Genomic DNA, 144,179 nt, shown 5'->3' with positions numbered 1-144,179 from the left:
TAATATGATCGAATTCTTCATTAAGATGGAGAATGAAGTAATTGACTCAGAGACTAGGGTCCTCAATTTAAATAAAAGAAACTACGATGGTCTGAGGAGCGAGTTGGGTAGGATTAATTGGGGAATGGCACTCAAATGGTTGACGGTGGATAGGCAATGGCAAACCTTTAAAGACCGAATGGATGAGCTACAGAATTTGCTCATCCCAGTTTGGCATAAAAATAAAACAAAAAAGGTGACTCAACCGTGGCTAACAAGGGACATTAGGGATAGCATAAGATCCAAGGAGACGACATATAAATTGGCTAGAAAAAGCAGTAATCCTGAGGATTGGGAGAAGTTTAGGATTCAACAAAGGAGGACAAAGGGATTAATTAAGAAAGGGAAAATAGAATATGAGAGTAAGCTATCAGGGAACATAAAAACTGACTGTAAAAGCTTTTATAGATATGTGAAGAGAAAAAGATTGGTGAAGTCAAGCGTAGGTCCCTAACAGTCAGAATCATGGGAATGTATAATGGGAAACAAAGAAATGGCAGACCAACTAAATTCATACTTTGGTTCTGTCTTCACAAAGGAGGACACAAATAACCTCCCAGAGGTGCCAGGGAACATAGGGCCTGATGAAAGGGTGGAGCTGAAAGAAATCAGTATTTGTAGGGAAATGGTGTTAGGAAAATTAATGGGACTGAAGGCCGATAAATCCCCAGGGCCTGATAATCTACATCCCAGGGTACTTAAGGAAGTGGCCCTAGAAATTGTAGATGCATTGCTGATCATCTTCCAGAAATCGATAGACACTGGAACAGTACCGATGGATTGGAGGGTAGCTAATTTTACCCCGCTATTCAAAAAAGGTGGTAGAGAAAAAGCGGGGAATTATAGACCGGTAAGCCTGACATCGGTAGTGGGGAAAATGCTGGAATCTATTATAAAAGATGTAATAGCAGAGCACTTGGAAAGCAGTGACAGGATCGGACAAAGTCAACATGGATTTCCAAAAGGTAAATCATGCTTGACTAATCTACTGGAAATTTTTGAGGATGTAACTGTTAAAATAGATAAGGGAGAACCAGTGGATGTGGTGTATTTGGACTTTCAGAAGGCTTTCGATAAGGTCCCACATAAGAGATTAGCGTACAAAATTAAGGCACATCGGATTGGGGTCAAGGTATTGACTTGGATAGAGAACTGGTTGGCGGACAGAAAGCAAAGAGTTGGAATAAATGGGTCGTTTTCCGAGTGGCAGGCAGTGACTAGTGGGGTACCGCAAGGATCGGTCCGAGGACCCCAGCTGTTCACAATATATATTAATGATATGGACGAGGGAATTGGATGTAATATCTCCAAATTTGCAGATGACACAAAGCTGGGTGGGAGGGTAAGCTGTGAGGAGGATGTCGTGAAACTCCAGTACGATTTGGGCAGATTGGGTGATTGGGCAGAAACATGGCAAATGCACTATAATGTGGATAAATGTGAGGTTATCCACTTTGGAGGCAAAAACAGGAAGGCAGATTATTATTTGAATGGCAATAGATTGGGAGAAGGGGAAGTGCACAGAGACCTGGGTGTTCTTGTGCACCAGTCGCTGAAGGTAAGCATGCAGGTGCAGCAGGCGGTTAAGAAGGCAAATGGTAGGTTGGCCTTTGTAGCAAGAGGGTTCGAGTACAGGAACAAGCATGTCTTGCTGCAGTTGTACAGGGCCTTGGTGAGACGACACCTTGAGTATTGTGTGCAGTTTTGGTCGCCTTACCTGAGGAAGGACATTCTTGCCATGGGAGGAGTGCAGCGAAGATTCACCAGACTGATACATGGGATGGCAGGAATGACGTATGAGGAGAGATGGTGTCGATTGGGATTATACTCACTGCAGTTTAGAAGATTGAGAGGGGATCTCATCGAAACCTATAAAATTCTTTCAGGCCTGGACAGACTAGATGCAGGAAGGATATTTATGATGGCCGGGGAGTCCAGAACCAGGGGTCATAGTCTAAGCATAAGGGGTAAGCCATTTAGGACTGAAATGAGGAGGAATTTCTTCACCCAGAGAGTGGTGAATCTGTGGAATTCTCTGCCACAGAGGGCGGTGGAGGCCAGTTCATTAAATATATTCAAAAAATAGTTGGATATATCTCTTAAGGCTAAAGGGATCAAGGGATATGGGGAGAAGGCAGGGACAGGGTACTGAATTTGAATGATCAGCCATGATCTCATTGAATGGCGGAGCAGGCTCGAAGGGCCGAATGGCCTACTCCTGCTCCTATCTTATATGTTTCTATGTTTCTATGGATGGGCCTAGGACACTGCCCTGAGGAACTCCTGCAGTGATATCATGTGATTGAGATGAATGACCTCCAACAACCACGGCCAACTTCCTTTGTGCTAGGTATGATTCCAACCAATGGAGAGTTTTCCCCTTGATTCCCATTGACTTCAATTTCGCTAGGGCTCCTTGATGCCACACTCGATCAAATGCTGCCTTGATGTCAAGGGCAGTCACTCTCACCTCACCACTTGAGTTCAGCTCTTTTGTCCATGTTTGGACCAAGGCTGTAATGAGGTCAGGAGCTGAGTGGCCCTGGTGGAACCCAAACTGGGCATCGGTTAGTAGGATATTGCTGAGTAAGTGCTGCTTGATAGCACTGTCGACGGCACCTTCCATCACTTTGCTGACGATTGAGATTAGACTGATGGGACGGTAATAGGCCGGGTCGGATTTGTCCTGCTTTTTGTAGACAGGACATACTTGGGTTGTGAAGGGAGAGGCGGGCCGAAGTCCCACTGAGCCGCACTGACCCCGAGCCAAGGTGAAATTAAAGTCAGTTCAATCTTTAGCAGCGGGCGGCTGGAGAGAGAGAAGATTCCGGAATCAAGGAGAGATTTTCTTATTTTGTTGCATCGCATTTATATGAAACACTCATTGACCGAGCTGGGAATCGCCTTTAAAATCAGCCCAAAAATTTAAAACGCAAACTCCCCACCATCGGGATGAAGTATCCTAAACTGCACCGACTGGGCTAGCCGGACTGGTCTGTCGCAAGGACCCTGCCTGTGCTCCAGTTTCCTCTCAATTACCCGGTTTATCAGTAAATCCACCAGCAAATGCCCGAGGGAACCTTATTACTGATTCATTGTCCAATTACTTGAATAGAAAGCGAGCGGATGAGAAGGATTGAGAGCTTTTCGTGTGGATCAGAAGTGATGTTGTTTGACGGAGAAGCGACACAATCTCAATCAGTGCAGAGAGGTGAGTCAGCGGGTCACCTTCTCCCTTAACACATCCTTCTGACTTGCGGCTGACAAACTGAGCAGAGGTTTTGGGACTGCAGCAATTATCACGCTCGCCTTACGCCCGAAATGCCCCCGTTTCCGCTCCAGGACGGGATGAATGATATTGGATCTTGCTCCAGGTGAACCCCCAGGGATGAGTTTCTTTCCCTGTGTGGAAAATTGCCCAAGTATGTCCTGTCTACAAAAAGCAGGACAATTTATATCTGAAGGAATGAGATTCCACACTTATAAAAGTTAATTTTCAGTGCTAGGGAGGTTGCTTGGTGGAAATTAAGACGACTTCGACTGAAATGGGCGGGGTTGATGCGGTGTGTGAAATATGGTGACGATCTATGGTTATTATGGTTATTATCCGAGGCGACGCTGCAGGATCCTTTAAAGATCTCCCGCGGATCCACTGAAACTAGTCGAACGTGCAGCTTTGAGAGGGGCTTTCTGCACCATCAGGGCAGGAAACGGGAGTGAGGGAGGAACACTGTCAGTATCTGTGCTGTGGTTGAGTCTGTGAAGAATGGTCCGGGATCAGATAATGTACAGCCTCTATGAAATATTTTATTTTATTCATATTTAATTACAATATGTTTTCTTTCATTGTTCATATTTATTAAATTGCAATAGGAAAGGTTTATTTTCAGTTTGAACCGGGCACCATTTCTAGAACATAATGTTTCCCCCCAGGATCGAGCCGGAGACTTTTCGCCTGTGAGGTGAACATGATAAACCGCTACACTACGGAAACCTCTGCTTAGCTAAACATCCAGAAAGAACTGTTCAGCGAGAAGGTGAAATGCTGAATTCCAGATTCTGGATTTATTTCCTTTCACTGCCATTTCTCTGACCGAAACTGCACAAGTCAAAAATGTTCCTTTCAAAGTCATTAAACTGTCGAATTTCCAGGTCGCCCCCGAATCTTCTGAATCAGATGCCTCCAGTTTTCCCACTCAATCAATGTCCCTTTGCAATTTTCTGCTCCTATCCTCACTAATTACTGTGCCACTGTCAGACTTGGTTTACAGCTATCGATCGTAGGATCCGGAATGCACTGCCTGAAAGGGTGCTGGAGGCAGATTCAATCGTGGTTTTCAAAAGGGAGTTGCATAAGTAGCTGTATGATTGTCTGATTCACTGAGATCACCTCTCGTTCTTCTAAACTCCGGAGAGTATAGGCCCAATCTACTCAATCGCTCCTCATGGGACAGCCCTCTCATTGCAGGAATCAGTCTAGTGAACCTTCTCACACCCCATCTAAGGCAAGTATATCCTTCAACAGGTAAGGTGACCAAAACTAAAATACGGTTTTGATCTGCTGGTAGTAAGCGAGCAAGGATCTGCGAGATATTGCAGTTTGTACAAGTGTTCCCTGGTGGTCTAGTGATTAGGATTCGACGCTCTCATCGCCGCGACCCATTGGTTCTTACAAAACTGTTTAATAAAATAACCCAACTCTGTTAGACACTTAATAATTCTCTTAATCGACCCACTGCTTGTTGTTGCACACTGAAGGGAATGCTAACATGTTTTCCAGGTGAGAGTCAAACTTTAGTAACATTTTTGTAGAATCAGACAGCACAGAAGGAACCCATTAAGCCCCATCGTGCCTGTGCCGGCTCTTTGAAAGAACTATTCAATGAGTCCCACTGCCCTGCTCTTTCCCCATAGCCCTGCAAGTGTTTCTTTTTCAACTACATTTCCCTTTTGAAAGTTAATGTTGAATCTATGATTCTATGACACTGTTTTTATTTTTACACGGCCTGGTTCACAGTTCTGAATATTGTCCATACGCAGCAAGTTGAATTGTTGTTCAGAAGCTGCTCGACCTGTTGTGTATTTTGAGCAGTTTCCCAGTTTATTTCCCTGTGATGTGATGATTGTGGGGTCTCGGTGTGTGTAATTGGATTTGCTGCAGTCCGCCGGCAGCAGGTGGTGAAAGCGGGCCAGAGACAGTGACTGACAGGTGAGCTAGATTTCCTTACACACCTTGGAATTCAGGAGAACCTGGTTCTTGGTTTGCAGAGCAAACTGCTAAAATAAAGTGTGTAAAATGAGAAGGGAAAAAGTTCATGACATGCAAAGCAAGGAAATTACTGTGTGAAATGGGCCTCGGATAATGTTAATGTCAATATGTTTCTGCCTGACATGGTGGTGGAAGCAGATTCAATATTAACTTTCAAAGGGGAAGGAAATTGAAAAAGAAACGCTTGCAGGGCTTTGGGAAAAGAGTAGGCAGTGGGAATAATTGGATCGCTCTTTCAAAGAGGCACAGCCACTATGGGCCGAATGGCCTCCTTCTGTGCTGTCTGATTCTATGATTCTATAATAATTATCGCAGTTTGTCTGTCACCCAGTAAACTTGTTATTAATTCCTGCAGTGAGCAACACAATGTTGTGGGTTGATTAATGATGATTGAATCAATTATGAAGGTTCTCACTGACTTGAATTATCCCTAAATACCTTCGGTTAACAAAATTCTCTCAATCGCAGATTAAAATGAACAAATGATGTTGTACCTTTGAAAGAGCTATCCAAATAGTCCCACTCCGCTGCTCTTCCCCCATAGCCCTGCTGACACTCCTGCCAGTGGAAACTGTTTCCCCCATAATTTTGAACAACTCTCTTAAATCTCCCCTGAAATGGGATTAATGGAGGTGAATGTGGGCAAATGTCAAGTCATCCACTAAGAAAGATTGGTCAGTCTATAATCTGAAAACATTGGCAGAGAATATTTTTTTTCTGTGAAATAGCCGGTCCTGTTTAATTTAACAGAAGTTGCCCCAGATCCCTGCTCTCACAAGCAATGAACATTTGAAAGCATTCTCCTAAAATACGATGTGTAAAATGAGATATGGGTTAAAAGTTCAGCACATGCAAGAGCAAAATAATCCGCTGTATTTCGACTATCCCTCAGTAACCACATTTTAATGTATTTCATTCTGCAAAAGAAAGTTATTGGCTCAAGATCAGTGAGTCAAAACAGGACAGAAGGGGGCCATTCGGACCATTGAGTCCGTGCCGGCTCTCTGTCGAGCAACCCAGCCAGTCTCATTTCCTGCTCTCTCCCCGTAGCCCTGCAAGTTTATTTCCTTCGAGTGCCTATCCAGTCTTCCCTTGAAAACATTGAGTGTCTCCGGTTCCACCACTTTGTGTCGGAAACATTTTGTAAAATATTCCCCATTAAAAATGAATTAACATGAATAAGTTAATTAAGTTTGTGGTTAACGATGAATAAAATAAAATCTCTTAAAGCACGTATAGTTTCTCTGTGCAATTCTGGGCCATCAGCAGCAGCAGAATTGTATTCAACCACAATCTGGTCGGGCAGATCCATCACTCTACCATTACCTTCAAGCCAAGGGTCCAAACCTGGTTCAGTGAGATGTGTAGAAGAGCAGGACAGGAGCGGCACCAGGTGCACCGAAAAATGAGACCATTCCAAACTGGTGAAACTGGATATGGAACCAAGGCGGGCCAATGCAGCTGAGATACAGATTATCCAGGATCTAATTGAATGAAGTGTGATGAAATATGCCATTCATCAGGCACTCTGTATTCTCTGTGTTTGATTGAGCCTGTGACTGTGACAAGCAGGGGAGTTTAGTTTCAGTTTCATTTCCTTACCTGTATTGTATTGTGTGTAGGGCTCCGCCCATTCCTGGCCCCTACTTAAGCAGGCCCCAGCGTGTCTCACAGGCAGTACAGCAGAACTCTGGATGAGAGACACTTCTCCACTGTGTATTACTTTCTGAGTTAATAAAAGCCTTGCTTTGCTCCGTTAACGTTGAGTCTCGGATTCATTGAGGCACATCAATTTTATTAACTCAATTTTCAACGCAATGGATCAACTCTTGAAACCCGAACGTTTGGATTTGGACCCGCATGCTTCGGACGCATCGGCACGATTCGGACACTGGTTTAAGTGTATGGAATTTTTCCTGGACAATTCCGCAGCCATCACAGACGCTACGGATGCTGAAAGTATGAAACTCAGAATCCTGCGGAATTGGGTAAGCCACCGGGTTTACCCCCTCATCCAAGACGCCGACACGTACCCGGCCGCATGCGACATCCTAAAGGTGCATTACCAGCAGCCTATGAACGAGGTGTACGCTAGGCATCTGCTCGCTACTCGCACACAGCGACCTGGGGAATCGCTGGATGAGTTCCTAGTCACCCTGAAAACGCTTGGCAAAGACTGCAAGTGCCAAGATGTAAAAGCCACAGTGTACACTAACGAGCTTGTTCGTGATGCCTTTATCACAGGCCTCAGCTCCACTTACATCCGGCAGAGACTACTGGAAAAAACGGGATTGGACCTGAAACAGGCTGTGGCCCAGAGAAACTTGGGCGCCTACTCTTCAGCCCGCGCCGCCCACGCCACCACGTGTGCACCAAGGGCGCCGCCATCTTGGAAGGCATCTTCCCCGCCCGGCAGCCCGACACCGTCGGGGCCCCGCTCTCCCCCCAGAAGCCCTACGACAGCCTCGACGTGTCGGGGCACCAACTGCTACTTCTGCGGGCAGCCGAATCACACCAGAAACCTGTGCCCGGTGAAAGGCACCACCTGCTTTAAGTGCGGTAAGAAGGGGCACTTCAGGAAGGTGTGCAGAGGAAACCCCGCTGGAAAACCCGCCACCGCTGCGTGTGCGCCGTGGGAGCAGCCCGACCTCGTGGGGTCCGCCATCTTGTGAGCAGACAGCGTGGACGCCATCTTGTCTCGATCAGGGCCCTACAGTGGCATCGGTCAAAGAGGACCAGACCAGACCGCACCCGCTATCCAAATCAATGGTGGACATCGAGGTAAACGGGTGCGGGGTTAAATGTTTAATTGACAGTGGAAGCACGGAGAGTTTTATCCACCCTGAACTTGCACAACTCTCTCTAATGGTGGTCCCTGCTCGGGGCACCATCTCTATGGCTGATAAAACCCAGACATCGACCATTATGGGTTACTGCGCGGTACAATTGTCCGTTAACGGAACTGTATACGATAATTTTAAATTACTAATCATGAAGAGTCTATGTGCGAGCGTGATCTTGGGCCTGGATTTCCAGTGCCACCACCAAAGCATCACGCTCAATTACGGTGGGTCCCAGCCGCCCCTCACAGTGTGCGGTATGGCTACCCTGAAGGTAAAGCCGCTTTCGCTATTCGCGAACCTTACTCCCAACTGCCGGCCAATAGCGACCAAAAGCAGAAGGTACAGCTGGGGGGACAGGCAGTTCATCGTGACGGAGTTCGACAGGCTGCTGAGGGAGCGCGTTATTGAACATAGCAACAGCCCGTGGCGTGCCCAAGTGGTGGTGGTGAGGGGTAGCGGGAAGAAACGGATGGTGATCGACTATAGCCAAACGATCAACATATACACCCAACTAGACACCTACCCGCTACCCCGCATATCAGAAATGGTGAACCAAATTGCCCAATACCGGGTGTTCTCCACCATCGACCTCAAGTCAGCGTACCACCAGCTCCCTATCAGACCAGAGGACCGCCCGTACACCGCCTTCAAGGCGAACGGACGCCTCTACCAATTCCTCAGAGTCCCCTTTGGGGTGACGAATGGGGTCTCGGTCTTCCAGAGGGAGATGGACCGCATGGTCGATGACCACCACTTGCAGGCAACCTTCCCCTACCTCGACAACGTCACCATCTGTGGTCACAACCAGCAGGATCACGACTCGAACCTCGAGAGGTTCCTGAAAACTGCACAAAAACGCAACCTCACTTACAGCGAGGACAAGTGCATTTTCAACACCACGCGCCTCTGCATACTAGGCAGCGTGGTGGAGAATGGGGAAATCGGACCGGACCCCGACCGACTGCGCCCCCTACGGGAGCTGCCCCTGCCCAACACTCCCAAAGCCCTGAAAAGGTGCCTGGGGTTATTTTCTTATTATGCCCAATGGGTCCCCAACTACTCCAACAAAGCCCGCCCCCTCTTGAAAGCATCCTCTTTTCCGCTCTCTGCTGAGGCCCATGCCACCTTCAAAAGCATTAAGCGGGATATTGAGTGGGCCACGCTGCAGGCAGTGGACGAGAACACTCCCTTTCAAGTGGAAAGTGATGCGTCTGACTTTGCCTTGGCGGCCACCCTCAACCAGGTGGGGCGGCCCATAGCTTTCTTCTCGAGGACCCTCCAAGGGCCCGAGATCAGACACTCCTCCGTGGAAAAGGAGGCCCAAGCCATCGTGGAGGCAGTGCACCACTGGCGCCACTACCTAGCCGGCAAACGCTTCACCCTACTTACCGACCAGCGGTCGGTAGCATTTATGTTTAATAATAAACAGAAGGGGAAGATTAAAAATGATAAGATTCTCAGGTGGCGGATCAAGCTCTCCACCTTCGAGTATGACATCATTTACCGGCCAGGGGCCCTTAACGAATCCCCCGACGCCCTCTCACGAGGGATGTGTACCAGCGCCACCGGGGATCGGCTACAGACCATCCACAACGACCTCTGCCACCCAGGGGTCACACGGCTGTTCCACTTCATAAAGTCCCGCAACTTACCCTACTCGATTGAGGAAGTTCGGTCTCTGACCAGGAACTGTCGCACTTGCGCTGAATGCAAGCCTCGGTTCTAACACCCAGACAGAGCCCACTTAATCAAAGCTGCACGGCCCTTTGAGCAGCTCAGCTTAGATTTCAAGGGCCCCCTCCCGTCAGTCGACTGCAGTGTTTACTTCCTGAACATTGTGGACGAATACTCCCGTTTCCCATTCGCCTTCCCCTGCCCAGACATGACCAGCGCCACGGTCATTAAGTGCCTCAACAGCCTGTTCTGCCTGTTCGGTATGCCGAGCTACATCCATACGGATAGGGGGGCGTCCTTCATGAGTGAAGAGCTACGCCAGTACATGCTGTCCAGGGGGATCGCCACGAGCCGTACCACCAGCTACAACCCCCAGGGTAACGGCCAGGAGGAGCGAGAGAACGGGACAGTATAGAAAGCAGTCACTCTAGCTCTAAGGACCAAGGGCCTCCCTATCTCCCGCTGGCAGGAAGTCCTCCCAGATGTGCTCCATTCGATACAGTCGCTATTGTGTACTGCCACTAATGCCACGCCTCATGAACGAATGTTTGTCTTTCCACGGAAATCCACCTCAGGCGTATCCATGCCGTCATGGCTCTCCACCCCAGGTCTGGTGTTTGTACGAAGGCATGTGAGGGGCCACAAGATGGACCCTCTCGTGGAGTCAGTGTACCTACTCCACGCCAACCCCCAATACGCGTATGTCCGGCACGCCGATGGAAGGGAGGTCACCGTGTCCATAAAAGACGTCGCCCCAGCCGGTAATGACAACAACCACGACAACAACAGCAACAACGATCACAGCAACTCTTACCCACCCACTATCGTTTCATCACCCCCGGAAGAACATCGACCAACGGTGCCCCCACCAACTACCCCTTCAACAACCCTGGCGGCGCCACCGGCAGAGACCCAGGAGGCCACCGATGACACCCAGCCGACACCCGCGGCACCACAACAGCAATGTCGGTCACAGAGGACTATCAAACCCCCGAACAGACTAAATCTGTAGAAGGGGTGAATGTGATGAAACATAGAAACATAGAAACATAGAGATAGGAACAGGAGTAGGCCATTCGGCCCTTCGAGCCTGCTCCGCCATTCAATGAGATCATGGCTGATCTTCGTCTGAGATCTTAGCTGATCTTACCAGTTCAGTACCCCGTCCCCGCCTTTTCTCCGTAACCCTTAATCCCCTTAGCCTTCAGAAATATATCCAATTCACTCTTGAAAATATTTATTGAATTAGCCTTCACAGCCCTCTGTGGCAGGGAATTCCACAGGCTCACCACTCTTTGAGTGAAGAAATTCTTCCTCATCTCTGTTTTAAATGATTTGCCCGCTATTTTTAGACTGTGGCCCCTGGTTCTGTGCTCCCCTGCCATTGGAAACATTCTCTCTGAATTCAGCCTGTCCAGGCCTGCCATAATTTTATATGTTTCGATGAGATCCCCTCTCAATCTTCTAAACTCCAGTGAGTACAAGCCCAAACTATTCAATCTCTCCTCGTAGGTCATTCCCGCCATTCCAGGTATCAGCCTGGTGAATCGCCGCTGCACTCTTTCCATGGCAAGAACATCCTTCCGCAGATGGGGCGACCAAAACTGTACACAATACTCCAGATGCGGTCTCACCAGCACCTTGTACAGCTGTAGTAAGGTATCCCTATTCCTATACTCGAACCCCCTTGATATGAAGGCCAACATACCATTTGCCTTCTTAATCGCCTGTTGCACCTGCATGCTCTCCTTCAGTGACTGGTGCACAAGAACACCCAGGTCCCTCTGCACTTCCCCATCTCCCAATCTATTGCCATTTAGATAATAATCTACCCTCCTGTTTTTACCCCCAAAGTGGATAACCTCGCATTTATCCACATTATAGTGCATCTGCCACGTATCCGCCCATTCCCCCAACCTGTCCAAATCGCACTGTAGCCTCCTGACATCCTCATCAGAGCCCACCCCTCCTCCTAGTTTAGTGTCGTCAGCGAATTTGGAAATATTGCATCCAATTCCCTGATCCAGATCATTTATATATATTGTGAACAGCTGGGGTCCCAGGACAGATCCTTGCGGCACCCCGCTGGTCACTGCCTGCCACTCCGAAAACGAGCCGTTTATTCCAACTCTCTGTTTTCTATCCGCCAGCCAGTTCTCTATCCACGTTAATACTTTGCCCCCAATCCCATGAGCCTTAATTTTGCATGATAATCTTTTGTGTGGAACCTTATCGAAGGCTTTCTGGAAGTCAAGGTACACCACATCCACTGGCTCTCCCCCATCTATTTTACCAGTTACTTCCTCAAAAAATTCCAGCAGATTAGTCAAACACGATTTACCCTTTGTAAATCCATGTTGACTCTGTCCGATCCTTTCCCCATTTGTCAAGTGCTCCGCTATTTTATCCTTAATAATGGACTCTAGCATTTTGCCCACAACCGATGTAAGGCTTACTGGTCTATAATTCCCTGCTTTCTCTCTACCCCCCTTTTTAAATATTGGGGTAACATTAGCTACCCTCCAATCCACGGGTACTGTTCCCGAGTCAATGGAGTTCCGGAAGATGATCCTTAGAGCATCTGCTATCACCAGGGCCACCTCCTTAAGTACCCTAGGATGTAGTTTATCAGGCCCCGGGGATTTGTCGGCCTTCAGTCCCCTCAACTAACCCAACACCATATCCCTAGAGATACTAATTTCTGTCAGCTCCTCCCTCTCATTAGTCCCTATGTTTGCCGATATTCCTGGGAGGTTATTTGTGTCCTCCTTTGTGAATACAGAACCAAAGTATGAGTTTAATTGGTCAGCCATTTCCTTATTCTCCATTATATATTCTCCCGAATCGGACTGCAAGGGACCGACTTGGGATTTTACCAGTCTTTTCCTCCTGATATACCGATAAAAGCTTTTGCAGTCTGTCTTTATGTTTGCTGCAAGTTTCCTTTCGTATTCTATTTTCCCCTTCCTGATTAATCCCTTTGTCCTCTTTTGCTGTATCCTGTACTGCCCCCAATCTTCCGGTCTGGTGCTTTTTTTTGCCAGTTGATATGCCCTTTTTTTTGATTTTATGCTGTCCCTAATTTCCCTCGTTATCCACGGTTGAGCCACCTTTTTAGGTTTATTTTTATGCCAAACCGGTATAAACATGTTCTGGAATTCTTCCATTCTATCTTTGAATGCTTGCCATTGTCTATCCACTGTCAATCCCCCCAGAAACACCACCCAATCAATCTTACCCAATTCCCGTCTCATACCCTCGTAATTCCCTTTATTTAAGTTCTGGACCTTAGTCTCTGATTCAATTTCCTCACTCTCCATCTCGACTGAGAGCTCGATCATATTATGATCGCTCTGACCCAAGGGGCCTCGTACAAGAAGATTGTTGATAAGTCCCTTCTCATTGCACAATACCCAGTCTAAAATGGCCTGATCTCGAGTCGGCTCCTCGACATATTGGTCCAGATAACCGTCCCGAAAACATTCCAGGAATTCCTCCTCCTCAGAATTTTTACTAATTTGGGTAGTCCAATCAATATGTAAATTAAAGTCACCCATGATGACAGCTGTGCTCTTATCGCACGCTTCTCTAATTTCCCTTTTTATGCCTTCCCTCACCTCCATATTACTATTTGGAGGCCTATATATCACACCCACTAACGTTTTCCTCCCCTTGCTATTTCTCATTTCAACCCATACAGATTCCGTTTCATCCGAGTTAATATCCTTCCTTTCCATTGCATTAATCCCCTCGTTTACCAGCAATGCTACCCCACCTCCCCTACCTTTTTGCCGATCCTTCCTAAATATTGTATATCCCTGGATGTTAAGTTCCCAGCCTTGCCCACCCTGCAGCCACGTTTCTGTAATCCCAATCAAATCATACTTGTTTACCTCTATTTCCACAACTAATTCATCCACCTTGTTCCTAATGCTTCTAGCATTAAGATACAAAGCCTTCAGGCTTGCTTTTTTCACACTCTCATTATGAATTAGTTTGGCCCTTTGTGTTTCTCTCCTTTGCTTATTGCTTCTCACCTTTCTACCATCTATTTCTGACTTCATATGACTTCCCTCTTTTCCACTATCTAGGTTCCCATCCCCCTGCCAAATTAGTTTAAATCCTCCCGAACCGCCCTAGAAAATATTACCCCGAGGACATCGGCTCCCTCACAGCTCAGGTGTAGACCGTCCCCTTGGTACAGGTCACTCCTCCCCAAGAACTGGTTCCAATGCCTCAAGAATTTAAATCCCTCTCCCTTGCACCACTGCTCAAGCCACGTATTTAGCTTATCTATCTTACTCTCTCTAAACTTATTAGCTCGTGGCACTGGTAGCAATCCAGAGATTACTACCTTTGAGGTCCTACTTTTCAATTTAGCTCCTAACTCCCTAAATTCAGCTTGTAGGACCTCCTCCCTCTTTTTACCTACATCGTTGGTACCTACATGTACCACGACAACTGGCTGATGCCCCTCCCCCTTCAGAATGCTCTGCACCCGCTCCGAGACATCCTTGACCCTTGCACCAGGGAGGCAACATACCATCTTGGAGTCTCGGTCTCGGCCACAGAAACTCCTATCTATCCCCCTTACAATTGAATCCCCTATCACTATAGCCCTATCCCTCTTTTTCCCACCCTTCTGTGCAGCAGAGCCAGTCATGGTGCCCTGAACCTGGCTGCTGGTGCCTTCCCCTGATAAGTCATCTCCCCCAACAGTACCCAAAACGGTAAACCTGTTTTGGAGGGAGATGACCGCAGGTGACTCCTGCACTACCTTCCTGCCTTTACCCTGCCTTTTGGTCACCCATTTACTGTCTGAGCTAGCCTTTACCTGCGGTGTGACCAACTCACTGAATGTGCTATCCACAACATCCTCAGCATCGCGTATGCTCCAGAGTGAGTCCATTCGCAGCTCCAGCGCCGCCATGCGGTCTGCTAGGAGCTGCAGCTGGACACACTTCCTGCACACATAGTTGTCAGGGACAGTGTCCCTGATTTCCCACATGGCACAGGAGAAGCATGACACGGGTCCGAGCTGCCCTTCCATGACTTAACCCTTACAATACCCTTTTATTTACTACGATTTAGCTTAACTATTGAATTCTACTTAGAATGAAGTATGCCATTCATCAGGCACTCTCTATTCTCTGTGTTTGAGTGTGCCTGTGACTGTGACAAGCAGGGGAGTTTAGTTTCAGTTTCATTTCCTTACCTGTATTGTATTGTGTGTAGGGCTCCGCCCATACCTGGCCCCTACTTAAGCAGGCCCCAGTGTGTCTTACAGGCAGTACAGCAGATCTCTGGATGAGAGACACTTCTCCACTGTGTATTACATTCTGAGTTAATAAAAGCCTTGCTTTGCTCCGTTAACGTTGAGTCTCGGATTCATTGAGGCACATCATGAAGGAACAAGGCTGAGGGGCTGAATGGCCCCCTCATGTTCCTATTAGTCAGTCACCATTAATAAAATGTTACGGAATGGCTTTCTCGGATCCCAATGGATGATCTCATACTCACCGACATTGTACCCAGTGCTGCAGTATAGCCCATGATCTTGCAGCCAAAATACACATTTTGAAAACCTGGAAAAGGTTAACGCACCTTCACTGGGTGGGTGCGAACCATCAACTTTTTTGCTAATAACAGAACATGCTAATCGATTGCGCCACAGAGACTGGCGGAAAAATCGATTACAACATATACTAAAGCCGGAGTTTACGAGATAAAACCTCAGGTCACAGAGAGCAAGATAGCAACTGTCCAGACTCTGTTTACTTGTGCAAATTAAAGAAATGTAACCTTCATTGTTGGAGGGACAGAGGTTGTTATTTCAATGTTTTCAGCTGATTTCACAGGCGATCCCCAGCTCTGAATCCCCCAGCAGAGAATTCAAGGAGAGTTTGATATAAATGAGATTCAACATTAGTATCCGAACATTACTCCTTGATTCAGGACTCTGATCTCACTCCAGCATGTCGCTGCTGAAGATTGAATTTGACATAATTTCACCTTGTCTCGTGATCAGTGCGGCTCAGTGAGACTTCGGCCGTCTCTCCCTTCACAACCCATCAGTGTGGAGAAAAGAACAGGGAATTTTACACATGTGTTGTGTTCTGTAACTTTATTTGAACATTTTCAGTGCATTTCACGCTGTGTACAACACGGTGAGGTCCCCCCTGGTGTGTCAGCTTTGTATTTTTATCAACACCCCAGCTTTACATTAACACAACCTGAGCTCCTAGATCTGGTCGGGTCACATTGGCCGAAGTGAGGAATGAGTGAGAGGGGCAATTCCTCCCGGGGTTAGAAAATCCTCCGAAAGAATGACAGAATATTTAATTTGCAGTGAAGCCGAAATAGCTCAGTTGGGAAAGCGTTTTAAAGGTCCCTGTTTCAATCCCGGGTTTCGGCAGGTTTTAATTATATTTTCCTCCTTCACTTTAAGAGGAGCGAATCAGAGCAAGTTTTCCACTCCTGAACAGGCGTCTTCCAAAGGAATGGGAGTAAAACCGTATCGGACCCGCTAGATCCCGCTCCAACCGATTGCTGCCGGTTCGAATCCAGCCAGGGTCCCCCCAACTGTTTTTATACCGGGACTGAGGGAGGAACTGTTCAGCGATGGTACGATAATAATTTTTAGAATGAGGTTTGTTAGATTAAAGAGCTCTTTTACTGTTACTTTCGATTTAAACTCTGCCCAGTTGTATATAGGAACAATGTCTATGCGATGTGGTCTGTTCAATGTTTGTGCAGTAACTCGGTCACCCAGTGTGAGCCTGAAAGACAATCTCCCAGCCTGGGGTCGGGCCTGCCCAACGGGTAAATTGTGACCGGTTGGCTCAGTTGGTGAGAAAGTGTGCTAATAACGCCAAGGTCGTGGGCTCGATCCCCATACGGGACATGGGAATATTTTCATAATTTTACGCATTTCCCGCACATTTCAAATACAAACTTTATAAGGAAGCCGATGCACACAGAATCTCACGGGGGATTTATTTGGATTAACATTCATTGCACCTTTGCCACCGGGGCTGAGAGACACATCTTTCTGTTTATTTGTCTTTCTGGGTTTTCTGATGAACGTTGAACAGGCGGCCTGTTCCCGGTAAAGGTCACAAGCAGGTACGAGACAGACAGAGCGGCTCTGACCCCGCGAGATGGGCAAAAGGCTTCAGTTCAGGACAAATGCATCAATGAATTGTTCGCCCGGCACCGAGAGAGACAACATCCAGAGAAAAACACAGGAGGAAATCGATTTCAAGTGGATGCCTACCCGCTCTTGGTGTCGTGCTTTCGCGAGCACGTCTTTTGTGTTCTCATCTAAAAAGTGTCATTTTGTACAAACAGTTTGCCTGGCGCGAAAGAGTTAAAAAGGGGACTCATACTGAAATGGACGTGGTTGCTGCGGTGGGTGAAATATGGTGACGATCTATCGTTATTATCCGAGGCGACGCTGCAGGATCCTTTCAAGGTTTCCCGCGGATCCACTGAAACCAGTTGAATGTGCAGCTTTGAGAGGGGCTTTCTGCGCCTTCAGGGCAGGAAACGGGAGTGAGGCAGGGACACTGTCGGTATCTGTGCTGAGTGTCAGTCTGTGCAGAATTGTGCAGAGAAAATATACGGGTTCGTTGAGATTTTTAACTTTATTGAAATGTCAGCACATAATTTCTTCCATTTTCTTATATTAATTCAATTTTAATGGGGAAGATTTTCAAAACGTGATAACCACTACACTACGGGAATCTCTGCCGTAATTAGTTGCAGCAAGAACATCACAGAAGAGAACTGCGATCTGCAAATGCAGGTCCGGGATTAACTTTTGTATTAATACACGTTATTATTTGATTTTCACAAAATTCATTAAACTGTGTAAAAAGATGGACAATTGTTCTAATTGAAGAATCAACTTTCTGTTTCAGACTGAAGGAAATCCAAACATGGTCACCGAGTGACAGGCAAAACTTTCATAAGTGTTTTGTCTTTTGCTTGTGAAGAATTTTCAACAGCAGTTGGTTAAAAATGTTCAGTGTTTGTCACACCGGGAATCTGCTGCAGCCGTTGTTCAGTTTAAGAGGAACCGACAATTGTCGCCGCTTTTACACAGGGGAAGAAACTCGCCCCTGGAGGTTCAACTGGAGCAAGTTCCAAAATCATTCATCCCGCCCTGGAGCAGAACCGAGGGCATTTCGTGTGTAAGGCGAGCGGGATAATTGCTGCAGTCCCGAAACCTCTGCTCTTTTTGTCAGCCACAAGACAGAAGGATGTGTTCAGGGAGAAGGTGACCCGCTGACTCACCTCTCTCTGCACTGATTGAGATTGTGTCGCTTCTCCGTCAAACAACATCACTTCTGTCCCACACTAAAAACTCTCAATCCTTCTCCTCCGCTCGCTTTCTATTCAAGTAATTGGACAATGAATCAGTAATAAGGTTCCCTCGGGCTTTTGCTGGTGGATTTGCAGATAAACCGGGGAATTGTAAGGAAACTGGAGCACAGGCAGGGTCCTTGCGACAGACCAGACCGGCTAGCCCAGTTGGTGGAGTGTCGGATACTTCATCCCCACCTTGGGGAGTTTGCGTTTTAAATTTTTGGGCTCATTTTAAAGGCGATTCCGAGCTCCGGAATCTTCTCTCTCTCCAGCCGCCCACTGCTAAAGATTGAACTGATTTTAATTTCACCTTGGCTCTGGGTCAGTGCGGCTCAGTGGGACTTCGGCCCGTCTCTCCCTTCACAAGCCATCAGGGCCGAGAAAACAACGGGGAATTTTACACACGTGTTGTGTTCTGTAACTTTTTATAAACACTTCAGTGTATTTCACTCTGTGTCCAAGACTGTGAGGTCTTCCCTGGTGTGTCAGCTTCCGGTGTTTATAAACACTTCAGATTTCCTGATAATGTTGTTGAATCGCATTTTTTGAAAGAGTCATTGACCGAGAGGTGCCGGGGGATTTAGAGCTGGGGATCGCCTGTGAAACCAGCCCAATAATTTGAAACACAAACCACCCCTGAGATTAAGAGTCTCAGGCTCTACCGACTGAGCTAGCCGGGCCGGTCTGACCCCGCGCACTGCTTGGGTGACAAACCATGAACCAGTTTCCCCTCAATTCCCAGGTTTACCAGTAAATCGGCCAACAAAAGCCCGAGAGAACCTTATTACTGATACTTTATCCAATCACTTTAATATGTGTTTTCTGGTTAGCAACACTTCTGCCGCCGGAAAATGTTCTCCTTGTTTACTTTATTAAAACTCTTCATGATGTTGAACACGTCGAGAAAATCTGCCCTTATCTTCTCTGCTCTGAAGAGAACAGCCTCATCTTCTCCACTACTCCACGGAACTGAAGTCCCGCATCCATCCTAAAGCGCGGTGCCCGAATTACACACAATACTCCAAAGGTTTGGTATAACTTCCTTCCTTTTGCCCTCTATGCCTCTGTCTGTAAAGCCCAGGATTCCGTTTTCTTTTCTAACACAAGACAAAATGCTGCGGATGCTGGAATTTTGAAATAAAAACAGAATTTGCTGAAAATACTCAGCAGCTGTGAATGGCAGGTGAGTTGGAAAAAAGCGAATTAGGCTCGGAGTAGTGTGTAAGGGTTCCATTGTGTAATGGTGAGCACTCTGGACTTTGAATCCAGCAATCCGAGTTCAAATCTCGGTGGAACCTGGTTCCCTCTTGTCCCAGCTTTTGTAAAAGTAATTTTGATAGCAGCTGTGTGATTGGCTGCTCAGCAGCGGGAAAATGTCGAAGCTGAAGGTTTGGATGAGAAATGGCCGGGCCAAAATGGAATGGTGGAGGTAAAATTTGTCCAGTTCTTCCAATATTGCTGCTTGGCCCGGTTTACAAGTAGCCTTGAGAGGGCAGTGATGTATCGCCATTGCAGTGCTGGTCCCCGACACAAACTCCGTTCCCGAGCCTCCGACTTCATCCCAATCCCTGGCCACTGAGACTGAACGAGGCAGCTTGCAACCTTGGTGCCGCATTTGACACTGAAATGAGCTTCCGCCCAAGATGGTCTACTTCCACCTCTGTAACGTCGCCCGACTCCGCCGCTGATCTGCTGCTGAAACCCTCATCCTTGCCTTTGTCACCTCTAGACTTGACGATTCTAATGTACTCCTGGAAGGCCTCCCATCACCCTCCCTCCATAAACTTCATCTCATCCAATCCTCTGCTGCCCGTATCCTAAATCGCACCATGTCCCGTTCACCCATCACCCCGGCTCTCACTCACCTACATTGGCTCCCAGCCAGGCGACAACTCAATTTTCAAATTCTCTTCCTTGTTTTGAAATCCCTCCATGGACTCGCCCCTCTCTATCTCTGTAACCTTCTCCAGCCCTACACCCTTTGTGATCTCTGCACTCCTCCAATTCTGGGCTCTTACACATCCCCGATTTTAATCCTTCCACGATCTGACGTGGTGGGATTGTGAGCTCAGGTCTCCAGATCATCATGAAGTCTGCGGCTGAGGAACAGTTTGTGGCGGGACCAGCACTGCAATGGCGATTCATCGCTGCCCCCTCAAGGCAAACCTCTCCACCAGCAAGCACTGGACAATTTTTTCCCCACCATTCCACTTTTCCTCTGGATTACAGGTCGAGTAACATAATCACGATGCCGCCATACCCCATAATTAATTGATTGAAGAATCGTTAATGAGCAGCGCAGAATCTAAACCAGGAAGAGTCAATTAGAATAGGGAATTCAATGTCCAATCAGGCACAGAAAGAGAAATAAAGAGAGGAAAATAAATGTTGGATTAAGAGGGAGAAAAGAAAGAGACAAAAGTAAAAACATTTTTATAATATCAAAAATCTTCAACAACAATTTATATCTGAAGGAATGAGATTCCACACTTATAAAAGTTAATTTTCAGTGCTAGGGAGGTTACTTGGTGGAAATTAAGACGACTTCGACTGAAATGGACGGGGTTGATGCGGTGTGTGAAATATGGTGACGATCTATGGTTATTAGCTGAGGCGACGCTGCAGGATCCTTTAAAGTTGTCCCGCGGATCCTCTGAAACCGGTCGATTGTGCAGCTTTGAGAGGGGCTTTCTGCACCATCAGGGCAGGAAACGGGAGTGAGGGAGGGACACTGTCGGTATCTGTGCTGAGTTTGAGTCTGTGAAGAATGGTCCAGGATCAGATAATGTACAGCCTCTATGAAATATTTTATTTTATTCCTTTATAATTACAATATGATTTCTTCCATTGTTCATTTTTATTGAATTGAAATAGGAAAGGTTTATTTTCAGTTTGAACCACGCACCAATTCTAGAACATAATGTTTCCCCCCAGGATCGAGCCGGAGACTTTTCGCCTGTGAGGTGAACATGATAAACCGCTACACTACGGAAACCTCTGCTTAGCTAAACATCCAGAAAGAACTGTTCAGCGAGAAGGTGAAATGCTGAATTCCAGATTCTGGAATAATTTCCTTTCACTAACATTTCTCTAACCGAAACTGCACAAGTCAAAAATGTTCCTTTCAAAATCATTAAACTCTCGAATTTCCAGGTCGCCCCCGAATCTTCTGAATCAGATGCCTCCAGTTTTCCCACTCAATCAATGTCCCTTTGCAATTTTCTGCTCCTATCCTCACTAATTACTGTGCCACTGTCAGACTTGGTTTACAGTTATCGATCGTAGGATCCGGAATGCACTGCCTGAAAGGGTGCTGGAGGCAGATTCAATCGTGGTTTTCAAAAGGCAGTTGCATAAGTAGCTGTATGATTGTATGATTCACTGAGATCACCTCTCGTTCTTCTCAACTCGAGAGAGTATAGGCCCAATCTACTCAATCGCTCCTCATAGGACAGCCCTCTCATTGCAGGAATCAGTCTGCTGAACCTTCTCACACCCCATCTAAGGCAAGTATATCCTTCAACAGGTAAGGTGACCAAAACTAAAATACGGTTTTGATCTGCTGGTAGTAAGCGAGCAAGGATCTGCGAGATATTGCAGTTTGTACAAGTGTTCCCTGGTGGTCTAGTGGTTAGGATTCGGCGCTCTCATCGCCGCGACCCATTGGTTCTTACAAAACTGTTTAATAAAATAATTCAAGTCTGTTAGACACTTAATAATTCTCTTAATCGACCCACTGCTTTTTGTTGCACACTGAAGGGAATGCTAACATGTTTTCCAGGTGAGAGTCAAACTTTAGTAACATTTTTGTAGAATCAGACAGCACAGAAGGAACCCATTAAGCCCCATCGTGCCTGTGCCGGCTCTTTGAAAGAACTATTCAATTAGTCCCACTGCCCTGCTCTTTCCCCATAGCCCTGCAAGTGTTTCTTTTTCAACTACATTTCCCATTTGAAAGTTAATGTTGAATCTATGATTCTATGACACTGTTTTTATTTTTACACGGCCTGGTTCACAGTTCTGAATATTGTCCATACGCCGCCAGTTTAATTGTTGTTCAGAAGCTGCTCGACCAGTTGTGTATTTTGAGCAGTTTCCCAGTTTATTTCCCTCTGATGTGATGATTGTGGGGGCTTGGTGTGTGTAACTGGATTTGCTGCAGTCCGCCGGCAGCAGGTGGTGAAAGCGGGCCAGAGACAGTGACTGACAGGTGAGCTAGATTTCCTTACACACCTTGGAATTCAGGAGAATCTGGTTAATGGTTTGCAGAGCAAACTGCTAAAATAAAGTGTGTAAAATGAGAAGAGAACAAATTCATGACATGCAAAGCATGGAAATTACTGTGTGAAATGGGCCTCGGATAATATTAACGTCAATATTTTTCTGCCTGACATGGTGGTGGAAGCAGATTCAATATTAACTTTCAAAGGGGAAGGAAATTGAAAAAGAAACACTTGCAGGGCTTTGGGAAAAGAGCAGGGCAGTGGGAATAATTGGATCGCTCTTTCAAAGAGGCACAGGCACTATGGGCCGAATGGCCTCCTTCTGTGCTGTCTGATTCTATGATTCTATAATAAGTTATCGCAGTTTGTCTGTCACCCAGTAAACTTGTTATTAATTCCTGCAGTGAGCAACACAATGTTGTGGGTTGATTAATGATGATTGAAACAATTATGAAGGGTCTCACTGACTTGAATTATCCCTAAATACCTTTGGTTAACAAAAATCTCTCAGTCGCAGATTTAAATCAACAATTGATGTTGTACCTTTGAAAGAGCTATCCAAATAGTCCCACTCCGCTGCTCTTCCCCCATAGCCCTGCTGACACTCATGCCAGTGGAAGCTGTTTCCCCCATAATTTTGAACAACTCTCTTAAATCTCCCCTGAAATGTGATGAATGGAGGTCAATGTGGGCAAATGTCAAGTCATCCACTAAGAAAGATCGGTCAGTCTATGATCTGAAAACATTGGCAGAGAATTTTTTTTTCTGTGAAATAGCCGGTCCTGTTTAATTTAACAGAAGTTGCCCCAGATCCCTGCTCTCACAAGCAATGAACATTTGAAAGCATTCTCCTAAAATACGATGTGTAAAATGAGATATGGGTTAAAAGTTCAGCACATGCAAGAGCAAAATAATTCACTGTATTTCGACTGTCCCTCAGTAAGCATATTTTAATGTATTTCATTCTGCAAAAGGAAGTTATTGGTTCAATAATGGTTATTAAATCAATTCTTATTTTATCACATTAGATGCATGTTATTAATTTAATAAAATTACTTCGCATTAATTAATTAAAAACGGTGATATCAAAATTAATTCCCTAACCGGGAATCGAACCCGGGTCAAAGTGTTGAAAGGAATCGGTTATGAATCGCTTAAAGTTGTCCTAGAAAAATTTCACACTGCTAAATTAAAATCACGGTTACACTGTGTTTCGATGTAAAAGAGGATTGAAACTGACAATACAAACGCGAGGCAGCGCCCGCGATAAGACAGTGCTTAAATTTAAACAGGTAGTAGCGAAGTAACCGCTGAGCTAAAGCTGACACCAATAAAAAAAGTAGGAAACAACTCAATATAAAGGATGAGCTCACATATATCAGGGCCCGTGCAGTCTGGTCAACGTCAAGCCCCTCCTTTCTTAGTCAGAGACGTGAAAGGGAGTCAAACGCCACAAACTTGAATTAAAGGCACAAATACGAGTAACACTTACTTCCAAATCTTTTCACTGTAAATTAATTTCACTTTATTTCTCAGCTGATTGCGTTGAATCTGAAATTCAGCACAATGGGATTTTATGTTCACTACTGATTCTATTTTCTGTGCACGGTAGAAATAACCGGTCCTGTTAAATTTGACCAAAGCTCCCCAGATTCCTGGTGTCATCAGCAGTGACCATTTTTAAACCAGACTCCTAAAGTTCTGTGTGTATAATGAGATATGGGCAACGGTACAAATTATTGAACTATCGTCTCTACCACTGTTAGCATTTCTTTCATTGTGCAAAAGAAGATTATTGGTTAATTAATGATGCTTTCCCGTGAAAGCAACATAAAGTTTATCAAAATGCTTTCGCCCAATGTGGGGTTCGAACTAACGAACATTGAAATTAAGAGTCTCACACTCTGGCAACTGAGCTCGCCGGGTCTGATCACTTTGAACGTCTTTGTCGCTGCTTGCAGCCAGGTGCCTGGTGGCTCCGCTCCAGGGGTTTAACTTTTCCTGCAAACCATGAACCAGGTTCTCCTGAATTCCAAGGTGTGTAAGAAAATCAATCATCAAAAGCCCTTTCATTAACCACAGGGCTTCAGGCAATGTTCTGATCGCAAAGCGCTTTTAGACACAAAACTACGGCATCTTTCCAGCAATCTGAGAAGTAGAGTTCTCATCTTCAGTTTCTTCAGGTAATCCACTCCCCAGGTCATTACCTTCTTTATTCAGGGCTATGGGTAGAACCAAGTGCCAAGAGAGGACAGGTGGGCTGGCAATATCAGCAATCTTTATAAACCCAGTATATCCAGCTCTGTGCTGATAGTTTTTGGGACCGGATCCAGTTCTTCATCAATGATGACAGGTTCTGGTCTCGGAAACATCTGCTTGTCAATATCTCTTGCCGATTTCCCGGTGTTTCCCGATTCTGTCTGTCTCTCTGGCTCTGTTTATTCTATGTGTGGCCACCTGCAGGTTGACTTTGAACGAATAACTGTATTTGTGAATAGTAAAATTAAATACATGAGGGCATCAGGCGCTTCACTCCCTGACACTGGGGAAACAGTGAGACAGACTTTAGAGCAAGGGTCTGGTTATCGTGAAACAGCAAAGAAAATATTAATTACGGGATTATCCAAAAAAACGATGACCGCGACGTGATTTGAACACGCAGCCTTCTGATCTGGAGTCAGACACGGTAACGTTGCGCCACGAGCTCCACACTGCAACCAGCGATGTTTGTATATATACACGTTCATCAAACACTGTTTCATTTCTCCTGCCTTGGAGTAATGAACGGGCTTTATAATCCCCGCCCACTCGAGTCCCCCGGGTGTCAGACAGCATCAGAAGCAGCGCTCACCTGTCACTCACCGTCTCACGCCCGCTTTCACCACCTGCTGCCGGCTGACTGCAGCAAATCCAATTACACACACCGAGCCCCCACAATCATCACATCACAGGGAAATAAACTGGGAAACTGCTCCAAATACACAACTGGTCGAGCAGCTTCTGAAAAACAATTAAACTTGCGGCTGGAAGCAATATTCATAACTGCAAACAAGGCCGTGTAAAAATACAAACTGTGTGTGTGAGCCGAGGCCCTAAGCTCTGGAATTCCCTCCCTAAACATCTCCGCCTCTCTTTCCTCCTTTAAGACGCTCCTTAAAATCTACCACTTTGACCAAGCTTTTGGTCACCTGTGCTAATATCTCCTTATGTGGCTCGGTGTACAATTCTGTCTGATAATCGCTCCTGTGAAGCGCCTTTGGACGTTTTACTACTTTAAAGGTGCTACATAAATGCAAGTTGTTGTTGTTGTTATGTATATGTGTGTGGTGTTTATATATAAAATGGGTGTTTATAGAATGAGTACGATGCTGTGCACGTGTGTCAGTTGTAAATAGTGGTGAACGGTTATTTTTCAGACTGGAGGGAAATATACAGTGCTGTTCCCCAGGGGTCGGTATTAGGACCAATGCTCTTTCTCATATACATTAATTACCTGGACTTGGGTATACTGGGCAAAATATCAAAGTCTGCAGATGACAGGAAACTCAGAACTGTCGTAAATAATGAAATGGGCAGAGACATAGCAGATGTGTGAAGTGATCCATTTTGGTGGGATGATTGAACTGAGGCAATACAAACTAAATGATACAAGTTTAAATCGGGTGCAGGAACAGAGAGACCTGGGGGTGTAAATATCTATCTCTGAATGTGGCGGGACAAGTTAAGAAGGCTGTTAAAAAGCACACGGGATCCTTGGCTTTATTAATAGAGGCATAGAGTACAAAATCAAGGAAGTAATACTGAGCCTTTATATATCATTGGTTAGGCCTCAGCTGGAGGATTCTGGGCACAACATTTCAGGAAGAATGTGAAGGCAGAAAAGATTTACAAGCTTGTTTCAGGGGATGAGGGACTTCAGTTAGGTGTATAGATTGAGACGTTTTCGTTGTTCTCCTCAGAGTAGAGAAGATAGCGATGAGATTTGATAGATGTGTTCAAAATCAGGAGGGGTCTAGCATGGTCAAGGAAACCTCCAGCTGATTACCACATACTGCTCTCCCTCAGCTGATGAATCAGTACTCCTCCATGTTGAACATAGATACATAGAAGATAGGAGCAGGTGTAGGCCATTCGGCCTCTCGATCCTGCTCCGCCATTTAATGAGATCATGGCTGATCATTCAAATTCAGTAGCCTGTCCCTGCTTTATCCCCATATCACTTGATCCCTTTAGCCTGAAGAAATATATCCAACTCCTTCTTGAATATACTTAATGAATTGGCCTCAACTTCCCTGTGTGGCAGAGAATTCCACAGGTTCAACGTTCTCTGGGTGAAGAAATTCCTCCTCAGCTCAGTCCTAAATGGCTTAATCCTTATCCTTAGACTGTGACCCCTGGTTCTGGACTCCCCCGCCATCGGGAACATCCTACCTGCATCTAGTCTGTCTAGTCCTGTTAGAATTTTATAAGTTTCAATGAAATCCCCTCCCATTCTTCTAAACACCAGCAAATGTATGCCTAATCGATCCAATCTCTCCTCATACGTCATTCCTGCCATCCCAGGTATCAGTCTGGTGAATCTTCGCTGCATTCTCTACATGGCAAGAACATCCTTCCTCAGATAAGGCGACCAAAACGGCACAGAATACTCAAGGTGTGGTCTCACCAAGGCCCTGAACAACTACAGCAAGACATCCTTGCTCCTGTACTCAAATTCTCTCGCTATGAAGGCCAACATACCATTTGCCATCTTAACCACCTGCTGCACCTGCATGCTTACCTTCAGCGACTGGTGTACAAGGACACCCATGTCTCCTTGCACTTCCCCTTCTCCCAATCTATTGCCGGTCTGATAATAATCTGTCTTCCTGTTTTTGCCACCGAAGTGGACAACCCCGCATTTATCCACAATATACTGCAATTGTCATGCATCTGCACAATCACCTAACCTGTCTAAATCATACTGGAGTTTATCTGCATCCTCCACACAGCAGAGACACCCACCCAGCTTTGTGTCGTCTGCAAACCTGGAGATATTACATCTAGTTCCCTTGTCTAGATCATTTATATATATTGTGAATAGCTGGGGTCCTCGCACCGATCCCTGCGGTACCCCACTAGTCACTGCCTGCCACTCAGAAAAAGACCCGTTTATTCCAACTCTTTGCTTCCTGTCTGCCAACCAGTTATCTATCCAAGTCAGTACCTTACCCCCAATCCCAGGTGCTTTAAATTTACACGCCAATCTCTTATGTGGGACCTTATTAAAAGCCTTCTGAAAGTCCAAATACACAACATCCTCTGGTTCTCCCTTATCTATTCTACCAGTTACATCCTCAAAATATTCCACTGGATTAGTCAAGCATGATTTACCTTTGGTAAATCGATGTTGACTTTGTCACTGTTTTCCAAGTGCTCTGCTATTACATCTTTTATAATTGACTCTAGTACTTTCCCCACTACCAATGTCAGGCGTACCATTCTATAATTCCCTGTTTTCTCTCTACCACCCTTTATAAATAGTGGGGTTACATTAGCTATCCTCCAATCCATGGGAACTGTTCCAGAGTCCATAGAATTTTGGAAGATGACCAGCAATGCATCTACTATTTCTAGGGCCACTTCCTTAAGTATACTAGGATGTACATTATCAGGCCCTGGGGATTTATTGGCCTTCAATCCCATCAATTTTGCTAACACCATTTCCCTACAAATACTGATTTCAGTCAATTCCTCCCTCTCATTAGACCCTATGTTGCCCGACATCTCTGGGAGGGTAATTGTGTTCTCATTTGTGAAGCCAGAACAAAAGTATGTATTTAATTGGTCAGCCATTTCCTTGTTCCCCATTATACATTCCCCTGATTCTGACTGCAAGGGACCGATGCTTCACTTCACCAATCTTTTTCTCTGCACATATCTATAGAAGCTTTTACAGTCAGTTTTTATGTTCCCTGTAAGCTTACTCTCATAATCTTTATTCCCCTATTAATTAATCCATTTTCCCTCCTTTGCTGAATCCTAAACTGCTCCTAATCCTCAGGTTTGCTGCTTTTACTGGCCAAAATATATGAACACCACTTGGAAGAAGAACTGAGTGTATAAGGGCACAGATTGTACCCTGGGTGGAGGACTTCAATGTCCAACACCAGGAGTGGCTCAGCAGCACCACTACTGACCGAGCTGGCCGAGTCCTGAAGGACATAACTGCCAGTCTGGGACTGTGACAGATGGTGAGGGAAAAACCTCCTTGACCTCTTCCTCTCCAATCTACCTGTCGCAGATGCTTCTGACCATGACAGCATTGGCAGCAGTGACCACCGCAAAAACACTGTGGATACGAAGTCCCGTCTTCACTCTGAGAACACCCACCTTGGTGTTGTGTGGCACTACCACTGTGCTAAATGGTATAGGTTCAGAACAGACTAGCAGTTCAAAACTGAGCCTCCAGGAGTCGCTGTGGGCCATCAGAAGCAACAGAATTGTATTCCACCACAATCTGTAATCACATGACTAGGCATATCACTCACTCTACAATTACCACCAAGCCAGGGGACCAACCCTGATTCAACAACGAGTGTAGAAGAGCATGCCAGGAGCAGCACCAGGCGTACCTAAGAATGAAGTGCCAACCTGGGGAAGCTGCAAAACAGGACTTAATACCAGACGCAGCATGCAATAGACTGGGCTAAGCGATCCCACAATCAACAGATCAGATCAAAACTCTGCAGTCCTGCCACACCCAGTCGTGAATGTTGGTGGACCATTAAACAACTTACGGGAGGTGGAGGCTCCAAGAATATCCCCATCCTCAATGATGGTGAAGCCCAGCCCGTGAGTGCAAAAGACAAGGCTGAAGCGTTTGCAAACAACTTCAGCCAGAAGTGCCGAGTGGTTGATCCATATCGGCCTACTCCCGAGATCCGCACCATCAAAGAAACCAGTCTTCAGCCAATTCCATTCACGCCATGTGATATCAAGAAACGGCTGAGCGCACTGGATACAGCAAAGGATATGGGCCCGGACAACATCCCGGCAATAGTGCTGAAGACTTGTGCTCCAGAACTAGCCGCGCGTCTGGCCAAGCTGTTCCAGTACAGCTACAACACTGGCATCTATCCCACAATGTGGAAAACTGCCCACAAAATGTAGGGCAAATCCAACCCGGCACTTTACCGCCCCTTCAGTCTATTCTCAATCATCAAAACATGAAGGAAGGAGTCATCGACAGTGCTATCAAGCAGCACTTACTCACCAATAATATTCTTACTGATGCCCAGTTTGGGTTCCGCCAGGAACACTCGGGTCCAGATCTCATTACAGCCTGGGTCCAAACATGAACAAAAGAGCTGAATTCCAATTGTGAGGTGAGATTGACTGCCCTTGACATCAAGGCAGCATTTGACCGAGTCTGACATCAAGGAAGTGAATGGGAATCAGGGGGAAAACGCTCCACTGGCTGAAGTTATACCTAGCACAAAAGAAGATGGTTGTGGTGGTTGAAGGTCAATCATCACAGCCCCGGAACATTCCTGCAGGAGTTCCTCAGCGCCGTGTCCTAGGCCCAGCCATCTTCAGCTGCTTCATCAATGACCTTCTCTCCAACATAAGGTCGGATTTGTGGATGTTCCCTGATGACTGCACAGTGTTCAGCGCCATTCAGAACCCCTCAGATAATGAAGCCGTCCATGCCCGCATGCAACTCGACCTGGACGACGTTCAGGCTTGGGCTGATACGTGGCAGGTAACATACGCGCCACAGAAGTGCCAAGCAATGACTATCTCCAAGAAGCCAGAGTCTACCCTCCTCCCCTTGACATTTAATGGCATTACCATCGCCGAATCCTCCACTATCAACATCTTGGTGTCCCCATTAACCAGAAACTTAACTGGACCAGCCACATAAATACTGTGGCAACAAGAGCAGGTCAGAGGCTGGGTATTCTGTGGCGAGTTAATCACCTCCTGACTGCTCAAAGCCTTTCCACCATGTACAAGGCGCAAGTAGGGAATGTGATGGAATAATCTCCAATTGCTTGGATGAGTGCAGCTCCAACAGCACTCAAGATGCTCGACACCAGCCAGTACAAAGCAGCCCGCTTGATTGGCACCCCATCCACCACCTTAAACATTCACTCCCACCACCACTGGTGTACCGTGGCTGCAGTGTGTACCACCTAAAAGATATACTGCAGCAACTCGCAAATGCTTCTTCGGCAGCACCTCCCAAACCCACGATCTCTTCCACCTAGAATGACAAGGGCAGCAGGCACATGAGAACAGCACCACTTCTAAGTTCCCCTCCAAGTCACAAACCTTCCTAATGTAGAAGTATATCATCGATCTTTCATCGTCACTGGGTGAAAAACCTAGAACTCCCTACCGAACAGCAATGTGGGAGCACTATTACCATACGGACTGCAGCGGTTCAAGAATGCGGCTCACCACCACCTTCTCAAGGGCAACTAGGGATGGGCAATAAATGCTGGCCTTGCCAGCGACGACCAGATCCCATAAATGCTTAAAAAGAAAGAAATGCAGTGTGCTAGGCCCAACCACCTTCAACTGCTACATCAATGACCTTCCATCCAAAATAAGGACAGAAATGGGGATGTTCCCTGAAGACTGCACAGAAGGGAATGCAATGGATGTTGTCCACAGGGATTTTAGGAAGGTGTTTGACAAAGTACCACATAGAAGGCTGGTTAACAAAATTGATGCTCATGGAAGAGGTGGTCAGTGGCAGCTTGGATAAGGAACTGGCTTAAGGACAGAAAACAGCAAGTTGTGGTAAATAGCTGTTTTTTCACACTGGAGGAGGTTCCACAAGGGTCAGTGCTGGGGCCATTACTTTTGTGATATTTGTAAATGATCTGGATATTGGAATAAAGAGTAGAATTTCTAAATTTGCCGACGACACCAAACGTGGGTGTGTAGCAAACAGTGAGGATGATACCAATCGACTGCAGCAAGAAATAGAAAGCCTAGCAGAATGGGCAGACAAGTGGCAGATGGAATTTAATACAGAGAAGTGTGAGGTGATGTATTTTGGCAGAAGGAACAGTGAGAGGCAATATACACTTCATGGCACACTTTTAAGTGTGTGCAGGGACAGAGGAGCCTGGGAGTTAATGTGCATAGGTCCTTGAAGGTGGCAGGACATATGGAGAGAGTGGTTAAAAAAAACATATGGGATCTTGGGCTTCATAAATAAAGGTAATGAGTACAAAGGTAGCGAAGTTATGTGGAACCTTTATAAAGCACTGGTTAGGCTACAACTGGAGTACTGCATCCAGATCTGGTCACTGCACTTTAGGAAGGATGTGAAGGCCCTTGAGAGGGAGCAGAGGAGATTTACCAGAATGTTCACGGTGATGAGGGATCTTAGCTACAAGGACAGGTTGGAGAAGCTGCATTTGTTTTCATTATAACAACAAAAACGTGTATTTATATAACACCTTTCACGTAGTAAATCCTCCCAAGGCGCTGCACAGGAGTATTTAAAGACAAAGGCGGTTATGGGGTGATTTGATAGAGGTGTACAAGATTATGATGAGCTTGGATAGGTTAGATGGGGAAAGGCTGTTCCCACTAGTTCATGTTAATGGACTCGGGGACACAGATTTAAGGTATTGGGCAAGAGATACAGGGGGGACGTTAGGTAAACTTTTTTTATGCAGTGACTGGTTTGGACCTGGCATTCGCTGCCGACGGAACTGGTGGAAACAGAGACACTCAATGTTTTCAAGCGGAGACTGGATAGGCACTTGAGAGAAATAAACGTACCGGGGTACGGGGATAGAGTGGGGGAATGGGACTGAATGGATTGCTCCACTGAGAGCCAGGACAGAATTGATGGAACGAATGTCCTCCTTCTGTGCCGTTTTGACTCTATGACTATGAACTATAGAGTAGTGATAATGGGGGCTTCAACTACCCTAACATATCTGAGAATCAGTCTAAATATAGAAAGTTCAGAGGAGAAGTGAAAAGGAAAATAAGAGGGAAAAGACAGGGTATGAGAATAGATTGACAACGAACATAAAAGGTAATCCAAAAGTCTTCTATATGCATATATTACCAAGGTTAACGACACTAATATAGTGGCAGAGTAAGTAGTGCGGATGGGAGCAGGAAATTGCAAGTGGACATAGCTTGTGTGGGTAAAATCAGAGGCATCTGATTCAAAAGATTCGGGAGAAGGAATTTAGGGACTTTAATGAGTTTGAAAGGAACATTTTTGACTTGTGCAGTTTTGTTCAGAGAAATGTTAGTGATGGGAAATTAAACCAGAATCTGGGATTCAGCATTTCACCTTCTCGCTGAACAGATCTTTCTGGAGAAGTTGTGTATCAGTTGTTGTAGGTTAACGGTTATCACGTTCGCTTAACACGTGAAAGATCCCCGCTTCGAGCCCGAGCGGGCGCATTATGCTCGAGACTATTATTTATGTGAAATTAATTGATACACAGTGTGTAAAATCAGATAGGTGATAAAACTTCATCAATGAATAAAGTTTCTCAAATTATTGAAGATTCGACTGTCCCTCAGTGTGAGCATTTCTTTCATTCTGCAAAATCAACGCTATCAGTTAATAAATGGTGATTAAAGCAATTGAACCACTAAACTACCAGAAAACACTTTGAAGAGTTTATCACAATTGCTGACATTTCTTCTCTTTTTTCTTGTGTTTTTTCAGCTCTTGGTCCTTTTCAGCTCCTGACTGCGGATATTCCTCTGATTTAAAGTGAACAAAATACAATATCTCGCAGCCCCGGCCTCGGTTAACACCAACAGATCTAAGCCACATTTCAGACACGGAAACAAACCCATTAATTATTCGCTCTTCCCCAGCTCCAGAGCTCAGATTGTTATTGTCCACCCCAGTGACCCGGGCCAAACCTCCCCATACACCGAGCACAGGCTCAGGAAATCCCCAGGGGAGATGATAACACAGTCACTGAGCCTTCGAGAAACATTGAACAAGCACCAGGACTGAAACATTTTAAATGCAGAAGTGAGCAAGTGAGTTTTCTAGCATTGAGGAGCGGTCTAAGGCATCTGCGTTTAGGTCGCAGTCTCTTCTGGTAGGCGTGTGTGCAAATCCCACTTCTGACATTCTGCATATTTAATTACTAAGTGCAACTCATTTATTTTGACGCCACTGTGAAGCACTTTGGGACATCCCTCAAAAGTGGGATTCAGCGGTTCACCTGCTCGCTGAGCATTCCCATCTGACCTGGCACTGAAAGTGCAGACGTTTCCGCAGTGTGGGAGCTATCACATACGCGGAATCATTTTGATGGATCTTGCTCCTCATGCAGGTCCAGGGGCGGGTTTGCTCTCCTGTGAAAGGACATAAGAACATAAGAATGAAATAATTAGAAGCAGGAGTAGGCCCTATGGCTCCCGAGCCTGCTGCGCCATTCAATCAGATAATGGCTGATCATCGACCTTAACTCCACTTTCCTGCCTATCCCCATATCCCTTGATTCCACTACAGCCCAAAAATCTATCGATCTCTGCCTTGAATATACTCAATGAATGAGCATCCACAGCACTTTGGGGCAGAGATTTCCAAGGAAAGCGGCTGAAATCCATTTAAATCTAACAATGGCTGATGTCACAAGCACCGAACATTTTTAAGCAAACTTCTAAATTAGAGTGTGTAAAATCAGAAGTGATAAAAGTTCATGGCATGCAAAGCATGGAAAGTACTGTGTGAAATGGGACTTGGATAATATTAATGTCAATATTTTTCTGCCTGACATGGTGGTGGAAACAGATTCAATGTTAACTTTCAAAGGGGAAATAATTGAAAAAGGAACACTTGCAGGGCTTTGGGAAAAGAGCAGGGGAGTGGGAATAATTGGATCGCTCTTTCAAAGAGCCGGCACAGGCACTATGGGCCGAATGGCCTCCTTCTGTGCTGTCTGATTCTATGATTCTATATTAAGTTATTACAGTTTGTCTGTCACCCAGTAAACCTGTTAGCAATTCCTGTAGTGAGCAACACAATGTTGTGGGTTGATTAATGATGATTGAAACAATTATAAAGAGTCTCACTGACTTGAATCATCCCTTATTACCTTTGGTTAACAAAAATCTATCAATCGCAGATTAAAATGAACAATTGATGGAGCATTTTTGAAAGAGCTATCCAATTAGTCCCACTCCGCTGCTCTTCCCCCATAGCCCTGCTGAACCTCCTGCCAGTGGAAACTGTTTCCCCCATAATTTTGAACAACTCTATTAAATCTCCCCTGAACTGTGATTAATGCAGTTCAATGTGGGCACGTGTCAGATCATTCACTTTGGGTCTAAGGAAGATCGGTCAGTGTTTGGTCTGAAAAAACTATGTCAGAGAATATTTTTTCTGTGAAGAAAACGGTCCTGATTAATTTAACAAAAGTTTCCCCAGATCCCTGCTCTCACAAGCAATGAACATTTTAAACTATTCTCCTAAATTACAATGTGTAAAATGAGATATGGGTTAACAGTTCAGCACATGCAAAGAGCAAAATAAATGACTGAAGTTTCGACTGACACTCAGTCACCATATTATAATATTTTTCATTCTGCAAAAGAAGGCTGTCGGTTAATTAATGGCGATTAAAACATTTCTTATTTTTTCACATTAGTTGCATGTTATTTATTTACTCAAATTTCTTCGCTTTAATTAATTAAAACCAGTGATGTCAAAGTTACTTCCCTAACCGGGAATCGAACGCGGTCACACTTACGGATCAGAATAGCTTATTGAATCATATAAAGGTGCCCTCGAAAAATATCACTCTGCTAAATTAAAATCACGGCTGCAATTTGTTTCGGTGTAAAATAAGGAGATTGAAAATGACAAAAAAAACGCCAGGCAGCGCCCGCGGTGAAACAGGGCTCGAACTTAGAATTAAGTTAGTGCTGCGAAGTAACCGCTGAGCTAAAGCTGACGCCGATCAAAGAGTGAAAAACCGCTCAATATAAAGGATGAGCTCACAGATACCAGGCGCAGTGCAGTCAAATGTCAAATCCCTTGTTTTTTATTCAACAGAGGAAGAAGAGACATGAGCGGGAATCAGAAGCCACAAACTTTAATTAAAGGCACAAATACTTACTGACAAATCTTTTCACTGTAAAATTCTTTCACTTTATTTCAACGCTGACTGCGTTTAATCTGAATGTCAGCACCATGGGATTTTAAATTCAGAACTGCTTCTATTTTGTGCGCATGGTAGAAATAACTGGTCCTGTTCAATTTGACCAAAGTTCCCCAGATTCCTGGTGTCATCAGCAATGATCATTTTAAACCAGACTCCTAAAGTACAGTGTGTAAAATGAGATATAGGTAACAGTACAAATTATTGAACTGTTGACTCTCCCTCAGTTAGTATTTCTTTCATTGTGACAAAGAAAATTGTCGGTTAATTCATGAGGCTTTACCGTAAAAGCAACAAACAAAAAGTTTAACAAAAACCTTCAACCAACGTGGGCACGAACCCAGGAGCCTGCTACCGACTGAACAAGCATGGCCTGATCACTTTGACTATCAATTATCACTGATCGACAGTGGCACAATAATTAGTGTGGATGGGAACAGGGAATTGCAAAGGGACATTGATTGAGTGGAAAAACTGGAGGCATCTGATTCAGAGGATTCGGGGGCGACGCGGAAATTCGAGAGTTTAATGACTTTGAAAGGAACATTCTTGACTTGTGCAGTTTCGGCCAGAGAAATGTTACTGAAAGGTAATGAATCCAGAATCTGGGATCCAGCATTTCACCTTCTCGCTGAACAGTTCTTTCTGGATATTTAGCTAAACAGAGGTTTCCATATTGTAGTGGTTATTACGTTCACCTCACAAGTGCAAACTCCCCGATTCAATCCCTGGCGCAAGCATTATGTTCGATAAATGGTCCCCGGTTCAAAACTGGAAAGAAACCTTCCCCATTTCAATTGAATAAATATGAAATTGGAAAAATTCATATTGTAATTAAATATCAATAAAATAAAATATCTCATAGAGCCCGTATATTATCTGAGCCCACACCATTCTTCACAGTCTCAAATTTAGCACAGATACCGACAGTGTCCCTCCCTCACTCCCGTTTCCTGCCCTGATGGTGCAGAAAGCCCCTCTCAAAGCTGCACATTCGACTGGTTTCAGTGGATCCGCAGGAGATCTTAATATAATCCTGCAGAGTCGCCTCTGCTAATAATGATAGGTCATTACCATATTTCACACACCGCCGCAACTCCGACCAGTTCAGTCTAAGTCCCCTTTTTAACAGTCTTAATTACTGCCAAATAACCTCTCTGGCACTGAAAATATATTTTATAAGTGTGGAATCTCATTCCTTCAGATATAAATTGTTGTTGAATATTTTTTATATAATAAAAATGTTTTTACATTTTTCTATTTTTCTTCTCTCTCTCTAAATCCAACCTTTATTTCCCTCTCTTTATTTCGCTTTCTGTGCCTGATTTGACATTGAATTCACTGTTCTAACAGATCCTGGTTCAGACTGCGCTGCTCATTAACGAATCTTCAATCAATTATTTATGAGGTAGGGTGGCACAGTGAGTTTGTTAATCGACCAGTATTCCAGAGGAAAGGTGGAATGGTGGGGAGAAAATTGTCCAGTGCTTGCTGGTGGAGAGGTTTGCCTTGAGGGGGCAGCGATGAATCACCATTGCAGTGCTGGTCCCGCCACACACTGTTCCTCAGCCGCAGACTTCATGATGATCTGGAGACCTGAGCTCACAATCCCACCACGGCAGATGGTGGAAGGATTAAAATCGGGGATGTGCAAGAACCCAGAATTGGAGGAGTGCAGAGATCTCAGAGGGTGTAGGGCTGGAGAAGGTTACAGAGATAGGGGGAGGCGAGTCCATGGAGGGATTTGAAAACAAGGACAAGAATTTGAAAACTGAACTGTCGCCTGAAGGGAGCCAATGTAGGCGAGTGAGACCCGGGGTGATGGGTGAACGGGACATGGTGCGAGTTAGGATACGGGCAGCAGAGGATTGGATGAGCTGAAGTTTATGGAGGGAGGGTGATGGGAGGCCTTCCAGGAGTACATTAGAATCGTCAAGTCTGGAGGTGACAAAGGCAAGGATGAGGGTTTCAGCAGCAGATCAGCTGAGGCAGAGGCGGAGTCGGGCGATGATACGGAGGTGGAAGTAGACCGTCTTGCGCAGAAGCTCATCTCGGGGACAAATACCAAGGTTGCAAGCTGTCTGGTTCAGTCTCAGTGGCCAGGGATTGGGATGAAGTCGGTGGCTCGGGAACGGAGTATGTGTCGGGGACCAGCACTGCAATGGCGATACATCACTGCCCTCTCAAGGCTACTTGCAAACCCCGTCCAGCAGCAATATTGGAAGAACTGGACAATTTTAACTCCACCATTCCATTTTGGCCCGGCCTTTTCTCATCCACACCTTCAGCGTCTACACTTTGCCACTGCTGAGCAGCCAATCACACAGTTGCGATCAAAATTTGTTTTATTTGTCCCCAGCTGGGACAAGAAGAAACCTGGTTCCACCGAGACTCAGATCGCTGGATTCAAAGTCCAGAATGCTCCCCATTGCAGCATGAAACCCTTATACAGCATTTTTGAGGCGATATCGCTTTTTTCCAACTCGCCTACCATTCACAGCTGCTGAGTATTTCCAGCGAATTCTGTTTTTATTTCAAACTTCCAGCATCCGCAGCATTTTGTCTTGTGTTAGAAAAACAAACGGAACCCTGGGCTTTACAGACATAAGAACATAAGAACATAAGAAATAGGAGCAGGAGTAGGCCAATCGGCCCCTCGAGCCTGCTCCACCATTCAATAAGATCATGGCTGATCTGATCCTAACCTCAAATCTTCTATCACTCTGCATCCACCCGAACCCATGTGATCTCCCGGGAGAGGCGAAAAACCAGATAAAGACCCATGGCCAATTTGGGAGAAAAAAATCTGGGAAATTCCTCTCCGACCCATCTAGGCGATCGAAATTCTTCCAGGAGATCACTCTGTCCCTATATTTTCTACAGTACTTACCTTCTGTAAAGGCGATCTCCACCCCAGCCAGGAACAGGAATAAAACCATCTCCTGAAATCTAACAGAATTAGAACACAGTAGGAGCAGAACAAGGCTACACGGCCCCTGGGCCCGCTCCACTACCCACAGGGCCATGACCATTCCGAACCCAGACTCATGTCCAATTTCCTGCCCGCTCCCCGTAACCCTTTATTCCCTTTACTTCTAGGAAACTATCTATTTCTGTTTTAAATTTATTTAATGATGTAGCTTCCACAGCTTTCTGGGGCAGCAAATTCCACAAACCAACCACCCTCTGAGTGAAGAAGTTTCTCCTCATCTCAGTTTTGAATGAGCAGCCCCTTATTTTAAGATTATGCCCCCTAGTTCTAGTTTCACCCATCATTGGGAACATCCTCACCGCATCCACCCGATCAAGCCCCTTCACAATCTTATATGTTTCAATAAGATCGCCTCTCATTCTTCTGAACTCCAATGAGTAGAGTCCCAATCTACTCAACCTCTCCTCATATGACCACCCCCTCATCCCCGGGATTAACCGAGTGAACCTTCTTTGTACTGACTCGAGAGCAAGTATGTCTTTTCTTAAGTATGGACACCAAAACTGTATGCAGTATTCCAGGTGCGGCCTCACCAATACCTTGTACAACTGCAGCAATACCTCCCTGTTTTTATATTCCAACCCCCTAGCAATAAAAGCCAACATTCCATTGGCCTTCTTAATCACTTGCTGCACCTGCATACTAACTTTTTGAGTTTCGTGCACCAGGACCCCCAGATCCCTTTGTACTACAGTACTTTCCAGTTTCTTGCCATTAAGATAATAACTTGCTCTATGATTTTTCCTGCCAAAGTGCATAGCCTCACACTTTCCAGTATTGTATTCCATCTGCCAAATCTCTGCCCACTTACTTAGCCTGTCTATGTCCCTTTGCAGGTTTTTTATGTCCTCCTCACTCACTACTTTCCCTCCCATCTTTGTATCATCTGCAAACTTTGATATGTTACACTCGGTCCCCTCCTCCAAATCGTTAATATAGATTGTAAAGAGTTGGGGACCCAGCACTGACCCCTGCGGAACACCACTAGTTACTGGTTGCCAATCTGAGAACGAACCATTTATCCCAACTCTCTGCTTTCTGTTAGAGAGCCAATCCTCCACCCACGCCAGAATATTACCCCCAATCCCGTGATTTTTTATCTTGAGCAATAATCTTTTGTGTGGCACCTTGTCAAATGCCTTTTGGAAGTCTAAATACACTACGTCCACTGGTTCCCCTTTATCCACCCTGTATGTTACTTCCTCAAAAAACTCAAGCAAATTTGTTAAACATGACTTCCCCTTCATGAAACCATGCTGAGTTTGCCCTATTAAATTATGTTTATCCAAATGTCCCGTTACTGTCTCCTTAATAATGGACTCTAACATTTTACCAACCACAGATGTTAGGCTAACAGGTCTATAGTTTCCAGCCTTCTGCCTACTACCCTTTTTAAATAAGGGTGTTACATTAGCAGTTTTCCAATCTGCCGGGACCTTTGCTGAATCCAGTGAGTTTTGGAAAATTATTACCAATGCATCCACAATCCCTACCGCTACTTCCCTCAAGACCCTGGGATGCAAGCCATCAGGTCCAGGGGATTTATCCGCCTTGAGTCCCATTATTTTACCAAGTACCACTTCCTTAGTGATTTTAATCGAATTTAGTTCCTCCCCCCCTAGAGCCCCCTGTTTGTCCAGTGTTGGGATATTCTTAGTGTCCTCTACTGTAAAGACTGATACAAAATAATTGTTCAGTGTTTTTGCCATCTCCATGTTTCCCACCATTAATTTCCCGGTCTCATCCTCTAAGGGACCAACATTTACTTTAGCCACCCTTTTTCTTTTTATATAACTATAGAAACTTTTACTGTCTGTTTTTATATTTTTTGCTAATTTACTTTCATAATCTATCTTCCCTTTCTTAATCAATCTTTTTGTTATTTTTTGCTGTCTTTTAAAGACTTCCCAATCTTCCATCCTCCCACTAGATTTGGCTACCTTATATGCCCTTGTTTTTAGTCGGATACTATCCTTAATTACTTTACTTAGCCACGGATGGCTATCTTTTCTTTTACACCCTTTTTTCCTCAGTGGAATATATTTTTTTTGGAAGTTGTAAAATAACTCCTTAAATGTACACCACTGGTCATGTACCGTCTTACCCTTTAATCTATTTTCCCAGTCCACTCTAATTAATTCCGCTCTCATACCTTCATAGTCTCCTTTATTCAAGCTCAGCACGCTTGTTTGAGATCCAACCTTCTCACCCTCTAATTGAATATGGAACTCAACCATGTTATGGTCACTCATTCCAAGGGGATCCTTTACTAGGACATTTTTAATTAATCCTGTCTCATTACACAGGACCAAATCTAAGGTTGCTTGCCCCCTGGTCGGTTCAGTTACATACTGCTCAAGAAACCCATCCCTAATACACTCAATGAACTCTTCCTCAAGGCTGCTCTGCCCAATTTGATTTGTCCAGTTAATATGATAATTAAAATCCCCCATAATTATAGCTGTTCCCTTATTACAAGCCTCAACTATTTCCTGATTAATACTCCGTCCAACAGAGTTGCAACTGTTCGGAGGCCTATAGACTACACCCACTAGTGTTTTTTTCCCCTTATTATTCCTTACCTCCACCCAAACTGTTTCACTATCCTGCTCCTTTGACCCAATATCATTTCTCTGTATTATAGTGATTCCTTCCTTTATTAACATAGCCACCCCACCTCCTCTCCCTTCCTGCCTGTCCTTCCTGATTGTTAAATAACCTGGTATGTTTAATTCCCAGTCATGGTCACCCTGCAGCCATGTTTCTGTAATGGCCACAAGATCATACCCATATGTCATTATTTGTGCCGTTAACTCATTCATTTTGTTACGAATGCTACGTGCATTCAGATAAAGAACTTTCAAATATGTTTTGTAACACTTAGTTCCTGTTTTTTCCCTTTTTAGTACTTTACTTTTTACTCCATACCTTCTGTCCCTTCCTGACACATTCTGTTTTTTAATTCCCCCACTGCTACCTAAGTCTATGACCTTCTCTGTTGTCATTTCTATTATTTGCTCTCTAGAAACCTCCCCCCCACTAATTAGTTTAAAGCCCTTTCTACAGCCCTAGTTATATGATTCGCCAGGACTCTAGTCCCAGCACTGGCCAAGTGGAGTCCGTCCCAACAGAACAGCTCCCTCCTGTCCCAGTACTGGTGCCAGTGTCCCAAGAAGCAAAACCCATTTCTCCCACACCAGTCTTTGAGCCACGCATTTAACTCTTTAATTTTATTTATCCTAGCCAAATTCGCTCGTGGCTCAGGTAATAACCCAGAGATTATTACCCTTGAGGCTCTGTTTTTTAATTTGACCCCTAGCTGCTCATACTCCTTTAACAGAACCGTCTTCCTTGTCCTATCTACGTCGTTTGTACCAACATGGACCACGACAACTGGATCCTCCCCCTCCCACTGCAAGTTTCTTTCCAGCCCAGAAGAGATGTCCTTAACCCTGGCACCAGGCAGGCAACACAGCCTTCGGGACTCCCGCTCTTGACTGCAGAGAACCCTATCTATCCCCCTAATGATACTATCCCCTACCACTACAACATTTCTTTTTACTCCCTCCACTTGAATGGCCCCCTATACCACGGTGCTGTGGCCAGGTTGCTCATCCTCCCTGCAGTCCCCGCTCCCGCCCTCACAGGGAGTAAGAACCTCGATCCTGCTGGACAAGAACAAGGGCTGCATCTCCTTCAACACTACATCCTGGATCCCTGTACCTTCCTCACTCATAGTCACACCGTCCTGTCCCTGACCACGGACTACATCTGCAGTAATTAACTTCATAGGTGTGACCATCTCCTGAAACATAGAGTCCAGGAACTTCTCCCCCTCCCTGATGTGTCGCAGTGTCCGAAGCTCGGTCTCAAGCTCCATAACATGGAACTTGAGTTCCTCTAGCAGCAAACACTTGTCGCAGATGTAATCACCGTTAGCCTCAATGGGGTTCACCGGCTCCCACATCTCGCAACAGTAACACATCACCTGCTCCATTCTATATAATTAATTAAATTTCTTATTATTAGTTATGAAGACCCTGCCCGGATATATATGATAATATCACACCACTATTCAATAGGACTTACCAACTTAAAGGTATGAAAGAGAAGAGAAGGAAGAAAACCAACCAACCAGCTGATCACCAACCTCCTCCTTGAATACTGTCTGTGGAGCCTGTTTGGTTGACTCGTCTCGCTGCTCCGCCTCCGCAGTGCTGTCTAAGCCTGGGAGTGGGGAATAAAACAGAGCAAAAAACACACCCTCACCTCCCACTTATCCGAACTTTGTGCATTGAGTGCTGCTGGAGTTTTGCTAAGTGGGAGAAAAATCACAGACAGAGGCATAGAGGGCAAAAGGAAGGAAGATATACCAAACCTTTGGAATATTGTGTGTAATTCGGGCACTGCGCTTTAGGACGGATGCGAGATTCAGTTCCGTGGAGTAGTGGAGAAGAAGAGGTTGTTCTCCTCAGAGCAGAGAAGATAAGGGGAGATTTTGTCAACGTGTTCAATGTCATGAAGAGTTTTAATAAAGTAAATAAGGAGAACATTTTCCAGCGGCAGAAGTGTTGCTCACCAGAAAACACATATTAAAGTGATTGGATAAAGTATCAGTAATAAGGTTCTCTCGGGCTTTTGTTGGCCGATTTACTGGTAAAGCTGGGAATTGAGGGGAAACTGGTTCATGGTTTGTAACACAAGCAGTGCGCGGGGTCAGACCGGCCCGGCTAGCTCAGTCGGTAGAGCCTGAGACTCTTAATCTCAGGGGCGGTTTGTGTTTCAAATTATTGGTCTGGTTTCACAGGCGATCCCCAGCTCTAAATCCCCCGGCACCTCTCGGTCAATGACTCTTTCAAAAAATGCGATTCAACAACATTATCAGGAAATCTGAAGTGTTTATAAACACCGGAAGCTGACACACCAGGGAAGACCTCACAGTCTTGGACACAGAGTGAAATACACTGAAGTGTTTATAAAAAGTTACAGAACACAACACGTGTGTAAAATTCCCTGTTGTTTTCTCGGCCCTGATGGGTTGTGAAGGGAGAGACGGGCCGAAGTCCCACTGAGCCGCACTGACCCCGAGCCAAGGTGAAATTAAAGTCAGTTCAATCTTTAGCAGCGAGCGGCTGGAGAGAGACAAGATTCCGGAATCAAGGAGAGATTTTCTTACTTTGTTGAACCACATTTATATGAAACACTCATTGACCGAGCTGGGAATCGCCTTTAAAATCAGCCCAAAAATTTTAAGCGCAAACTCCCCGCCGTGGGGATGAAGTATCCGACACTCCACCGACTGGGCTAGCCGGACTGGTCTGTAGCAAGGACCCTGCCTGTGCTCCAGTTTCCTCTCAATTCCCCGGTTTATCAGTAAATCCACCAGCAAAAGCCCGAGGGAACCTTATTACTGATTCATTGTCCAATTACTTGAATAGAAAGCGAGCGGAGGAGAAGGATTGAGAGCCTTCAGTGTGGAACAGAAGTGATGTTGTTTGACGGAGAAGCGACACAATCTCAATCAGTGCAGAGAGAGGTGAGTCAGCGGGTCACCTTCTCCCTTAACACACCCTTCTGACTCGCGGCTGACAAACTGAGCAGAGGTTTCGGGACTGTAGCAATTATCCCGCTCGCCTTACACGCGAAATGCCCCCGGTTCCGCTCCAGGGCGGGATGAATGATTTTGGATCTTGCTCCAGTTGAACCTCCAGGGGCGAGTTTCTCCCCCTGTGTAAAAGCGGCGACAATTGTCGGTCCCTGTTAAACTGAACAACGGCTGCACCAGATTCCCGGTGTGATAAACACTGAACATTTTTAATCAACTCCTCAAATACCGTCTGTAAAATGAGAACTGATGAAAATTCATCACAAGCAAAAGACAAAACACTTAAAAAAGTTTTGCCTGTCACTCGGTGACCATGTTAGGATTTCCTTCAGTCTGAAACAGAAAGTCGATTCATCAATTCGAACAATTGTTCATCTTTTTACAGAGTTTAATGAGTTTTGTGAAATTCAGATAATAAAATGCATGAATTCAAAAGTTAATCCCGGACCTGCATTTGTAAACCACAGTTCTCTTCTGTGATGCTCTTGCTACAGTCAATCGGCGGTAGAGTTTCTGCAGTGTAGTGACTGTCACATTCCCCTCGCGCACGAAATAGTCCCCGGTTCGATACCAGGCGGAAACATTATGAAAATCTTCCCTATTAAAATTGAATTAATATAAAAAAATGGAAGAACTGATTTTGTGGTTAAATATCAATATCAGTAAAAATCTCAACGAACCCGTATATTTTCTCTGTACAATTCTGCACAGACTCACACTCAGCACAGATACCGACAGTGTCCCTCCCTCACTCCCGTTTCCTGCCCTGATGGTGCAGAAAGCCCCTCTCAAAGCTGCACATTCAACTAGTTTCAGTGGATCCGCGGGTGATCTTTAAATGATCCTGCAGCGTCGCCTCGGATAATAACCATCGATCGTCACCATATTTCACCCACCGCAACAACCCCGCCAATTTCAGTCTAAGTCCCCTTATTAACTCCTTTGCGCCAGGCAAACTGTTTGTACAAAATAACATTTCAGGTGAGATCACAAAAGACATGTTCGCGCAACCACAGCACCAAGTGCGGGTAGGCATCAACTTGAAATACACAGTGAGGTGAAATATTACCACAAGCTCCTGATGTACATGTTTCCATGTCTAAAATTCACGCACCGAACAATGCAGCTCCTGGGAAAACTACAAATCCAGGCAGGGCTGTGCTGCATCATTTGAAACAACAGTCAGACACAAGATTCTGCCAGTTTCCAATGTCTTCTCCTTCTGCTCCTATCACTTCTTTCCCTCCAGATTCCTCTGCTCCTCCAGCCTGCAGGTGAATTCGATGCTTGATGTAAACGCGGCGGGTTCAGGACACAGACCCTTCCCTTTCCCTCCGAGAGGATGACGCACTGTTGCTTGCTCCGTAACCGCAATAGCTCAGTTGGGAGGAGCGACTTGAAGATTTATAAAAGTACAAAAGCAAAATACTGCGGATGCTGGAAATTGGAAATAAAAACAGAAACTGCTGGAAATACTCAGCAGGTCAGGCAGCATCTGTAGAGAGAGAAACAGAGTTACCGTCAGACGAACAGTCATCGACCTGAAACGTTAACTCTGTTTTTCTCTCCACAGATTTAATAATGGTCGCGGATTCAATCCCGGGATTCGGCAGTTTTTAGTTCATTTGAGTTTCTTTCCGCTGCCATTCTCGAACTGAACGATTTAAACTGGAATTATTTCTCCGGCACTGAAAGTTTGGCGATTGAATAGAGAGACATCAAGCACGGGAAATATTTATAACGTTTTAGATTAATCGATTTCCTCCTGTGGTTTTCTCTGGATGTTGTCTCTCTCGGTGCCGGCGAACATTTCATTGATGCTTTTGTCCTGAACTGAAGCCTTTTGCCCATCTCGCGGGGTCAGAGCCGCTCTGTCTGTCTCTTACCTGCTTGTGACCATTATCGGGAACAGGCCGCCTGTTCAACGTTCATCAGCAAATCCAGAAACACAAATCAACAGAGAGATGTGTCTCTCAGCCCCGGTGGTAAAGGTGCAATGGATGTTAATCCAAATAAAGCCCCCGTGAGATTCTGTGTGGATTGGTTTACTTATAAAGTTTGTATTTTAAATATTTAGAAATAGCATAAAATAATGAAAACATCCTGATGGTTTATACGGGGATCGAACCCGCGAGCTTGGTGTTGTGAGCACGATGCTCTTGTCAACTGAGCTAACCGGCCACAAAGCGCCCATCGGCCAAGTTTGAACCCAGGCTGGGGAATTATCGTTCAGACTCACACTGGGTGACCGAGTTACTGCAGAAACATTGAACACACCACATCGCTTAAACATTGTTAACTGTTCGTATATACAACTGGGCAGGGTGTAAATCAAAAGTAACAGAAAAAGAGCTCTTTAGTTTAACAAACCTCATTCTAAAAATTATTGTCGCACCAATGCTGAACAGCCCCTCCCTCAGTCCCGGTATAAAAACAGCCGGCTAGACCCCAACTAGATTCGAACCCCCAGCCAGCGGCTGGAGCCGAATCCCCGGCTCAGATGCGGTTTCACGCTCATTCCTTTAGAAAACGCGGGTTCAGATCCGAATAATCTCTCCTGATTCGCTCCTCATAGTGAAGGAGACAAAAAGTAACTAAAACCTGCCGATTCCGGGATCGTCAATCTAACGCTCGCCCAACTAAGCTGTTTCGGCTTTGCGGGCTGTGGTAGGTTCTTTGTTCTCATTCAGTTTCTACTGACCTCCATATAGAGCAGACAGGGCAGAGTCCCATCATTGGCCTGTGCTCTGGTGTATCTGGTTCCCGGGGCACACAGTGAAGCGACCGCGTGTATATCTGATCTCCACATTGATGAACAAATACAACAGCAAAAGAACTCGTGGGAAGATTCCAACAGTTGTGAGAAACCCAGACACCATGTTAATATCTCACCGTCACCATTGGTAGATGAACCGATCTAATGGCTCAAAGCGGGTATTCACATCAGTTTGTTCAACGGATTTTCTTTCAGCGACTATTTCCATGTTCCGACAATAAATGTTACATTCTTTAATTTGGACAAGTAAACGGAGACTGGACAGTCGTTATCTTGCTCTCTGTGACCTGAGATGTTAACTCGGTAATCTCCGGCTTTAGTATATGTTGTAATTAATTCCCCAACAGGTCTCTGTGGCGCAATCGGTTAGCGCGTTCGGCTGTTAACCGAAAGGTTGGTGGTTCGAGCCCACCCAGAGACGGCGTTTTAACATTTCCAGGTTTTCCAAATGTGCATTTTGGCTGCAAGATCATGGGATAAACTGTTGCACTGGCTACAATGTCGGTGAGTATGAGATCATCCACTGGGACCCGAGAAAACCGTTTCGTAACATTCTCTTATTGGTGACAGACTAATAGGAACATGAGGAGGCCATTCAGCCCCTCAGCCCTGTTCCTTCATTCAATTAGATCCTGGATAATCTGTATCTCAGCTGCATTGGCCCGCCTTGGTTCCATATCCAGTTTCACCAGTTTGGAATGGTCTCATTTTTAGGTGCGCCTGGTGCCGCTCCTGGCCTGCTCTTCTACACATCTCACTGAACCAGGTTTGGTCCCCTGGTTTGACGGTAATGGTAGAGTGAGGGATCTGCCGGGCCAGGAGGCTACAGATTGTGGTTGAATAGAATTCTACTGCTGCTGATGGTCCAGAATTGTACAGAGAAAATACACGTGTTTTATGAGATATTTTATTGATATTTAATCACAAAATTATTTCAACTTTTTCATATTGATTTAATTTTAATGGGGAATATTTTACAAAATGTTTCCGCCCGGTTTCTAACGGGACCTTTCGTGTGTTAGGTGAATGTGAGAACCACTGCACTGCGGAAACTCTGTTCCATGAGCTGTCGTTAGAACATCACAGAAGAGAACCGCAGTCTACAAATGCAGGTAATAGAATCATAGAGTCACAGAGCCACACGGCACAGAAGGAAGGCATTCGGCCCATCGAGTCTGTGCTGGCTCTCTGTAGAGCAATCCAAGCAGCCCCATTCCCCCGTTCTATCACAGTATCCCTGCAAGTTTATTTCCCTCAAGTGCCTATCCAGCCTTCCCTTGAAAACTGAGTGTCTCCGCTTCCACTACTTCCGTCAGCAGTGAATTCCAGGTCCTCACCACTCGCTGCATAAAAAAGTTTCCCCTCAAATCCCCCCTATATCTCTTGCCCAAAATCTTAAATCTGTGTCCCCTATTCATTTTTTCTGTTAACTAGTCCAAGGAGCATCCCAAAGGTTTTAAATTGGGGATGTTAATAAGCATCCTTTCCATCGCGGAATATGAAGCCCGGTCTCTCTCGTGACAGGCAAAGATACTCAGAACTCTACTAAGGAGAACTAACAAATACAAAATCTGTCAGAGCAACAGTCGAGCTGTGAACAGAGTGGGAAGGACACAGAAGAGATGGACATAGAGAGAGACAAAGAGAGAGAGACGGACACGCAGAGCGAGATCCTCAGTTTGACGTCTAACAGAGTGGGCCCAGGGATGAGGGACTTCAGGTATATGGAGAGAATGGAGAAGCTGGGATTCTTTTCCTCAGAAGTTTAAGAGGAAATTTAATGGAGGTTTTCAAAATAAGGAGAATCCAGTGGCAGGAGGGACGGTAACCAGAGGACACTAATTGAAGATAACCGGCTATAAAACCAGAGGGGAGATGAGGAGAATTTGTTTACGCTGCGAGTTATTGTGATTGGGAATGTGCTGCCTGAAAGGTCAGTGGAAGCAGATTCAATAGTAACTTTCAAAAGAGAATTGGTTTACTATTGAAAAGGAGAAATTTCCAGGACTGTGGGGAAAGAGCAGGGGAGTGGGACTAATTGGAGAGCTCTTTCAATGTGCCAGCGCTGACTTGATTGGCCGAATGGCCTCCTTCTGTGCCGTATCTATCTATAATTCCATGGTCTATGAGTCTCTCCGCCCCGGTGTCGAAGGTGCAATGGATGTTCATCCAAATAATTCCCCATTGAGATTCGGTGTGGATTTGTTTCCTTATAACGTTTGTATTTTAAATTTCATGAAAAACCGTAAGTTGCTGAAAATATTCTGATGCCCCGGACGGGGATCGAACCCGTGACCTTGGCATTATTAGCACCACACTCTCAGCAATCGAGGTAACCGTCAACAAAGTTCCCCTTGGATAGGTTCGAGCCCAGGCTGGGTGATTGTATTTCAGGCTCACACTGGGTGACAGAGTTACTGCACAAACAATCAACACACCACATCGCTTAAACATTGTTAACTGTTCGTACATAAAGCTGGGCAGAGTGTAAATCGAAAGTAACAGAAAAAGAGCTCTTTAATCTATTAAACTTAATTCTGAAAGTTATTATCACACCACCGCTGAACAGTCCCTCCCTCAAACACTGTCCCGATATAAAACTAGCCAGCGTGACCCTGAGCCGCTGTCACCACAACCGGACTCGAACACGCAACCGGCGGCTGAAGCCGGATCCAAAGGGTCAGATGTGGTTTACATATAAGAACATAAGAAATAGGAGCAGGAGTAGTCCATTTGGCCCTTCAAACCTGTTCCGCCATTCAATAAGATCATGGCTGATCTTCTATCTCATCTCCACTTTCCTGCACTATCCCCATATCGTAAGAACATAATTGATTCCTTTAATATTCAAAAATCTATCGATCTCTGTCTTGAATATAGTCAACGACTGAGCTTCCACAGCCCCCTGAGGTAGAGAATTACAAAGATTCACCACCCTCTGAGTGAAGAAATGTCTCCTCATCTGAGTCCTATATGGCCAACCCCTTACTCTGAGACTGTTACCCCTGGTTCTCGACTCCCCCAGCCAGGGGAATCATCCTCACTGCATCCAACCAGTCAAGCCCTGTAAGAATTTTGTATGTTTCAATGAGATCATCTCTCATTCTTATAAATTCTAGAGGATATATGTTTATGCACTGTATGGATAGATCTGTATTTTTGTGTACAACCATGAATGTTTTTCGATGCTTTGGCAACATAAGATGTACCTTGTCATGCCAATAAAGTGATTCGAATTGAATTGAATTGAATTGAATATAGGCCTAGTCTACTCAATCTCTCCTCATAGGACAATACACCCAGCCCAGGAACCAGTCTGGTGAACCTTCGTTGCACTCCCTCTATGGCAAGTATATCCTTCTTGAGGTAAGGAGATCAAAACTGTGCACAAAACTTCAGGTATGGTCTCACCAGGGTCCTATATAATTGCAGTAAGAAGTCTTTACTCTTATACTCAAATCCTCTTGTAATAAAGGCCAACATACCATTTGGTTTCCTAATTGCTTGCTTAACTTTCCATGATTCGTTTACAAGGACACGCAGGTCCCTCTGAACAACAACATTTCCCAATCTCTCACCATTTCAAAAATACTCTGCTTTTCTGTTTTCCCTACCAAAGTGGATAACTTCACATTTCTCTAGATTATATTCATTTGCCATGTTCTTGCCCACTCACTTAGCCTGTTTATATCCCCCTGAAGCCTACTTGCATCCTCCTAACAACTTTGTATCATCAGCTTACATACAACTTACATTCCCATCCAGCTTTGTATACAACATTTGGTCCCCTCATCCTATTGGTCTGGGAGGCGCGAGTTCAAGATCGGAAAATCTCTCCTGATTCTCGCCCCTTACGGTGAAGGAGAAACAAATTAAACAAAATTGGCGAGACCCTGGATTGAACCAGGGACCTTTAGATCTTCATTCTAACGCTCTCGAATTGAATTGTAGCAGGGCAGCAATGGCGGAGAGCAACTCCCACAATGCCGAGCGACAGCGAAAGGGCCCTATCTCTGTGACACAGGCCGCACTGCACTCTGGGGGCTGAGCTCGCACATGCGCACCTGAGGCACCCATGTGCCGCCGCTTTCTCTCTGCGGCGCGGGACAAACTTTCAGTTGCTCCGTTAACAGTGAGCGGTGATTTTGCTGGAAATTGACGACACTTTCCCTTTTAATCGCGCGGTTATATGGCCGTAAACAGCGCGCATGCGCAGTGAGCTGGGTCACAGCAAGATGGCGACCGGGCGGCGAGTGACGCCACAATGCTGGCTGACGTCAGAAGGCCGCTGATTGGCGGTTCGCTCCGGGGCCGAGGGTCAGGGGTGAGGGGGCGGCTCCAGTCTCCGGTCAGAGAGCGGGCGGTCGCTGAGATTAGAGGGAGGGCGGGGATAGCGGGAGCCCGGGAAAACCTGCATTTCCCCATCGCCTTTCACAGCCTCAGCCCGGCCCAGAGCCTCACACACAATGGGGGGTTTGTGAAGGGAGCTCACTTCAGGAAATGCGGCAGGCATAGCAAGATCCTGGGCACAGCAATATCCCACACACAGCACTGTGGGCACAGCAAGACCCCACACACAGCACTGTGGGCACAGAAAGATCCCACAAACAGCACTGTGGCCAATGGCCAAATAATCCACTTTAGTGATGTTGATCAAGGGAGAAATATTGGCCCCGGACCCCGGGGAGAACTCGGCCACTCTTCTTAGAAATGGTGCCGGGGGATTTTTTACGCCCACCTGAGAGGCCAGACAGGGCCTCGGGTTAATGTCCCATCCAAAAGACGGCAGCTGCGACAGTGCGGCACTCCCTCAGCACCACACTGCAATGTCAGCCTGGATTTTGTGCTGAACTCTCTGGAGGGGGGCTTGAAGACACAACCTTTATGATTCTAGAAGCGAGAGAGTATTACCAATGAGCCAAGGCCGACACCGAGTACTTCAGAACGGTCCTTAATTGTTCCGTCCCCTAACCCAATGTCTCTTTTTTCCACAGGAGAAGTCGTGCTGGAACTTCCAGGAATTTTGAGAAGGGATTTTCACCGGTGTTGAAGAAATGTTCTGGAAAATACTTAATTCCGACTGGAAACCGCTTTGGATGATCACATGGCCAGGAGGCACCGAGACAATTTGATGAGACTGTGAAGGACGTAAAGTGAAATCAGGGACATGGCGAACAACAGTGTTCAGGTAATTGGGATCCCCGGGGTCATAGAGTCATAGAGTTTTTCAGCACAGAAAGAGGCCCTTCGGCCCATCCCTCCCTGCCCAGTCTAATCCCATTTTCCAGCATTTGGTCCATAGCCTTGTATGCAATGGCATTTCAAGTGCTCATCCAAATGCTTCTTGAATGTTGTGAGGGTTCCTGCCTCTACCACCCTTTCAGGCAGTGAGTTCCAGCTTCCAACCACCCTCTGGGTGAAAAAGTTCCTCCTCAAATCCCCCCTAAATCTCCTGCCCCTTACCCTGAATCTGTGCCCCCTTGTTATTGACCCCCCTACGAAGGGGAAAAGTTCCTCTTTATCTACCCTATCTATGCCCCTCATCATTTTGTACACCTCAATCAGGTCCCCCCTCAGCCTTCTTTGCTCCAAGGAAAACAACCCCAGCCTGTCCAGTCTCTCTTCATAGCTGAGGCGCTCCATCCCAGGTAACATCCTGGTGAATCTTCTCTGCACCCTCTCCAAAGCAATCACATCCTTCCTATAGTGAGGTGACCAGAACTGCACACAGTACTCCAGCTGTGGCCTCACCAGCGTTTTGTACAGCTCCATCATAACCTCCCTGCTCTTATATTCTATGCCTCTGCTAATGAAGGCAAGTATCCCATAAGCCTTTTTAACCACCTTATCTACCTGTTCCGCTGCCTTCAGGGAATTATGTACATGTACACCAAGGTCCCTCTGACCCTCTGTACTTCCTAGGGTCCTACCACTCATTGTGTATTCCCTTGCCTTATTTGTCCGTCCAAAATGCATCACCTCGCACTTTTCCGGGTTAAATTCCATTTGCCACTTTTCCGCCCATCTGACCAACCCATTAATATTGTCCTGCAGCCTGAGGCTTTCCTCCTCGCAATTTACCACCCCACCAATTTTCGTGTCATCCGCGAACTTACTGATCATACCCTTTACATTCTCATCCAAATCATTAATGTAGATCACAAACAGCAAGGGACCCAGCACCGATCCCTGGGCACAGGCTTCCAGTCACAAAAGCAACCTTCGACCATCACCCTCTGCCTCCTGCCACTCAGCCAGTTTAGGATCCAACGCGCCAAGGCCCCCTGGATCCCATGGGCTCTTACCTTCTTGACCAGTCTCCTATGCGGGACCTTGTCAAAAGCTTTACTGAAGTCCATGTAAACCACATCCACAGCATTTCCCTCATCCACACACCTAGTCACCCCCTCGAAAAATTCAATCAGATTGGTCAGACATGATTTACCCTTGACAAAGCCATGCTGACTATCCCCGATTAATCCTTGCCTCTCCAAGTGGAGACTAATTTTGTCCCTCAGAATTTTTTCCAATAATTTCCCTACCACAGATGTTAGGCTCACTGGCCTGTAATTCCCTGGTTTATCCCTGCTACCCTTCTTGAATAATGGTACTGCATTAGCTGTTCTCCAGTCCTCTGGTACATCCCCTGTGGCCAGAGAGGTTCTGAAAATTTGTGTCAGAGCCCCTGCAATCTCCTCCTTTGCCTCACACAACAGCCTGGGATACATCTCGTCCGGACCTGGGGATTTATCCACTTTTTGGCCTGCTAAAACCGCTAGTACCTCCTCCCTCTCGATGCTAATATGTTCAAGTATGTCACAGTCCCCTTGCCCGACTTCTATATCTACATCGTCTTTCTCCATAGTGAATACTGAGGCAAAAAATTCATTTAAAACCCCACCTACTTCATCTGGCTCTACACACAGCTTGCCACTTTGGTCCCTAATGGGCCCTACCCTTTCCCTGGTTATCCTCTTGCCCTTAATATACTTATAAAACATCTTAGGATTTTCCTTTATTTTGCTCGCCAGTGTTATTTCATTGCCCCTCCTCGCCCTCCTAATTTCCTTTTTAAGTATGCCCCTGCACCTCCTATACTCCTCTAGGGCTTCCACCGTCTTTTGTCTTTTGTAACTGCCAAAAGCCCCCCTTTTTTTCCTAATGCATTTTTGTATATCCTTTGTCATCCAAGGTTCCCTTTGCTTGTTGGTCCCACCCTTGACCTTTACAGGAACATGTTGGTGTTGTACTCTCTCTATTTCCCTTCTGAAAGCCTCCCACTGTTTTGATGTGGATTTTCCTATAAGTAGCTGCTCCCAGTCCACTTTTGCCAGATCCTGTCTTATCTTATTAAAATCGGCCTTCCCCCAATTTAGAACCCTGATTTCCGGGCCGTCTTTGTCTTTTTCCATGACCACCTTAAATCTCACCGAATTGTGGTCACTATCGCCAAAATGCTCTCCTACAGACACTTCCACCACCTGCCCGGCTACATTCCCTAGAATTAGGTCCAGTACCGCCCCCTCTCTTGTAGGACTTTCTACATGTTGGCTCAAAAAGCTTTCCTGGATGCACTTTAAGAATTCTGCTCCCTCCAAGCCTTTCACCCTCTGACTATCCCAATTTATATTGGGGAAGTTGAGTGGGTAATGGCCACTCTGTTCAGGTGGGCAGTTTAAAAGGAAGTGGAACAGTGCGGGGAGAAAGTTGGCTGAGGATCGGAAACAGAGGCTCAGTGTTAATGGGAGTTGCTCAGGTTGGTGAAGGGTTGGAAGTGGTTACCCCAGGGCTCAGTGCTGGGCCCACTTTTCTTCTCCCTATACAGAGACTGTTTGGATTTTCACAATCTGAATATTTGCTGATGGCACAAAAGTAGGAGGTTTGACAAACAGTAATGAGACTGTAAATGTGTTCAGGAAGACATTGTGTAGAAAAGGAAAAATCAACCTGGCACTTAATTATTTTGGTCTTAAATTGATATCCTCTGGTTACCGACTCACTAACCAGCGGTGATAACTTTTTATCAGTTACTTGATCAAAACACCCTTCAAAATTTTGAACCCCATTATCTGACCCCCTTTTCAACGTCTCTTCTCGTAAGAAAAGTTCTGTGAAGTCTCCCGTCCTTGGGATCATCTCAGTGAATCTCTTCTGCACCTCTCCATGGCCCCGACATTCCTACTAAAGTAATGCACCAAAAACTGGAGACAATATTCTGACTGTGGCCCAACCCATGATGTGTCCAGGTGTAGCATTAACTCTCCATTTATACTCTGTGCCCTTATTTATAAATCCTCAGATTCCATGTGGAATTATGTAAAATAGCTTTATCAACTTGCCTCCCACTTTTAAAGATTTGTGTATCTGAATCCCTGAATCTCTCTGCTCCTCCACTCCTTTTACAGTTTTACCGTATAGTGTCTATTTCCTCTCCTTATTCTGCTCACCTCACATCTCTGCATTAATTTCCATCTGACATCGACCTGTCCAATCTGCTCACCTGTCTCTCTCCTCCTGAAGTTGTCTACAGTCCTCTTCATGGTTACCTCACTCCTTTGTGGAAGCTGCAATGTTTGATATTGTGCTCCAAACACCCAAATTCAGGTGAATCATATCCAAATATATTGAGAAAAGCTATGGTGCCCACACTGACCCCTGGGGATCACTACTGTTTAAATCCTTCCAGTGCAAAAAACAGCTGTTAACCACAACTCAGTTTTTTGTTATTTCCCCATTCTGTTTCTCTCTCTCTCCCTCTCCCTCTCCCTCCTATCCAACCTCTCACGTTCTTTAGCACTTAGTTCTCGGACACAAACAGACACTTTTCCCCTTTTCTCTGTCCTTAATTAAAACTGTTTCTCCCCTTTGTCGCCCCTAGTCTCGCTCCTTCTCACTCTTGTATCCACACCATCTCTCGCACTCCCTCCCTTTCCGATCCTACCTCATTCAGATGCTTACTCTCACACACTGTCTCGCTCAGACTCTCTCACAAACTGTCTCTCTCAGACACTCACTCTCACACACTGTCTCTCTCAGACTCACTCTCTCACACACTGTCTCTCTCAGACTCTCTCTCTCACACACACTGTCCCTCAGACTCTCTCTCACACACTGTCTCTCTCAGACTCACTCTCTCACACACTGCCTCTCTCAGACTCACTCTCTCACACACTGTCTCTCTCAGACTCACTCTCACACACTGTCTCTCTCAGACTCACTCTCTCACACACTGTCTCTCTCAGACTCACTCTCTCACACACTGTCTCTCTCAGACTCACTCTCTCACACACTGTCTCTCTCAGACTCACTCTCTCACACTGTCTCTCTCAGACTCACTCTCTCACACACTGTCTCTCTCAGACTCACTCTCTCACACACTGTCTCTCTCAGACTCAGTCTCTCACACACTGTCTCTCTCACACATTGCCTCACTCAGACGCACTCTCACACACTGTCTCTCTCAGACTCACTCTCTTACACAATGTCTCTCTCAGACTCACTCTCTCACACACTGTCTCTCAGACTCATTCTCTCTCACACACTCTCTCAGACTCACTCTCAGACTCACTATCTCACGTACACTCTCTCTCAGACTGACTCTCACACACTACCTCTCAGACTCTCTCTCACACACTCTCTCTCAGACTCACTCTCTCACACTGTCTCTCAGACTCACTCTCTCACACACTGTCTCTCAGACTCACTCTCTCACACACTGTCTCTCTCAGACTCTCACACACTGTCTCTCTCAGACTCACTCTCACACACTGTCTCTCTCAGACTCACTCTCTCACACTGTCTCTCTTAGACTCACTCTCTCACACACTGTCTCTCTCAGACTCACTCTCACACTCTGTCTCTCGCAGACTCTCTCTCACACTGTCTCTCAGGTTCACTCTCTCACACACTCTCTCTCTCGGACTCTCTCTCTCTCTCTCTCTCTCTCGGACTCTCTCTCTCTCGGACTCTCTCTCGGTCTCTCTCTCGGACTCTCTCTCTCTCTCGGACTCTCTCTCGGACTCTCTCTCTCTCGGACTCTCTCTCTCGGACTCGGACTCTCTCTCTCGTCTCTCTCTCTCGGACTCTCTCTCTCGGACTCTCTCGGACTCTCTCTCTCTCGGACTCTCTCTCTCTCTCGGACTCTCTCTCTCGGACTCTCTCTCTTGGACTCTCTCTCTCTCTCTCTTGGACTCTCACTCTCTCTCGGACTCTCTCTCTCGGACTCTCTCTCTCTCTCTCTCGAACTCTCTCTCTCGGGCTCTCTCTCACACACTGTCTCTCTCAGACTCACTCTCTCTCACACTGTCTCTCTCAGACTCACTCTCTCACACACTGTCTCTCTCAGACTCACTCTCGCACACTGTCTCTCTCAGACTCACTCTCTCCCACACGGTCTCTCTCCGACTCACTCTCTCTCACACTGTCTCTCAGACTCACTCTCTCACACACTGTCTCTCTCAGACTCACTCTCGCACACTGTCTCTCTCAGACTCACTCTCTCACACACTGTCTCTCTCAGACTCACTCTCTCACACAATGTGTCTCTTAGACTCTCTCTCACACACTGTCTCTCTCCGACACTCACACTCACACATGGTCTCTCTCAGGTTCACTCTCTCACACACTGTCTCTCAGACTCTCTCTCGGACTCTCTCTCTCTCTCTCGGACTCTCTCTCTCTCTCTCGGACTCTCTCTCTCTCTCTCTCGGACTCTCTCTCTCTCGGACTCTCTCTCGGACTCTCACTCTCTCTCTCTCTCGGACTCTCTCTCTCGGAATCTCTCTCTCTCTCTCGGACTCTCTCGGACTCTCTCTCTCGGACTCTCTCTCGGACTCGGACTCTCTCTCGGACTCTCTCTCGGACTCGCCCTCTCTCTCTCGGACTCGCCCTCTCTCTCTCGGACTCGCCCTCTCTCTCTCGGACTCGCCCTCTCTCTCTCGGACTCGCCCTCGCTCTCTCGGACTCGCCCTCGCTCTCTCGGACTCGCCCTCTCCCTCTCTCGGACTCTCCCTCTCTCGGACTCGCCCTCTCCCTCTCTCGGACTCGCCCTCTCCCTCTCTCGGACTCGCCCTCTCCCTCTCTCGGAATCGCCCTCTCCCTCTCTCGGACTCGCCCTCTCCCTCTCTCGGACTCGCCCTCTCCCTCTCTCGGACTCGCCCTCGCCCTCTCTCGGACTCGCCCTCGCCCTCCCTCGGACTCGCCCTCGCCCTCTCTCGGACTCGCCCTCGCCCTCTCTCGGACTCGCCCTCGCCCTCTCTCGGACTCGCCCTCGCCCTCTCTCGGACTCGCCCTCGCCCTCTCTCGGACTCGCCCTCGCCCTCTCTCGGACTCGCCCTCGCCCTCTCTCGGACTCGCCCTCGCCCTCTCTCGGACTCGGACTCGCCCTCGGACTCGCCCTCGCCCTCTCTCGGACTCGCCCTCGCCCTCTCTCGGACTCGCCCTCGCCCTCTCTCGGACTCGCCGACTCACTCTCTCCCACACTGTCTCTCGGACTCTCTCTCTCACACACTGTCTATCTGAGACTCGCTCTCTCACACATTTTCTCTCTCATACTCTCTCTCACACACTGTCTCTCTCAGACTCGCTCTCTCTCGCACTGGCTCTCTCAGACTCGCTCTCTCGCACTGTCTCTCAGCCTCAATCTCTCTCACTATCTCACTCAGACTCACTCTCTCACACACATAGAAGATAGGAGCAGGAGTAGACCATTCGGCCCCTCGAGACTGCTCCACCATTCAATGAGATCATGGCTGATCATCCAAATTCAGTACCCTGTCCCTGCTTTCTCCCCATATCCCTTGATGCCTTTAGCCTTAAGAAATATATCCAACTCCTTCTTGAATATATTTAATGAATTGGCCTCCACTGCCTTCTGTGGTAGAGAATTCCACAGGTTCACCACTTTCTGGGTGAAGAAATTCCTCCTCATCTCAGTCCTAAATGGCTTACCCCTTATCCTTCGACTGTGACCCCTGGTTCTGGACTCCTTGGCCATCGGGAACATCTTCCTGCATCTAGTCTGTCCAGTCCTGTTAGAATTTTATATGTTTCAATGAGATACCCTCTCGTTCTTCTAAACTGCAGCGAGTATAAGCCCAATCGATCCAATCTCTCCTCATACGTCATTCCTGCCATCCCAGGTATCAGTCTGGTGAATCTTCACTGCGCTCCCTCCATGGCAAGAACATCCTTGCTCAGATAAGGCGACCAAAACTGCACACAATACTCAAGGTGTGGTTTCAACAAGGCCCGGTACAACTGCAGCAAGACATCCTTGTTCCTGTACTCGAATCCTCTCACTACGAAGGCCAACATACCATTTGCCTTCTTAACCGCATGCTGCACCTGCATGCTTACCTTCAGCGACGGGTGCACAAGGACACCCAGGTCTCCTTGCACTTCCCCTTCTCCCAATCTATTGCCATTCAGATAATAATCTGCCTTCCTGTTTTTGCCACCAAAGTGGATAACCTCGCTTTTATCCACGTTGTACTGCATCTGCCATGCTTCTGTCCAATCACCCAACCTGTCCAAATCATACTGGAGATTCTCGGCATCCTCCTCACAGCACACATGCCCACCCAGCTTTGTGTTAGCTGCAAACTTGGAGATAATACATCTAGTTCCCTCGTCTAGCTCATTTATATATATTGTGAATAGCTGGTCTCTCACGGTCTCTCTCAGACTCACTCTCACACAGTCTCTCTCAGACTCTCTCTCTCACACACTGTCTCTCTCAGACTCTCTCTCTCATGCACTGTCTCTGTCAGACTTACTCCCTCACACACAGCCTCTGGGTCTCTCTCTCACACACGGTCTCTGTCAGACTGTCCCTTCTTCTCAGGCAGTCCCTTGGAACAGAGGATGACTTGCTTCATTACTGATAATTAGTTCTCAAGTGACTGATGAGTCCAATGCAGGACCTACAGTCTCTGTCACAGGTGGGGCAGATAGTGCTTGAAGGGGTGGGTGGGTGTGGTGCCTGGGTTGACGTGCGCTCCTTCCACTGTTTGCGCTTTGTTTACCGCTTGCTCCCGTCGAAGAGACTCGAGGTGTTCGGCGCCTTCCCGGATGCTTCTCCTCCACTTTGCCTGGTTTTGGGCCAGGGATTCCCAGGTGTCGGTGGGGATGTTGCACTTTTTCAAGGAGGTTTTTAGGGTGCCCTTGAAGCGTTTCCTCTGCCCACCTGGGGCTCTCATGCCGTGTCAGAGCTCCGAGTAGAGCGCTTGTTTTGGGAGTCTCGTATCGAGCATGTGGACGATGTGGCCCATCCATCGGAGCTGATCGAGCGTGGTCAAAGCTTCAATACTGGGGATGTTGCCTGAGCGAGAGCACATACATTCATGCGCCTATCCTGCCAATGGATTTGCAGGATCTTGTGGAGGCAGCGTTGGAGGTGCCTCTCCAGGGCTTTGAGTTGCCTGTTGGACATGGTCCATATCTCTGAAGCATACAGGAGGGCGGGAATCACGACTGCTCTGTAGACCATGAGCTTGGTGCCGGGTTCGACGTCCTGGTCTTCAAACATGCTCTTCCTCAGGCGACCGAAAACTGCACCGGCAAACTGAAGGTGGAGTTGGACTTCATCATCTGCCTCTGAGTCTCACTCTCTCACACACCGTCTCTCTGAGACTCACTCTCTCACACACTGTCTCTCTCAGACTCACTCTCTCACACACTGTCTCTCTCAGACTCACTCTCTCACACACTGTCTCTCTCAGACTCACTCTCACACACTGTCTCTCTCAGACTCACTCTCTCACACACTGTCTCTCTCAGACTCTCTCTCTCACACACACTGTCCCTCAGACTCTCTCTCACACACTGTCTCTCTCAGACTCACTCTCTCACACACTGCCTCTCTCAGACTCACTCTCTCACACACTGTCTCTCTCAGACTCACTCTCACACACTGTCTCTCTCAGACTCACTCTCTCACACACTGTCTCTCTCAGACTCACTCTCTCACACACTGCCTCTCTCAGACTCACTCTCTCACACACTGTCTCTCTCAGACTCACTCTCACACACTGTCTCTCTCAGACTCACTCTCTCACACACTGTCTCTCTCAGACTCACTCTCTCACACACTGTCTCTCTCAGACTCACTCTCTCACACACTGTCTCTCTCAGACTCACTCTCTCACACACTGTCTCTCTCAGACTCACTCTCTCACACTGTCTCTCTCAGACTCACTCTCTCACACACTGTCTCTCTCAGACTCACTCTCTCACACACTGTCTCTCTCAGACTCAGTCTCTCACACACTGTCTCTCTCACACATTGCCTCACTCAGACTCTCTCTCATACACTGCCTCTCTCAGACTCACTCTCTTACACAATGTCTCTCTCAGACTCACTCTCTCACACACTGTCTCAGACTCATTCTCTCTCACACACTCTCTCAGACTCACTCTCAGACTCACTATCTCACGTACACTCTCTCTCAGACTGACTCTCACACACTACCTCTCAGACTCTCTCTCACACACTCTCTCTCAGACTCACTCTCAAACAATGTCTCTCTCAGACTCTCTCTCACACACGGTCTCTCTCCGACTCACACTCTCTCACACTGTCTCTCAGACTCACTCTCTCACACACTGTCTCTCAGACTCACTCTCTCACACACTGTCTCTCTCAGACTCTCACACACTGTCTCTCTCAGACTCACTCTCACACACTGTCTCTCTCAGACTCACTCTCTCACACTGTCTCTCTTAGACTCACTCTCTCACACACTGTCTCTCTCAGACTCACTCTCACACTGTCTCTCAGGTTCACTCTCTCACACACTCTCTCTCTCGGACTCTCTCTCTCTCGGACTCTCTCTCGGTCTCTCTCTCGGACTCTCTCTCTCGGACTCTCTCTCTCTCTCGGACTCTCTCTCTCTCGGACTCTCTCGGACTCTCTCTCGGACTCTCTCTCTCGGACTCTCTCTCTCTCGGACTCTCTCTCTCGGACTCGGACTCTCTCTCTCGTCTCTCTCGGACTCTCTCTCGGACTCTCTCTCTCTCTCGGACTCTCTCGGACTCTCTCTCTCTCTCTCGGACTCTCTCTCTCTCTCTCGGACTCTCTCTCTCGGACTCTCTCTCTCGGACTCTCTCTCTCTCTTGGACTCTCACTCTCTCTCGGACTCTCTCTCTCTCGGACTCTCTCTCTCTCTCGAACTCTCTCTCTCGGACTCTCTCTCACACACTGTCTCTCTCAGACTCACTCTCTCTCACACTGTCTCTCTCAGACTCACTCTCTCACACACTGTCTCTCTCAGACTCACTCTCGCACACTGTCTCTCTCAGACTCACTCTCTCCCACACGGTCTCTCTCCGACTCACTCTCTCACACACTGTCTCTCTCAGACTCACTCTCGCACACTGTCTCTCTCAGACTCACTCTCTCACACACTGTCTCTCTCAGACTCACTCTCACACTCTGTCTCTCGCAGACTCACTCTCTCTCACACTGTCTCTCAGATTCACTCTCTCACACACTCTCTCTCAGACTCTCTCTCACAGACTGTCTCTCTCAGACTCACTCTCGCACACTGTCTCTCTCAGACTCACTCTCACAAACTGTCTCTCTCCGACACTCACACTCACACATGGTCTCTCTCAGGTTCACTCTCTCACACACTGTCTCTCAGACTCTCTCTCGGACTCTCTCTCTCTCTCTCGGACTCTCTCTCTCTCTCGGACTCTCTCTCTCTCTCTCTCGGACTCTCTCTCTCTCGGACTCTCTCTCTCGGACTCTCTCTCTCTCTCTCTCTCTCGGACTCTCTCTCTCGGACTCTCTCTCTCGGACTCTCTCTCTCGGACTCTCTCTCGGACTCGGACTCTCTCTCGGACTCTCTCTCGGACTCGCCCTCTCTCTCTCGGACTCGCCCTCTCTCTCTCGGACTCGCCCTCTCTCTCTCGGACTCGCCCTCTCTCTCTCGGACTCGCCCTCTCTCTCTCGGACTCGCCCTCTCTCTCTCGGACTCGCCCTCGCTCTCTCGGACTCGCCCTCGCTCTCTCGGACTCGCCCTCTCCCTCTCTCGGACTCTCCCTCTCTCGGACTCGCCCTTTCCCTCTCTCGGACTCGCCCTCTCCCTCTCTCGGACTCGCCCTCTCCCTCTCTCGGAATCGCCCTCTCCCTCTCTCGGACTCGCCCTCTCCCTCTCGGACTCGCCCTCTCCCTCTCTCGGAATCGCCCTCTCCCTCTCTCGGACTCGCCCTCTCCCTCTCTCGGAATCGCCCTCTCCCTCTCTCGGACTCGCCCTCTCCCTCTCTCGGACTCGCCCTCGCCCTCTCTCGGACTCGCCCTCGGACTCGCCCTCGCCCTCTCTCGGACTCGCCCTCGCCCTCTCTCGGACTCGCCCTCTCTCGGACTCGCCCTCTCTCGGACTCGCCCTCTCTCGGACTCGCCCTCTCTCGGACTCGCCCTCTCTCGGACTCGCCCTCTCTCGGACTCGCCCTCTCTCGGACTCGCCCTCTCTCGGACTCGCCCTCTCTCGGACTCGCCCTCGCCCTCTCTCGGACTCGCCCTCGCCCTCTCTCGGACTCGCCCTCGCCCTCTCTCGGACTCGCCCTCGCCCTCTCTCGGACTCGCCCTCGCCCTCTCTCGGACTCGCCCTCGCCCTCGCCCTCTCTCGGACTCGCCCTCGTCCTCTCTCGGACTCGCCCTCGCCCTCTCTCGGACTCGCCCTCGCCCTCTCTCGGACTCGCCCTCGGACTCGCCCTCTCTCGGACTCGCCCTCGCCCTCTCTCGGACTCGCCCTCGCCCTCTCTCGGACTCGCCCTCGCCCTCTCTCGGACTCGCCCTCGCCCTCTCTCGGACTCGCCCTCGGACTCGCCCTCGCCCTCGGACTCGCCCTCGCCCTCGCTCTCGGACTCGCCCTCGCCCTCTCTCGGACTCGCCCTCGCCCTCTCTCGGACTCGCCCTCGCCCTCTCTCGGACTCGCCCTCGCCCTCTCTCGGACTCGCCCTCGGACTCGCCGACTCACTCTCTCCCACACTGTCTCTCAGACTCTCTCTCTCACACACTGTCTCTCTCAGACTCACTCTCTCACACTGTCTCTCTTAGACTCACTCTCTCACACACTGTCTCTCTCAGACTCACTCTCACACTCTGTCTCTCGCAGACTCTCTCTCACACTGTCTCTCAGGTTCACTCTCTCACACACTCTCTCTCTCGGACTCTCTCTCTCTCGGACTCTCTCTCTCTCGGACTCTCTCTCGGTCTCTCTCTCGGACTCTCTCTCTCTCTCGGACTCTCTCTCTCTCTCGGACTCTCTCTCTCTCTCGGACTCTCTCTCTCTCTCGGACTCTCTCTCTCTCTCGGACTCTCTCTCTCTCTCGGACTCTCTCTCTCTCTCGGACTCTCTCTCTCGGACTCTCTCTCTCGGACTCTCTCTCTCTCGGACTCTCTCTCTCGGAATCGGACTCTCTCTCTCGTCTCTCTCTCTCGGACTCTCTCTCTCGGACTCTCTCTCTCTCTCGGACTCTCTCGGACTCTCTCTCTCTCGGACTCTCTCTCTCTCTCTCGGACTCTCTCTCTCTCGGACTCTCTCTCTTGGACTCTCTCTCTCTCTCTCTTGGACTCTCACTCTCTCTCGGACTCTCTCTCTCTCGGACTCTCTCTCTCTCTCTCTCGAACTCTCTCTCTCGGACTCTCTCTCACACACTGTCTCTCTCAGACTCACTCTCTCTCACACTGTCTCTCTCAGACTCACTCTCTCACACACTGTCTCTCTCAGACTCACTCTCGCACACTGTCTCTCTCAGACTCACTCTCTCCCACACGGTCTCTCTCCGACTCACTCTCTCTCACACTGTCTCTCAGACTCACTCTCTCACACACTGTCTCTCTCAGACTCACTCTCGCACACTGTCTCTCTCAGACTCACTCTCACACACACTGTCTCTCTCAGACTCACTCTCACACTCTGTCTCTCGCAGACTCACTCTCTCTCACACTGTCTCTCAGATTCACTCTCTCACACACTCTCTCTCTCAGACTCTCTCTCACAGACTGTCTCTCTCAGACTCACTCTCTCACACAATGTGTCTCTTAGACTCTCTCTCACACACTGTCTCTCTTCGACACTCACACTCACACATGGTCTCTCTCAGGTTCACTCTCTCACACACTGTCTCTCAGACTCTCTCTCGGACTCTCTCTCTCTCTCTCGGACTCTCTCTCTCTCTCGGACTCTCTCTCTCTCTCTCTCGGACTCTCTCTCTCTCTCTCGGACTCTCTCTCTCTCTCTCTCTCTCGGACTCTCTCTCTCTCTCTCTCTCTCTCTCTCTCTCTCGGACTCTCTCTCTCGGACTCTCTCTCTCGGACTCTCTCTCGGACTCGGACTCTCTCTCGGACTCTCTCTCGGACTCGGACTCTCTCTCGGACTCGCCCTCTCTCTCTCGGACTCGCCCTCTCTCTCTCGGACTCGCCCTCTCTCTCTCGGACTCGCCCTCTCTCTCTCGGACTCGCCCTCGCTCTCTCGGACTCGCCCTCGCTCTCTCGGACTCGCCCTCGCTCTCTCGGACTCGCCCTCTCCCTCTCTCGGACTCTCCCTCTCTCGGACTCGCCCTCTCCCTCTCTCGGACTCGCCCTCTCTCGGACTCGCCCTCTCCCTCTCTCGGAATCGCCCTCTCCCTCTCTCGGACTCGCCCTCTCCCTCTCTCGGACTCGCCCTCTCTCGGACTCGCCCTCTCGCTCTCTCGGAATCGCCCTCTCCCTCTCTCGGACTCGCCCTCTCCCTCTCTCGGACTCTCCCTCTCTCGGACTCGCCCTCGCCCTCTCTCGGACTCGCCCTCTCTCGGACTCGCCCTCTCCCTCTCTCGGAATCGCCCTCTCCCTCTCTCGGACTCGCCCTCTCCTCTCTCGGACTCGCCCTCTCCCTCTCTCGGACTCGCCCTCGCCCTCTCTCGGACTCGCCCTCGCCCTCTCTCGGACTCGCCCTCGCCCTCGCCCTCCCTCGGACTCGCCCTCGCCCTCTCTCGGACTCGCCCTCGCCCTCTCTCGGACTCGCCCTCGCCCTCTCTCGGACTCGCCCTCGCCCTCTCTCGGACTCGCCCTCGCCCTCTCTCGGACTCTCCCTCGCCCTCTCTCGGACTCTCCCTCGCCCTCTCTCGGACTCGCCCTCGGACTCGCCCTCGCCCTCGGACTCGCCCTCGCCCTCGCCCTCGGACTCGCCCTCGCCCTCGCCCTCGGACTCGCCCTCGCCCTCTCTCGGACTCGCCCTCGCCCTCTCTCGGACTCGCCGACTCACTCTCTCCCACACTGTCTCTCAGACTCTCTCTCTCACACACTGTCTATCTGAGACTCGCTCTCTCACACATTTTCTCTCTCATACTCTCTCTCACACACTGTCTCTCTCAGACTCGCTCTCTCTCGCACTGGCTCTCTCAGACTCGCTCTCTCGCACTGTCTCTCAGCCTCAATCTCTCTCACTATCTCACTCAGACTCACTCTCTCACACACATAGAAGATAGGAGCAGGAGTAGACCATTCGGCCCCTCGAGACTGCTCCACCATTCAATGAGATCATGGCTGATCATCCAAATTCAGTACCCTGTCCCTGCTTTCTCCCCATATCCCTTGATGCCTTTAGCCTTAAGAAATATATCCAACTCCTTCTTGAATATATTTAATGAATTGGCCTCCACTGCCTTCTGTGGTAGAGAATTCCACAGGTTCACCACTTTCTGGGTGAAGAAATTCCTCCTCATCTCAGTCCTAAATGGCTTACCCCTTATCCTTCGACTGTGACCCCTGGTTCTGGACTCCTTGGCCATCGGGAACATCTTCCTGCATCTAGTCTGTCCAGTCCTGTTAGAATTTTATATGTTTCAATGAGATACCCTCTCGTTCTTCTAAACTGCAGCGAGTATAAGCCCAATCGATCCAATCTCTCCTCATACGTCATTCCTGCCATCCCAGGTATCAGTCTGGTGAATCTTCACTGCGCTCCCTCCATGGCAAGAACATCCTTGCTCAGATAAGGCGACCAAAACTGCACACAATACTCAAGGTGTGGTTTCAACAAGGCCCGGTACAACTGCAGCAAGACATCCTTGTTCCTGTACTCGAATCCTCTCACTACGAAGGCCAACATACCATTTGCCTTCTTAACCGCATGCTGCACCTGCATGCTTACCTTCAGCGACGGGTGCACAAGGACACCCAGGTCTCCTTGCACTTCCCCTTCTCCCAATCTATTGCCATTCAGATAATAATCTGCCTTCCTGTTTTTGCCACCAAAGTGGATAACCTCGCTTTTATCCACGTTGTACTGCATCTGCCATGCTTCTGTCCAATCACCCAAGCTGTCCAAATCATACTGGAGATTCTCGGCATCCTCCTCACAGCACACATGCCCACCCAGCTTTGTGTTAGCTGCAAACTTGGAGATAATACATCTAGTTCCCTCGTCTAGCTCATTTATATATATTGTGAATAGCTGGTCTCTCACGGTCTCTCTCAGACTCACTCTCACACAGTCTCTCTCAGACTCTCTCTCTCACACACTGTCTCTGTCAGACTTACTCCCTCACACACAGCCTCTGGGTCTCTCTCTCACACACGGTCTCTGTCAGACTGTCACTTCTTCTCAGGCAGTCCCTTGGAACAGAGGATGACTTGCTTCATTACTGATAATTAGTTCTCAAGTGACTGATGTGTCCAATGCAGGACCTACAGTCTCTGTCACAGGTGGGGCAGATAGTGCTTGAAGGGGTGGGTGGGTGTGGTGCCTGGGTTGACGTGCGCTCCTTCCACTGTTTGCGCTTGGTTTCCGCTTGCTCCCGTCGAAGAGACTCGAGGTGTTCGGCGCCTTCCCGGATGCTTCTCCTCCACTTTGCCTGGTTTTGGGCCAGGGACTCCCAGGTGTCGGTGGGGATGTTGCACTTTTTCAAGGAGGTTTTTAGGGTGCCCTTGAGCGTTTCCTCTGCCCACCTGGGGCTCTCATGCCGTGTCAGAGCTCCGAGTAGAGCGCTTGTTTTGGGAGTCTCGTATCGAGCATGCGGACGATGTGGCCCATCCATCGGAGCTGATCGAGCGTGGTCAAAGCTTCAATACTGGGGATGTTGCCTGAGCGAGAGCACATACATTCATGCGCCTATCCTGCCAATGGATTTGCAGGATCTTGCGGAGGCAGCGTTGGAGGTACCTCTCCAGGGCTTTGAGTTGCCTGTTGGACATGGTCCATATCTCTGAAGCATACAGGAGGGCGGGAATCACGACTGCTCTGTAGACCATGAGCTTGGTGCCGGGTTCGACGTCCTGGTCTTCAAACATGCTCTTCCTCAGGCGACCGAAAACTGCACCGGCAAACTGAAGGTGGAGTTGGACTTCATCATCTGCCTCTGAGTCTCACTCTCTCACACACCGTCTCTCAGACTCACTCTCTCACACACTGTCTCTCTCAGACTCACTCTCTCTCAAACTCACTCTCTCTCAGAAGGTTGTGGTTTCAAGTCCCATTCCAAAGACTTGAGCACATAAAGCTATGCTGACACACCAGTGCAGTGCTGAGGGAGCTCTGCACTGTTGGAGGTGCAGTCTTTCAGATGAGACGTTAAGCCGAGATCCCGTCTACTCTCTCAGGTGGGTGTAAATGATCCCATGGCACTATTTCGAGGATGACCAGCGGTCCTGGCCAATATTTATCCCTCAACCAACATAACAGAAACAGATTATCTGCTCATTATCACGTTGCTGTTTGTGGGAGCTTGCTGTGCACTAATTGGCGGCTGCGTTTCCCACATTACAACAGCAACTCCACTTCAAAAGTACTTTCTTTGTTATTATAGCTATTGTCATACATTCCTATCGCACTTTTGCCCTGAATTACATTGAATTTACAGCACAGAAACTGGCCATTGGGCCCAACTGGTCTATCGTGGTGTTTGTGATTGACACAAGCCTCCTCCCAGCCCTCTTCACCTCACCTTTCAGCATCTCCTTCTATTCCTTTCACCCTCAGCTGCTGATCAAGCTGCCCCTCAAATAGGCCTGTGCTGTTCGCCTCAACTACTCCTTGTGGGAGCGAGTTCCACATTCTAACCACGCTCTGGGCAAAGAAGTTTCTCCTGAATTCCCGGTGGGATTTATTAATGGCCGGCTTGTATTTGTGGAGCCTAGTTCTGGTCTCCCCCCACAAGTGGAAGAATCTCTCCACGTCTACCCTATCAAACCCTTTCATAATCTTATAGAACTCTGAGCTCAGCCCTCTCTTTTCTACAGGCCTGTTCTGCCTTTCCTGATAATTATAACCTCTTAGTTTTGGTATCAACCTCGTAAATCTATTTTGCATCTTCTTCAGTGTCTCTCCATCCTTTTTATAATATGGAGACCAGAACTGTGAAATTAAAGTTAAATGTGGTATAACCAAGGTTCAATACAAGTTTAACAAACCTTGTCTGCTTTCAATTCGATCCCTTTAGAAACGAACTCAAGGACTTGGTTTGTTTTTTTTGGCCTTATTAACCTGGGTCGCTACTTTTAGTGATTTGAGTATCTGTCCCCCAGATCCCTTTGCTCATCTGCCCCAGTTAGACTATTAATTTCCAAGCAGTCTGTGGCCTCCTTATTCTTCCTTTGAAAATGTAAAATCTCTCGCTTATCTATATTGAAATTAATTTGACAATTACACGTCTATTCTGCAAGTTTTTATTAATGTTCTCTTGTATTTTGTCGCAGTCATTCTCAGTATTAACTAAACTCCCCCAATTTGGTGTCATCTGCAAATTTTGAAATTGTATTTCCGATTCTCAAGTCCAAATCGTTTGTGTAAATTGTGAACAGTGCTCCCAGCACCGATCCTTGTGGAACACCACTTCCCAATATTTTCCAGTCAGGGTAGCTCCCCTTAACCCCGACTCTCTGTTTTCCATTCTGCAGCCAGCTTGCTATCCATTCTGCTACCGGTCCCCTGACTCCACATGCTCTGACCATAGTCATGAGTCTACGATGCGGTACCTTATCGAAGGCCTTTGGAAAATCCAAATCTATTACATCTACTGTATTATCCTTGTCTTCACTTTGTTACTACTTCACAGAATTGAATAAGGTTGGTCATGCATGACCTTCCCTTTTGAAATCCATCCTGACTATTCTTTATTACGTTTTCTGTTTCCACATGTTTTTCTACTGTGGGTACATTGCAGGATATTGTCATACATCCTTATTGGCCGTATGTGGGGGTAACATAGATATTGTTGACATGAATCAACTGAGCGGCCTGCGGTTGGCGCTGTCCAGGGAGAGTATGAAAACTCGGGCACGGGCCCAACTTGCGCAGGACATACTTAACAGGAACTAGTGAAGGACACAACTGGACCTCCATCTTGTAAAACATTTGATTAAAGCTTTGTTTAATGCTTAGACCAAGTGCCCAGTAGTTTTCTTACGTCAATTATCATATTGCTTTCCCTGTTCTGTGGGGGTATTGTATGATATGGGATATACCTCAAACATCCATTGCCTTTATTACCTCTAGACTTGATGATTCCAACGCTCTCCTGGCCAGCGTCCCACCTTCTCCCTTCCGTAAACTGCAGGTCATCCAAAACTCTGCTGTCCGTGTCCAACTCGCACCAAGTCCCGTTCACCCATCACCCCTGTGCTCGCTGACCTACATTGCCTCCCAGTTAGGCAATGGCTCAATTTAAAATTCTCATCCTTGTTTTCAAATCCCTCCCGGGCCTCGCCTCTCCCTATCTTTGTAATCTCCTTCAGCCCCACAAAACTCCCTCCGAGGTATCTGTGCTCCTCTAATTCTGGCCTCTTGAGCATCCCTGATTTTAATCACTCCTCCATTAGTGGCCGTGCCTTCAGCTGCCTAGGCCCTAAGCTCTGAATTTCCTCTCTAAACCTCTCTACCTCTCTTTCCTCTTTTAAACCTTTGAACAACATTTTGGCAATCTGCCCTAATGTGGCTCGTTGTCAAATTTTGTCTGAAATGCTCCAATGAATCATCCTGGGAATTTTTACCATTTTTAGTACGTTAAAGATGCTTTATAAATACAAGTTGTTGTTGTATTACCCTCATGTCGAAGCTTTCCAGGATATTGTCATATATCCCTATTGCCCTTATTGAGGTATTGTAGGACATTGTCATATATCCCTATTGCCATTATTGAGGGATTAAGGATATTGTCATATATCCCTATTGCCCTTATTGAGGTATTGGAGGATATTGTCATATATTCCTATTGCCCTTATTGAGGTATTGGAGGATATTGTCATATATCCCTATTGCCCTTATTGAGGTATTGGAGGATATTGTCATATATTCCTATTGCCCTTATTGAGGTATTGGAGGATATTGTCATATATTCCTATTGCCCTTATTGAGGTATTGTAGGATATTGTCATATATCCCTATTGCCCTTATTGAGATATTGTAGGATATTGTCATATATCCCTATTGCTCTTATTGAGGTATTGGAGGATATTGTCATATATCCCTATTGCCCATATTGAGGTATTGGAGGATATTGTCATATATCCCTATTGCCCTTATTGAGGTATTGGAGGATATTGTCATATATCCCTATTGCCCTTATTGAGGTATTGGAGGATATTGTCATATATTCCTATTGCCCTTATTGAGGTATTGGAGGATATTGTCATATATTCCTATTGCCCTTATTGAGGTATTGTAGGATATTGTCATATATCCCTATTGCCCTTATTGAGATATTGTAGGATATTGTCATATATCCCTATTGCTCTTATTGAGGTATTGGAGGATATTGTCATATATCCCTATTGCCCATATTGAGGTATTGGAGGATATTGTCATATATCCCTATTGCCCTTATTGAGGTATTGGAGGATATTGTCATATATCACTATTGCCCTTATTGAGGTATTGGAGGATATTGTCATATATCCCTATTGCCCTTATTGAGGTATTGTAGGATATTGTCATATATCCCTATTGCCCTTATTGAGGTATTGGAGGATATTGTCATATATCCCTATTGCCCTTATTGAGGTATTGTAGGATATTGTCATATATCCCTATTGCCCTTATTGAGGTATTGGAGGATATTGTCATATATCCCTATTGCCCTTATTGATGTATTGGAGGATATTGTCATATATCCCTATTGCCCTGATGTGGAATATGAGAAGCACAGGACATAGAAACAGGAAGAGGCCCTTCAGCCCATCGAGCCTGTTCCTTCATTCAATGAGATCGTGGCTGATCTGTGTCCTAACTCCATCCACCCGACTTAGCTCCAGATCCCTTAATACCCTTGGCGATGATAAATCTATCGACCTCAGATATGAAATTATTATTTGAGCCGACATCGACTGCTTTTTGTGGGAGAGGGTTCCACACTTCTACCACCCTTTGTGTGAAGAAGTGTTTCCTAAATTCTCTCCTGAATGGCCTGGCTCTGATTTTAAGGTTATTACCCGTTGTTCGAGACTCCTCCACCAGTGGAAATAGTTTTTCTCTGTCTATCCTATCAATTCCTTTCAAAATCCTGGAAACCTCAATCAACTCACCCCTTAACCTTCTATATTCCAGGAACAGAAGCCAGGTTTATGTAATCTCACCTCATACTTTAACCCTTGGTCCCAGTTAACATGCTCCAAGTCCAGGATATCCTTTACCAGGTGCGGTGCCCAGAACTGTACACAGTGCTCCAGATGAGATCTAACCAGGGCTTTGTAAAGCTCTAGCAATCCCCCTTGTATTCTGGCCCTCTCGATATAAATTGGGTGAGTAGCGCCACCTGTTAGCGCCTAAAGAGGCAGGCAGTGGCTGTAGCGCCACTGGCTGCACCTCCCGCGATATTCAGGAGGGGCGCTAGTGGTGGCGTTAGCCTGTTGCGCTGCGCCGCCACCGATGATGTCATCGATGTGCGCAGTGCCCCGTTCGCGATATTTGGTAGCGAACGGCGCAGTTGCGCCGTTGGCTACCCGCACCCGGTTCACGGGGCCTTACTGTGCCGGCAGTGGCGCAAGTTAAGGTGGAGGTGCGGGGCGGCCGCCTGTCAGCACCTCCGTCCCTGGCCTCCTAACTCCACCCCCCGCGGCATTGCCGGCTGTTTCCCGAGAGCCCGGCACTTCTCCTTGGTGCCGGGCTCATTTCCCAGCACTCGCGATTGGTGTTCACGCTGTTGCAGGCACCTCCCCCTTAACAGTGGGAGGAAGGCCTGCAGTACCGCAGCGTGCCATGCCGCAGCGTGTGGCGCTGCGGCACGTTGCACTGCGATAATCAGTTTCAGCGCCCTAAGAGGGACGCGGAGCGCCTCGAGTCTCGCCCCGTCTCCCTCGAGGGGCACTGAAACTGAATTTCTGGTGATCGGTATTACTACGATCGCTGCACTAAATCCTGCGCTCAGGCGACTTTTGTGCCACTTTGGCGCCCCAACCCAATTTCTAGGCAAAGGCTCACATTCCATTGGCTTTGTTGATTATTTGTACCTGATCACTATATTTTAGTGATCTCTTTACACAAACCCCTAAATGTCTTTGGACCTTCACTGCTCCCAGCTTTCCACCATTTAAACAATACTCACATCTGTCTTTCTTTGGTCCAGAATGGATGACCTCACATTTAACTGTTGAAATCCAGCTGCCACAGTTTTGCCCACTCAGTTAATCTATCAATGTCTCTTTGTAATTTTATGCTCCCCTCTGCACTACTTACTGTGCCACCTATCATTGTGTCATCGGCAAACCTGGATATATGGCTCGCTATTATGTTATCCCTGTCATTAATAAATATAGTGAATAGTTGACCCCCCAGCACAGATTCTTGTGGACACCACAAGTCACTTCCTTCCAATTCGAGTACATTTCCACTGTCCCTACTCTCTGTCTCCCACCGCCTGACCAATCTCCTAACGAGCCCAATAATTTTCCTTCACATCCATGACCTTTAATTTTAGCTAACAGTCTCTTATACGGAACCTCATTGAATCCATTCTGGAAGTCCATATACAAACATATCCACAGACATTCCTCTGTCTACTACTTCAGCTAATTCCTCAAAGTTCAATGAGGTTCGTTAGACATGACCTGCCCTCTACACATCCATATTGCCTCTCTCTAATCAACTCACATTTCTCTCCGTGCTCAGTCACTTTGTCCTTGGCTGTAGGAGATTGTCATGTATTCCTATCTCCCGTGTGGATGTATTACAGGATATTGTCAAACATCCTTTATCTCCAATACAAGTTCGAGGTGAAGGGAAACAGTGAAAAAACCTTTGACTTCGTTCAATAAAGTTATAATCAATCAGATACTGAAATATAACCCCTTCCATGCAGTGTATATGAGATATTGGTACCAATAAAACTCACACACCCCAGAGATACCGGCTTTGCTCCTCAAAGAGTCGATTTGAAGAGTTCCCCTTTTTTATTACTCTGAGCTTCAGGTTGCTGTATTCTTATATTTTTCATATTGGGACACGTGTGGGAATCATAAACCATCACTCCCTCCCTGTATGTACCCTGATGATACAGTGGTTCTCATTTGTTCGGGAAGCCTTGGATGTTTGATCGCTTCCAACCTTTATTACAAAGACAACGTTTGTCTCTTCTCCACACGAGCAGTCGAAATTCCTGCTTCACACTCCCCCCTGCTGTGATAAAAGTCTGTCTCTTTCAGTGTGTGTCTTTCTCTCCTGTGTTTTAAACTTGCTCCATCCGGAGGGACCACCCGGCATCGAACTCGGCACCAGCTAAGAACACGGCAATGGCACACCCAGCCCCATCGACCCTGCAAAGTCCTCCTCACCAACATCTGGGGAATTGTGCCAGAATTGGGAGAGCTGTAACACAGACCAGTCAAGCAACAGCCTGACATAGTCATAATCACAGAATCATACCTTTCAGCCAATGCCCCAAACTCCTCCATCACTATCCCTGGGTATGTCCTGTCCCACCGGCAGGACAGACCCACCAGGGGTGGCGGCACTGTGGTATACAGTCGGGAGGGAGTGGCCCTGGGAGTCCTCAACATTGACTCCGGACCCCATAAAAGTCTCGTTGCTTCAGGTCAAGCATGGGCAAGGAAACCTCCTGCTGATTACCACCTCCCTCCCACCCTCAGCTGATGAATCAGTGCTCCTCCATGTTGAACACCACTTGGAAGAAGCACTGAGAGTAGCAAGGGCACAGAATGTACTCTGGGTGGGGGACTTCAATGTCCATCACCATGAGTGGTTCGGTAGCACCACTACTGACCGAGCTGGCTGAGTCCGGAAAGACATATCTGCCAGTCTGGGCCTCCGGCAGGTGGTGAGAGAACCAACATGAGGGAAAAACCTACTTGACCTCGTCCTCACCAATCTACCTGTCGCAGATGGATCTTTCCATGACAGCATTGGCAGCAGCGACCACCGCACAGTCACTGAGGAGACGAAGGCCCGTCATCACACCAAGAACACCCTCCATCATGTTGTGTGGCACTACCACCGTGCTAATTGGGACAGATTCAGAACAGATCTAGCAGCTCAAAACTGGGCATCCATGCGGCGCTGTGGGCCATCAGCAACAGCAGAATAGTATTCAACCACAATCTGTACCATCAAGGCCTGGCCTGGTTCAATAAGGAGTGCAGAAAACCATGCCAGGAGTAGCAGCAGGCGTACCAAAAATGAAGTGCTAAAAAGCGGAAGCAGCATGCTACAGACGGTGAAGTGATCCCACAATCAATGGATCAGACCAAAGCTCTGCAGTCCTGCCACATTCAGTCGTGAATGGTGGTGGACAATTAAACAACTAACGGGAGGAGGAGGCACCATGAATATCCCCATCCTCAATGATGGCGGAGCCCAGCACGTGAGTGCAAAAACACGGCTGAAGCGTTTACCACCACGTTTATCACCATCTCACCCCCTCTCACTCTCTCTTCGCCCTCTCTCTCTCCCTCCCCTCTCTCTCCCTCCCCTCTCTCTCCCGCCCCCTCTCTCTCCCGCCCCCTCTCTCTCCCGCCCCCTCTCTCTCCCGCCCCCTCTCTCTCCCGCCCGCTCTCTCTCCCGCCCGCTCTCTCTCCCGCCCGCTCTCTCTCGCGCCCCCTCTCTCTCCCGCCCCCTCTCTCTCCCGCCCCCTCTCCCGCCCCCACTCTATCCCGCCCCCTCTCTCTCCCGCCCCCTCTCTCTCCCGAACCCGTTCTCTCTCTACCTCCGTTCTCTCGCTCATCCTCTCTCTCACTCCCTCCCCGCTCTCTCTCCCTCCCCGCTCTCTCTCCCTCCCCCTCTCTCTCCCTCCCCACTCCCTCTCTTTCTCTCCCTCCCCCCTCCCTCTCTTTCTCTCCCTCGCTCCCTCTTTCTCCCACCCTACGATTCACACTGTTGTCTCCCTATTAATGTGTCCAGTTTTAGATGTGGCCGTGTAATAATACTGTGTAATGTCGATGTAATGAGTACAGACTCTGAACACAAAGCTTCCTGTGGGTAATTGGGGAGAGGAACACCAGCAGACTCTGCAGGAATTCCCACTGGGAGCACAAATTCATAACATCAACTAGTTTATGTCGATTAGATTTGATTGGCTTTCAGGGAAATATTTTTACATCAATTTAAACATCAACCCACAGCTGTACGATGGGGTTAATTATGAGGTCATTGTGATGAAATATTCCATTCATCACTGCCTGTGACTGTGGTTGGTTTCAGGTTCCCCCTTACCATTGTATTGCCTGTGACTGTGGTTGGTTTCAGGTTTCTCCTCACCATTGTATTGTGTATTGGAATGTATTGAATGTGTTGTGTGTAGGGCTCCGCCCATACCTGGCCTCTATGTAAGCCAGCTCAGTCTGGCCTCACAGCCAGTACTGCAGACCTCCAGGGAAGATACCTCTCTCCACTGCGTGTTATCTTCTAAGTTAATAAAAGCCTTGTTTTGTTTCGCTAACATCGAGTCTCGGGATTATTGAGGCACATCAATTTTATTAACTTATTTTTCAACACAATGGATCAACTCCTGAAACCCGAACGTTTGGATTTGGATCAGCATGCTCCGGATGCATCAGCACGCTTCGGACACTGGTTTATGTGTATGGAATTCTTCCTGGACAATTCCGCAGCCGTCAAAGACGCTACGGACGCTGCGAGTATGAAACTCGGAATTCTGCGGAATTGGGTAAGCCACCGGGTTTACCCCCTCATCCAAGACGCCGACACGTACCTGGCCGCCTGCGACATCTTAAAGGCGCATTACCAGCAGCCTACGAATGAGGTGTATGCTAGGCATCTGCTCGCCACTCGCGCACAGCGACCTGGGGAATCGGTGGAGGAGTTCCTAGGCACCCTGAAAATGCTTGGCAAAGACTGCAAGTGCCGAGATGTAAAAGCCGCAGTGTACACCAACGAGCTTGTTCGCGATGCCTTTATCACAGGACTCAGCTCCACTTACATCCGGCAAAGACTGCTGGAAAAAACGGGATTGGACCTGAAACAGGCTGCGGACACCGCGCGATCACTGGATGTGGCCCAGAGAAACTCGGACGCCTACTCTTCAGCCCGTGCCGTCCACGCCGCCACGTGTGCACCAAGGGCGCCGCCATCTTGGAAGGCATCTTCCCCACCCGGCAGCCCGACACCGTCGGGGCCCCGCTCTCCCCCCCTAGAAGCCCTACGACAGCCGCGACGCGTCGGGGACCCAACTGCTACTTCTGCGGGCAGCCAAAGCACACCAGAAACCTGTGCCCGGCGAAAGGCACCACCTGCTTTAAGTGCGGTAAGAAGGGGCACTTTGGGAAGGTGTGCAGAGGGAACCCCGCTGGAAAACCAAAACCCGCCACCGCCGCGTGTGCGCCGTGGGAGCGGCCATCTTGGACGCCATCTTGCCCGACCTCGTGGGGTCGCCATCTTGTGAGCAGACAGCGCGGACGCCATCTTATCTCGATCAGGGCCCTACAGTGGCATCGGTCACAGTGGACCAGACCAGGCCCCACCCGCTATCCAAATCAATGGTGGACATCGAGGTAAACGGGTGCGGGGTTAAATGTTTAATTGACAGTGGAAGCACGGAGAGTTTTATCCACCCGGAACTGGCATGACAACTCTCCCTAAAGGTGGTCCCTACACGGGGTACCATGTCTATGGCCGATAAAACCCAGACATCGACCATTCTGGGTTACTGCACGGTACAATTGTCCGTTAACGGGACTGTATACGATAATTTTAAAGTATTAATCATGAAGAATCTATGCGCGAGCGTGATCTTGGGCCTGGATTTCCAGTGCAACCACCAAAGCATCACGCTCAAGTACGGTGGGTCCCAGCCGCCCCTCACAGTGTGCGGCCTAGCTACCCTGAAGGTAAAGCCACCTTCGCTATTCGCGAACCTCACCCCTAACTGCCGGCCAATAGCGACCAAAAGCAGGAGGTACAGCTGGGAGGACAGGCGGTTTATCGCAACCGAGGTAGACACGCTCCTGAAAGAGCGCATTATTGAATGCAGCAATAGCCCGTGGCGCGCGCAAGTGGTGGTGGTAAGGGGTAGCGAGAAGAAATGGATGGTGATCGACTATAGCCAAACGATCAACAGGTACACCCAACTAGACGCCTACCCGCTACCCCGCATATCAGAAATGGTGAACCAAATCGCCCAATACCGGGTGTTCTCCACCATCGACCTCAAGTCAGCGTACGACCAGCTCCCTACCAGACCAGAGGACCGCCCGTACACCGCCTTCGAGGCGAACGGACGCCTCTACCAATTCCTCAGAGTCCCCTTTGGGGTGACGAATGGGGTCTCGGTCTACCAGAGGGAGATGGATCGCATGGTCGATGACCACCACTTGCAGGCAACCTTCCCCTACCTCGACAACGTCACCATCTGCGGTCACAACCAGCAGGATCACGACTCGAACCTCGAGAGGTTCCTGAAAACCGCACAAAAACTCAACCTCACCTACAACGAGGACAAGTGCGTTTTCAACACCACGCGCCTCTGCATACTAGGCAGCGTGGTGGAGAATGGGGAAATCGGACCAGACCCCGACCGATTGCGCCCCTACGGGAGCTGCCCCTGCCCAACACTCCCAAAGCCCTGAAAAGGTGCCTGGGGTTATTTTCTTATTATTCCCAATGGGTCCCCAACTACTCCGACAAAGCCCGCCCCCTCTTGAAAGCATCCTCTTTTCCGCTCTCTGCTGAGGCCCACGCCGCCTTCAAAAGCATATTAAGCAGGATATTGAGCGGGCCACGCTACAGGCAGTGGACGAGAACACTCCATTTCAAGTGGAAAGTGATGCGTCTGACTTTGCCTTGGCGGCCACCCTCAACCAGGCGGGGCGGCCCGTAGCTTTCTTCTCGAGGACCCTCCAAGGGCCCGAGATCAGACACTCCTCCGTGGAAAAGGAGGCCCAAGCCATCGTGGAGGCAGTGCGCCACTGGCGCCACTACCTAGCCGGCAAATGCTTCACCCTACTTACCGACCAGCGGTCGGTAGCGTTTATGTTCAATAACAAACAGAGGGGGAAGATCAAAAATGATAAGATTCTTAGGTGGCGGATCGAGCTCTCCACCTTCGAGTATGACATCATTTACCGGCCAGGGGCCCTTAACGAATCCCCAGATGCCCTCTCAGGAGGGATGTGTGCCAGCGCCACCGGGGATCGGCTACAGACCCTCCACAACGACCTCTGCCACCCAGGGGTCACGCGGCTGTTCCACTTCATAAAGTCCCGCAACTTACCCTACTCGATTGAGGAATTTCGGTCTCTGACCAGGGACTGCCGCACTTGCGCTGAGTGCAAGCCTCGGTTCTACCACCCAGATAGAGCCCACTTAATCAAAGCTACACGGCCCTTTGAGCGGCTCAGCTTAGATTTCAAGGGCCCACTCCCGTCCGTCGACCGCAATGTTTACTTCCTGAACATTGTGGACGAACACTCCCGGTTCCCATTCGCCTTCCCCTGCCCAGACATGACCAGCGCCACGGTCATTAAATGCCTCAACAACCTGTTCTGCCTGTTCGGTATGCCGAGCTACATCCACACGGATAGGGGGGCGTCCTTCATGAGTGAAGAGCTACGCCAGTACATGCTGTCCAGGGGGATCGCCACGAGCCGTACCACCAGCTACAACCCCCGGGGTAACGGTCAAGTGGAGCGAGAGAACGGGACAGTATGGAAAGCAGTCACTCTAGCTCTAAGGACCAAGGGCCTCCCTATCTCCCGCTGGCAGGAAGTCCTCTCAGATGTGCTCCATTCGATACGGTCGCTATTGTGTACTGCCACTAATGCCATGCCTCATGAACGAATGTTTAGCTTCCCCCGGAAATCCACCTCAGGCGTATCCATGCCGTCCTGGCTCTCCACCCCGGGTCCGGTATTCGTGCGAAGGCATGTGAGGGGCCATAAGACGGACCCTCTCGTGGAGCCAGTGCACCTACTCCACACCAACCCCCAATACGCATATGTCCGGCACGCCGACGGAAGGGAGGACACCGTGTCAATAAAAGATGTCGCCCCAGCCGGTAACGACAACAACCACGGCAATAGCAGCAACAACGACCACAGCAACTCTTACCCACCCACTACTCTTTCATCACCCCCGGAAGAACATCGACCAACGGCACCCCCACCAGCTACCCCTTCAACAACCCTGGCGGCACCCCCGGCAGAGACCCAGGAGGCCACCGGGGACACCCAGCCGACACCCGCGACACCAAAACAGCCACGTCGGTCGCAGAGGACTACCAAACCCCCGAACAGACTAAATCTATAGAAGGGGTGAATGTGATTAAATATTCCATTCATCACTGCCTGTGACTGTGGTTGGCTTCAGGTTCCCCCTTACCATTTTATTGCCTGTGACTGTGGTTGGTTTCAGGTTTCTCCTCACCATTGTATTGTGTATTGGAATGTGTTGTCTGTAGGGCTCCGCCCATACCTGGCCTCTATGTAAGCCAGCTCAGTCTGGCCTCACAGCCAGTACTGCAGACCTCCAGGGAAGATACCTCTCTCCACTGCGTGTTATCTTCTAAGTTAATAAAAGCCTTGTTTTGTTTCGCTAACATCGAGTCTCGGGATTATTGAGGCACATCAGTCATCATCAGCAGTGAGGTCATCAGCTGGCAGGTCAGGTGACCGCTTGAGCCACAAGGCATCACAACCCGATCTGTGACTGGATTCAGAGCCCAAACCCTGTCACAATGGCCTTTTCAAATCAACTTACTGGCTGCTGGAAAACACAGCAGGTAAACTTTGTGTTTGACCGCGAGGAGAGCGAGTGAGAGATTTACAAAACACAATCAACTCTTGTGAAGATCAGTGAGTAAAGGCTGAGAGCTCTGTGCTCGAGCAGACCGTGAGTTTATCAATAGGAGATAGGCCGAGAAATTCCTTTCCCCGAGAATGGGTGCGGGGATCGGGATGGGCTCGCAACACAGGCCCGTTCGGAGGACTGCAGGCTGTTTGCCAACTTCGTGCTGCCGACTCTGCTGAGCACTGAGCACGGGGGGGTGAATAACGCCAAGGGCGCGGGTCCGATCCCCGTACGGGCCATCAGCCTAATTTTATGGTCTTTCCGAAAACATAAAATACAAACTTTAGAAGGAAGCCAATGCAGACAGAATCTCACGGGGGATTTATTTGGATTAACATCCACTGCACCTTTGCCACCGGGGCTGAGAGACACATCTTTCTGTTTATTTGTCTTTCTGGGTTTGCTGATGAAAGTTGAACAGGCGGCCTGTTCCCGATAATGGTCACAAGCAGGTAAGAGACAGACAGAGAGGCTCTGACCCCGTGAGATGGGCAAAAGGCTTCAGTTCAGGAGAAATGCATCAATGAATTGTTCGCCCAGCACCGAGAGAGACAACATCCAGAGAAAAACACAGGAGGAAATCGATTTCAAGTGGATGCCTACCCGCACTTGGTGCCGTGCTTTCGCAAACACGTCTTTTGTGTGCTCGTCTAAAAAATGTCATTTTGTCCGAACAGTTTGCCTGTCGCGAAAGGATCTGAATTGCAAAGGAGCAGGCAGGAAAAACTGCATTGCTGTGCTTGCTGGCAGGAGGCTTGCTGCAGCTTCCCTGGTGGTCTACTGGTTAGGATTCGGCGCTCTCATCGCCGCGGCCCGGGTTCGATTCCCGGTCAGGGAACAGTGCGTCTTGGGGCTGTTTGAATTGCCCGATTTGTAGAGCCTCTCAATCGAGCTTGAGCGCACCACAGTCCGGAAGGGTCAGCGCGCTACCTGCTTCCAGCACGATTCGCTGGAACCACAGTCTCTCCCGCAATTCTCCAAACACCGATGGATTCTTTGGGCGGTTGCCCTCGGTCGGCGCCCGTTGCTCAGACTACGACCTTCCAGGACCTTCCTTTCAGGTGAGATCCCCGTGAGATGATGCCACACTGCAGGTGAGTTCGAACTTACTCGTCGCCACTGTAAAGTCTGCACCTCAATAATACACGCACTTCGGGAGAACAGTTTAACAGGTACTTTACTGAACAAGAGGCAGCTTGAAACTGAAACTACAGAAGCCTGCTAGGGCCTTTTATACAGGGGTGGTCACTGCCAGTACTGCAGTCCAAGACCAGTTATTCCCTTAAAGGTACATACACAACAGAGAACAATAAATCAACCGTCATTGATTCAGGCAGCAAACGGTCCAGCAACCGTGGTTGGTACGCAGATGCCTTCACCCTGTATGTCCGAAATTTCCAGCAACTGGGACAACAAGAATTCAGGTTCCACAGAGATTTGAACTCTGATTTGCTGGATTCAGAGTCCAGAGTGCTAACCATTACACCATGGAACCGTTGCTGAAGATTTCATTAGCTCTTTTCTCAAAATCAACAACATTAACGTCTCCACCATTCAACTTTGTCTCGGCATGGTCTCATCCTTAACTTCAGCTTGCCCAATTGCCCCTCTGCTAAGCCTCGTTTCTGAGCAAATCACACAGCCGCCTTGATGGATCTTGGTTCTCAAAACGCTGCTTCTTTCTCACACTGCTCAGAGCAGCTTGTATTACAGTCCTGCCTGATAAAATGTGTATAAACCTTGCAAGGCACTGCTGCACTAAAGAAAAGCAATTGTTAACTTTTTTCGAGAATACGAAGTGCAATGCCTACGTTTCAAGAAGCTCTGCTTTCAATTACAACAAGTATGCCAGCCGAATGCAGCTTGCAAAGAAAATGCTGAGCAATCTGCTGTGGAATCAAATGAAGCACTGAACAATACATATCTTTCTGCTCCGCTCATTTGGAACAGGGAATGAGAGGTTCAGCCTATCATCTGATGTCGAGAACAATAAATCAACCGTCATTGATTAAGGCAGCAAAAGCCCAGTAACCGTGGTTGGTATGCAGGTGCCAAGCATGTATGCCCTAAATTTCCAGCAGCTGGGACAACAAGAATTCAGGTCCCACCGAGATTTGAACACGGATCACTGGATTTAAAGTCCAGAGTGCTTACCATGACACCATGGAACCTTCGCTAAACAGTCCCTAGATTCTTTTCTCAAAATCAACAACATTACCATCTCCACCATTATACTTTGTCTCGGCCTGGTCTCATCCTTAACGTCAGCTTGCCCACTTGCCCCTCTGCTAAGCTTCGGTTCTGAGCAAATCACACAGCTGCCTTGATGGCTATCGGGTCACAAATCTCAGCTACTTTTTCACAATGCTCATGGCAGATTGCATTGCAGTCCTGCCAGGTAAAATGAGAATAATCTTTGCAAGGCACTGCTGCACGAAAGATAAGCAATTGTTAACTTTTTTCGAGAATACGAAGTGCAATGCCTACGTTTCAAGAAGCACTGCTTTCAATTTCAGCAAGTATGCCAGCCGAATGCAGCTTGCAAAGAAAATGTTGAGCATTCTGCTGTGCAGTCAAACGAAGCCCTGGACAACACACATCTTTCTCCCCCTCTTATTTGGAACTGGGAATGAGAGGTTGAGCCTATCATCTGATGTCGAGAACAATAACTCAACCGTCATTGATTCAGGCAGCAAACGGTCCCGTAACCGTGGTTGGTATGCAGACACCAAGCTTGTATGTCCCAAATTTCAGCAGCTGGGACAACAAGAATTCAGGTTCCACCGAGATTTGAACTCGGATCGCTGGATTCAGAGTCCAGAGTGCTTATCACTACACCATGCAACTTTCGCTGAAGAATTCATTAGAATCTTTTCTTAAAATCAACAACATTACTGTCGCCACCATTATACTTTGTCTCGGTCTGGTCTCGTCCTTAACTTCAGCTTGCCCACTTGCCCCTCTGCTAAGCCTCGGTTCTGAGTAAATCACACAGCTGCCTTGATCGCTATCGGTTTACAAATCTCTGCTTCTTTTCACGCTGCTCATAGCAGCTTGTATTGCAGTCCTGCCAGGTAAAATGTGAATAATCTTTGCAAGGCACTGCTGCACGAAAGATAAGCAATTGTTAACTTTTTTCGAGAATACGAAGTGCAATGTCTACGTTTCAAGAAGCACTGCTTTCAATTTCAACAAGTATGCCAGCCGAATGCAGCTTGCAAAGAAAATGTTGAGCAATCTGCTGTGCAGTCAAATCGAAGCACTGGACAACACACATCTTTCTCCCCGGCTTATTTGGAACTGGGAATGAGAGGTTGAGCCTTTCCTCTGATGTCGAGAACAATAAATCAAACATAATTGATTCAGGCAGCAAACGGTCCCGTAACCGTGATTGGTATGCAGATGCAAACCTTGCATGTCCCAAATTTCCAACAGCTGGGACAACAAGAATTCAGGTTCCACCGAGATTTGAACTCGGATTGCTGTATTCAGAGTCCAGAGTGCTTACCATTACACCATGGAACCTTTGCTGTACAGTGTCCTAGATTCTATTCTCAAAATCAACAACATTACCATCTCCACCATTATACTTTGTCTCGGCCTGGTCTCATCCTTAACTTCGGCTTGCCCACTTGGCCCTCTGCTAAGCTTCGGTTCTGAGTAAATCACACAGCTGCCTTGATGGCTATCGGTTCACAAATCTCTGCTTCTTTTTCACAATGCTCATAGCAGCTTGTATTGCAGTCCTGCAAGGGAACATGTGAATAATCTTTGCAAGGCACTGCTGCACGAAAGATAAGCAATTGTTAACTTTTTTCGAGAATACGAAGTGCAATGTCTACGTTTCAAGAAGCACTGCTTTCAATTTCAAGAAGTGTGCCAGCCGAATGTAGCTTGCAAAGAAAATGTTGAGCAATCTGCTGTGCAGGCAAACGAAGCACTGGACAACACACATCTTTCTCCCCGGCTTATTTGGAACTGGGAATGAGAGGTTGAGCCTATCATCTGATGTCGAGAACAATAAATCAACCGTCATTGATTCAGGCAGCAAACGGTCCCGTAACCGTGGTTGGTATGCAGATGCCAAGCTTGGATGTCCCAAATTTCCAGCAGCTGGGACAACAAAAATTCAGGTTCCACCAAGATTTGTACTCGGATCGTTGGATTCAGAGCCCAAAGTGCTTACCATTACACCATGGAACCTTTGCTGACCAGTCCCTAGATTCTTTTCTCAAAATAAACAACATTACCATCTCCACCATAATACTTTGTCTCGGCCAGGTCTCATCCTTAACTTCAGCTTGCCCACTTGCCCCTCTGCTAAGCCTCGGTTCTGAGTAAATCACACAGCTGCCTTGATGGCTATCGGTTCACAAATCCCTGCTTCTTTTTCACACTGCTCATAGCAGATTGCATTGCAGTCCTGCCAGGTAAAATGAGTATAATCTTTGCAAGGCACTGCTGCACGAAAGATAAGCAATTGTTAACTTTTTTCGAGAATACGAAGTGCAATGTCTACGTTTCAAGAAGCACTGCTTTCAATTATCAACAAGTATGCCAGCCGAATGCAGCTTGCAAAGAAAATGTTGAGCAATCTGCTGTGCAGTCAAACGAAGCACTGGACAACACACATCTTTCTCCCCCGCTTATTTGGAACTGGGAATGAGAGGTTGAGCCTATCATCTGATGTCGAGAACAATAAATCAACCGTCATCGATTCAGGCAGCAAACGGTCCCGTAACGGTGGTTGGTATGCAGATGCCAATCTTGTATGTCGCAAATTTCCAGCAGCTGGGACAACAATAATTCAGGTTCTACCGAGATTTGAACTTGGATCGCTGGATTCAGAGTTCAGAGTACTTACCATTACACCATGGAACCTTTGCTGAACAGTTTCCTAGATTCTTTTCTCAAAATCAACAACATTACCGTCTCCACCATTATACTTTGTCTCGGCCAGGTCTCATCCTTAACTTCAGCTGGCCCACTTGCCCCTCTGCTAACCTTCGGTTCTGAGCAAATCACACAGCTGCCTTGATGGCTATCGGTTCACAAATCTCAGCTTCTTTTTCACACTGCTCATGGCAGATTGCATTGCAGTCCTGCCAGGTAAAATGAGTATAATCTTTGCAAGGCACAGCTGCACGAAAGATAAGCAATTGTTAACTTTTTTCGAGAATACGAAATGCAATGCCTACGTTTCAAGAAGCACTGCTTTCAATTTCAGCAAGTATGCCAGCCGAATGCAGCTTGCAAAGAAAATGTTGAGCATTCTGCTGTGCAGTCAAACGAAGCACTGGACAACACACATCTTTCTCCCCCTCTTATTTGGAACTGGGAATGAGAGGTTGAGCCTGTCATCTGATGTCGATGACAATAAATCAACCGTCATTGATCCAGGCAGCAAACGGACCCATAACCGTGGTTGTTATGAAGATGCCAAGCTTGCATGTCCCAAATTTCCAGCAGCTGGGACAACAAGAATTCAGGTTCCACCGAGATTTGAACTCGGATCGCTGGATTCAGAGCTCAGAGTGCTTACCATTACACCATGGAACCTTTGCTAATAAATTTATTTGAATCTTTTCTTAATATCAACAACATTACCGTCTCCACCATTATACTTTGTCTCGGCCAGGTCTCATCCTTAACTTCAGCTTGCTCACTTGCCCCTCTGCTAAGCCTCGGTTCTGAGTAAATCACACAGCTGCCTTGATGGCTATCGGTTCACAAATCTCTGTTTCTTTTTCACACTGCTCATAGCATCTTGTATTGCAGTCCTGCCAGGTAAAATGTGAATAATCTTTGCAAGGCACTGCTGCACGATAGATAAGCAATTGTTAACTTTTTTCTAGAATACGAAGTGCAATGTCTACGTTTCAAGAAGCACTGCTTTCAATTATCAACAAGTATGCCAGCCGAATGCAGCTTGCAAAGAAAATGTTGAGCAATCTGCTGTGCAGCCAAACGAAGCACTGGACAACACACATCTTTCTTGCCCCGCTTATTTGGAACTGGGAATGAGAGGTTGAGCCTCTCATCTGATGTCCAGAACAATAAATCAACCGTCATCGATTCAGGCAGCAAACGATCCCGTAACCGTGATTGGTCTGCAGATGCCAATCTTGGATGTCCCAAATTTCCAGCAGCTGGGACAACAAGAATTCAGGTTCCACCGAGATTTGAACTCGGATCGCTGGATTCAGAGTCCAGAGTGCTTACCATTACACCATGGAACCTTGGCTGAACAGTTCCTTAGATTCTTTTCTCAAAATCAACAACATTACCATCTCCACCATTATACTTTGTCTTGGCCTGGTCTCATCCTTAACTTCAGCTTGCCCACTTGCCCCTCTGCTAAGCTTCGGTTCTGAGCAAATCAACACAGCTGCCTTGATGGCTATCGGTTCACAAATTTCAGCTTCTTTTTCACACTGCTCATGGCAGATTGCATTGCAGCCCTGCCAGGTAAAATGAGTATAATCTTTGCAAGGCACAGCTGCACGAAAGATAAGCAATTGTTAACTTTTTTCGAAGAATACGAAGTGCAATGCCTACTTTTCAAGAAGCACTGCTTTCAATTTCAGCAAGTATGCCAGCCGAATGCAGCTTGCAAAGAAAATGTTGAGCATTCTGCTGTGCAGTCAAACGAAGCATTGGACAACACACATCTTTCTCCCCCTCTTATTTGGAACTGGGAATGAGAGGTTGAGCCTGTCATCTGATGTCCAGAACAATAAATCAACCGTCATCGATTCAGGCAGCAAATGGTCCCGTAACCGTGGTTGGTATGCAGATGCCAATCTTGTATGTCCCAAATTTCCAGCAGCTGGGACAACAATAATTCAGGTTCCACCGAAATTTGAACTTGGATCGCTGGATTCAGAGTCCAGAGTGCTTACCATTACACCATGGAACCTTTGCTGAACAGTTTCCTAGATTCTTTTCTCAAAATCAACAACATTACCGTCTCCACCATTATACTTTGTCTCGGCCAGGTCTCATCCTTAACTTCAGCTTGCCCACTTGCCCCTCTGCTAAGCTTCGGTTCTGAGCAAATCACACAGCTGCCTTGATAGCTATCGGTTCACAAATCTCAGCTTCTTATTCACACTGCTCATGGCAGATTGCATTGCAGTCCTGCCAGGTAAAATGAGTATAATCTTTGCAAGGCACAGCTGCACGAAAGATAAGCAATTGTTAACTTTTTTCGAGAATACGAAGTGCAATGCCTACGTTTCAAGAAGCACTGCTTTCAATTTCAGCAAGTATGCCAGCCGAATGCAGCTTGCAAAGAAAATGTTGAGCATTCTGCTGTGCAGTCAAACGAAGCACTGGACAACACACATCTTTCTCCCCCTCTTATTTGGAACTGGGAATAAGAGGTTGAGCCTATCATCTGATGTCGAGAACAATAAATCAACCGTCATTGATCCAGGCAGCAAACGGTCCCATAACCGTGGTTGTTATGAAGATGCCAAGCTTGCATGTCCCAAATTTGCAACAGCTGGGACAACAAGTATTCAGGTTCCACCGAGATTTGAACTCGTATCGCTGGATTCAGAGCCCAGAGTGCTTACCATTACAACATGGAACCTTTGCTAATAAATTTATTTGAATCTTTTCTTAAAATCAACAACATTACCGTCTCCACCATTATACTTTGTCTCGGCCAGGTCTCATCCTTAACTTCAGCTTGCCCACTTGCCCCTCTGCTAAGCCTCGGTTCTGAGTAAATCACACAGCTGCCTTGATGGCTATCGGTTCAAAATCTCTGTTTCTTTTTCACACTGCTCATAGCATCTTGTATTGCAGTCCTGCCAGGTAAAATGTGAATAATCTTTGCAAGGCACTGCTGCACGATAGATAAGCAATTGTTAACTTTTTTCTAGAATACGAAGTGCAATGTCTACGTTTCAAGAAGCACTGCTTTCAATTATCAACAAGTATGCCAGCCGAATGCAGCTTGCAAAGAAAATGTTGAGCAATCTGCTGTGCAGTCAAACGAAGCACTGGACAACACACATCTTTCTCCCCCGCTTATTTGGAACTGGGAATGAGAGGTTGAGCCTGTCATCTGATGTCCAGAACAATAAATCAACCATCATCGATTCAGGCAGCAAACGGTCCCGTAACCGTGGTTGGTATGCAGATGCCAATCTTGTATGTCCCAAATTTCCAGCAGCTGGGACAACAAGAATTCAGGTTCCACCGAGATTTGAACTCGGATCGCTGGATTCAGAGTCCAGAGTGCTTACCATTACACCATGGAACCTTTGCTGAACAGTTTCCTAGATTCTTTTCTCAAAATCAACATCATTACCGTCTCCACCATTATACTTTGTCTCGGCCAGGTCTCATCCTTAACTTCAGCTTGCCCACTTGCCCCTCTGCTAAGCTTCGGTTCTGAGCAAATCACACAGCTGCCTTGATGGCTATCGGTTCACAAATCTCAGCTTCTTTTTCACACTGCTCATGGCAGATTGCATTGCAGTCCTGCCAGGTAAAATGAGTATAATCTTTGCAAGGCACAGCTGCACGAAAGATAAGCAATTGGTATCTTTTTTCGAGAATACGAAGTGCAATGCCTACGTTTCAAGAAGCACTGCTTTCAATTTCAGCAAGTATGCCAGCCGAATGCAGCTTGCAAAGAAAATGTTAAGCATTCTGCTGTGCAGTCAAACGAAGCACTGGACAACACATATCTTTCTCCCCCTCTTATTTGGAACTGGGAATAAGAGGTTGAGCCTATCATCTGATGTCGAGAACAATAAATCAACCGTCATTGATCCAGGCAGCAAACGGTCCCATAACCATGGTTGTTATGAAGATGCCAAGCTTGCATGTCCCAAATTTCCAGCAGCTGGGACAACAAGAATTCAGGTTCCACCGAAATTTGAACTCGATCGCTGGATTCAGAGTCCAGAGTGCTTACCATTACACCATGGAACCTTTGCTGAATATTTCCTTAGATTCTATCTCAAAATCAACAACATTACCATCTCCACCATTATACTTTGTCTCGGCCTGGTCTCATCCTTCACTTCAGCTTGCCCACTTGCCCCTCTGCAAAGCTTCGGTTCTGAGCAAATCACACAGCTGCCTTGATGGCTATCGGTTCACAAATCTCAGCTTCTTTTTCACACTGCTCATGGCAGATTGCATTGCAGCCCTGCCAGGTAAAATGAGTATAATCTTTGCAAGGCACAGCTGCACGAAAGATAAGCAATTGTTAACTTTTTTCGAAGAATACGAAGTGCAATGCCTACTTTTCAAGAAGCACTGCTTTCAATTTCAGCAAGTATGCCAGCCGAATGCAGCTTGCAAAGAAAATGTTGAGCATTCTGCTGTGCAGTCAAACGAAGCACTGGACAACACACATCTTTCTCCCCCTCTTATTTGGAACTGGGAATGAGAGGTTGAGCCTATCATCTGATGTCGAGAACAATAAATCAACCGTCATTGATTCAGGCAGCAAACGGTCCCGTAACCTTGGTTGGTATGCAGATACCAAGCTTGTATGTCCCAAATTTCAGCAGCTGGGACAGCAATAATTCAGGTTCCACCGAGATTTGAACTCGGATCGCTGGATTCAGAGCCCAGAGTGCTTACCATTACACCATGGAACCTTTGCTGATAAATTTATTTGAACCTTTTCTTAAAATCAACAACATTACCGTCTCCACTATTATACTTTATCTCGGGCAGGTCTCATCCTTAACTTCAGCTTGCCCACTTGCCCCTCTGCTAAGCCTCGGTTCTGAGTAAATCACACAGCTGCCTTGATGGCTATCGGTTCACAAATCTCTGCTTCTTTTTCATACTGCTCATAACAGCTTGTATTGCAGTCCTGCCAGGTAAAATGTGAATAATCGTTCAGAGGACAGGAAATGCCGGTTTTCCCCGCATGCGCTGTGCATGCTGAAAACCGGCACTTCATCCGGCCAGACGCGTGAGTACCCCGACCGTACTCACGCGTTTGGAACGGAATTACTGGGCCATTGTGTAAAATGAGATATGGGTAACAGTTCATTACTTACAAAGGGCAAAATGTGTTATTGAACTGTGTTTCGCCTTTCTTTCATTCTGTAATTTATGGTAACCGGTTATTTAACGGTGATTGCAAAAGTTTCAACTGCAAGTCCAATAGTGGCCGCAAAATGAGGGATCATTTTTGATTTGAACTGCGGACTTCCTGGAAATTTAAACAACCAACGATGCGAAAATCGGACCCCGAGAACGCTGGTTCAAACCTAGCCGAGTGATAAGGTAACTGTTGTATAACCATTTTTTGTATGTGGCTATTCTTAATGAGCTGTTAGGACGTTAATGCATCCGGGCTGCAAGAGGCCACCCCAGGTGCAGCAGAGGAGTCTCGCCATTAGATCTCCGTGGAGACAGTATTTTTCACTTCTCTCTTCCTCTTGTCTATATCCCTGTGCTTTTATTTTCGTATTTATTCCCCCGTCTCAATTTCTTGAAATATAACGTGGTGGGGACATTTTAAGAGACGTGATTTCTATGTTACTTATTGAAAGGACGCGCAGACGGAAAGACTGAAACTGCAATTTGAATCCGTTCACTGACGCTGTGCTTTTCCATTAATCTGTGTTGTTCTGCTTCCACATTCTCAGTGAGAAATTTCCGAGCCTCAATTTCTAAATAAAATAAGTCCCACCTCTTCAAGGAGCGACACGCGATCCGGAGATTCCCAAATTCAGCGCCAACATTCCCCAAATCCTCCTGACAGTACCGCAACCAAAACTGTGTCCTATATGGGAAATATCATTGAGAATTACTTCGCTCACTGTAACGCTGCCATTTGAAAGGTATAAGTCGCCTGTCAATGCGTATTTTATTTACACTGAACCATGCATGCAAATTATCGCAGTTTTTATATTTACTAAACTTGAATGAGGAAAAGGCATTAAATTGCCTCCACCCGCTTTCGAACCGCTGACATTCCATGTGTTAGCGGAATGCGATAACCACTACACACTGGAAACACTCCAGCACTCGGGTGCATTGCATCGACTCCATAGGAACAGGAGGAGGCCATTCAGCGCCTCGAGCCTGTTGCGCCATTCAATTAGATCAGGCCCGCGCTGTGTCATCACTTCATTTACCCGCTTTGTTTCCGTAACCCTTAATACCCTTATCCACAAAAAACTATCGACAGTAGCAGCAATCTTGAGACTAAATGCGCTCCTCTCCCGGATCCAGACAGAAAAGGTTTCTTACTGACAGCCACCCTGCAGACTAATGAATTACATTTCTGAAGTTCATGGCATCAGAGATTCCAGGGATTAAAAGGGAACAAAAGATGAAATGGGCCTCACTGTGGGTCAGTTTTCGCTCACTCAAATGTATCTGATTACTGAAGTGAAATAAAGAAAAATTTAAAAAAGGAGAGAAGCCGCTTAGCCCTATTGACAAGAGAATAATCTCACCATACATCGCTCCACTTTCACAATTCTAACGATGGGTAATTGACCTGAAAGTTTCATTCTGTATTTTTTCCACAGATACTGCCTGACGTCTTGATAATTTCCAGCATTTTCCGTTTCTATTTCAGGTTTACAGCAATTTTCTTTTGTCATTCGGAACAAACCCGCTGGCTGTTCATCCACAGCACGTTTAAACATAATGTTCCCGCCCGGGCTCGAACTGGGGACCTTTCGCGTGTAAAACAAACGTGACAACCACTACACAATGGGAACCGCTGTACGGATGTTTTCTACACAGGGGAACTGACCAGTGAACTCCCTCTGTGCTGATTGGTTCACCTGAAACATCATCACTCAATATAAAGGATGAGCTCACAAAATCAGTCACATTGCAGTCTGGTCAACGAATACCCTCCTTTCTTTATCAACAGAGGAAGAACTGACATGAACGGGAGTCAGACGCCACAACATTTAATTAGAGGCACAAATTTCCACATCATTTCACTAAAAAAAATTTCACTTGATGTAAACGTTGATTGCATTGTATCTGAAAATGAGCACCGTGTGATATTTTGTTCACAAAAGAGACCTGGGTATTATTGTGCACCAGTCACTGAAGGTAAGCATGCAGGTGCAGCAGGCGGTTAAGAACGCAAATGGTATGTTGGCATTCTTAGCAAGAGGGTTCGAGTACAGGAACAAGGATGTCTTGCGACAGTTGTACAGGGCCTTGGTGAGACCGCACCTTGAGGATTGTGTGCAGTTTTGGTCACCTTATCTGAGGAAGGATGTTCTTGCCATGCAGGGAGTGCAGCGAAGATTCACCAGGCTGATACCTGGGATGGCAGGAATGACGTATGAGGAGAGATTGTGTCGATTGGGCTTATACTCACTGGAGTTTAGAAGATTGAGAGGGGATATCATCAAAACCTATAAAATTCTGTCAGGTCTGGACATACTAGATGCAGGAAGGATGCTTCGGATGGCCAGGGAGTCCAGAACCAGGGGTCATAATCTAAGGATAAGGGGTAAGCCATTTAGGACTGAAATGAGGAGGAACTTCTTCACCCAAAGAGTGGTGAACCTGTGGAATTCTCTGCCACAGAGGGCGGTGGAGGCCAGTTCATTAAATATATTCAAGAAAGAGTTGGATATATTTCTTGAGGCTAAAAGGATCAAGGGATATGGGGCGAAGGCAGGGACAGGGGACTGAATTTGCATGATCAGCCATGATCTCATTGAATGGCGGAGCAGGCTCGAAGGGCCGAATGGCCTACTCCAGCTCCTATCTTCTATGTTTCTATGTTTCTATTCTCTGCGAGCAGTGACGCAGAGTTTTTCGTAGTGTAGCGGTTGACACGTTCACGTCAGAAGCGACAAGTACCCGGTTCGACTGCTGGCGGAAAAGTTACATTCGCCAGCAGTTTATGCTGTGCATTGACCAATCCTGTTAATTAAAAAAAATGTTGCCCCAGATTTCTGCTTTCATAAGCAATGAATATTTTAAACGAGGTTCCTAAAATACAATGTGCAAAATGAAATATGGTAAACAATTCATTACTTACAAAGGGCAAAATGCGTTATTGAAGTGTATTTCGCCTTTCTTTCATTCTGTAAATTATGGTAACCGGTTATTTAATGGTGATTGCAAAAGATTCAACTTCCTATACTGGCGGCAAAACGAGCGCTCCTTTGTGATTTGAACCGCGGACTTCTCGGAAATTTAAACAACCACCGAAGTGAAAATCGGACCCCGAGAACGCTGGTTCAAACCTAGCCGAGTGAGGATCTAACCATTGATAAAAGAATTTGTGTGTGTGGCTATTCTTCATGATCAGAGCACCTGAGATCGAGACAGTGTCTTTGCCTTTTCGACCTGTCTTCTGAAGCGCCGCCCGGTCCCACTCCTACAGTTAATGAGCTGTTAGGACGTTAATGTATCCGGGCTGCAGGAGGTCACCCCAGGCGCAGCAGAGGAGTCTCTGCATTAGTTCTGCGTGGAAACAGTATTTTCCCCTTCTCTCTTCCTCTTCTCTATATCCATGTGCTTTTATTTCTCTATTTCTACTCCCGTCTCAGTTTCCTGAATCATAACATGGTGCGGACATTTTTACAGACGCGCTTTTATATTACTTATTGAAAGGACACACAGTTGGAACGATTGAAACTGCAATTTGAATCCTGTCGCTGACACTGTGTTTTCCTATTAATCTTTATTGTTCTGCTTCCACATTCTCAATGAGAAACTTCTCAGCCTCAATTTTTAAATAAAATATGACCGCCCTCTTTAGTCAGCGACACGCGAGGGGAGATTCCCTTAATCAGCGCCAACTTTCCCCAAAACCTCCTTAAAGTCCCGCTATCTGTGTCCTATATGGGAAATATCATTGAGAATTACTTCACTCACTGTAACGCTGCCATTTCAAAGGAATAAGTCGCCTGTCAATGCGTGTTTTATTTATACTGAACCAAGCATGCAAATTATTCCAGTTTTCATATTTACTAAACTTGAATGGAGAAACGGCATTGAATTGCCTCCAGCCACTTTCGAACCGTTGATTTTCGTTTGTTAGCGGAATGCGATAACCACTACACAACGGAAATTCTCCAGCACTCGGGTGCATTGCATTGCATCGACTCCATTGGAACAGGAAGAGGCCATTCAGCCCCTCGAACCTGATGCTCCATTCAATTAGATCAGGACTGGGCTGTATCATCACTTCATTTACCCGCTTTGTTTCCGGAATCCTGAATACCCCTATCCACAAAAATCTATCGACAGTAGCAGCAATCTTGAGCCTAAACGCGCTCCTCTCCGGGATCCAGCTGGAAAAGGTTTCTTACTGACGGCCACCCTGCAGATTAATGAATTACATTTCTGAACTTCAGGTCATCAGAGATTCCAGGGATTAAAAGGGAACAAAAGATGAAATGGGCTTCACTGTGGGTCCGTTTTCTCTGAATCAAAGGTATGTGATTATTGAAGTGAAGTAAAGAACAAATGCAGAATAAGGGAAACGCCGCTGTAGCCCTATTGACAAAAGAATAATCTCACCAGACATCTCTCCCGTTTCCCAGTTCTAACGACTGGTAATTGACCTGAAAGGTTCAATCTGTATCGTTATCCACAGATACTGCCTGACCTCTTGATAATTTCCAGCATTTTCTGTTTTGAATTTCAGATTTACAGTAATTTTCTTTGGTCATTTGTAATAAACCCGCTGGTTATTCATCCATAGCAAGTTTAAACATAATGTCCCGGCCCGGACTCGAACCGAGGACCTGTGACGTGTAAAACGAACATGATAACCACTACACTGCGGAAACCGCTGTACCCATGCTTGCGACACAGGGGAACTGACCAGTGAACTCCCTCTGTGCTGATTGGTTCATCTTGAACAGCATCACTCAATATAAAGGATGAGCTCACAAAATGAGCCGCAGTGCAGTCTGGTCAACGACAGCCCTTCTTTCTTTATCAACAGAGGAAGAACAGACAAGAACGGGAGTCAGACGCCACCATATTTAATTAGAGGCACAAATACGAGTAACACATACTCCCACATCATTTCACTAAACAATTATTTCACTTGATGTAAATGTTGACTGCATTGTATCTGAAAATGAGCACCGTGTGATATTTTGTTCACCATTGATTCTATTCTCCGCGAGCAGTGAAGCAGAGTTTTTCGCAGTGTTGCGGCTGTCACTTTCACGTCAGAAGCGACAAGTACCCGGCTCGACTGCTGGCGGAAAAGTTACACTCGCCAGCAGGATTGACCAATCCTGTTAATTTTTTTAAAAGTTGCCCCAGATTTCTGCATTCATAAGCAATGAATATTTTAAGCCAGGTTCCTGAAATACAATGTGCAAAATGAAATATGGTAAACAGTTCATTACTTACAAAGGGGAAAATGCGTTATTGAAGTGTGTTTCGCCTTTCTTTCATTCTGTAAATTATGGTAATCGGTTATTTAATGGTGATTGCAAAAGATTCAACTTCAAATAGTGGCGGTAAAACGAGCGCTCCTTTGTGATTTGAACCGCGGACTTCTCGGAAATTTAAACAACCACCGAAGTGAAAATCGCACCCCGAGAACGCTGGTTCAAACCTAGCCGAGTGAGGATCTAACCATTGATAAAATAATTTGTGTGTGTGGCCATTCTTCATGATCAGAGCACCTGAGATCGAGACAGTGTCTTTGCCTTTTCGACCTGTCTTCTGAAGCGCCGCCCGGTCCCACTCCTACAGTTAATGAGCTGTTAGGACGTTAATGTATCCGGGCTGCAGGAGGCCGCCCCAGGCGCAGCAGAGGAGTCCCGGCATTAGTTCTGCGTGGAAACAATATTTGCCCCTTCTCTCTTCCTCTTCTGCATATCCATGTGCTATTATTTCTCTATTTCTACTCCCGTCTCAGTTTCCTGAATCATAACATGGTGCGGACATTTTTACAGACGCGCTTTTATATTACTTATTGAAAGGACACACCGTTGGAACGATTGAAACTCCAATTTGAATCCTGTCGCTGACCTTGTGTTTTCCTATTAATCTTTATTGTTCTGCTTCCACATTCTCAATGAGAAACTTCTCAGCCTCAATTTTTAAATAAAATATGACCGACCTCTTTAGTCCGTGACACGCGAGGGGAGATTCTCTAAATCAGCGCCAACTTTCCCCAAATCCTCCTTAAAGTCCCGCTATCTGTGTCCTATATGGGAAATATCATTGAGAATTACTTCACTCACTGTAACGCTGCCATTTGAAAGGTATAAGTCGCCTGTCAATGCGTATTTTATTTACACTGAACCAAGCATGCAAATTATTCCAATTTTCATATTTAATAAACTTGAATGGAGAAACGGCATTACATTGCCTCCACCCACTTTCAAACCGTTGAGTTTTCGTGTGTTAGCGGAATGCGATAACCACTACACACCGGAAAAACTCCAGCACTCGGGTGCACTGCATCGACTCCATAGGAATAGGAGGAGGCCATTCAGCCCCTCGAGCCTGTTGCGCCATTCAATTAGATCAGGACTGGGCTGTATCAATACTTCATTTACCCGCTTTTTTTCCGTAACCCTTAATAACCTTATCCACAAAAATCTATCGACAGTAGCAGCAATCTTGAGCCTAAACGCGCTCCTCTCCCGGATCCAGACAGAAAAGTTTTCTTACTGACGGCCACCCTGCAGATTAATGAATTACATTTCTGAACTTCAGGGCATCAGAGATTCCAGGGATTAAAAGGGAACAAAAGATGAAATGAGCCTCACTGTGGGTCAGTTTTCGCTCACTCAAATGTATCTGATTAGTGAAGCGAAATAAAGAAAAATTAAAGAATAAGAGGGAAGCCGCTTAGCCCTATTGACAAGAGAATAATCTCACCATACATCTCTTCCGTTCCCATTTCTAACGAAGGTTAATTGACCTGAAAGGTTCACTATGTATTTTTTTCCACATTACTGACTGACCTCCTGATAATTTCCAGCATTTTCCGTTTACGATTTCAGATTTACAGCAACTTTCTTTTCTCATTTGGAACAGCAAGTTTAAACATAATGCTCCCGCCCGGGCTCGAACCGGTGACCTTTCGCGTGTAAAGCGAACGTGATAACCACTACACTACGGGAACCGCTGTGCAAATACAGTCAACACAGGGGAACTGACCAGTGAACACCCTCTGTGCTGATTGGTTCACCTTAAACAGCATCACTCAATATAAAGGATGAGCTCACAAAATTAGCCGCAGTGCAGTCTGGTCAACGAATGCCCTCCTTTCTTTATCAACAGAGGAAGAACAGACATGAACGGGAGTCAAACGCCACAACATTTAATTAGAGGCACAAATACGAGTAGCACATACTTCCACATCATTTCACTAAAAAGTTATTTCACTTGATGTAAACGTTGACTGCATTGTATCTGGAAATGAGCACCGTGTGATGTTTTGTTCACTACTGATTCTATTCTCTGCGAGCAGTGACGCAAAGTTTTTCGTAGTGTAGCGGTTGTCACGTTCACGTCAGAAGCGACAAATACCCGGTTCGACTGCTGGCGGAAAAGTTACATTCGCCAGCAGTTTATGCTGTGCATTGACCAATCCTGTTAATTTTTAAAAAAGATGCCCCAGATTTCTGCTTTCATAAGCAATTAAGATTTTAAACGAGGTTCCTAAAATGCAATCTGCAAAATGAAATATGGTAAACAGTTCATTACTTACAAAGCGTAAAATGCGTTATTGAAGTGTGTTTCGCCTTTCTTTCATTCTGTAAATTATGGTAATCGGTTATTTAATGGTGATTGCAAAAGATTCAACTTCCAATAGTGGCGGCAAAACGAGCGCTCCTTTGTGATTTGAACCGCGGACTTCTCGGAAATTTAAACAACCACCGAAGTGAAAATCGAACCCCGAGAACGCTGGTTCAAACCTAGCCGAGTGAGGATCTAACCATTGATAAAAGAATTTGTGTGTGTGGCCATTCTTCATGATCAGAGCACCTGAGATCGAGACAGTGTCTTTGCCTTTTCGACCTGTCTTCTGAAGCGCCGCCCGGTCCCACTCCTACAGTTAATGAGCTGTTAGGACGTTAATGTATCCGGGCTGCAGGAGGCCGCCCCAGGCGCAGCAGAGGAGTCCCGGCATTAGTTCTGCGTGGAAACAGTATTTGCCCCTTCTCTCTTCCTCTTCTCCATATCCATGTGCTTTTATTTCTCTATTTCTACTCCCGTCTCAGTTTCCTGAATCATAACATGGTGCGGACATTTTTACAGACGCGCTTTTATATTACTTATTGAAAGGACACACAGTTGGAACGATTGAAACTCCAATTTGAATCCTGTCGCTGACCTTGTGTTTTCCTATTAATCTTTATTGTTCTGCTTCCACATTCTCAATGAGAAACTTCTCAGCCTCAATTTTGAAATAAAATATGACCGACCTCTTTAGTCCGCGACACGCGAGGGGAGATTCTCTAAATCAGCGCCAACTTTCCCCAAATCCTCCTTAAAGTCCCGCTATCTGTGTCCTATATGGGAAATATCATTGAGAATTACTTCACTCACTGTAACGCTGCCATTTGAAAGGTATAAGTCGCCTGTCAATGCGTATTTTATTTACACTGAACCAAGCATGCAAATTATTCCAATTTTCATATTTAATAAACTTGAATGGAGAAACGGCATTAAATTGCCTCCACCCACTTTCAAACCGTTGAGTTTTCGTGTGTTAGCGGAATGCGATAACCACTACACACCGGAAACACTCCAGCACTCGGGTGCACTGCATCGACTCCATAGGAATAGGAGGAGGCCATTCAGCCCCTCGAGCCTGTTGCGCCATTCAATTAGATCTGGACTGGGCTGTATCAACACTTCATTTACCCGCTTTTTTTCCGTAACCCTTAATAACCTTATCCACAAAAATCTATCGACAGTAGCAGCAATCTTGAGCCTAAACGCGCTCCTCTCCCGGATCCAGACAGAAAAGTTTTCTTACTGACGGCCACCCTGCAGATTAATGAATTACATTTCTGAACTTCAGGGCATCAGAGATTCCAGGGATTAAAAGGGAACAAAAGATGAAATGAGCCTCACTGTGGGTCAGTTTTCGCTCACTCAAATGTATCTGATTAGTGAAGCGAAATAAAGAAAAATTAAAGAATAAGAGGGAAGCCGCTTAGCCCTATTGACAAGAGAATAATCTCACCATACATCTCTTCCGTTCCCAGTTCTAACGATGGTTAATTAAGGTTCACTATGTATTTTTTTCCACATTACTGACTTACCTCCTGATAATTTCCAGCATTTTCCGTTTCGATTTCAGATTTACAGCAATTTTCTTTTCTCATTTGGAACAAACCCGCTGGCCTTTCATCCATAGCAAGTTTAAACATAATGCTCCCGCCCGGGCTCGAACCGGGGACTTTTCGCGTGTAAAACGAACGTGATAACCACTACACTACGGGAACCGCTGTGCAAATACAGTCAACACAGGGGAACTGACCAGTGAACACCCTCTGTGCTGATTGGTTCACCTTAAACAGCATCACTCAATATAAAGGATGAGCTCACAAAATCAGCCGCAGTGCAGTCTGGTCAACGAATGCCCTCCTTTCTTTATCAACAGAGGAAGAACAGACATGAACGGGAGTCAAACGCCACAACATTTAATTAGAGGCACAAATACGAGTAGCACATACTTCCACATCATTTCACTAAAAAGTGATTTCACTTGATGTAAACGTTGACTGCATTGTATCTGAAAATGAGCACCGTGTGATGTTTTGTTCACTACTGATTCTATTCTCTGCGAGCAGTGACGCAAAGTTTTTCGTAGTGTAGCGGTTGTCACGTTCACGTCAGAAGCGACAAATACCCGGTTCGACTGCTGGCGGAAAAGTTACATTCGCCAGCAGTTTATGCTGTGCATTGACCAATCCTGTTAATTTTTAAAAAAGATGCCCCAGATTTCTGCTTTCATAAGCAATTAAGATTTTAAACGAGGTTCCTAAAATGCAATCTGCAAAATGAAATATGGTAAACAGTTCATTACTTACAAAGCGTAAAATGCGTTATTGAAGTGTGTTTCGCCTTTCTTTCATTCTGTAAATTATGGTAATCGGTTATTTAATGGTGATTGCAAAAGATTCAACTTCCAATAGTGGCGGCAAAACGAGCGCTCCTTTGTGATTTGAACCGCGGACTTCTCGGAAATTTAAACAACCACCGAAGTGAAAATCGGACCCCGAGAACGCTGGTTCAAACCTAGCCGACTGAGGATCTAAACATTGATAAAAGAATTTGTGTGTGTGGCCATTCTTCATGATCAGAGCACCTGAGATCGAGACAGTGTCTTTGCCTTTTCGACCTGTCTTCTGAAGCGCCGCCCGGTCCCACTCCTACAGTTAATGAGCTGTTAGGACGTTAATGTATCCGGGCTGCAGGAGGCCGCCCCAGGTGCAGCAGAGGAGTCCCGGCATTAGTTCTGCGTGGAAACAGTATTTGCCCCTTCTCTCTTCCTCTTCTCCATATCCATGTGCTTTTATTTCTCTATTTCTACTCCCGTCTCAGTTTCCTGAATCATAACATGGTGCGGACATTTTTACAGACGCGCTTTTATATTACTTATTGAAAGGACACACAGCTGGAACGATTGAAACTCCAATTTGAATCCTGTCGCTGACCTTGTGTTTTCCTATTAATCTTTATTGTTCTGCTTCCACATTCTCAATGAGAAACTTCTCAGCCTCAATTTTGAAATAAAATATGACCGACCTCTTTAGTCCGCGACACGCGAGGGGAGATTCTCTAAATCAGCGCCAACTTTCCCCAAATCCTCCTTAAAGTCCCGCTATCTGTGTCCTATATGGGAAATATCATTGAGAATTACTTCACTCACTGTAACGCTGCCATTTGAAAGGTATAAGTCGCCTGTCAATGCGTATTTTATTTACACTGAACCAAGCATGCAAATTATTCCAATTTTCATATTTAATAAACTTGAATGGAGAAACGGCATTAAATTGCCTCCACCCACTTTCAAACCGTTGAGTTTTCGTGTGTTAGCGGAATGCGATAACCACTACACACCGGAAACACTCCAGCACTCGGGTGCACTGCATCGACTCCATAGGAATAGGAGGAGGCCATTCAGCACCTCGAGCCTGTTGCGCCATTCAATTAGATCTGGACTGGGCTGTATCAACACTTCATTTACCCGCTTTTTTTCCGTAACCCTTAATAACCTTATCCACAAAAATCTATCGACAGTAGCAGCAATCTTGAGCCTAAACGCGCTCCTCTCCCGGATCCAGACAGAAAAGTTTTCTTACTGACGGCCACCCTGCAGATTAATGAATTACATTTCTGAACTTCAGGGCATCAGAGATTCCAGGGATTAAAAGGGAACAAAAGATGAAATGAGCCTCACTGTGGGTCAGTTTTCGCTCACTCAAATGTATCTGATTAGTGAAGCGAAATAAAGAAAAATTAAAGAATAAGAGGGAAGCCGCTTAGCCCTATTGACAAGAGAATAATCTCAACATACATCTCTTCCGTTCCCAGTTCTAACGATGGTTAATTAAGGTTCACTATGTATTTTTTTCCACATTACTGACTTACCTCCTGATAATTTCCAGCATTTTCCGTTTCGATTTCAGATTTACAGCAATTTTCTTTTCTCATTTGGAATAAACCCGCTGGCCTTTCATCCATAGCAAGTTTAAACATAATGCTCCCGCCCGCGCTCGAACCGGGGACTTTTCGCGTGTAAAACGAACGTGATAACCACTACACTACGGGAACCGCTGTGCAAATGCGGTCAACACAGGGGAACTGACCAGTGAACACCCTCTGTGCTGATTGGTTCACCTTAAACAGCATCACTCAATATAAAGGATGAGCTCACAAAATCAGCCGCAGTGCAGTCTGGTCAACGAATGCCCTCCTTTCTTTATCAACAGAGGAAGAACAGACATGAACGGGAGTCAAACGCCACAACATTTAATTAGAGGCACAAATACGAGTAGCACATACTTCCACATCATTTCACTAAAAAGTTATTTCACTTGATGTAAACGTTGACTGCATTGTATCTGAAAATGAGCACCGTGTGATGTTTTGTTCACTACTGATTCTATTCTCTGCGAGCAGTGACGCAGAGTTTTTCGTAGTGTAGCGGTTGTCACGTTCACGTCAGAAGCGACAAATACCCGGTTCGACTGCTGGCGGAAAAGTTACATTCGCCAGCAGTTTATGCTGTGCATTGACCAATCCTGTTAATTTTTAAAAAAGATGCCCCAGATTTCTGCTTTCATAAGCAATTAAGATTTTAAACGAGGTTCCTAAAATGCAATCTGCAAAATGAAATATGGTAAACAGTTCATTACTTACAAAGCGTAAAATGCGTTATTGAAGTGTGTTTCGCCTTTCTTTCATTCTGTAAATTATGGTAATCGGTTATTTAATGGTGATTGCAAAAGATTCAACTTCCAATAGTGGCGGCAAAACGAGCGCTCCTTTGTGATTTGAACCGCGGACTTCTCGGAAATTTAAACAACCACCGAAGTGAAAATCGGACCCCGAGAACGCTGGTTCAAACCTAGCCGAGTGAGGATCTAACCATTGATAAAATAATTTGTGTGTGTGGCCATTCTTCATGATCAGAGCACCTGAGATCGAGACAGTGTCTTTGCCTTTTCGACCTGTCTTCTGAAGCGCCGCCCGGTCCCACTCCTACAGTTAATGAGCTGTTAGGACGTTAATGTATCCGGGCTGCAGGAGGCCGCCCCAGGCGCAGCAGAGGAGTCCCGGCATTAGTTCTGCGTGGAAACAGTATTTGCCCCTTCTCTCTTCCTCTTCTCCATATCCATGTGCTTTTATTTCTCTATTTCTACTCCCGTCTCAGTTTCCTGAATCATAACATGGTGCGGACATTTTTACAGACGCGCTTTTATATTACTTATTGAAAGGACACACAGTTGGAACGATTGAAACTCCAATTTGAATCCTGTCGCTGACCTTGTGTTTTCCTATTAATCTTTATTGTTCTGCTTCCACATTCTCAATGAGAAACTTCTCAGCCTCAATTTTGAAATAAAATATGACCGACCTCTTTAGTCCGCGACACGCGAGGGGAGATTCTCTAAATCAGCGCCAACTTTCCCCAAATCCTCCTTAAAGTCCCGCTATCTGTGTCCTATATGGGAAATATCATTGAGAATTACTTCACTCACTGTAACGCTGCCATTTGAAAGGTATAAGTCGCCTGTCAATGCGTATTTTATTTACACTGAACCAAGCATGCAAATTATTCCAATTTTCATATTTAATAAACTTGAATGGAGAAACGGCATTAAATTGCCTCCACCCACTTTCAAACCGTTGAGTTTTCGTGTGTTAGCGGAATGCGATAACCACTACACACCGGAAACACTCCAGCACTCGGGTGCACTGCATCGACTCCATAGGAATAGGCCATTCAGCCCCTCGAGCCTGTTGCGCCATTCAATTAGATCAGGACTGGGCTGTATCAACACTTCATTTACCCGCTTTTTTTCCGTAACCCTTAATAACCTTATCCACAAAAATCTATCGACAGTAGCAGCAATCTTGAGCCTAAACGCACTCCTCTCCCGGATCCAGACAGAAAAGTTTTCTTACTAACGGCCACCCTGCAGATTAATGAATTACATTTCTGAACTTCAGGGCATCAGAGATTCCAGGGATTAAAAGGGAACAAAAGATGAAATGAGCCTCACTGTGGGTCAGTTTTCGCTCACTCAAATGTATCTGATTAGTGAAGATAAATTAAAGAATAAGAGGGAAGCCGCTTAGCCCTATTGACAAGAGAATAATCTCACCATACATCTCTTCCGTTCCCAGTTCTAACGATGGTTAATTAAGGTTCACTATGTATTTTTTTCCACATTACTGACTTACCTCCTGATAATTTCCAGCATTTTCCGTTTCGATTTCAGGTTTACAGCAATTTTCTTTTCTCATTTGGAACAAACCCGCTGGCCTTTCATCCACAGCAAGTTTAAACATAATGCTCCCGCCCGGGCTCGAACCGGGGACCTTTCGCGTGTAAAGCGAACGTGATAACCACTACACTACGGGAACCGCTGTGCAAATACGGTCAACACAGGGGAACTGACCAGTGACCACCCTCTGTGCTGATTGGTTCACCTTAAACAGCATCACTCAATATAAAGGATGAGCTCACAAAATCAGCCGCAGTGCAGTCTGGTCAACGAATGCCCTCCTTTCTTTATCAACAGAGGAAGAACAGACATGAACGGGAGTCAAACGCCACAACATTTAATTAGAGGCACCAATACGAGTAACACATACTTCCACATCATTTCACTAAAAAGTTATTTCACTTGATGTAAACGTTGACTGCATTGTATCTGAAAATGAGCACCGTGTGATGTTTTGTTCACTACTGATTCTATTCTCTGCGAGCAGTGACGCAGAGTTTTTCGTAGTGTAGCGGTTGTCACGTTCACGTCAGAAGCGACCAATACCCGGTTCGACTGCTGGCGGAAAAGTTACATTCGCCAGCAGTTTATGCTGTGCATTGACCAATCCTGTTAATTTTTAAAAAAGATGCCCCAGATTTCTGCTTTCATAAGCAATTAAGATTTTAAACGAGGTTCCTAAAATGCAATCTGCAAAATGAAATATGGTAAACAGTTCATTACTTACAAAGCGTAAAATGCGTTATTGAAGTGTGTTTCGCCTTTCTTTCATTCTGTAAATTATGGTAATCGGTTATTTAATGGTGATTGCAAAAGATTCAACTTCCAATAGTGGCGGCAAAACGAGCGCTCCTTTGTGATTTGAACCGCGGACTTCTCGGAAATTTAAACAACCACCGAAGTGAAAATCGGACCCCGAGAACGCTGGTTCAAACCTAGCCGAGTGAGGATCTAACCATTGATAAAAGAATTTGTGTGTGGCTATTCTTCATGATCAGAGCACCTGAGATCGAGACAGTGTCTTTGCCTTTTCGACCTGTCTTCTGAAGCGCCGCCCGGTCCCACTCCTGCAGTTAATGAGCTGTTAGGACGTTAATGTATCCGGGCTGCAGGAGGCCGCCCCAGGCGCAGTAGAGGAGTCCCGGCATTAGTTCTGCGTGGAAACAGTATTTGCCCCTTCTCTCTTCCTCTTCTCCATATCCATGTGCTTTTATTTCTCTATTTCTACTCCCGTCTCAGTTTCCTGAATCATAACATGGTGCGGACATTTTTACAGACGCGCTTTTATATTACTTATTGAAAGGACACACAGTTGGAACGATTGAAACTCCAATTTGAATCCTGTCGCTGACCTTGTGTTTTCCTATTAATCTTTATTGTTCTGCTTCCACATTCTCAGTGAGAAACTTCTCAGCCTCAATTTTTAAATAAAATATGATCGACCTCTTTAGTCCGCGACACGCGAGGGGAGATTCTCTAAATCAGCGCCAACTTTCCCCAAATCCTCCTTAAAGTCCCGCTATCTGTGTCCTATATGGGAAATATCATTGAGAATTACTTCACTCACTGTAACGCTGCCATTTGAAAGGTATAAGTCGCCTGTCAATGCGAATTTTATTTACACTGAACCAAGCATGCAAATTATTCCAATTTTCATATTTAATAAACTTGAATGGAGAAACGGCATTAAATTGCCTCCACCCACTTTCAAACCGTTGAGTTTTCGTGTGTTAGCGGAATGCGATAACCACTGCACACCGGAAACACTCCAGCACTCGGGTGCACTGCATCGACTCCATAGGAAGAGGCCATTCAGCCCCTCGAGCCTGTTGCGCCATTCAATTAGATCAGGACTGGGCTGTATCAACACTTCATTTACCCGCTTTTTTTCCGTAACCCTTAATAACCTTATCCACAAAAATCTATCGACAGTAGCAGCAATCTTGAGCCTAAACGCACTCCTCTCCCGGATCCAGACAGAAAAGTTTTCTTACTGACGGCCACCCTGCAGATTAATGAATTACATTTCTGAACTTCAGGTCATCAGAGATTCCAGGGATTAAAAGGGAACAAAAGATGAAATGAGCCTCACTGTGGGTCAGTTTTCGCTCACTCAAATGTATCTGATTAGTGAAGCTAAATAAAGATAAATTAAAGAATAAGAGGGAAGCCGCTTAGCCCTATTGACAAGAGAATAATCTCACCATACATCTCTTCCGTTCCCAGTTCTAACGATGGTTAATTGACCTCAAAGGTTCACTATGTATTTTTTTCCACATTACTGACATGTCCTTCTGATAATTTCCAGCATTTTCCGTTTCGAATACAGATTTACAGCAATTTTCTTTTCTCATTTGGAACAAACCCGCTGGCCTTTCATCCACAGCAAGTTTAAACATAATGCTCCCGCCCGGGCTCGAACCAGGGACCTTTCACGTGTAAAGCGAACGTGATAACCACTACACTACGGGAACCGCTGTGCAAATGCGGTCAACACAGGGGAACTGACCAGTGAACACCCTCTGTGCTGATTGGTTCACCTTAAACAGCATCACTCAATATAAAGGATGAGCTCACAAAATCAGCCGCAGTGCAGTCTGGTCAACGAATGCCCTCCTTTCTTTATCAACAGAGGAAGAACAGACATGAACGGGAGTCAAACGCCACAACATTTAATTACAGGCACCAATACGAGTAACACATACTTCCACATCATTTCACTAAAAAGTTATTTCACTTGATGTAAACGTTGACTGCATTGTATCTGAAAATGAGCACCGTGTGATATTTTGTTAACTACTGATTCTATTCTCTGCGAGCAGTGACGCAGAGTTTTTCGTAGTGTAGCGGTTGTCACGTTCACGTCAGAAGCGACAAATACCCGGTTCGACTGCTGGCGGAAAAGTTACATTCGCCAGCAGTTTATGCTGTGCATTGACCAATCCTGTTAATTTTTAAAAAAGATGCCCCAGATTTCTGCTTTCATAAGCAATTAAGATTTTAAACGAGGTTCCTAAAATGCAATCTGCAAAATGAAATATGATAAACAGTTCATTACTTACAAAGCGTAAAATGCGTTATTGAAGTGTGTTTCGCCTTTCTTTCATTCTGTAAATTATGGTAATCGGTTATTTAATGGTGATTGCAAAAGATTCAACTTCCAATAGTGGCGGCAAAACGAGCGCTCCTTTGTGATTTGAACCGCGGACTTCTCGGAAATTTAAACAACCACCGAAGTGAAAATCGGACCCCGAGAACGCTGGTTCAAACCTAGCCGAGTGAGGATCTAACCATTGATAAAAGAATTTGTGTGTGTGGCTATTCTTCATGATCAGAGCACCTGAGATCGAGACAGTGTCTTTGCCTTTCCGACCTGTCTTCTGAAGCGCCACCCGGTCCCACTCCTACAGTTAATGAGCTGTTAGGACGTTAATGTATCCGGGCTGCAGGAGGCCGCCCCAGGCGCAGCAGAGGAGTCCCGGCATTAGTTCTGCGTGGAAACAGTATTTGCCCCTTCTCTCTTCCCCTTCACCATATCCATGTGCTTTTATTTCTCTATTTCTACTCCCGTCTCAGTTTCCTGAATCATAACATGGTGCGGACATTTTTACAGACGCGCTTTTATATTACTTATTGAAAGGACACACAGTTGGAACGATTGAAACTCCAATTTGAATCCTGTCGCTGACCTTGTATTTTCCTATTAATCTTTATTGTTCTGCTTCCACATTCTCAATGAGAAACTTCTCAGCCTCAATTTTTAAATAAAATATGACCGACCTCTTTAGTCCGCGACACGCGAGGGGAGATTCTCTAAATCAGCGCCAACTTTCCCCAAATCCTCCTTAAAGTCCCGCTATCTGTGTCCTATATGGGAAATATCATTGAGAATGACTTCACTCACTGTAACGCTGCCATTTGAAAGGTATAAGTCGCCTGTCAATGCGTATTTTATTTACACTGAACCAAGCATGCAAATTATTCCAATTTTCATATTTAATAAACTTGAATGGAGAAACGGCATTAAATTGCCTCCACCCACTTTCAAACCGTTGAGTTTTCGTGTGTTAGCGGAATGCGATAACCACTACACACCGGAAAAACTCCAACACTCGGGTGCACTGCATCGACTCCATAGGAATAGGCCATTCAGCCCCTCGAGCCTGTTGCGCCATTCAATTAGATCAGGACTGGGCTGTATCAACACTTCATTTACCCGCTTTTTTTCCGTAACCCTTAATAACCTTATCCACAAAAATCTATCGACAGTCGCAGCAATCTTGGGCCTAAACGCACTCCTCTCCCGGATCCAGACAGAAAAGTTTTCTTACTGACGGCCACCCTGCAGATTAATGAATTACATTTCTGAACTTCAGGGCATCAGAGATTCCAGGGATTAAAAGGGAACAAAAGATGAAATGAGCCTCACTGTGGGTCAGTTTTCGCTCACTCAAATGTATCTGATTAGTGAAGCGAAATAAAGAAAAATTAAAGAATAAGAGGGAAGCCGCTTAGCCCTATTGACAAGAGAATAATCTCACCATACATCTCTTCCGTTCCCAGTTCTAACGATGGTTAATTGACCTCAAAGGTTCACTATGTATTTTTTTCCACATTACTGACATGTCCTCCTGATAATTTCCAGCATTTTCCGTTTCGATTTCAGATTTACAGCAATTTTCATTTCTCATTTGGAACAAACCCGCTGGCCTTTCATCCACAGCAAGTTTAAACATAATGCTCCCGCCCGGGCTCGAACCGGGGACTTTTCGCGTGTAAAGCGAACGTGATAACCACTACACTACGGGAACCGCTGTGCAAATACGGTCAACACAGGGGAACTGACCAGTGAACACCCTCTGTGCTGATTGGTTCACCTTAAACAGCATCACTCAATATAAAGGATGAGCTCACAAAATCAGCCGCAGTGCAGTCTGGTCAACGAATGCCCTCCTTTCTTTATCAACAGAGGAAGAACAGACATGAACGGGAGTCAAACGCCACAACATTTAATTACAGGCACAAATACGAGTAACACATACTTCCACATCATTTCACTAAAAAGTTATTTCACTTGATGTAAACGTTGACTGCATTGTATCTGAAAATGAGCACCGTGTGATGTTTTGTTCACTACTGATTCTATTCTCTGCGAGCAGTGACGCAGAGTTTATCGTAGTGTAGCGGTTGTCACGTTCACGTCAGAAGCGACAAATACCCGGTTCGACTGCTGGCGGAAAAGTTACATTCGCCAGCAGTTTATGCTGTGCATTGACCAATCCTGTTAATTTTTTAAAAAGATGCCCCAGATTTCTGCTTTCATAAGCAATTAAGATTTTAAACGAGGTTCCTAAAATGCAATCTGCAAAATGAAATATGGTAAACAGTTCATTACTTACAAAGCGTAAAATGCGTTATTGAAGTGTGTTTCGCCTTTCTTTCATTCTGTAAATTATGGTAATCGGTTATTTAATGGTGATTGCAAAAGATTCAACTTCCAATAGTGGCGGCAAAACGAGCGCTCCTTTGTGATTTGAACCGCGGACTTCTCGGAAATTTAAACAACCAGCGAAGTGAAAATCGGACCCCGAGAACGCTGGTTCAAACCTAGCCGAGTGAGGATCTAACCATTGATAAAAGAATTTGTGTGTGTGGCTATTCTTCATGATCAGAGCACCTGAGATCGAGACAGTGTCTTTGCCTTTTCGACCTGTCTTCTGAAGCGCCGCCCGGTCCCACTCCTACAGTTAATGAGCTGTTAGGACGTTAATGTATCCGGGCTGCAGGAGGCCGCCCCAGGCGCAGCAGAGGAGTCCCGGCATTAGTTCTGCGTGGAAACAGTATTTGCCCCTTCTCTCTTCCTCTTCACCATATCCATGTGCTTTTATTTCTCTATTTCTACTCCCGTCTCAGTTTCCTGAATCATAACATGGTGCGGACATTTTTACAGACGCGCTTTTATATTACTTATTGAAAGGACACACAGTTGGAACGATTGAAACTCCAATTTGAATCCTGTCGCTGACCTTGTATTTTCCTATTAATCTTTATTGTTCTGCTTCCACATTCTCAATGAGAAACTTCTCAGCCTCAATTTTTAAATAAAATATGACCGACCTCTTTAGTCCGCGACACGCGAGGGGAGATTCTCTAAATCAGCGCCAACTTTCCCCAAATCCTCCTTAAATCCCGCTATCTGTGTCCTATATGGGAAATATCATTGAGAATTACTTCACTCACTGTAACGCTGCCATTTGAAAGGTATAAGTCGCCTGTCAATGCGTATTTTATTTACACTGAACCAAGCATGCAAATTATTCCAATTTTCATATTTAATAAACTTGAATGGAGAAACGGCATTAAATTGCCTCCACCCACTTTCAAACCGTTGAGTTTTCGTGTGTTAGCGGAATGCGATAACCACTACACACCGGAAACACTCCAGCACTCGGGTGCACTGCATCGACTCCAGAGGAATAGGCCATTCAGCCCGTCGAGCCTGTTGCGCCATTCAATTAGATCAGGACTGGGCTGTATCAACACTTCATTTACCCGCTTTTTTTCCGTAACCCTTAATAACCTTATCCACAAAAATCTATCGACAGTAGCAGCAATCTTGAGCCTAAACGCGCTCCTCTCCCGGATCCAGACAGAAAAGTTTTCTTACTGACGGCCACCCTGCAGATTAATGAATTACATTTCTGAACTTCAGGGCATCAGAGATTCCAGGGATTAAAAGGGAACAAAAGATGAAATGAGCCTCACTGTGGGTCAGTTTTCGCTCACTCAAATGTATCTGATTAGTGAAGCGAAATAAAGAAAAATTAAAGAATAAGAGGGAAGCCGCTTAGCCCTATTGACAAGAGAATAATCTCACCATACATCTCTTCCGTTCCCAGTTCTAACGATGGTTAATTGACCTGAAAGGTTCACCATGTATTTTTTTCCACATTACTGACTGACCTCCTGATAATTTCCAGCATTTTCCGTTTCGATTTCAGATTTACAGCAATTTTCTTTTCTCATTTGGAACAAAACCCGCTGGCCTTTGATCCACAGCAAGTTTAAACATAATGCTCCCGCCCGGGCTCGAACCGGGGACCTTTCGCGTGTAAAGCGAACGTGATAACCACTACACTACGGGAACCGCTGAGCAAATACGGTCAACACAGGGGAACTGACCAGTGACCACCCTCTGTGCTGATTGGTTCACCTTAAACAGCATCACTCAATATAAAGGATGAGCTCACAAAATCAGCCGCAGTGCAGTCTGGTCAACGAATGCCCTCCTTTTTTATCAACAGAGGAAGAACAGACATGAACGGGAGTCAAACGCCACAACATTTAATTAGAGGCACAAATACGAGTAACACATACTTCCACATCATTTCACTAAAAAGTTATTTCACTTGATGTAAACGTTGACTGCATTGTATCTGAAAATGAGCACCGTGTGATGTTTTGTTCACTACTGATTCTATTCTCTGCGAGCAGTGACGCAGAGTTTTTCGTAGTGTAGCGGTTGTCACGTTCACGTCAGAAGCGACAAATACCCGGTTCGACTGCTGGCGGAAAAGTTACATTCGCCAGCAGTTTATGCTGTGCATTGACCAATCCTGTTAATTTTTTAAAAAGATGCCCCAGATTTCTGCTTTCATAAGCAATTAAGATTTTAAACGAGGTTCCTAAAATGCAATCTGCAAAATGAAATATGGTAAACAGTTCATTACTTACAAAGCGTAAAATGCGTTATTGAAGTGTGTTTCGCCTTTCTTTCATTCTGTAAATTATGGTAATCGGTTATTTAATGGTGATTGCAAAAGATTCAACTTCCAATAGTGGCGGCAAAACGAGCGCTCCTTTGTGATTTGAACCGCGGACTTCTCGGAAATTTTAACAGCCACCGAAGTGAAAATCGGACCCCGAGAACGCTGGTTCAAACCTAGCCGAGTGAGGATCTAACCATTGATAAAATAATTTGTGTGTGTGGCTATTCTTCATGATCAGAGCACCTGAGATCGAGACAGTGTCTTTGCCTTTTCGACCTGTCTTCTGAAGCGCCGCCCGGTCCCACTCCTACAGTTAATGAGCTGTTAGGACGTTAATGTATCCGGGCTGCAGGAGGCCGCCCCAGGCGCAGCAGAGGAGTCCCGGCATTAGTTCTGCGTGGAAACAGTATTTGCCCCTTCTCTCTTCCTCTTCTCCATATCCATGTGCTTTTATTTCTCCATTTCTACTCCCGTCTCAGTTTCCTGAATCATAACATGGTGCGGACATTTTTACAGACGCGCTTTTATATTACTTATTGAAAGGACACACAGCTGGAACGATTGAAACTCCAATTTGAATCCTGCCGCTGACCTTGTGTTTTCCTATTAATCTTTATTGTTCTGCTTCCACATTCTCAATGAGAAACTTCTCAGCCTCAATTTTTAAATAAAATATGACCGACCTCTTTAGTCCGAGACACGCGAGGGGAGTTTCTCTAAATCAGCGCCAACTTTCCCCAAATCCTCCTTAAAGTCCCGCTATCTGTGTCCTATATGGGAAATATCATTGAGAATGACTTCACTCACTGTAACGCTGCCATTTGAAAGGTATAAGTCGCCTGTCAATGCGTATTTTATTTACACTGAACCAAGCATGCAAATTATTCCAATTTTCATATTTAATAAACTTGAATGGAGAAACGGCATTAAATTGCCTCCACCCACTTTCAAACCGTTGAGTTTTCGTGTGTTAGCGGAATGCGATAACCACTACACACCGGAAACACTCCAGCACTCGGGTGCACTGCATCGACTCCATAGGAGGAGGCCATTCAGCCCCTCGAGCCTGTTGCGCCATTCAATTAGATCAGGACTGGGCTGTATCAACACTTCATTTACCCGCTTTTTTTCCGTAACCCTTAATAACCTTATCCACAAAAATCTATCGACAGTAGCAGCAATCTTGAGCCTAAACGCGCACCTCTCCCGGATCCAGACAGAAAAGTTTTCTTACTGACGGCCACCCTGCAGATTAATTAATTACATTTCTGAACTCCAGGGCATCAGAGATTCCAGGGATTAAAAGGGAACAAAAGATGAAATGAGCCTCACTGTGGGTCAGTTTTCGCTCACTCAAATGTATCTGATTAGTGAAGCGAAATAAAGAAAAATTAAAGAATTAGAGGGAAGCCGCTTAGCCCTATTGACAAGAGAATAATCTCACCGTACACCTCTTCCGTTCCCATTTCTAACGATGGTTAATTGACCTGAAAGGTTCACTATGTATTTTTTTCCACATTACTGACTGACCTCCTGATAATTTCCAGCATTTTCCGTTTCGATTTCAGATTTACAGCAATGTTCTTTTCTCATTTGGAACAAAACCGCTGGCCTTTCATCCACAGCAAGTTTAAACATAATGCTCCCGCCCGGGCTCGAACCGGGGACCTTTCGCGTGTAAAGCGAACGTGATAACCACTACACTACGGGAACCGCTGAGCAAATACGGTCAACACAAGGGAACTGACCAGTGACCACCCTCTGTGCTGATTGGTTCACCTTAAACAGCATCACTCAATATAAAGGATGAGCTCACAAAATCAGCCGCAGTGCAGTCTGGTCAACGAATGCCCTTCTTTGTTTATCAACAGAGGAAGAACAGACATGAACGGGAGTCAAACGCCACAACATTTAATTAGAGGCACAAATACGAGTAACACATACTTCCACATCATTTCACTAAAAAGTTATTTCACTTGATGTAAACGTTGACTGCATTGTATCTGAAAATGAGCACCGTGTGATGTTTTGTTCACTACTGATTCTATTCTCTGCGAGCAGTGACGCAGAGTTTTTCGTAGTGTAGCGGTTGTCACGATCACGTCAGAAGCGACAAATACCCGGTTCGACTGCTGGCGGAAAAGTTACATTCGCCAGCAGTTTATGCTGTGCATTGACCAATCCTGTTAATTTTTAAAAAAGATGCCCCAGATTTCTGCTTTCATAAGCAATTAAGATTTTAAACGAGGTACCTAAAATGCAATCTGCAAAATGAAATATGGTAAACAGTTCATTACTTACAAAGCGTAAAATGCGTTATTGAAGTGTGTTTCGCCTTTCTTTCATTCTGTAAATTATGGTAATCGGTTATTTAATGGTGATTGCAAAAGATTCAACTTCCAATAGTGGCGGCAAAACGAGCGCTCCTTTGTGATTTGAACCGCGGACTTCTCGGAAATTTAAACAACCACCGAAGTGAAAATCGGACCCCGAGAACGCTGGTTCAAACCTAGCCGAGTGAGGATCTAACCATTGATAAAAGATTTGTGTGTGTGGCTATTCTTCATGATCAGAGCACCTGAGATCGAGACAGTGTATTTGCCTTTTCGACCTGTCTTCTGAAGCGCCGCCCGGTCCCACTCCTACAGTTAATGAGCTGTTAGGACGTTAATGTATCCGGGCTGCAGGAGGCCGCCCCAGGCGCAGCAGAGGAGTCCCGGCATTAGTTCTGCGTGGAAACAGTATTTGCCCCTTCTCTCTTCCTCTTCTCCATATCCATGTGCTTTTATTTCTCTATTTCTACTCCCGTCTCAGTTTCCTGAATCATAACATAGTGCGGACATTTTTACAGACGCGCTTTTATATTACTTATTGAAAGGACACACAGTTGGAACGATTGAAACTCCAATTTGAATCCTGTCGCTGACCTTGTGTTTTCCTATTAATCTTTATTGTTCTGCTTCCACATTCTCAATGAGAAACTTCTCAGCCTCAATTTTTAAATAAAATATGACCGACCTCTTTAGTCCGCGACACGCGAGAGGAGATTCTCTAAATCAGCGCCAACTTTCCCCAAATCCTCCTTAAAGTCCCGCTATCTGTGTCCTATATGGGAAATATCATTGAGAATTACTTCACTCACTGTAACGCTGCCATTTGAAAGGTATAAGTCGGCTGTCAATGCGTACTTTATTTACACTGAACCAAGCATGCAAATTATTCCAATTTTCATATTTAATAAACTTGAATGGAGAAACGGCATTAAATTGCCTCCACCCACTTTCAAACCGTTGAGTTTTCGTGTGTTAGCGGAATGCGATAACCACTACACACCGGAAATACTCCAGCACTCGGGTGCACTGCATCGACTCCATAGGAATAGGCCATTCAGCCCGTCGAGCCTGTTGCGCCATTCAATTAGATCAGGACTGGGCTGTATCAACACTTCATTTACCCGCTTTTTTTCCGTAACCCTTAATAACCTTATCGACAAAAATCTATCGACAGTAGCAGCAATCTTGAGCCTAAACGCGCTCCTCTCCCGGATCCAGACAGAAAAGTTTTCTTACTGACGGCCACCCTGCAGATTAATGAATTACATTTCTGAACTTCAGGGCATCAGAGATTCCAGGGATTAAAAGGGAACAAAAGATGAAATGAGCCTCACTGTGGGTCAGTTTTCGCTCACTCAAATGTATCTGATTAGTGAAGCGAAATGAAGAAAAATTAAAGAATAAGAGGGAAGCCGCTTAGCCCTATTGGCAAGAGAATAATCTCACCATACATCTCTTCGGTTCCCATTTCTAACGATGGTTAATTGACCTGAAAGGTTCACTATGTATTTTTTGCCACATTACTGACTGACCTCCTGATAATTTCCAGCATTTTCCGTTTCGATTTCAGATTTACAGCAATTTTCTTTTCTCATTTGGAACAAAACCCGCTGGCCTTTGATCCACAGCAAGTTTAAACATAATGCTCCCGCCCGGGCTCGAACCGGGGACCTTTCGCGTGTAAAGCGAACGTGATAACCACTACACTACGGGAACCGCTGAGCAAATACGGTCAACACAGGGGAACTGACCAGTGACCACCCTCTGTGCTGATTGGTTCACCTTAAACAGCATCACTCAATATAAAGGATGAGCTCACAAAATCAGCCGCAGTGCAGTCTGGTCAACGAATGCCCTCCTTTTTTATCAACAGAGGAAGAACAGACATGAACGGGAGTCAAACGCCACAACATTTAATTAGAGGCACAAATACGAGTAACACATACTTCCACATCATTTCACTAAAAAGTTATTTCACTTGATGTAAACGTTGACTGCATTGTATCTGAAAATGAGCACCGTGTGATGTTTTGTTCACAATTGATTCTATTCTCTGCGAGCAGTGACGCAGAGTTTTTCGTAGTGTAGCGGTTGTCACGTTCACGTCAGAAGCGACAAATACCCGGTTCGACTGCTGGCGGAAAAGTTACATTCGCCAGCAGTTTATGCTGTGCATTGACCATTCCTGTTAATTTTTAAAAAAGATGCCCCAGATTTCTGCTTTCATAAGCAATTAAGATTTTAAACGAGGTTCCTAAAATGCAATCTGCAAAATGAAATATGGTAAACAGTTCATTACTTACAAAGCGTAAAATGCGTTATTGAAGTGTGTTTCGCCTTTCTTTCATTCTGTAAATTATGGTAATCGGTTATTTAATGGTGATTGCAAAAGATTCAACTTCCAATAGTGGCGGCAAAACGAGCGCTCCTTTGTGATTTGAACCGCGGACTTCTCGGAAATTTAAACAACCACCGAAGTGAAAATCGGACCCCGAGAACGCTGGTTCAAACCTAGCCGAGTGAGGATCTAACCATTGATAAAAGAATTTGTGTGTGTGGCTATTCTTCATGATCAGAGCACCTGAGATCGAGACAGTGTCTTTGCCTTTTCGACCTGTCTTCTGAAGCGCCGCCCGATCCCACTCCTACAGTTAATGAGCTGTTAGGACGTTAATGTATCCGGGCTGCAGGAGGCCGCCCCAGGCGCAGCAGAGGAGTCCCGGCATTAGTTCTGCGTGGAAACAGTATTTGCCCCTTCTCTCTTCCTCTTCTCCATATCCATGTGCTTTTATTTCTTCATTTCTACTCCCGTCTCAGTTTCCTGAATCATAACATGGTGCGGACATTTTTACAGACGCGCTTTTATATTACTTATTGAAAGGACACACAGTTGGAACGATTGAAACTCCAATTTGAATCCTGTCACTGACCTTGTGTTTTCCTATTAATCTTTATTGTTCTGCTTCCACATTCTCAATGAGAAACTTCTCAGCCTCAATTTTGAAATAAAATATGACCGACCTCTTTAGTCCGCGACACGCGAGGGGAGATTCTCTAAATCAGCGCCAACTTTCCCCAAATCCTCCTTAAAGTCCCGCTATCTGTGTCCTATATGGGAAATATCATTGAGAATTACTTCACTCACTGTAACGCTGCCATTTGAAAGGTATAAGTCGCCTGTCAATGCGTCTTTTATTTACACTGAACCAAGCATGCAAATTATTCCAATTTTCATATTTAATAAACTTGAATGGAGAAACGGCATTAAATTGCCTCCACCCACTTTCAAACCGTTGAGTTTTCGTGTGTTAGCGGAATGCGATAACCACTACACACTGGAAACACTCCAGCACTCGGGTGCACTGCATCGACTCCATCGGAATAGGCCATTCAGCCCGTCGAGCCTGTTGCGCCATTCAATTAGATCAGGACTGGGCTGTATCAACACTTCATTTACCCACTTTTTTTCCGTAACCCTTAATAACCTTATCCACAAAAATCTATCGACAGTAGCAGCAATCTTGAGCCTAAACGCGCTCCTCTCCCGGATCCAGACAGAAAAGTTTTCTTACTGACGGCCACCCTGCAGATTAATGAATTACATTTCTGAACTTCAGGGCATCAGAGATTCCAGGGATTAAAAGGGAACAAAAGATGAAATGAGCCTCACTGTGGGTCAGTTTTCGCTCACTCAAATGTATCTGATTAGTGAAGCGAAATAAAGAAAAATTAAAGAATAAGAGGGAAGCCGCTTAGCCCTATTGACAAGAGAATAATCTCACCATACATCTCTTCCGTTCCCAGTTCTAACGATGGTTAATTGACCTGAAAGGTTCACCATGTATTTTTTTCCACATTACTGACTGACCTCCTGATAATTTCCAGCATTTTCCGTTTCGATTTCAGATTTACAGCAATTTTCTTTTCTCATTTGGAACAAAACCCGCTTGCCTTTCATCCACAGCAAGTTTAAACATAATGCTCCCACCCGGGCTCGAACCGGGGACTTTTCGCGTGGAAAGCGAACGTGATAACCACTACACTACGGGAACCGCTGTGCAAATACGGTCAACACAGGGGAACTGACCAGTGACCACCCTCTGTGCTGATTGGTTCACCTTAAACAGCATCACTCAATATAAAGGATGAGCTCACAAAATCAGCCGCAGTGCAGTCTGGTCAACGAATGCCCTCCTTTCTTTATCAACAGATGAAGAACAGACATGAACGGGAGTCAAACGCCACAACATTTAATTAGAGGCACAAACACGAGTAGCACATACTTCCACATCATTTCACTAAAAAGTTATTTCACTTGCTGTAAACGTTGACTGCATTGTATCTGAAAATGAGCACCGTGTGATGTTTTGTTCACTACTGATTCTATTCTCTGCGAGCAGTGACGCAGAGTTTTTCGTAGTGTAGCGGTTGTCACGTTCACTTCAGAAGCGACAAATACCCGGTTCGACTGCTGGCGGAAAAGTTACATTCGCCAGCAGTTTATGCTGTGCATTGACCAATCCTGTTAATTTTTAAAAAAGATGCCCCAGATTTCTGCTTTCATAAGCAATTAAGATTTTAAAATGGGTTCCTAAAATGCAATCTGCAAAATGAAATATGGTAAACAGTTCATTACTTACAAAGCGTAAAATGCGTTATTGAAGTGTGTTTCGCCTTTCTTTCATTCTGTAAATTATGGTAATCGGTTATTTAATGGTGATTGCAAAAGATTCAACTTCCAATAGTGGCGGCAAAACGAGCGCTCCTTTGTGATTTGAACCGCGGACTTCTCGGAAATTTAAACAACCACCGAAGTGAAAATCGGACCCCGAGAACGCTGGTTCAAACCTAGCCGAGTGAGGATCTAACCATTGATAAAAGATATGTGTGTGTGGCTATTCTTCATGATCAGAGCACCTGAGATCGAGACAGTGTCTTTGCCTTTTCGACCTGTCTTCTGAAGTGCCGCCCGGTCCCACTCCTACAGTTAATGAGCTGTTAGGACTTTAATGTATCCGGGCTGCAGGAGGCCGCCCCAGGCGCAGCAGAGGAGTCCCGGCATTAGTTCTGCGTGGAAACAGTATTTGCCCCTTCTATCTTCCTCTTCTCCATATCCATGTGCTTTTATTTCTCTATTTCTACTCCCGTCTCAGTTTCCTGAATCATAACATGGTGCGGACATTTTTACAGACGCGCTTTTATATTACTTATTGAAAGGACACACAGTTGGAACGATTGAAACTCCAATTTGAATCCTGTCGCTGACCTTGTGTTTTCCTATTAATCTTTATTGTTCTGCTTCCACATTCTCAATGAGAAACTTCTCAGCCTCAATTTTTAAATAAAATATGACCGACCTCTTTAGTCCGCGACACGCGAGGGGAGATTCTCTAAATCAGCGCCAACTTTCCCCAAATCCTCCTTTAAGTCCCGCTATCTGTGTCCTATATGGGAAATATCATTGAGAATTACTTCACTCACTGTAACGCTGCCATTTGAAAGGTATAAGTCGCCTGTCAATGCGTATTTTATTTACACTGAACCAAGCATGCAAATTATTCCAATTTTCATATTTAATAAACTTGAATGGAGAAACGGCATTAAATTGCCTCCACCCACTTTCAAACCGTTGAGTTTTCGTGTGTTAGCGGAATGCGATAACCACTACACACCGGAAATACTCCAGCACTCGGGTGCACTGCATCGACTCCATAGGAATAGGAGGAGGCCATTCAGCCCCTCGAGCCTGTTGCGCCATTCAATTAGATCAGGACTGGGCTGTATCAACACTTCATTTACCCGCTTTTTTTCCGTAACCCTTAATAACCTTATCCACAAAAATCTATCGACAGTAGCAGCAATCTTGAGCCTAAACGCGCTCCTCTCCCGGATCCAGACAGAAAAGTTTTCTTACTGACGGCCACCCTGCAGATTAATTAATTACATTTCTGAACTCCAGGGCATCAGAGATTCCAGGGATTAAAAGGGAACAAAAGATGAAATGAGCCTCACTGTGGGTCAGTTTTCGCTCACTCAAATGTATCTGATTAGTGAAGCGAAATAAAGAAAAATTAAAGAATTAGAGGGAAGCCGCTTAGCCCTATTGACAAGAGAATAATCTCACCGTACACCTCTTCCGTTCCCATTTCTAACGATGGTTAATTGACCTGAAAGGTTCACTATGTATTTTTTTCCACATTACTGACTGACCTCCTGATAATTTCCAGCATTTTCCGTTTCGATTTCAGATTTACAGCAATGTTCTTTTCTCATTTGGAACAAAACCGCTGGCCTTTCATCCACAGCAAGTTTAAACATAATGCTCCCGCCCGGGCTCGAACCGGGGACCTTTCGCGTGTAAAGCGAACGTGATAACCACTACACTACGGGAACCGCTGAGCAAATACGGTCAACACAGGGGAACTGACCAGTGACCACCCTCTGTGCTGATTGGTTCACCTTAAACAGCATCACTCAATATAAAGGATGAGCTCACAAAATCAGCCGCAGTGCAGTCTGGTCAACGAATGCCCTCCTTTGTTTATCAACAGAGGAAGAACAGACATGAACGGGAGTCAAACGCCACAACATTTAATTAGAGGCACAAATACGAGTAACACATACTTCCACATCATTTCACTAAAAAGTTATTTCACTTGATGTAAACGTTGACTGCATTGTATCTGAAAATGAGCACCGTGTGATGTTTTGTTCACTACTGATTCTATTCTCTGCGAGCAGTGACGCAGAGTTTTTCGTAGTGTAGCGGTTGTCACGATCACGTCAGAAGCGACAAATACCCGGTTCGACTGCTGGCGGAAAAGTTACATTCGCCAGCAGTTTATGCTGTGCATTGACCAATCCTGTTAATTTTTAAAAAAGATGCCCCAGATTTCTGCTTTCATAAGCAATTAAGATTTTAAACGAGGTACCTAAAATGCAATCTGCAAAATGAAATATGGTAAACAGTTCATTACTTACAAAGCGTAAAATGCGTTATTGAAGTGTGTTTCGCCTTTCTTTCATTCTGTAAATTATGGTAATCGGTTATTTAATGGTGATTGCAAAAGATTCAACTTCCAATAGTGGCGGCAAAACGAGCGCTCCTTTGTGATTTGAACCGCGGACTTCTCGGAAATTTAAACAACCACCGAAGTGAAAATCGGACCCGAGAACGCTGGTTCAAACCTAGCCGAGTGAGGATCTAACCATTGATAAAAGATTTGTGTGTGTGGCTATTCTTCATGATCAGAGCACCTGAGATCGAGACAGTGTCTTTGCCTTTTCGACCTGTCTTCTGAAGCGCCGCCCGGTCCCACTCCTACAGTTAATGAGCTGTTAGGACGTTAATGTATCCGGGCTGCAGGAGGCCGCCCCAGGCGCAGCAGAGGAGTCCCGGCATTAGTTCTGCGTGGAAACAGTATTTGCCCCTTCTCTCTTCCTCTTCTCCATATCCATGTGCTTTTATTTCTCTATTTCTACTCCCGTCTCAGTTTCCTGAATCATAACATAGTGCGGACATTTTTACAGACGCGCTTTTATATTACTTATTGAAAGGACACACAGTTGGAACGATTGAAACTCCAATTTGAATCCTGTCGCTGACCTTGTGTTTTCCTATTAATCTTTATTGTTCTGCTTCCACATTCTCAATGAGAAACTTCTCAGCCTCAATTTTTAAATAAAATATGACCGACCTCTTTAGTCCGCGACACGCGAGAGGAGATTCTCTAAATCAGCGCCAACTTTCCCCAAATCCTCCTTAAAGTCCCGCTATCTGTGTCCTATATGGGAAATATCATTGAGAATTACTTCACTCACTGTAACGCTGCCATTTGAAAGGTATAAGTCGGCTGTCAATGCGTACTTTATTTACACTGAACCAAGCATGCAAATTATTCCAATTTTCATATTTAATAAACTTGAATGGAGAAACGGCATTAAATTGCCTCCACCCACTTTCAAACCGTTGAGTTTTCGTGTGTTAGCGGAATGCGATAACCACTACACACCGGAAATACTCCAGCACTCGGGTGCACTGCATCGACTCCATAGGAATAGGCCATTCAGCCCGTCGAGCCTGTTGCGCCATTCAATTAGATCAGGACTGGGCTGTATCAACACTTCATTTACCCGCTTTTTTTCCGTAACCCTTAATAACCTTATCGACAAAAATCTATCGACAGTAGCAGCAATCTTGAGCCTAAACGCGCTCCTCTCCCGGATCCAGACAGAAAAGTTTTCTTACTGACGGCCACCCTGCAGATTAATGAATTACATTTCTGAACTTCAGGGCATCAGAGATTCCAGGGATTAAAAGGGAACAAAAGATGAAATGAGCCTCACTGTGGGTCAGTTTTCGCTCACTCAAATGTATCTGATTAGTGAAGCGAAATGAAGAAAAATTAAAGAATAAGAGGGAAGCCGCTTAGCCCTATTGGCAAGAGAATAATCTCACCATACATCTCTTCGGTTCCCATTTCTAACGATGGTTAATTGACCTGAAAGGTTCACTATGTATTTTTTGCCACATTACTGACTGACCTCCTGATAATTTCCAGCATTTTCCGTTTCGATTTCAGATTTACAGCAATTTTCTTTTCTCATTTGGAACAAAACCCGCTGGCCTTTGATCCACAGCAAGTTTAAACATAATGCTCCCGCCCGGGCTCGAACCGGGGACCTTTCGCGTGTAAAGCGAACGTGATAACCACTACACTACGGGAACCGCTGTGCAAATGCAGTCAACACAGGGGAACTGACCAGTGAACACCCTCTGTGCTGATTGGTTCACCTTAAACAGCATCACTCAATATAAAGGATGAGCTCACAAAATCAGCCGCAGTGCAGTCTGGTCAACGAATGCCCTCCTTTTTTATCAACAGAGGAAGAACAGACATGAACGGGAGTCAAACGCCACAACATTTAATTAGAGGCACAAATACGAGTAACACATACTTCCACATCATTTCACTAAAAAGTTATTTCACTTGATGTAAACGTTGACTGCATTGTATCTGAAAATGAGCACCGTGTGATGTTTTGTTCACAATTGATTCTATTCTCTGCGAGCAGTGACGCAGAGTTTTTCGTAGTGTAGCGGTTGTCACGTTCACGTCAGAAGCGACAAATACCCGGTTCGACTGCTGGCGGAAAAGTTACATTCGCCAGCAGTTTATGCTGTGCATTGACCAATCCTGTTAATTTTTAAAAAAGATGCCCCAGATTTCTGCTTTCATAAGCAATTAAGATTTTAAACGAGGTTCCTAAAATGCAATCTGCAAAATGAAATATGGTAAACAGTTCATTACTTACAAAGCGTAAAATGCGTTATTGAAGTGTGTTTCGCCTTTCTTTCATTCTGTAAATTATGGTAATCGGTTATTTAATGGTGATTGCAAAAGATTCAACTTCCAATAGTGGCGGCAAAACGAGCGCTCCTTTGTGATTTGAACCGCGGACTTCTCGGAAATTTAAACAACCACCGAAGTGAAAATCGGACCCCGAGAACGCTGGTTCAAACCTAGCCGAGTGAGGATCTAACCATTGATAAAAGAATTTGTGTGTGTGGCTATTCTTCATGATCAGAGCACCTGAGATCGAGACAGTGTCTTTGCCTTTTTGACCTGTTTTCTGAAGCGCCGCCCGGTCCCACTCCTACAGTTAATGAGCTGTTAGGACGTTAATGTATCCAGGCTGCAGGAGGCCGCCCCAGGCGCAGCAGAGGAGTCCCGGCATTAGTTCTGCGTGGAAACAGTATTTGCCCCTTCTCTCTTCCTCTTCTCCATATCCATGTGCTTTTATTTCTCTATTTCTACTCCCGTCTCAGTTTCCTGAATCATAACATGGTGCGGACATTTTTACAGACGCGCTTTTATATTACTTATTGAAAGGACACACAGTTGGAACGATTGAAACTCCAATTTGAATCCTGTCGCTGACCTTGTGTTTTCCTATTAATCTTTATTGTTCTGCTTCCACATTCTCAATGAGAAACTTCTCAGCCTCAATTTTTAAATAAAATATGACCGACCTCTTTAGTCCGCGACACGCGAGGGGAGATTCTCTAAATCAGCGCCAACTTTCCCCAAATCCTCCTTAAAGTCCCGCTATCTGTGTCCTATATGGGAAATATCATTGAGAATTACTTCACTCACTGTAACGCTGCCATTTGAAAGGTATAAGTCGCCTGTCAATGCGTATTTTATTTACACTGAACCAAGCATGCAAATTATTCCAATTTTCATATTTAATAAACTTGAATGGAGAAACGGCATTAAATTGCCTCCACCCACTTTCAAACCGTTGAGTTTTCGTGTGTTAGCGGAATGCGATAACCACTACACACCGGAAACACTCCAGCACTCGGGTGCACTGCATCGACTCCATAGGAATAGGCCATTCAGCCCGTCGAGCCTGTTGCGCCATTCAATTAGATCAGGACTGGGCTGTATCAACACTTCATTTACCCGCTTTTTTTCCGTAACCCTTAATAACCTTCTCCACAAAAATCTATCGACAGTAGCAGCCATCTTGAGCCGAAACGCGCTCCTCTCCCGGATCCAGACAGAAAAGTTTTCTTACTGACGGCCACCCTGCAGATTAATGAATTACATTTCTGAACTTCAGGGCATCAGAGATTCCAGGGATTAAAAGGGAACAAAAGATGAAATGAGCCTCACTGTGGGTCAGTTTTCGCTCACTCAAATGTATCTGATTAGTGAAGCGAAATAAAGAAAAATTAAAGAATAAGAGGGAAGCCGCTTAGCCCTATTGACAAGAGAATAATCTCACCATACATCTCTTCCGTTCCCATTTCTAACGATGGTTAATTGACCTGAAAGGTTCACTAAGTATTTTTTTCCACATTACTGACTGACCTCCTGATAATTTCCAGCATTTTCCGTTTCGATTTCAGATTTACAGCAATTTTCTTTTCTCATTTGGAACAAACCCGCTGGCCTTTCATCCACAGCAAGTTTAAACATAATGCTCCCGCCCGGGCTCGAACCGGGGACTTTTCGCGTGTAAAGCGAACGGGATAACCACTACACTACGGGAACCGCTGTGCAAATACAGTCAACACAGGGGAACTGACCAGTGAACACCCTCTGTGCTGATTGGTTCACCTTAAACAGCATCACTCAATATAAAGGATGAGCTCACAAAATCAGCCGCAGTGCAGTCTGGTCAACGAATGCCCTCCTTTCTTTATCAACAGAGGAAGAACAGACATGAACGGGAGTCAAACGCCACAACATTTAATTAGAGGGACAAATACGAGTAACACATACTTCCACATCATTTCACTAAAAAGTTATTTCACTTGATGTAAACGTTGACTGCATTGTATCTGAAAATGAGCACCGTGTGATGTTTTTTTCACTACTGATTCTATTCTCTGCGAGCAGTGACGCAGAGTTTTTCGTGGTGTAGCGGTTGTCACGTTCACGTCAGAAGCGACAAATACCCGGTTCGACTGCTGGCGGAAAAGTTACATTCGCCAGCAGTTTATGCTGTGCATTGACCAATCCTGTTAATTTTTAAAAAAGATGCCCCAGATTTCTGCTTTCATAAGCAATTAAGATTTTAAACGAGGTACCTAAAATGCAATCTGCAAAATGAAATATGGTAAACAGTTCATTACTTACAAAGCGTAAAATGCGTTATTGAAGTGTGTTTCGCCTTTCTTTCATTCTGTAAATTATGGTAATCGGTTATTTAATGGTGATTGCAAAAGATTCAACTTCCAATAGTGGCGGCAAAACGAGCGCTCCTTTGTGATTTGAACCGCAGACTTCTCGGAAATTTAAACAACCACCGAAGTGAAAATCGGACCCCGAGAACGCTGGTTCAAACCTAGCCGAGTGAGGATCTAACCATTGATAAAAGATTTGTGTGTGTGGCTATTCTTCATGATCAGAGCACCTGAGATCGAGACAGTGTCTTTGCCTTTTCGACCTGTCTTCTGAAGCGCCGCCCGGTCCCACTCCTACAGTTAATGAGCTGTTAGGACGTTAATGTATCCGGGCTGCAGGAGGCCGCCCCAGGCGCAGCAGAGGAGTCCCGGCATTAGTTCTGCGTGGAAACAGTATTTGCCCCTTCTCTCTTCCTCTTCTCCATATCCATGTGCTTTTATTTCTCTATTTCTACTCCCGTCTCAGTTTCCTGAATCATAACATAGTGCGGACATTTTTACAGACGCGCTTTTATATTACTTTTTGAAAGGACACACAGTTGGAACGATTGAAACTCCAATTTGAATCCTGTCGCTGACCTTGTGTTTTCCTATTAATCTTTATTGTTCTGCTTCCACATTCTCAATGAGAAACTTCTCAGCCTCAATTTTTAAATAAAATATGACCGACCTCTTTAGTCCACGACACGCGAGAGGAGATTCTCTAAATCAGCGCCAACTTTCCCCAAATCCTCCTTAAAGTCCCGCTATCTGTGTCCTATATGGGAAATATCATTGAGAATTACTTCACTCACTGTAACGCTGCCATTTGAAAGGTATAAGTCGCCTGTCAATGCGTACTTTATTTACACTGAACCAAGCATGCAAATTATTCCAATTTTCATATTTAATAAACTTGAATGGAGAAACGGCATTAAATTGCCTCCACCCACTTTCAAACCGTTGAGTTTTCGTGTGTTAGCGGAATGCGATAACCACTACACACCGGAAATACTCCAGCACTCGGGTGCACTGCATCGACTCCATAGGAATAGGCCATTCAGCCCGTCGAGCCTGTTGCGCCATTCAATTAGATCAGGACTGGGCTGTATCAACACTTCATTTACCCGCTTTTTTTCCTTAACCCTTAATAACCTTATTCACAAAAATCTATCGACAGTAGCAGCAATCTTGAGCCTAAACGCGCTCCTCTCCCGGATCCAGACAGAAAAGTTTTCTTACTGACGGCCACCCTGCAGATTAATGAATTACATTTCTGAACTTCAGGGCATCAGAGATTCCAGGGATTAAAAGGGAACAAAAGATGAAATGAGCCTCACTGTGGGTCAGTTTTCGCTCACTCAAATGTATCTGATTAGTGAAGCGAAATGAAGAAAAATTAAAGAATAAGAGGGAAGCCGCTTAGCCCTATTGGCAAGAGAATAATCTCACCATACATCTCTTCGGTTCCCATTTCTAACGATGGTTAATTGACCTGAAAGGTTCACTATGTATTTTTTGCCACATTACTGACTGACCTCCTGATAATTTCCAGCATTTTCCGTTTCGATTTCAGATTTACAGCAATTTTCTTTTCTCATTTGGAACAAAACCCGCTGGCCTTTGATCCACAGCAAGTTTAAACATAATGCTCCCGCCCGGGCTCGAACCGGGGACCTTTCGCGTGTAAAGCGAACGTGATAACCACTACACTACGGGAACCGCTGAGCAAATACGGTCAACACAGGGGAACTGACCAGTGACCACCCTCTGTGCTGATTGGTTCACCTTAAACAGCATCACTCAATATAAAGGATGAGCTCACAAAATCAGCCGCAGTGCAGTCTGGTCAACGAATGCCCTCCTTTTTTATCAACAGAGGAAGAACAGACATGAACGGGAGTCAAACGCCACAACATTTAATTAGAGGCACAAATACGAGTAACACATACTTCCACATCATTTCACTAAAAAGTTATTTCACTTGATGTAAACGTTGACTGCATTGTATCTGAAAATGAGCACCGTGTGATGTTTTGTTCACTACTGATTCTATTCTCTGCGAGCAGTGACGCAGAGTTTTTCGTAGTGCAGCGGTTGTCACGTTCACGTCAGAAGCGACAAATACCCGGTTCGACTGCTGGCGGAAAAGTTACATTCGCCAGCAGTTTATGCTGTGCATTGACCAATCCTGTTAATTTTTAAAAAAGATGCCCCAGATTTCTGCTTTCATAAGCAATTAAGATTTTAAACGAGGTTCCTAAAATGCAATCTGCAAAATGAAATATGGTAAACAGTTCATTACTTACAAAGCGTAAAATGCGTTATTGAAGTGTGTTTCGCCTTTCTTTCATTCTGTAAATTATGGTAATCGGTTATTTAATGGTGATTGCAAAAGATTCAACTTCCAATAGTGGCGGCAAAACGAGCGCTCCTTTGTGATTTGAACCGCGGACTTCTCGGAAATTTAAACAACCACCGAAGTGAAAATCGGACCCCGAGAACGCTGGTTCAAACCTAGCCGAGTGAGGATCTAACCATTGATAAAAGAATTTGTGTGTGTGGCTATTCTTCATGATCAGAGCACCTGAGATCGAGACAGTGTCTTTGCCTTTTCGACCTGTCTTCTGAAGCGCCGCCCGGTCCCACTCCTACAGTTAATGAGCTGTTAGGACGTTAATGTATCCGGGCTGCAGGAGGCCGCCCCAGGCGCAGCAGAGGAGTCCCGGCATTAGTTCTGCGTGGAAACAGTATTTGCCCCTTCTCTCTTCCTCTTCTCCATATCCATGTGCTTTTATTTCTCTATTTCTACTCCCGTCTCAGTTTCCTGAATCATAACATAGTGCGGACATTTTTACAGACGCGCTTTTATATTACTTTTTGAAAGGACACACAGTTGGAACGATTGAAACTCCAATTTGAATCCTGTCGCTGACCTTGTGTTTTCCTATTAATCTTTATTGTTCTGCTTCCACATTCTCAATGAGAAACTTCTCAGCCTCAATTTTTAAATAAAATATGACCGACCTCTTTAGTCCACGACACGCGAGAGGAGATTCTCTAAATCAGCGCCAACTTTCCCCAAATCCTCCTTAAAGTCCCGCTATCTGTGTCCTATATGGGAAATATCATTGAGAATTACTTCACTCACTGTAACGCTGCCATTTGAAAGGTATAAGTCGCCTGTCAATGCGTACTTTATTTACACTGAACCAAGCATGCAAATTATTCCAATTTTCATATTTAATAAACTTGAATGGAGAAACGGCATTAAATTGCCTCCACCCACTTTCAAACCGTTGAGTTTTCGTGTGTTAGCGGAATGCGATAACCACTACACACCGGAAATACTCCAGCACTCGGGTGCACTGCATCGACTCCATAGGAATAGGCCATTCAGCCCGTCGAGCCTGTTGCGCCATTCAATTAGATCAGGACTGGGCTGTATCAACACTTCATTTACCCGCTTTTTTTCCTTAACCCTTAATAACCTTATTCACAAAAATCTATCGACAGTAGCAGCAATCTTGAGCCTAAACGCGCTCCTCTCCCGGATCCAGACAGAAAAGTTTTCTTACTGACGGCCACCCTGCAGATTAATGAATTACATTTCTGAACTTCAGGGCATCAGAGATTCCAGGGATTAAAAGGGAACAAAAGATGAAATGAGCCTCACTGTGGGTCAGTTTTCGCTCACTCAAATGTATCTGATTAGTGAAGCGAAATGAAGAAAAATTAAAGAATAAGAGGGAAGCCGCTTAGCCCTATTGGCAAGAGAATAATCTCACCATACATCTCTTCGGTTCCCATTTCTAACGATGGTTAATTGACCTGAAAGGTTCACTATGTATTTTTTGCCACATTACTGACTGACCTCCTGATAATTTCCAGCATTTTCCGTTTCGATTTCAGATTTACAGCAATTTTCTTTTCTCATTTGGAACAAAACCCGCTGGCCTTTGATCCACAGCAAGTTTAAACATAATGCTCCCGCCCGGGCTCGAACCGGGGACCTTTCGCGTGTAAAGCGAACGTGATAACCACTACACTACGGGAACCGCTGAGCAAATACGGTCAACACAGGGGAACTGACCAGTGACCACCCTCTGTGCTGATTGGTTCACCTTAAACAGCATCACTCAATATAAAGGATGAGCTCACAAAATCAGCCGCAGTGCAGTCTGGTCAACGAATGCCCTCCTTTTTTATCAACAGAGGAAGAACAGACATGAACGGGAGTCAAACGCCACAACATTTAATTAGAGGCACAAATACGAGTAACACATACTTCCACATCATTTCACTAAAAAGTTATTTCACTTGATGTAAACGTTGACTGCATTGTATCTGAAAATGAGCACCGTGTGATGTTTTGTTCACTACTGATTCTATTCTCTGCGAGCAGTGACGCAGAGTTTTTCGTAGTGCAGCGGTTGTCACGTTCACGTCAGAAGCGACAAATACCCGGTTCGACTGCTGGCGGAAAAGTTACATTCGCCAGCAGTTTATGCTGTGCATTGACCAATCCTGTTAATTTTTAAAAAAGATGCCCCAGATTTCTGCTTTCATAAGCAATTAAGATTTTAAACGAGGTTCCTAAAATGCAATCTGCAAAATGAAATATGGTAAACAGTTCATTACTTACAAAGCGTAAAATGCGTTATTGAAGTGTGTTTCGCCTTTCTTTCATTCTGTAAATTATGGTAATCGGTTATTTAATGGTGATTGCAAAAGATTCAACTTCCAATAGTGGCGGCAAAACGAGCGCTCCTTTGTGATTTGAACCGCGGACTTCTCGGAAATTTAAACAACCACCGAAGTGAAAATCGGACCCCGAGAACGCTGGTTCAAACCTAGCCGAGTGAGGATCTAACCATTGATAAAAGAATTTGTGTGTGTGGCTATTCTTCATGATCAGAGCACCTGAGATCGAGACAGTGTCTTTGCCTTTTCGACCTGTCTTCTGAAGCGCCGCCCGGTCCCACTCCTACAGTTAATGAGCTGTTAGGACGTTAATGTATCCGGGCTGCAGGAGGCCGCCCCAGGCGCAGCAGAGGAGTCCCGGCATTAGTTCTGCGTGGAAACAGTATTTGCCCCTTCTCTCTTCCTCTTCTCCATATCCATGTGCTTTTATTTCTCTATTTCTACTCCCGTCTCAGTTTCCTGAATCATAACATGGTGCGGACATTTTTACAGACGCGCTTTTATATTACTTATTGAAAGGACACACAGTTGGAACGATTGAAACTCCAATTTGAATCCTGTCGCTGACCTTGTGTTTTCCTATTAATCTTTATTGTTCTGCTTCCACATTCTCAATGAGAAACTTCTCAGCCTCAATTTTTAAATAAAATATGACCGACCTCTTTAGTCCGCGACACGCGAGGGGAGATTCTCTAAATCAGCGCCAACTTTCCCCAAATCCACCTTAAAGTCCCGCTATCTGTGTCCTATATGGGAAATATCATTGAGAATTACTTCACTCACTGTAACGCTGCCATTTGAAAGGTATAAGTCGCCTGTCAATGCGTATTTTATTTACACTGAACCAAGCATGCAAATTATTCCAATTTTCATATTTAATAAACTTGAATGGAGAAACGGCATTAAATTGCCTCCACCCACTTTCAAACCGTTGAGTTTTCGTGTGTTAGCGGAATGCGATAACCACTACACACCGGAAACACTCCAGCACTCGGGTGCACTGCATCGACTCCATAGGAATAGGCCATTCAGCCCGTCGAGCCTGTTGCGCCATTCAATTAGATCAGGACTGGGCTGTATCAACACTTCATTTACCCGCTTTTTTTCCGTAACCCTTAATAACCTTATCCACAAAAATCTATCGACAGTAGCAGCCATCTTGAGCCGAAACGCGCTCCTCTCCCGGATCCAGACAGAAAAGTTTTCTTACTGACGGCCACCCTGCAGATTAATGAATTACATTTCTGAACTTCAGGGCATCAGAGATTCCAGGGATTAAAAGGGAACAAAAGATGCAATGAGCCTCACTGTGGGTCAGTTTTCGCTCACTCAAATGTATCTGATTAGTGAAGCGAAATAAAGAAAAATTAAAGAATAAGAGGGAAGCCGCTTAGCCCTATTGACAAGAGAATAATCTCACCATACATCTCTTCCGTTCCCATTTCTAACGATGGTTAATTGACCTGAAAGGTTCACTAAGTATTTTTTTCCACATTACTGACTGACCTCCTGATAATTTCCAGCATTTTCCGTTTCGATTTCAGATTTACAGCAATTTTCTTTTCTCATTTGGAACAAACCCGCTGGCCTTTCATCCACAGCAAGTTTAAACATAATGCTCCCGCCCGGGCTCGAACCGGGGACTTTTCGCGTGTAAAGCGAACGGGATAACCACTACACTACGGGAACCGCTGTGCAAATACAGTCAACACAGGGGAACTGACCAGTGAACACCCTCTGTGCTGATTGGTTCACCTTAAACAGCATCACTCAATATAAAGGATGAGCTCACAAAATCAGCCGCAGTGCAGTCTGGTCAACGAATGCCCTCCTTTCTTTATCAACAGAGGAAGAACAGACATGAACGGGAGTCAAACGCCACAACATTTAATTAGAGGGACAAATACGAGTAACACATACTTCCACATCATTTCACTAAAAAGTTATTTCACTTGATGTAAACGTTGACTGCATTGTATCTGAAAATGAGCACCGTGTGATGTTTTTTTCACTACTGATTCTATTCTCTGCGAGCAGTGACGCAGAGTTTTTCGTGGTGTAGCGGTTGTCACGTTCACGTCAGAAGCGACAAATACCCGGTTCGACTGCTGGCGGAAAAGTTACATTCGCCAGCAGTTTATGCTGTGCATTGACCAATCCTGTTAATTTTTAAAATAGATGCCCCAGATTTCTGCTTTCAGAAGCAATTAAGATTTTAAACGAGGTTCCTAAAATACAATGTGCAAAATGAAATATGGTAAACAGTTCATTACTTACAAAGGGTAAAATGCGTTATTGAAGTGTGTTTCGCCTTTCTTTCATTCTGTAAATTATGGTAATCGGTTATTTAATGGTGATTGCAAAAGATTCAACTTCCAATAGTGGCGGCAAAACGAGCGCTCCTTTGTGATTTGAACCGCGGACTTCTTGGAAATTTAAACAACCACCGAAGTGAAAATCGGACCCCGAGAACGTTGGTTCAAACCTAGCCGAGTGAGGATCTAACCATTGATAAAATAATTTGTGTGTGTGGATATTCTTCATGATCAGAGCATTGAGACGAGAAAGTGTCTTTGCCTTTTCGACCTGTCTTCTGAAGCGCCGCCCGGTCCCACTCCTACAGTTAATGAGCTGTTAGGACGTTAATGTATCCGGGCTGCAGGAGGCCGCCCCAGGCGCAGCAGAGGAGTCCCGGCATTCGTTCTGCGTGGAAACAGTATTTCCCCTTCTCTCTTCCTCTTCTCTATATCCATGTGCTTTTATTTCTCTATTTCTACTCCCGTCCCGGTTTCCTGAATCATAACATGGTGCGGACATTTTTACAGACGCGCTTTTATATTACTTATTGAAAGGACACACAGTTGGAACGATTGAAACTGCAATTTGAATCCTGTCGCTGACCTTGTGTTTTCGTATTAATCTTTATTGTTCTGCTTCCACATTCTCAATGAGAAACTTCTCAGTCTCAATTTTTAAATAAAATATGACCGACCTCTTTAGTCAGCGACACGCGTGGGGAGATTCCCTAAATGAGCGCCAACTTTCCCCAAATCCTCCTTAAAGTCCCGCTATCTGTGTCCTATATGGGAAATATCATTGAGAATTACTTCACTCACTGTAACGCTGCCATTTGAAAGGTATAAGTCGCCTGTCAATGCGCATTTTATTTATACTGAACCAAGCATGCAAATTATTCCAGTTTTCATATTTACTAAACTTGAATGGAGAAAAGGAATTAAATTGCCTCCACCCACTTTCGAACCATTGATTTTTCGTGTGTTAGCGGAATGCGATAACCATTGCACACCACGGAAACACTCCAGCTCTCGGGTGCACTGCATCGACTCCATAAGAACAAGAGGAGGCCATTCAGCCCCTCGAGCCTGTTGCGCCATTCAATTAGATCAGGACTGGGCTGTATCATCACTTCATTTACCCGCTTTGTTTCCGTAACCCTTAATAGCCTTAGCCACAAAAATCTATCGACAGTAGCAGCAATCTTGAGCCTAAATGCGCTCCTCTCCCGGATCCAGACTGAAAAGGTTTCTTACTGACGGCCACCCTGCAGATTAATGAATTACATTTCTGAACTTCAGGGCATCAGAGACTCCAGGGATTAAAAGGGAACAAAAGATGAAATGGGCCTCACTGTGGGTCGGTTTTCGCTCACTCAAATATATCTGATTAGTGAAGTGAAATAAAGCAAAATTAAAGAGTTAGTGAGAAGTCGCTCAGCCCTATTGACAGGAGAATAATCTCTCCATACTTCTCTTCCGTTCCCAGTTCTAAGGATGGTTAATTGACCTGAAAGTTTCACTCTATCTTTATCCACAGATACTGCCTGTCCTCTTGACAATTTCCAGCACTTTCCATTTCTCTTTCAGATTTACAGCAATTTTCTTTTGTCATTCGGAACAAGCCCGACTGGCTGTTCATCCACAGCAAGTTTAAACATAATGTCCCCGCCCGGGCTCGAACCGGGGACTATTTCGCGTGTAAAGCGAACGTGATAACCACTACACTACGGTAACCGCTGCCCACAGGCCTTCCACACAGGGGAACTGACCAGTGAACTCCCTCTGTGCTGATTGGTTCACCTTAAACAGCATCACTCAATATAAAGGATGAGCTCACAAAATCAGCCGCAGTGCAGTCTGGTCAACGAATGCCCTCCTTTCTTTATCAACAGAGGAAGAACAGACATGAACGGGAGTCAGACGCCACAACATTTAATTAGACGCACAAATACGAGAACCACATACTTCCACATCATTTCAGAAAAAAATATTTCACTTGATGTAAACGTTGACTGCATTGTATCTGAAAATGAGCACCGTGTGATATTCTGTTCACTATTGATTCTATTCTCTGCGAGCAGTGGCGCAGAGTTTTTCGTAGTCTAGCGGTTCTCATGTTCACGTCAGAAGAGACTGAAATGGACGGGGTTGTTGCGGTGGGTGAAATGTGGTGACGATCTATGATTATTATAGTGAGGGAGGGACACTGTCGGTATCTGTGCTGAGTGTGAGTCTGTGCAGAATTGTACGGAGAAAATATACGGGTTCTTCGAGATTTTTTACTTTATTGAATTTTAACCAAAAGATCAGTTGTTTCTTTCAATTTTAATGGGGAACGTTTTCAAAATATTTCAGCCCGGTTTCAAACTGGGGAATTTTCGCGTGTTATGCGACGTGATAACCACTACACTACGGAAACTCTGCCATTGTTTGGGCCAAGAACATAACAGAAGAGAACTACGATCTGCAAACGCAGGTCCGGGATTAACTTTTGCATTAATACACTTTATTATCTGAATTTGACAAAGCTCAATAAACTCTGTAAAAAGATGAATAATTCTTCTAATTGATGAATCAACTTTCTGTTTCAGACTGAAGGAAATCCTAACCTGGTCACCGAGTGACAGGCAAAACTTTTATAAGTGTTTGTCTTTTGCTTGTGATGAATTATCACCAGTTCTCATTTTACAGCCGGCATGTGAGGAGTTGGTTAAAAATGTTCAGTGTTTATCACACCGGGAATCTGGTGCAGCCGTTGTTCAGTTTAACAGGAACCGACAATTGTCACCGCTTTTACACAGGGGAAGAAAATGACCCCTGGAGGTTCACCTGGAGCAAGTTCCAAGATAATTCATCCCGCCCTGGAACGGAACGGAGGGCATTTCGCGTGTAAGGCGAGCGTGATAATTGCTGCAGTCCCGAAACCTCTGCTCAGTTTGTCAGCCGCGAGTCAGAAGGATGTGCTCAGGGAGAAGGTGACCCGCTGACTCACCTCTCTCTGCACTGATTGAGATTGTGTCGCTTCTCCGTCAAGCAACATCACTTCTGTCCCACACTGAAGGCTCTCAATCCTTCTCCTCCGCTCGCTTTCTATTCAAGTAATTGGACAATGAATCAGTAATAAGGTTCCCTCGGGCTTTTGCTGGTGGATTTACTGATAAACCGGGGAATTGAGAGGAAACTGGAGCACAGGCAGGGTCCTTGCGACAGACCAGTCCGGCTAGCCCCATCAGGGTAGAGAAAACAACGGAGGATTTTACACACGTGTTGTGTTCTGTAACTTTTTATAAACATTTCAGTGGATTTCACTCTGTGTCCAACACTGTGAGGTCTTCCCTGGTGTGTCAGCTTCCGGTGTTTATAAACACTTCAGATTTCCTGATAATGTTGTTGAATCACATTTTTTGAAAGAGCCATTGACCGAGAGGTGCCGGGGGATTTAGAGCTGGGGATCGCCTGTGAAACCAGCCCAATAATTTGAAACACAAACCGCCCCTGAGATTAAGAGTCTCAGGCTCTCCCGACTGAGCTAGCCGGGCCGGTCTGACCCCGCGCACTGCTTGTGTTACAAACCATGAACCAGTTTCCCCTCAAATCCCAGGTTTACCAGTAAATCGGCCAACAAAAGCCCGAGAGAACCTTATTACTGATACTTTATCCAATCACTTTAATACGTGTTCCCCTTATTTACTTTATTAAAACTCTTCATGATATTGAACACGTCGACAAAATCTCCCCTTATCTTCTCTGCTCTGAGGAGAACAACCTTTTCTTCTCCACTACTCCACGGAACTGAAGTCTCGCATCCGTCCTAAAGCGGAGTGCCCGAATTACACACAATAATCTAAAGGTTTGGTATAACTTCCTTCCTTTTGCCCTCTATGCCTCTGTCTGTAAAGACCAGGATCCCGTTTGCTTTTCTAACACAAGACAAAATGCTGCGGATGCTGGAAGTTTGAAATAAAAACAGAATTTGCTGAAAATACTCAGCAGCTGTGAATGGTAGGTGAGTTGGAAAAAAGCGAATTGGCCTCAAAAATGCTGTATAAGTGTTTCATGGTGCAATGGTGAGCACTCTGGACTTTGAATCCAGCGATCTGAGTCTCGGTGGAACCAGGTTTCTTCTTGTCCCAGCTGGGGACAAATAAAATAAATTTTGATAGCAGCTGTGTGATTGGCTGCTCAGCAGCAGGGAAGTGTAGATGCTGAAGGTGTGGATGAGAAAAGGCCGGGCCAAAATGGAATGGTGGAGTTAAAATTGTCCAGTTCTTCCAATATTGCTGTTGGACGGGGTTTACAAGTAGCCTTGAGAGGGCAGTGATGTATCACCATTGCAGTGCTGGTCCCCGCCACATAATCCGTTCCCGAGCCACCGACTTCATCCCAATCCCTGGCCACTGAGACTGAACCAGACAGCTTGCAACCTTGGTATTTGACCCCGAGATGAGCTTCTGCCCAAGACGGTCTACTTCCACCTCCGTAACGTCGCCCGACTCCGCCCCTGCCTCAGCTGATCTGCTGCTGAAACCCTCATCCTTGCCTTTGTCACCTCCAGACTTGACGATTCTAATGTACTCCTGGAAGGCCTCCCATCTTCCTCCCTCCATAAACTTCAGCTCATCCAATCCTCTGCTGCCCGTATCCTAACTCACACCATGTCCCGTTCACCCATCACCCCGGGTCTCACTCACCTACATTGGCTCCCAACCAGGCCACAATTCAGTTTTCAAATTCTCGTCCTTGTTTTCAAATCCCTCCATGGACTCGCCTCCCCGTATCTCTGTAACATTCTCCAGCCCTACACCCTCTGAGATCTCTGCACTCCTCCAATTCTGGGCTCTTACACATCCCCGATTTTAATCCTTCCACCACCTGCCGTGGTGGGATTGTGAGCTCAGGTCTCCAGATCATCATGAAGTCTGCGGCTGAGGAACAGTTTGTGGCGGGACCAGCACTGCAATGGCGATTCATCGCTGCCCCCTCAAGGCAAACCTCTCCAGCAGCAAGCACTGGACAATTTTCTCCCCACCATTACAATTTTCCTCTGGAATACTGGTCGATTAACAAACTCACTGTGCCGCCCTACCTCATAAATAATTGATTGAAGATTCGTTAATGAGCAGCGCAGTCTGAACCAGGATCTGTTAGAACAGTGAATTCAATGTCAAATCAGGCACAGAAAGCGAAAGTGTCAGGAAGGGGCAGAGGGTATGGAGTAAAAGGTAAAGTAATAAAAGGGGCAAAAGCAGGAACTAAGTGTCACAAAACATATTTGAAAGTTCTCTATCTGAATGCACGTAGCATTCGTAACAAAATAGACAAGTTAATGGCACAAATAACTACATATGGGTATGATCTTGTGGCCATTACAGAAACATGGCTGCAGGGTGACAATGCCTGGGAATTAAACATACCAGGTTAGTTAACGATCAGGAAGGACAGGCAGGAAGGAAGGGGAGGTGGGGTGGCTATGTTAATAAAGGGAGGAATCACTGTAATACAGAGAAATGATATTGGGTCATAAGATCAGGATAATGAAATAGTTTGGGTGGAGGTAAGGAATAATAAGGGGAAAAAAACACTAGTGGGCGTAGTCTATAGGCCTCCGAACAGTTGCAACTATGTTGGATGGAGTATCAATCAGGAAATAGTTGAGGCTTGTAATAAGGGAACATCAATAATTATGGAGGATTTTAACTATCATATTAATTGGACGAATCAAATTGGCAGGGCTGCCTTGAGGATGAGTTCATTGAGTGTATTAGGCATGGGTTTCTTGAGCAGTATGTAACTGAACCGACCAGGAGGCAAGCAACCTTAGATCTGGTCCTGTGTAACGAGACAGGATTAATTAAAAATGTCCTAGTAAAGGATCCCCTTGGAATGAGTGACCATAACATGGTTGAATTCCATATTCAGTTAGAGGGTGAGGAGGCTGTATCTCAAACAAGCGTGCTAAGCATGAATAAAGGAGACTATGAAGGTATGAGAGCGGGATTGAGTAGAGTGGATTGGGAAAATAGATTAAAGGGTAAGACGATACATGATCAGTGGTGTACATTTAAGGAGTAATTGCACCACTTCCAAAAAATATATATTCCACTGAGAAGAAAAGGGTGCAAAAGAAAAGACAGCCATCCGTGGCTAAGTAAAGAAATTAAGGATAGTATTCCACAAAAACAAAGGCATATAAGGTAGCCAAATCTAGTGGGAGGATAGAGGATTGGGAAAACTTTAAAAGACAGCAAAAAATAATAAAAAGATTGATTAAGAAAGGGAAGATAGATTATGAAAGTAAATTAGCAAAAAATATAAAAACAGATAGTAAGAGATTTTATAGTTATATTAAAAGAAAAAGGGTGGCTAAAGTAAATGTTGGTCCCTTAGAGGATGAGACTGGGAAATTAATGATGAGAAATATGGAGATGGCAAAAACACTGAATGAATATTTTGTATCAGTCTTTACAGTAGAAGACACTAAGAATATCCCAACACTGGACAAACAGGGGGCTATAGGGGGGGAGGAGCTAAACACGATCAAAATCACTAAGGAAGTGGTACTCGGTAAAATAATGGGACTCAAGGCGGATAAATCACCTAGACCTGATGGCTTACATCCTAGGGTCTTGAGGGAAGTGGCGGTAGGGATTGTGGATGCATTGGTAATAATTTTCCAAAACTTCCTGGACTCAGCAAAGGTCCGGCAGGCTGGAAAACTGCTAATGTAACACCCTTATTTAAAAAGGGCAGTAGACAGAAGGCTGGAAACTATAGACCGGTTAGCCTAACATCTGTGGTAGGTATAATTTTGGAGTCCATTATTAAGGAGACAGTAAGAGGACATTTGGATAATCATCATTTAATAGGACAAAGTCAGCATGGTTTTAAGAAGGGGAAGTCATGTTTGACAAATTTGCTGGAGTTCTTTGAGGAAGTAACATATAGGGTGGATAAAGGGGAACCAGTGGACGTAGGGTATTTAGACATCCAAAAGACATTTGACAAGTTACCACACAAAAGATTATTGCTTAAGATAAAAAATCACGGGATTGGGGGTAATATTCTGGCATGGATAGAGGATTGGCTATCGAACAGAAGGCAGGGAGTTGGGTTTAAATGGTTCATTCTCAGAATGGCAAACAGTAACTAGTGGTGTTCAGCAGTGGTCGGTGCTGGGTCCCCAACTCTTTACAATCTATATTAACGATTTGGAGGAGGGGACTGAGTGTAACATATCAAAGTTTGCAGATGATACTAAGATGGGAGGGAAAGTAGTGAGTGAGGAGGACATAATAAACCTGCAAGGGGACATAGACAGGCTAAGTAAGTGGGCAGAGATTTGGCAGATGGAATACAATACTGGAAATTGTGAGGTTATGCACTTTGGCAGGAAAAGTCGTAGAGCAAGTTATTATCTTAATGGCAAGAAACTTGAAAGTACTGAAGTACAAAGGGATCTGGGGGTCCTGGTGCACGAAACTCAAAAGGTTAGTATGCAGGTGCAGCAACTGATTAAGCAGGCCAATGGAATGTTGGCTTTCAATGCTAGGGGGATAGAATATAAAAATAGAGAGGTATTGCTTCAGTTGTACAAGGTATTGGTGAGACCGCACCTGGAATACTGCATACAGTTTTGGTGCCCATACTTAAGAAAAGACATACTTGCTCTCGAGTCAGTACAAAGAAGGTTCACTCGGTTAATCCCGGGGATGAGGGGATGGACATATGAGGAGAGGTTGAGTAGATTGGGACTCTACTCATTGGAGTTCAGAAGAATGAGAGGCGATCTTATTGAAACATATAAGATTGTGAAGGGTTTGGATCGGGTGGCTGCGGGGAGGATGTTGCCGATGATGGGTGAAACAAGAACTAGGGGGCATAGGCTTAGAAAAAGGGGCTGCTCTTTCAAAACTGAGATGAGGAGGAACTACTTCACTCAGAGGGTGGTAGGTCTGTAAGAATTCGCAATAATTTACAGTTCTGAAGATTCATGTTTTTTTGATTAAAGTATCCCTGGGCAATGTGCTTTTTAAATTTCCAGGGGTAAAATGGCTGTCACACCACATGGCCGAATGACAAAAGAGGTTTGGAATGCAGCTTTCTGTGTCTGGAAGTAAGGTTCAATGAAGACAAAGGACATTGCTTTGTTTATAAAGCAATTGAATGCTATTAGCATTTGTTTGTATATCGAGTGGATACACCTAAACTGCAGAAGAGACTCTTTGTATCTTGAATGGGTTTCCAATCACCCAGCACTGGACTATAGAGCAGATGTATCTCCCTTTTGTTTCAGCAAAGGGAGCTCTGAAAATCACATTAACTCAATCTAACCACTTTGAGTTAGCCTATCACAGCTTTGGGGTTAATTTTGCACACAGCCCTTGCAAGGCAGGATGTGAGGGGCTCACCAGGTATAAAAAAAGGGCTGAGCAGCCAGCTCGCACTCTTGACTCTTGACTCTTGACTCTCTTGACTTCCTGGGACGATATGTGAGCTCTCTCTCTCTCTCTCTCTCTTCGCTGGACCACATGTCGGCAGAGTTTCTGAGTCCACACAAGGCAATCTAGCAGGAGTTAAGGGGGGATGGTGATTTAAGGGAATTGCTAAGATTGTTTAAATACATTGTAGCCATTGTATCCCTCGTTTTTGCCGTGTGTACCCCCTTGACATATTGTTTTACAATTTTACTGTGTTCGTGTGGGATAGTTTGATATTGTGATTGTAGTTTCTTTTAGTTAATAAAGCTTGATTTTTTTCTCTCATCCAAACCACGTGTTCTGTTTTAATATCATTAATTATAAGTTCCTCCACTCAGAACTAAAGGAGGGGTAGCGATTAGAAACCACTGTTTTAAATTGGTTTTATTGGAATTGGTCTGATGTGCAGGCAAAGGCTGCAAGGCCAGGAAAATTACTTTAAACCAGTTTAAAAGAAACCCCCCAAATCCTTACAATGGCGAGCCAGGTAGGAGTGGAGGCAGTTTTTGATTTAATAAGTGGTCTGGATCTGGAGAAAGCATCAGCTCTTGTTTCTCTCGTTGTTTTCAGTATGTGTGTAGTCCTGCGGATGTTAGAAGCAGCGTGTAGGCTGACCTATCGGGGTATAGGTGGTTGGGTTAGGAAGGGAGTGAAGAGAGAGCAGGAGGAAAGGTTTAGGGAACCAAAGGCAGCTTATAAGCTGGCCTGCACCCTAAGGTTTGAGGAAGCAGATCATGGCCCCTGTAGGGCAGAGATAGAAAGCCTTAACATGGCTTTAAATGCCTTTAAGGGGATGATTTGCATGATCAGCCTGAAGGCAGGTCAGCTGGACTTTACTGGCAGCCCAAGTAGAACTATCCCACAGGCAGCACCCAGAACGGTGCTGGATTGGGAATTAGAGATCCGAAGACAGCAGCCCACAGCTCCGAGGTTTGAGGAGCACTGGCAGCGAGGAGGGGTGGACAATGGGGTTGTAGGAGGACACCAGCAGGTCCTGCTAGGCAGGTGGGGACCAGGACCAGTGTACCCCCTCCAACAATGGAGGTACGGTCCGCCCGTGAGGAGTGAGCCTGAGAAGAGGGATCCTCAGCCCACAGCATGTTTGAGTTCACAGGCAAGCACTGTGGCTTGTGTGGGCAGGAAAGAGCAGACAAACCCAGAGAGAGATTTGCACTGGCAGGCTGCCAGGTACATTATACAGTGCGGGCTATTTGGACATAGGGGAGCAGGTTCCCAGCCAGCTGGGGCTGTAACCCAAGCTCAAGGTCCGCCAGCCAAAGTTTCCCCCTTAGAGACTCCCCTCAGAAGGTCTCAGCGGGTGCCCCAGCCTAAGAAAGCATGGTCACCCACTTTACAGTGGAGTAGGGTGGTCTCCCGAGCCAGGGAAAAGCCAGAGAACAGAGGCCCCCACTCAACAGCCATAAGCTGCGAGGGACCAGAGACAGGAGGCAGTCCAGCTTTGCTGCAGTCAGCAGCAATCTGCAACAGTGCCAGAGATTAGACTGGCCGTCCGGAGACGGGCGGCATTTGTATTATAGCTATGTGTGTGTATCTAGCGTGCTTTTAAGGTGTATTTTAAGTCTTGTTGATATAACTAGTTTTAAGTTAAAGTGCAAAGAGTTTAAGTTTACATGTGTGCCAAATGTTTGTATTTTGATCCGAGGTCGAGGGACCCGACCATGTCTCCACCTAAGGCAGCAGGTCAGTGAGACTTGGCTCCATGTCCCTTTCAAGTTTTTGCAGGAGATGGGAAAATGAAGCAGCCATGTTCGCCCAGCCCGAGCTGGACATCGAATGAAGATACGGAATGTT

General features: G+C 45.9%; 23 non-coding genes across 23 annotated transcripts; 3 read left to right on the top strand and 20 right to left on the bottom strand.

Moving 5' to 3' along the window:
- Positions 1 to 19,421: 19,421 nt before the first annotated feature.
- Positions 19,422 to 19,493, top strand: trnaq-uug (transfer RNA glutamine (anticodon UUG)). The gene has a single exon. It is a non-coding gene; the product is annotated as a tRNA-Gln (tRNA).
- A 27,799-nt stretch (positions 19,494 to 47,292) lies between these two features.
- Positions 47,293 to 47,366, top strand: trnan-guu (transfer RNA asparagine (anticodon GUU)). The gene has a single exon. It is a non-coding gene; the product is annotated as a tRNA-Asn (tRNA).
- Positions 47,367 to 81,943: 34,577 nt separating this feature from the next.
- Positions 81,944 to 82,015, top strand: trnae-cuc (transfer RNA glutamic acid (anticodon CUC)). The gene has a single exon. It is a non-coding gene; the product is annotated as a tRNA-Glu (tRNA).
- Positions 82,016 to 87,344: 5,329 nt separating this feature from the next.
- Positions 87,345 to 87,416, bottom strand: trnaq-cug (transfer RNA glutamine (anticodon CUG)). The gene has a single exon. It is a non-coding gene; the product is annotated as a tRNA-Gln (tRNA).
- A 1,964-nt stretch (positions 87,417 to 89,380) lies between these two features.
- On the bottom strand, positions 89,381 to 89,452 carry trnaq-cug (transfer RNA glutamine (anticodon CUG)). Its single transcript has one exon. It is a non-coding gene; the product is annotated as a tRNA-Gln (tRNA).
- Positions 89,453 to 90,734: 1,282 nt separating this feature from the next.
- On the bottom strand, positions 90,735 to 90,806 carry trnaq-cug (transfer RNA glutamine (anticodon CUG)). Its single transcript has one exon. It is a non-coding gene; the product is annotated as a tRNA-Gln (tRNA).
- A 7,381-nt stretch (positions 90,807 to 98,187) lies between these two features.
- On the bottom strand, positions 98,188 to 98,260 carry trnav-uac (transfer RNA valine (anticodon UAC)). Its single transcript has one exon. It is a non-coding gene; the product is annotated as a tRNA-Val (tRNA).
- Positions 98,261 to 100,522: 2,262 nt separating this feature from the next.
- Positions 100,523 to 100,595, bottom strand: trnav-uac (transfer RNA valine (anticodon UAC)). The gene has a single exon. It is a non-coding gene; the product is annotated as a tRNA-Val (tRNA).
- A 2,262-nt stretch (positions 100,596 to 102,857) lies between these two features.
- Positions 102,858 to 102,930, bottom strand: trnav-uac (transfer RNA valine (anticodon UAC)). Its single transcript has one exon. It is a non-coding gene; the product is annotated as a tRNA-Val (tRNA).
- Positions 102,931 to 105,176: 2,246 nt separating this feature from the next.
- On the bottom strand, positions 105,177 to 105,249 carry trnav-uac (transfer RNA valine (anticodon UAC)). The gene has a single exon. It is a non-coding gene; the product is annotated as a tRNA-Val (tRNA).
- A 2,262-nt stretch (positions 105,250 to 107,511) lies between these two features.
- On the bottom strand, positions 107,512 to 107,584 carry trnav-uac (transfer RNA valine (anticodon UAC)). Its single transcript has one exon. It is a non-coding gene; the product is annotated as a tRNA-Val (tRNA).
- Positions 107,585 to 109,848: 2,264 nt separating this feature from the next.
- Positions 109,849 to 109,921, bottom strand: trnav-uac (transfer RNA valine (anticodon UAC)). The gene has a single exon. It is a non-coding gene; the product is annotated as a tRNA-Val (tRNA).
- Positions 109,922 to 112,184: 2,263 nt separating this feature from the next.
- Positions 112,185 to 112,257, bottom strand: trnav-uac (transfer RNA valine (anticodon UAC)). Its single transcript has one exon. It is a non-coding gene; the product is annotated as a tRNA-Val (tRNA).
- A 2,262-nt stretch (positions 112,258 to 114,519) lies between these two features.
- Positions 114,520 to 114,592, bottom strand: trnav-uac (transfer RNA valine (anticodon UAC)). The gene has a single exon. It is a non-coding gene; the product is annotated as a tRNA-Val (tRNA).
- Positions 114,593 to 116,855: 2,263 nt separating this feature from the next.
- Positions 116,856 to 116,928, bottom strand: trnav-uac (transfer RNA valine (anticodon UAC)). The gene has a single exon. It is a non-coding gene; the product is annotated as a tRNA-Val (tRNA).
- Positions 116,929 to 119,191: 2,263 nt separating this feature from the next.
- On the bottom strand, positions 119,192 to 119,264 carry trnag-ucc (transfer RNA glycine (anticodon UCC)). The gene has a single exon. It is a non-coding gene; the product is annotated as a tRNA-Gly (tRNA).
- Positions 119,265 to 121,532: 2,268 nt separating this feature from the next.
- Positions 121,533 to 121,605, bottom strand: trnav-uac (transfer RNA valine (anticodon UAC)). The gene has a single exon. It is a non-coding gene; the product is annotated as a tRNA-Val (tRNA).
- Positions 121,606 to 123,867: 2,262 nt separating this feature from the next.
- On the bottom strand, positions 123,868 to 123,940 carry trnav-uac (transfer RNA valine (anticodon UAC)). The gene has a single exon. It is a non-coding gene; the product is annotated as a tRNA-Val (tRNA).
- A 2,262-nt stretch (positions 123,941 to 126,202) lies between these two features.
- On the bottom strand, positions 126,203 to 126,275 carry trnav-uac (transfer RNA valine (anticodon UAC)). Its single transcript has one exon. It is a non-coding gene; the product is annotated as a tRNA-Val (tRNA).
- Positions 126,276 to 128,538: 2,263 nt separating this feature from the next.
- trnav-uac (transfer RNA valine (anticodon UAC)) lies at positions 128,539 to 128,611 on the bottom strand. The gene has a single exon. It is a non-coding gene; the product is annotated as a tRNA-Val (tRNA).
- A 2,263-nt stretch (positions 128,612 to 130,874) lies between these two features.
- trnav-uac (transfer RNA valine (anticodon UAC)) lies at positions 130,875 to 130,947 on the bottom strand. The gene has a single exon. It is a non-coding gene; the product is annotated as a tRNA-Val (tRNA).
- A 2,262-nt stretch (positions 130,948 to 133,209) lies between these two features.
- Positions 133,210 to 133,282, bottom strand: trnav-uac (transfer RNA valine (anticodon UAC)). The gene has a single exon. It is a non-coding gene; the product is annotated as a tRNA-Val (tRNA).
- A 2,268-nt stretch (positions 133,283 to 135,550) lies between these two features.
- On the bottom strand, positions 135,551 to 135,624 carry trnav-uac (transfer RNA valine (anticodon UAC)). The gene has a single exon. It is a non-coding gene; the product is annotated as a tRNA-Val (tRNA).
- Positions 135,625 to 144,179: the final 8,555 nt, after the last annotated feature.

The sequence above is a fragment of the Somniosus microcephalus genome, unplaced genomic scaffold (genome assembly GCF_052327205.1).
Source record: "Somniosus microcephalus isolate GS21.2 unplaced genomic scaffold, FLI_Smic_1.0 unresolved_chr4, whole genome shotgun sequence".
Taxonomy (NCBI): Eukaryota; Metazoa; Chordata; class Chondrichthyes; order Squaliformes; family Somniosidae; genus Somniosus; species Somniosus microcephalus.
This window is presented reverse-complemented; position numbering and strand designations above follow the sequence as displayed.